Consider the following 129,525-nt stretch of genomic DNA (forward strand, 5'->3'; position numbering starts at 1 on the left):
TATGAAAGAGAAATGAGGCAATTTTTTTAAAAAAAAAAAATTAAGGGAAATTATTTGTCCATAGAGGAGGCCCACAATTTCATCTATTTGATTTTATTTATATATTTTTTAAAAAGTTGATGTCGATTAATGACGATAACATATCGTTACAAAATAACGAATTTGGCTTCTATTTAGATATTTTTTAACTGTAATTATTATCATCAACTATAAATTTTTTAATCAGATCCTTGTAAACTATCGAATATCCCGTATACTCTTCTAAAGAGTTTATATATATAAGTTATTCGGACACCTCTTAAGGTTCGTGTAACATACGCTAAGTCGTGACTTCACCAATTATATTCTTAATCAAGTAAATTAAAGCTTGATCTCTTGTCGAAATGTCCTTGAATGTTTATACTTATAACTTTTGGGTAGTTATCATTTAGATAAAAATGGTAAATCCAATAAAATTAATCTTTGGATAATTATTATTATCTTATAATTCTTGACCCCATGTTTGGCTTATTAGGGAACAAGAATCAAATAGACTATCCATAACAGGAATATAATAGAGAAAGCAATATTGAATAATAACCACATCTATTTTATTTCACTTTTGGGGCAATCCAACATATAAATTAATATATAAAATATATACCCATTTGGTCCAAAATGTATTCATCAACAGCAGACATTTTAATTTTCTTAAATTGTTTTTTAGTTAAAGTTTGGAGGTTTGTGTCAGGTGAAATGGCTACCATTAGCTCTTGACCATGTGTCCCATTTTCTTGATCAATCAAATTTTTAAGACATCTAATGCCTTTAATATATCTTATCCATTCTCTATTAAAGATAAACCACTTTGAAATTAAACTAAAAATATATTATGTAATAAAATAGAAGTAGGATTAATTAAAGTTTGTAATCGTCCACGATAAGAGAGTGACTGAAACATCACACTTTTTAAAAGATTTGAGTTGCATCGTTACAACTTACAACTATAAATTTTGATAAAACAACAATACAATGCGTTTTTAGAAAAGAGAGCAATACGGAATGGATATGCTTACCTTTTATATGAAAATTAAATTAGGGAAGTGTTGAAAGAAAATTGTTGCATCCAAATTTGAATAAAGGAAATATTATTTAATACTTGCTGATTATATTTCTACACTAATTATATAATTTTATGGATACGTTTGATATAAATTTTCGATGCATAGTTATTGTTTTTTTTTTTATTATGATGGGACATGTCACATAACAATGTAAAATAGTATGTCCATGTATGGTTCTCATCAGCCACTTTTTTTATTCATTAGTCAACGTGGATATGTCCATCATGGCCGTGCTACAAGATTAATTAATATTAGAAATACTTATATATTTTTATTTTTAAAAATTAAATAGAGTATATATAGGCAAAAAATTGTGTGAGACAGTCTCATGGATCGTATTTTGTGAGACAGATCTTTTATTTGGGTTATTCATGAAAAATATTACTTTTTTATGCTAAGAGTATTATTTTTTTATTGTGAATATCGGTAGGATTGACCCGTCTCACAGATAAATATTCGTAAGACCGTCTCACAAGAGACCTACTCATATATATAATTAACTTCTCCTTCACTGAAAATATACACAAAATTTCACGACTATCCAATAAGCTAAACTCCCAAGACTTCATGATTCTATCCCATATGGATCATGTGCCATTGTTTTTTTTTTATTTGTCCTCTTTTATTCTCTTCTCTTCTCTCCTAGAAGAAACCAGGGAAAGTAACATGTCGAATTCAATAATTTTTTTTCAAAATATACATAATCCATATAACACTTAAAGAACTTGACAAATTGTTAGTCGATAAGTTTGTGTCCGATTAGTTCTGTCATTTGCTCGTATAATCGATCATGGTATTTTTTTTTCTTTTTTAAAAATATTTTTTTGTTAGATAATCATCCTCAAAATTGAGTAAATATGCACCAAATGATATTTGTTGTAATACGATTATTTTTTAATGCAACTCAAAGATGACATAGAGTGTATTTTGTAGTGACTTTATAGAATTTTTACTGATTGAGAAAATAACCCTATGTACGCTTTTTAACAAATAGATAAAAAAAAATGAACTTCTACACTTAAAAAAAATAATATTTCTTTTCCGGCAATTGTCTAGCACATGCAAATAGAAAGTGCATGTGCATATTGTATGACTCGTTCATGCGAAAATTTCCTAAAGTTCGTCGCCTCGATCTCAAATATATTAAATCGTATCATACATCCTCTCGTCTGATGGATGTATGTATGCATTTTCTAGAGAGAGATAAGAATGGGAGAATATCAAATCAGATACCAACCCATGCAAGGGTCGGTTCGGATGGGTCCGGCCTAGGGTAACCCAGTGTTGGAAGGGTGCAACCTAGGGCCGCAACCGATGGGACCGCGGCCCCACCGGGGCTCTAATGTGATGGAGGTGGAGTGGTGGTGATGGCTTTTGAGATATTGAATAAGCTTGTCTCTTGAATTTGGGTCCAATATATGGGAGGGGAGGGAGAAGAATGTGACATACATTTAATATGGTGGTGTCCTCATGTATTGCTTCTAAGGTATGGGTTTCCCTAACCTGGACTAAGGTTTTTATCCCACTTGAAACTTTTTTTTTTTTTTTTTTATCATTGTCTATCTTTTAGTTTATTTGGAAAAATAATGATTCAGTTGGTGTAGTATTAACTGTTTTATAGCTTATAAGCATTAAAATTTTACTTTAAAAATAAAATCTTTGGATATAATAAGTCAATTAAAACTTAAAGGCAAAAACTTGTGTGAGATGGTCTCACGGGTCGTATTTTGTGAGACGGGTCTCTATTTGGGTCATCCATAAAAAAGATTGTAAATATCGGTAGGGCTGACCCGTCTCACAGATAAAGATTCGTGAGACCGTGTCACAGGAGACCTACTCAAACTTAAAAATACTGATAACGTTTGGGTGATTCCTATAAATGATATAATGTTATGAAAATATAACGCAAATATTCAATTTTATACTTATATATTTGGGAACTAATAAAATTTATGAGATGTTTTGATATTTGGAAATACTTAAATAAGATTTCAAAATATAAAGTCAGATGACCCAATTTTTCTTTAAACGGCTTATTTTGACAGTATATAAATTCGATCGAATCGTAAATTTACTCCACTGCTCTTTGATTCCATCAAATGATAATCTAACTTGAAACGACAAATTATAAATTATAGGACTTATACCATTGCCTAACTGGTAAAGATTATATATAAATACATGCATGATTCAAAGATTTAAAAGGTCCTTGATTTGACTCTCATATATTGTGGGTGTTTGTGTAGATTAAGCTTGAAATGTAAGGCTAAGATTGGTTGCAGTGTTTGATTAAATAAAATCCATTAAAAAAAAAAAGAAAAAAGAGAAATCCCAGCAGATATTTGTTAGAACATCAGTGCTACAAGTAGGAACTGCTTTGTAAATTAGTAAAAAAACATAGGCAACATAATGTATAAATATGGACCAAAAGATGAGTTTGATAAAATAATATATATATATATATATATATATATATATATATATATATATATATTCAATGTCTATGAATATATATTTCAGAACATGCCATGTTTAATAAAAGGCAGAGGCTCTTTCTGACAGATATTCAGAATTTTTGTGTTCCAGTCAAAATACTCCCACAATGATTTCTCTGTTGTTACATTTAAACTTTCTGTCTTCTTTGTGCAATTTGCACCACTTGCTGAAGAATGGACAATTATCCATTTTCCTTTACTCCATCCCATAACCTGTCTCTTGGAGGCTCGGGTAAACAGTGTTGTTTGGTTTTACATGCTACAAAAAAGATTGAGTCAAGCTAAACTGAACTCCAGAATATAATAGCTAGACTAGATTCATTTAGTACGTATACATGCATGTATACCGAAAGATTCATTTAGAACAATACAGACATGTTTCGGTATATCTACAAGTTACAACGCAAGAATCTTGGGGTGTGTGGCTTATTCGTCGAACCGGCTTTTGACAAAAAGAATTTTCATATCGATTTTGGAGGACATAAAAAATTTGATGGGAATGTCAATTTTACAGACAGAATTTGTTTCCAATAGGTAACGAATAATAAGACAATTTACTCTAATGTACAAACTTGAGTAAAAGCCATGAAAATGACAAATGGGTTTGCATTCAAAATGGGTTTTGCAAAGGCACAGCAACATTGGCAATACCTTATCTCGATTAAGATTCATGGTGAAGGAGACGCAAGGATGTGCATCAGCTTCGCCTGCAAAAGCACCCATGCCTCCTTTGTTGTCAGTTTTCCAGTATGTACTGCAGCTACACATGTAACATAAATGTTAGAAACTAGAAAGAGAGCGAGAGTAGTAGATAAGATACAGGGACCATCAAAGATTTTTCCTTCACGAGGAACGTGTTTAACTTGCATCTGTTTCCATTCCTTGGAGTTTTCTAGCAAATTAATGAGGTGATGTGCAATGAATACATTTTTCGGTCTTAAATAAAGGTAGTCATGTTCATGTCGTCCCATGATATTACAAGCTGCCAGAATTTCTCAAAAAATGGGCAACAAAAATGAATGAAGATATCACTAGTAACCAGACGTCTACCTATTTGAAACCGACTTTCTTCTCACTTTTCAGAGAAGGTGCAAACAGAATGAAATAGAAAACTGACGTGGTCTTTGATAACAGAAATTTAAAGTTGAAATTAGCATCTCGACGTAGGAAAAAAGGAAAAAATGTCATTCAATCTCTATGTAGACTTTTCTAATGATGAGATGAGCACTTTATTCTAACCTTAATTGATTTTGCAGGTTCTTAAAATCAATGAGTAGCCACTAACAAATTACTTAGAATTTCAGGACAGCAGTTGTGCTAGCTCCCTCAGAGGTGTGGCAGCATCATAAGGTAAGATTTAGTAAGATAGTACGAAACAGTGAGTGCACTCTCATCTCAGCTTTTCATGCAAATTGTTCCACATTCAATAACATTTTGAATCATATAATTTAATTCTGAAAACAGATGTGATCGTGCTGAAGACTCGATCATTGTCGTAGATGTTCAATAAGAAGTGTTATGGATGAACTTCATTGTGTTGGCGATAATATTAGTATATTACCATAGTGGGTTCTCTCCTTTGGGCTACAGTCCCAAATAAGGCTAAGGGAATGCATCCATTGGAGTTTTTACGAATAAAACAACCATGTATACATGGAAGAGAAAAGAAGTAGACCAAAAGCATTTTAAGCAAATAGAAACCAACCAATCAAGTTACAATATCCAAACACAATGGAATCTTATCCACTAATATAACAGGAAGGTTTTGATGACTTCAATGAAGTCCGCATTAGTGGGAGACAAGACAGACAGCTTCCAATTTCTTCAGTTAAACTGTCAGCAAAACAATTTTGCTACCAAATAAGCCTAAGGATGACATTACATGCTCGAAAGCATAAAAAAATACCTGGCATAATTGGTGCAGCACCATTGCAACGGAGAGCTTTTTAATATTTCCTGGTTTTGCATCAAGTTTTCAAGCTCCTGCTTCCGACTCTCTTGCGTTTTTAAATTCATATTCAAAATCAAGAATATATATCAAACCATAAAAAAATATCTAAAAACAGGCAAAAAGAAGAAGAGAATAAATCGACACATGATATTGTTTATAACTTGGAAATTTCTTTCGTGCGCCTTAGTTCTAAAATTCTCAACATCATGAACAAATAGTGTTACAGTATACAACATGTACCCATTGACCTCGTGTAACTTATTTTAGAGTCTAGTAACCTAAAGAAAACTCATCAAACAAGAGGTAGAAACTAGCAACAACAGCTCATATACAAACTTAATAGAATGCATGACAAAACAAAGTAAGCTACATTAACTGTATATTAGTTGTCTTATTTACTTAGCTATTGACCAGATTATGTTAATTACGAGTGATGAACAAGTTACACATAGCCTCATAAACCAAAATTACCAAGTCTGACACAGGGGATCATTGCGCCTCTTTCTATGCTACTCAAGGTTAATTGCTAGAAAACAATATGTGCTTTACAAGCTTGGAAGACGAACTTATTTTATGCAATCGACAGGGAAAAATTGGGAGATAATAACACTGCTTTAGGATTGTTTCTAAGTACTTACAACACACACTACTAATGTCTCATATCTTGATAATCAATCCTTGAGAGTGCTTTGTAACGAATGTGAGTAGAGTGTTACGTGTTCTAAACTAATAAGGTCACATGGCTTTACCAAATTGGATAGGTCACAAACAGCTAAGCTGCAATAACAAAGTACCTGGAAATCTCAACCATCATTTTATCCACAGGGCTTCGAAAATTTTATTCTCAAATTCATTTTTAGCAAAAGTATGTAAAAATATACACAAGCAAATGACAGCTTAGGAGCTTATGATATGAAAATGAATTGAATCATTTTTATCTAAAGAGATTTCATATGTTGGTATTTGTACATGGATTTCGCTCGGCTATTTATTATTATTATTTTTGTTGGTGTTTGAGATAATAATATGATTTTATATTTGAAAAAGGAGACATCTATAATATATGACAAAAATTTGTGTAAGATAGTCTCGTGGGTCGTATTTTGTGAGACAGATATCTTATTTGAGCCATTCCATGAAAAAGTATTACTTTTTATGCTAAAGGTATTACTTTTTATTGTTAATATCGGTAGGGTTTGACCTTTTTTACAGATAGAAATTCGTGAAACCGTCTCATAAGAGATCTACTCCTAATCGGGTAGGTCAAGGATTTAACAATCTTCGACTATTAAACTTAAATTTGAAGAATCTAGTACTGAAAAAACGACTCGGAAACAATATGAACATCAGATTTAACAATGATTTTGATCCATTTGTAATTTTTTTAGCCAGCTTAGTGCTTCTCGAATGCTCAAGGCTTAAGCAATTGATGGAGTGAAATTTCCCGTCAAAATCCCAAAATTTGTTACTATCACAATATCATGGTTGTTACCAAGGATACGACCATAATCCATAGCCGGTGAGTTGGGAACTTGGGAAAAACGGCCGCATCGACATTGCATTGAGCACATTTTCCGGGGCTCTAACAATGTTTAGCATTCATTTGAGAAGCTGAATACTTGGGAGCGTAAGATGATTTTATCGTTGGTTTTTGAGAAAGATTGATGATTAAAGCTAATGATAAATCGTAATTTCTAGCTTACATTTACCTTGCCACACTATGTCGTTGCAATTTTACCATATGTTTCACAAAAAAACTCCAAGTTCAATCTCTTTAAGATATCTAAGAAAGACAATGTGATTCCACCATGCTTTGAATGAAAATGGAGAAAAACAGATATGTGAGACTACTCACAAAATCTGTCAAACTCCAAATATGATGCACGAAAAAGAAAGCCACTAGAGCATGGAACTTATCTTCTGAATCATTGTGACATGTATGACTGTTGAGTGCAATAATTGTCCCTGCTTGGTAGAGTGATCGAACCGTAATGCTTGAGCTGCTGTGCGGTTTAAAAGATTCGAGTTGCACCATTACCACTAGCTATAGCTTTTGATAAAGCGATAAGTACTCGGTCCTACTGAGATTGAAGAGCTTCCACAGTAGGCAAACAAGAAGATAAAGATCTCCACAAGAAGTTCATGATCATTTGTGACACTTTCAACTTTCAAGTCAACTTCCAATTCATGTTATCTGGATTAGTATTTATATGTTGAGGCTGAATTAGTAAACAATAGCCACTCTTCACTGAATTGGCACCATCTTGATCATTTTCCTACATCCAAATATCTTCAGATTCAGCATTAATTAAATTTTTATGTTTTTGATTAATTCTGGCCGGTAACTTGATTCAATGAAAAGAAAGAGTTTACCGGGTGACTAGAGATCGGTCCAAATTTAGTAAAAAAAATCGTAATTTTTCAAAGGACATATATTTTTTAATTTGTATTATTTAATTTAAAAACACATAAATGTTATGATAGTTTCTTAATGAGTAGTTCACGGTGACACAAATTTTTATCTGTGAGACGGGTGAACCCTATCGATCGATATTCACAATAAAAAGTAATACTCTTAGCATAAAAAGTAATAACTTTTATGGATGATCCAAATAATAGATTTGTCTAACAAAATACGACCCGTGAGACCGTCTGTTTTGACCTTCTTAATTGATAGTTTTCCTTTTGAAATAATTTCCATTTAATCCGGAGAATTAAAATAAATTTAAATCTGGGATTTTCACGGCAATTACTTGAATTTTTTTGGGAGATCATGCAGAATTTCAACGTCTCACCCCTTTCTCTCCCCACACTTACCCTATCCCGCGATCCATAAATATTATTAATAATTTATTTAGTAAATTCTAAACCCCTTCTCCCCAAACTGCGAAGGTCCGACAATTTTCAAGCAGAATTTAGGTATCCCAATCGTGTTTTCCAGTTGTTTAGGTCGAAATCTTGACGAATTTTTATCGATGTCATTGTGTTTGGAGTGTTACTGCAACAATTTCCTTTTTCTCTTTATTTTTTCATCAGATCGAAGTGTGGCTGGTGACTGATCCGTTCTTCCCACAACGGGCCGGAATTTTTGTCACCATTACAGGTTTTCCTTTTCGTTAATTATTCATTTTCTGATTTATGTGAAACTATTAAAATTTTGCGTTTAGGTTCTTTGATTTATTCATTTCTTTGTTCGTTTTGGTGTTTGTAGATTGGATTGGATTGGATTGGATTGGGTTGGAATTACAGGCGGTGCTTTTGTTAAAGATCCAGTTTTATTTTTTTTAAGATTGTTATAGATTCCTGATCAACTCTCAATGGCAACTCCAGGGGGGCCTAGGCAGGGGAATTTCCCCCCGAATTATAACCCTAATGCACTCGCTAATAACATGGAGAATTTACAAATAAATCAATCCAATCAACAGCATTCTGATAATCTTGGTGGTGGTGCCTATAGACCTCCAAATGCTACACCATTTGGCCAACAACCCCCAAGATTTAGTGGAAGCAGGCCAGGCCCTACCCCGCCTGGTGTGTTCTCAAGTGGCCAGGCTCCTCCTGCTGGTCCTGCTCAAACTACATTCTCTCCATCTCCGCTGTCTGCTAGACCTACTGGGCCACCAGGTGTACCACAGGCTGCCTTTGCATCAAGACCTCCCCCACCCGGGGCATTACCATCTTCTATCGGTGGACCAGCTACTTCTGCACCTTCAGGGCTTGGCCCTCGACCAGGACCTTTCCCTTCTTCCTCCCTAACTTCACGCCCGGCCCTTCCACCCCACCACATGGTCACTTCCGGCCCAGCCAATAATGGATCACCTGCATTTACACCAGGGCTGACTCAAGGTGGACCTCAGCTCCCTCCTGCCATGGGTAGTATGCCAAGGCCGTTAGTTGGATCTCAGCAGCCACCAACAATGCTGTCATCTGGGCCATCTTCTCAGACTCTTCAAATGCGTCCCAGATTTGGTGCACCAACTTCTGCTGCATCATCTGCCATCGGACAACCAGCACCACCATTTTCTGCTCCACCACAAAGCATGATTCCTCCTCCAGGTTCTTTGCCATTTTCAGCTCCACCACAAAGCATGATTCCTCCTCCAGGTTCTTTGCCATTTTCAGCTCCGCCACAAAGCATGATTCCTCCTCCAGGTTCTTTGCCATTTTCAGCCCCTCAAGGAATGCTTCAATCTTCAGGTTCTCCTTATGGAATGCAGACATGGCCTCCACAACCGCAACAGGTCAGTTTGATTCCATGGTTCTCTAGTTATGCCGCTACTTGCAAACTTGTTTACTTGTTGGGTTTTCTTATTTTGCTCCATTGCCAGGTTTAAAACTCATTAGAAGTTAAGTAGAGTGAATTTTTATGGCTGGTGAAAATGTGTACAAGAAGAACCTGAAGAACTCCAATGATAGAAAATATGGGGCTTTAGATGTCGACAAGTTTAATATCTCGCTATTCTGTTTTCAGTATCAGTATGAGATTAAACGTTGACACAGTTCTATGTCTAACTAGTTAGACCAGTATCACTATTTGAACCAACCACCTGGATGATTTAGTGTTTTCAACAGCTTTGCTTGTATTTTTATTATTGAATGGGAAATGAAATGAGCTTCAGAAGTTGTACGATGGTTAGATCAAGTACTAGTACGAATTATATGCAAGGAACACGTAGGTAGCTTGCATTCCTTTTGTTATTTTTCACGTTAACTTGGGATCTGAATGAATTATGACTGCACTAGAATCCCTTGCCCTTTTTAAAGATGAGAGTGGTTGAAGGTAGTTGATTAATCTTTTTCTAGGCCATTTCCTTGCAGGGAAAACCACAATGTTTAATAGCTTTTTGCTTTTAGAGTTTAATTTTTACCTTTCATAGTTTTTTTCCATATATATATATATATATTTAATTGGGCTTATTAATATTATATGATTTTTTTATTGTCAGATATCTTTTCATGGGATTTGTTTGATTAGAAGTATACTTGTTAATTTTCCCTTAACCAGCGATACCAATATTTTTATATTCCTTGAAGTGACTGACAATGTAATATATGTAAGTATAATTCACAAGAGTAAAATGTCGCTCGTCTCCTTTTCATCAAATCATTTTCAAGCAATTTTTTTCTGGTCTTCTTGGAGGTAATAGAAATGGACCCTGATGACACTTCATTTCATGAAGCATTGGGCCCGATGGTGAAATCGAATAATAGTTCAACAAGGCATTTTCCATGTCTCATGGCTGTTTAGTGATGATGAATTATAAAAGCTCTTAGTTTTGTAAAAGGCTATACATGAACAGATTATGTAAGTTACTCTTTGAATTTGTGTTGATTTATAGGTGGCACCATCTCCTCCAGTTTCTGGTCATATGCAACAACCCCAGATGTATGGAATGCCACCAGTCCCACCACTACTCCAAAATCAAATGGCCCTGAATCAAACTGCGCAATCAAAAATTGACCCCAATCAAATTCCCCGGCTAACTTCAAGTTCTGCTGTAATCCTGCATGAGACCCGTCAGGGTAATCAGGCAAACCCTCCTCCGGTAATAAGCCATGTTCCAGCAAATAGAAGAACTGATTTATTTTTCATGGTTTTTTCTATTGAATCTTTTACGGTTTGCTATAGTTTCTCTCTAGTATTATAGTGCAAGTTGATATGATCTGTTTAAACTGTAAAATGACGTTGCAAGTTTGCTTTTTCTCCCTGATTGTTTGTTTTCTTTTTGTCAAGCCTGCAACAAGTGATTATATAGTCAAGGATACTGGGAACTGCAGTCCACGCTACATGAGGTGTACGATAAATCAGGTTTAAAACCTAGTTTTGTTTATATAGAAAAACTAAAGGCTTTAGCAACTAGTGCCTACCTTTTATTATCGTTTTCAGTTTTTATTGTTTTATTTTAGGGCGTTTAGTTGTAATCTTGTCCGTAAGCATGCATTTGTGACTAACTGAAGGTACCGTGTTTATTTTGTTAGATTCCATGCACTGTAGATCTTTTGTCAACTTCTGCGATGCAGTTGGCTTTGTTGGTCCAGCCTTTAGCTCTTCCACATCCATCTGAGGAGGCCATCCAAGTAATGTGAAACATTATGGTTTTTTATGTTTTGTTTCGTTTTGTTCTGTTGGCAAATTATGAAGGTACCTTGCTTAAGTTCTCAAGGATTTCACCTGAAAAAGATAATTCAGGGATTCTAGATGACTAAGCTAATTTGGTATACAAGTGAACTGATAAAGTTTCTTGATGCTCTTCATAAGATAGTATCAAATTTTATCTGTATGAGCCAATTAATCTTGATGCCTTTTTTAAAATAAAAAAAAATTGCTGGTAAGAATCAGGATGCTGACCTGTTTAGATGGCCCTATATACTGGTGGCTTGTTTTTGCTTAAATCTTCTCTTAACCTCATTTCGACCTGAAATTTGAGAAGGATAATAATCATAGTTCTGATCTGGTATAATCTTATGAATGAACTTTTTCGGCTGAGGGGGTTTTAATGCGTACTTGAACCCAACGACTGTTGAAATAAACTTGGAGCTAATACTGTTTCTAACTTGATTACCCCAGTTTTGATCGATTGATTCGACAGATTTGACATCTCCTTGAGATAACAGCATAAACTTGTTAGTGTTTTTATGTCTTATTCCCATGTTCTGCAGGTGGTTGATTTTGGGGAAAATGGTCCAGTTCGATGTTCTCGTTGCAAAGGATACGTCAATCCTTTTATGAAGTTCATCGATCAAGGAAGACGTTTCATTTGCAACTTCTGTGGTAAGAAATCCTTTTCCTGTAATCTACTTGTTGTGGTTGGTGGGTTCTCATTTTACTTGGTAGTTATATTATGTTACTTCATTGAATTGATGTCTGTGTGAAGCCTTTGTTAGTTTTGGGGGGGGACACAGATGGGTCCAGCTGTGCAAAATACAAATCCCTGGTTCCTTAAATTTATTCTCGCTAATCACTTCTTCAGATGGCATTGTGTGAAGTTTTTTATTTCAGTTAACGTCGTTTGAGTCCTATGTTTATGCCTCCATTTCTACATTTTCAGCTGTTGGCCCACAAAAACTCGGATGTTTTGTTACTTTTGTTTTTCACCTTTTAACCAGGTTTTACGGACGAAACTCCACGCGACTATCATTGCAACTTAGGTCCTGATGGGCGGCGCCGAGATGCAGATGAAAGGCCCGAGCTATGCAGAGGAACTGTTGATTTTGTTGCTTCTAAAGAATACATGGTTAGTAATGCATAAGAACTAGATTTGGATCTGGCTGGGGATTTGGTTGGGAATGAAAGTTACTGATGCTAAAATATCAAGGGTAGTTTTAAAATATCATGATGACAATATGAAAGTAGTAATCTGCGAAATTAAACATCTCAAAATTTTACGTTGTAAATAATATATTTTTCTCAAGAAATAATCTCGCAGAAGTGTCCATAAAAGTCCTGTATCCTTCGGAAGGACTTGATGTTTTTATTGACTAAAGTAGCTAACCTCGAGAGGGTTTCTGAATTTGACTTCTTGGCTCGTGGTCTTTTTGTTTTAAGCAAGCTTCCTGTTCCTGTGATCCTGATGTTTGTGCACATGAAATTTCAGGTCCGAGATCCTATGCCTGCAGTATTTTTCTTCCTTATTGATGTTTCCTTGAATGCCATACAAACCGGTGCCACTGCGGCGGCGTGCAGTGCTATCAACCAAGTTATAGTTGATCTTCCAGTGAGTCCATGCTTGGTTTATTTGTGCGTTAGAACTTTGTTTGGTAACTGTACATCAGGATACAAACTAAATTGCCCCGTTATTTTTCCATAAAGTTGCTTTGGCATCGAATATTTTCTTGAAATTTGACCTTTTGAAAACAATGCATACCGAACACAAATGGAATGGGGTTTGTTGTTTTTTGGCATATGGCCGAGTGAGAGAGAAAGCTCTGCTAGTTTGCTGATGATGGTCTTTTCTTTTCAGGAGGGTCCACGAACAATGGTGGGCATCGCTACATTTGACTCGACCATCCACTTTTACAACCTAAAACGTGCTTTGCAGCAGGTTCGTTGCAGACCTATCAGCACTCTTTTTTAGATTGAGCATATTGTCTCGTCAGTTGTACATTATCTGCACTTGTGCCTCGTTCATAGAATATGCATATATCAATCAATCACCTTATGACTTATCCCTTGGGCATGATAATTGCTGCAATGAACGCTACGCTGATATTTTTGTCGTGTTTTATTGCAGCCATTAATGCTTATAGTTCCTGATGTGCAAGATGTCTATACTCCTCTTCACAGCGATGTTGTTGTTCCACTTTCCGAGGTTTGTTATTGTTTTTGTTTCGACTGTGGTTTTCATATGTGCAAAAATTTGACTTGGTTTCGTCACTTGCCATTATTTTTCATTCCGTTTCTTGTGATGTCTTTATGTTTGACACTTCTTAACTTGCTTTGTATTGCGCTTGCGAATGTTAATGTATATGGGAGAGTCGGACTCATGACCAGGGTACTTATGCTTTAGCTATTTTTTAAAAAGATCCCAAATGATTTAATATAATATTGGTGAATGCAGTGTCGTCAACATTTAGAGATATTGCTGGACAGCATTCCTACAATGTTTCAGAATAATAGAACTGCCGATTCAGCTTTTGGTGCTGCAATAAAGGCAAGTTTGCATCTTCAAATATGTTAGATATTAGATATATTGTTAACAGTTCCTTGCTGGATCATTCAGTCGCTGAATTGAATTTTATCGGGAACATATTAAAGTGCATCATATCGCACACTTATGGTAATCGAGAGCACATGCATTTTACTTTTATTTTCATTAGCCAATAGAATTGTTGGGATGAGTTGTAAAAATAAGCAGGTTATGGAATATGAGGAGCCAACTTCTGGCAAAGCATCTCTCTCATGGGAAATCCATTAGAAGCCTATTGTAATGCGGTTTCGTCACTTAAAAAAAAAAGACACGGTTTCATTAAATTTACTCATGGCCTTGTGCTTGGCGTTCAATAATTGATAATTGACCTGAGTATGTAAAATTTATATGTTTTATTTCTCTTTTTCCTTTAGGCTGCTTTCCTGGCGATGAAGAGCACTGGCGGCAAACTTCTTGTTTTCCAATCAGGCAAGCAACAAATATGCTGTAACAAATTATTTGCATGTACACCCAAGCACCACACGCCTCCTTTAAGCCAAATACCACATGACCAAACTATCATGTCTTCCACGTAAAAAATTCTGATTTTCATGTTTTTGTCATAGTCTAGTAGTGAAAACAATATATTTTTAATTGGTAACCTTTTATCTTTGAATATGGTCCTTGTGTTAATTTAGGCTGTTTTGTGCGCTGCGTGTTTGTAACTCTTGACTCTTGTTTTGATTGAATAATTCACGCTCTGACCTATTTCATAATTTGATTCTCAGTCTTGCCGTCAATTGGCATGGGATCCCTTGCGACTAGAGAAGCTGAGGGCAGGACTAATGTATCAGCAGGAGAAAAGGTAGATTCTGTGTGTTCAATTTTTCTCTCTCCCCTCTTTTGTATCATGTGATGTTGTATTTGTTCATCGGTAAATACTTGCTGGCGCATATTTTACACAGTCTGCCTTTTCTTGCCAGGGATGAAATAATTTATAATTTTTAGGATGATACTATGGTTTTGATCTATTTTTAGGGATTTTGTTCCCCTTCCATTCTTTGCTTCTAGCCTCCTAACATGGCAGCTGATACATACTGTAGTTATGCCTTGAGTCTGAATGTAATGATATTCTGCTATTTTCAGTCACTTTCACCTACATTACCTGCAAAATTGAGCACAGCCACGCAGTATGCCATTAAAATAATAATTACAAACGAGCTTGGATACGATGATATTAGGCATAAAAAAGTGCTTTAGACAGGGTCACAGGGATTTCTGACATTCTATTTTAAATGGAAGCCGGGGTTAAATTTACAGTCTAAGACTGATATTACATGCTGCTGATTCTTATTTCTTTTAATCTTCGACTTTTGAATTGTAATCATAGAACCTCGTTCTCCCACTTTTTTGAATCATTCATCTGGTTTTTTTAAAATTGTATAGTTGTGTTTTACATAGTTTATGAGGAATGAGGATACTTCAGGTAGCGAATATTTATGTCATTTGGCTAAGGGGCTCTTTAGTATTACAATACTTGATATTCGCCATTATTTGACTGATAATGAATAAAATTATTAGAACAAGAGTAGATGATTTTGTTCATTCATTGAACGGCATTAGATAATAAGTTCCTTGCAGTTAGATGTGATTGACTACAGTTCCTTTGTCAGTGTATCTTTTAATTCATTATTTGTGCTAAAGTTTGGAGGACTTTGGTGTATGAAATATACAACTTGATTCTTCAGGCTGGTATTTGGTCTGTTGTTTGACATGTCTGTCAGCTGGGTTAGCTCCATCTTTAACAGAGAATGAAAAACTTATAGTTTGTTACATCTAGATGCATATCAATTGTTAATTTAAATGGTGATCGGATTGGATTCAGGAGGCTCACAAATTATTCCAACCGGCAGATAAAAGTTTGAAAACCATGGCCATTGAATTTGCAGAGTACCAGGTGACATTAGAATTTTTTATCCCAGTAATCCATGATACTTGCTAATCCTAATCTCTGCTATTGTTATGTTTTGGTTCTATTTAATGTCTGTTATATTTATAGTTTTTGAACACTTTCAGGTCTCCGTTGACTTGTTCGTTACTACACAAACATATGTTGATATTACTTCTCTTTCAGTTGTTCCAAGAACTACAGGAGGACAGGTAATTTAATGAATATATTGTTTCTTATTCATATGATGACATGAGCTATTGATCCTGTATCTGTATCATTAATGCTAGATATGTGCATGAATTTTGTAATACTTTAATACTTTAAAAATATTATGTACTGAGTTGAATAAAATAGATTTCTCTCTTTAAATTTCAGATTTTATTTTGAAATGTAAATTTTGTTCCCAGGTGTACTATTATTATCCTTTCTCAGCTCTTTCTGATCCAGCTAAGCTTTACAATGATCTTCGATGGAATATCACAAGGCCACAAGGCTTTGAGGCTGTGATGCGTGTTCGATGCAGCCAGGTGAGTGTATATTAGTCTGGGTTTTTAAGTTCGTCATTTATGGAAAGGATCACAAATATTGTTGAGTTGCTAAATGATGGCTGGCTGACAAGGGAAAGCAATATTTTGTGCAGGGTATTCAAATTCAAGAATATTCTGGTAATTTCTGTAAGCGCATACCAACTGATGTTGATCTACCTGCTGTATGTCTCTCTTTTCCCCTCTCCAAATATATTTTAAGTAAAGATCCTGGTTTTGATAAACGTCTCAAGATGTTAGAAATAGAAGTTGTAGGCAGTGTTTGATGTATCCATTGTCATCATTGTCTATCGAACTGGTCACTGGACATTTTATGTTAACATGGCATGATCCCTTTTTCGGTTATTATTTTTGTGCTGCAGCTGGAAGTTTCTTTAAGTTTTTACCAACAAGCAACAATGATAGGAAAAAATCACATATTTCAGCCATTCCTAAGCAGTGTAATTTTTGTTTAGCTGTTTTCTGCTTCTTGAGCACTTTGATGACATTGTTTTGAGTGTAGGTTTAACATCTGTGACAGCATGCCCAGCATAATAAGATTTGTTTACTAATTAAAAATGTGGAACATATTTGTGTGAAAATTATTCAATAAATGCATCATGTTAAACAAAGAAATAAATAATTAAAACGCTGACAAGTAGGCTGGCCTGTCCGTTTTTAGCTTGTAAACTAGAATTTTTTGCAACTGTTAGCATCGCTTATTGTTCCAACCTTTCATCCTTAGATTTCAACTTTGGAATAGCCTATGTTGATCCAGGACAAACTTCTTTTCTTTCAATTTTTTGCAGATCGACTGTGACAAAGCAATAATGGTGACCCTAAAACATGATGACAAATTGCAGGAAGGCTCGGAGTGTGCATTTCAGGTATAAACTTTCTGCAATAATCCCTCCTACCTGGAGAGTTAAAGTTCTCCTGATTTTTTTATTTTTTTAAATTTCCAGAAAAACAAAGATTTCTTGTAATGAGTTTTATTCTCCCTTCTGCTTTGTTGGAATAATCAATCATTGATCATCTAAAATATTTGTGATGGCTAGTGTGCTCTTCTTTACACCACGGTGTATGGCCAAAGAAGGATCCGAATTTCAACCTTGTCTTTGCCTTGCACCAGTATTCTGAGTAATCTTTTCCGTTCTGCTGACTTGGACGCCCAATTTTCTTGTATATTGAAGCAAGGTGATCTGCCAGTATGAATTTTGTGTACTTGCTTTTGTTAATTTGTCTTTGTTTTCTCTAGAATACTGAACAATACTGTTCTATATTACATGTTTGAATCTGGAATAATAATGATTTGGAATGACTTCTTTTTTGCGAGTTATCCTTTTTGAAGTGATGATAGGCCCTGCTGGTTCCTCAGTTGTGTTGATGCATTTCAGTCACTTCAATTTGCTGTTTTGAATATTGAAGGTTTACGGCATTCTGACTCTGCTGCTCTGATTTTCTCATCTGGCAGCGGCTAATGAAATTTCTTCCGCTCCTCTAACACAAGTCAGAGATCAGGCAACAAATGTATGTGTCAACATTTTATACTCGTATAGAAAGTTCTGTGCTACAGTATCTTCTGCTGGACAGCTTATCTTACCTGAAGCACTTAAACTGTTGCCTCTCTACATTCTTGGTATGTTTCATGTTACCAGAACATATAAAAATGCTAAGCTTCCTAATTTGCTCAATGGATTTACAAATACCATTTTGATTTATATTCTGTTGTTCGATTTCCTTTATTGGATTCCTTGTTCAATTTCTTAATCAGTCAATATTTAGCACGCTTTAATTTTATGTGTTTGCTTTCTGTCCTTTTCAGCTTTGCTTAAAAGCAGTGGATTACGCTCTGATGGTAGAATTGATGATAGGTCCTTTTGGATTAATTATGTATCCTCTTTACCTACTCCTTTGGTGATCCCGTTGGTGTACCCTAGAATGATAGCCATTCATGACCTTGATGAGAAGGTAAGAAGTTCAACTTACAAGTCATTATTGGTCATGACATATGCGCTTGCTTTCATATCTTGATGTCAAATTGTCAGGAGTCAGATGATTCCATTATTCCTACTTCTATTCCACTTTCTGGTCAAAATGTTGTTGACGAGGGGATATATCTTCTTGAGAATGGTGTAGAGTGTTATATTTATGCTGGTGATTCAGTTCAGCCAAATATTTTACAAAAGTTGTTTGGCATTTCGTCAGTTGCAGAAATTTCCAATCAGGTATTTTCTCACTTGTGATTCCTGGAAACATTCTCATTTTATTGTGCATGACATTGCTAAAACTTTTAAGATTTGCTATTTGGAAGCATGCATTTTGGTCACTTTGGATACCAAATTTTCTACTATTGAGATTTTCATATTCCAAAGATAAGATAGCGGCAATTTCCCAAACATACATCTTTGATCCTTCATCATGTGTGGAATTATTTGCTGGTGGGTGTTCTATAATTTTCTACTACCCAATATGTTTCCGACCTATTTCTTACGTTGAAAAGACCATTTAGCTAAAATGAAGTATACGTCAATAACATTACACGCATTAGTTCACTGTTTTTCCCAACATATTAGCAAAGTCAAGTTCATGCGCTTTTCCTTCCAGTCTGTACTGCAGCAGCAAGACAATCTGTTGTCAAAGAAGGTGAATTCCATAGTAAATGAAATACGGCGTCAGCGATGCTCCTATCTGCGGTGAGTATTTCTTAACCTGTTGTTGTCACAATGCAGTGAGTAATTTGGTTTATCTGACTCATTAGAGTATTATCTTGCACCTTTTTACTTTCTTTTTCTTTTTCTTATCCCTGCAGCTTGAGATTGTGCAGAAAGGGCGATCCATCAGGTTAGCGATTCAAAAATAATTATCTGCCATTAACGGTTCCCTAAATAAAATTTTGAAAAAATAAAGAAAAAATAAATGGAGGAAACAAATGATGTAAAATTAAGTTTACTTGATGATGAAAGTACAAACATGTGATAATTGTTTACTGTGGGCAAGTATATGTGGCGAGATATCAGAAAACAACGGCTTTTCACCTCTCATGTAGAATGTTTCTTTGCTGAGTTTTTTAATCTATCAGTTCTTTAGCATTCAAAATGGTAACCTAATAACAAATATGCACTTTAATATATTGAATTGCACTTTACAACACATTTGAAGAACTAGAGCAAAAATCAGATACAATGCTTAGGGATTCAGCCAGTTATCTCAGTTCATAATTCTTTTTCGACACAAACTTATTTCAGTTTTGGATAGTTATATCAATGTCTCTGTCCATAATTGTTCTTCAAAGACTCAGATCCACTCTCTTTACAGGAGCGGCGTTCTTCTCTTACATGGTAGAAGACAAGATAGGCATCGTGCCGACGTATGTTGAGTACCTGATTCACATCCATCGACAGATTCAAAATAAAATTCCTTGAAAACTGTCGTACACAAAAGTTTTGAGAATTATAGGAAGAAACACGAGCTGAAGTTGGCAGATTGTGGATTTGTTGTTCAAGAATTTACATATATATTTTGGCAACAACATTGAATAGGTTCATAATTTTGATCTCATGTAGAGGTGAATGAGTGATAGTAAGATATAATTAATGGTGTTGTGTTATGTGGATTTTTGAGTTTTTTAATGCAGGTAACTTTTATTGCTTTGGTTTTGAGGTTATGATGATTTACAATTAAAATCGAATGCACAACTTTTTATTTCCAAAATATTTTTTTATTTTCGAACATACATCTCCATACAAGCCCAAAGTCTAATTTAATAATTCCATTAGAAATTGAATGATTTTTTAAAGTGATTTTCATAATAATGAATTGCAACATTAAAAGCACCACGAATCAATCAATTTTAAAATTTAAATCATGATTTCGTTGTCTGCGCTATATGTGAATAATTTGCCCATTATTGAGTTGTTTCCATATATTTTTTTAAAATTCCATTTGAGGAATTTTTTTAAAAAAACATCATAAATCACTTGAAATAATAGCCAAAACATTAGAAATCACTATTTTGAAAAAAGTTTTCAAACGAGTTTTAAGTGACCTTATGTTGAGGATTTGAATTGTTTACTCCCAACAACCAAGTACATCTTTCAAATATTCCATGGTAAAGACTTCTAAAACAAGAATATCTTGTAAGAATCAAAGCATAATATTAGAAAGCTACAAAGAAAGTTTCGATTTCGATTCTGTACAGACAAATATAAGAAGAAACCAAAGTTTCGATTTCGATTCTGTACAGAAATTCAAGAAGAAACCGTTCATTCAGCCAAGACATAATCTGAGGCCATTTATTTTCCTTAGGTATAAGAGATGAAATATTGGACTTTTAATTGCCAAATTAGTTGGAAACCATGCTCTCTGTTTCTTTCACAAAGCCATCTCCAGTCCAGTCTTTATCAGACTGCAAACCTTTCTTCACGGCCTTCCTTTCGCGGATGGCTTCTTGTTGCCTTTTAACCAAATCCATATGCGTCGTGAAGTACTCAAGCGAAGCCCTGATCAAATAAATGGTAAGAGGTGATAAAACTAAAGCAGTGTAATCACGGGACTATTAGAATTTCATGCTGATATGTATTAGGTGTGACAAAAATCGACAGGGAATGAATACCCCCGGAAATCTTGTATGGATGAAAAGTTGTGCTTTTTCATGAAATCTTGCAGCTCGGAGGAAAGCTGTTTTACGAGACCGTATCCGTGCATCATAACACCCGTGCACACCTAGAGTTATTCCAAAAAACAAATGTAAGTTTATTGCATCGAAAAGTATTGAATCCACCTTGTCCCTCTCCCCCGACTAATTCTCTGTAAGCCCCTAATGCATGGAAGTAATTCCAAGATTATATGCAGCAAACTAGTTAGAAATATTAGTAGTGACATGCGACCTGAACAGTATCTGCTCCAAGAAGGATAAATTCTGCTGCATCACTGCCCGTCTCAACTCCACCAATGGCGGAAAGTGAATAATTTTTATCTCCAAATTCCTTCTTCATCATCTGTGCGATGCTCATTACTTTTGCAAGTGCAATGGGATGGACTGCTTTTGAAGAATAACCTCCAGGAGTCGAATACCTAAGTTCGCATTGAACGCAATGTTTAAGAAAATGAAGATAGAAATTTTAGTCGAATACATAAGTTCGCATTGAATGCAATGTTTAAGAAAATGAAGATAGAAATTTTAACCGGTGACGAGAATCATATTACCCAATGCAAAAACACTCACCCTTCTACACAAGGCTCTGGTCGCAATGTGTCAAGATTAATTCCCATGACGCTCATGATTGTATTAATCGCAGAAACCCCTTCACATCCAGTCCTCAAAGAAATTCTAGCAGGCTGTAAAACAAAATATTATAATTCATCATAAAATTAATTTCAGTACATCAAAAAGAGATGCATCATCGAGTCTGGTTTTACATGGCACTTATTGCGGTAGAAAGGAAAAAAGAACAAGAAAACCTGTGTGATGTCAGTGATATTCGGAGTCATCTTTGCCCAAACTGGTACCGTGGCTTTTGCATTAATCCATCCACAGACTTCCTCCAACAATACACAATCTTGGCCAACCGCAGCACCCATTTTACGTTCCGGCATACCATGAGGACATGAAAAATTTATTTCAATTGCATCCTGGAAACCGAAAAAAGAAAGATGAAACCTTCCATACACTTGAGATTGGGACTAGAATAAATCCTAGATATTTGACTAGACCTAAAAGAACCAAGACTATATCTTACAATTCCAGTTTGCTCAACTCGGTCAATTAGTTCCTCCCATGCAGCTTTGTTGTACTCTTCCATGATCGAGGCAATAAGTATCCGGTCTTGATACTCCTCCTTCAACTGTTTAAACTCTTTTAACATAATCTCTAGAGGTCGATCACTTATGAGTTCAATATTTTCCCACCCAATAATTCGTCCTTTTGCAGAGCCATTAGCTTCTGCTCGTAATTTAGCATAACGAGGAGTTACATTTATGACTTTTGCAGCATCAAGGGACACCTGTGCATAATAAGTAAACTTTCCCTCAGTAGAAGCAGCAATAAAATTCAACTTGAATGGAATCGTGATCTCACTAGTACAAATAGATTTTAAATGAACACGGTTTATATAGCATAATATTGGCTATTGAGCAATGTAGAGCCAAGAAGCTTTGCCCCGAATAAGTGATAATACGACTTTAATGTATTATAGAAGAATGATGGAATCCTCCACCTGAATATTAGGTAAAACCAATGAGCTTATACTATTGGAAATTATGGATCCAACAATCTTCTTTTCACCCATTATTCACCTAGATGCATCATTTGTTCCCCCTAACATATATAGTTGCATTTAGATGTGTTTGAATGGATGGTGATATAGACAGTTAAGCAGTGGCTACTTTTGAATCATTTTACTGAATCTCGCGGGCAAATTGATGAGATCAGAGCACAAATCGATCATCAATGAAATGGGATAACAAACTGGAACAAAATTTCAAAATTACATAAGCATGGCCATTGCCCCAAAATTTATAGATATCCATGCAAATCCTCTATCTTTGGACCACCAAACCACCATCGGAAAATATTAACCAAGGGATGTAAAATCCCAACGATCGTTTGTTCAGAGATAACAAGTGTCAACCATTTTAAGTTATTTTTCAATCATTCCTTAACCACAAATCCTGGTACCAAATCGCATTCCTCCAATCCACACACTTATTCTCGATCATGATCGATAAGTTCTCAAGGATACCGAGATTATTACTACCAAAATCTTAAATATGCCGATGTAACAAACTTCAGAGAAAGCGGATCACAATTTCCACGTCAAAAAACAAGAACATAGGAACAAATCAAAATCTACAAAATGGATGCAACACAATCAGTCAAAAGGGGTAATAAAACATTACAGGAGCCTTACAGTTTTCGCTATGACACCACCCCAACCTTCATCAAATGCCCGTTTCATGACAGTATAGTTGGTTCCCGGAGGACCCGACCCAATCACAAATGGGTTCGGCATCTTCAACCCATTCACCGTCACACTAAGATCAGGCTCCGCAGAGGCATCCTGAGCAAATACTCTGAACCCAACTCGACGCTTGCTTAACCCAAACCTCTGCCTCTGCCGCCGCCAAGTTACCGGAAACTCCGCCACCGAGCTGTTGATCGGATGAGTCAATCCAGCAGTTGCCATGAAAAAAAAAACGTTCCTTTCCTTCGTCCCTGGTGGAATTATTGAGATTCGGAGCTGGCAGATGGGATAAAAATGAATATCTTGGAATCAACTGAAAGGATTTATTTTATGGAAAGGGGGTGTCACCAGAAAGAGACGCAAGAAAATAGTCTTGTTGCTTTATTTTGACTTTCTTTTTCATACGCCTCACAGATCTCCTTGGGGGTACGTGTGCACTTCAATTTTTCAGTATATCTTTTATGATATAATTCTAGGTTTTTTTAGGCAAAAATATGTGTGAGATGATCTCACAGTTCGTATTTTGTAAGCCGGATCTCTTATTTATGTCATCCATGAAAAAATATTATCTTTTATGCTAAGAGTATTACTTTTTAGAGTAGGTATCTTGTGATACGGTCTCACGAATCTTTATCTGTGAGACAAGTCAATCCTACATTCACAATAAAAAGTAATACTCTTAGCATAAAAATTAATATTTTTTCATGGATAACCCAAATAAGAGATCAGTCTCACAAAATACAACCTATGAGACCGTCTTACATAAATTTTTGCATACTTTTTATTGTGAATATCGGTAGGATTGACCCGTCTCACAGATAAAGATTCGTGAGACCAGAGACCTACTCTTTTTTTAATTAATGAGATGGTTTGATTCGATATATAATTATCTCGAATTTTTTTTTGTAAAAATTAATAATTTTTCACGATTTGAATCTAGTCGAATATTCGTCTCACAAAATTGATCCGAAAAACGATATCTAAATAATTTTTATGTCAATTTTTAATTGTTATTAATACACATTCTTATATGATTTGTGCTATGTTTTAAAAAAGATAGGATTTTGCACTAAATTAATTATTTATATATAATATATCATTTCTAATATCTGTCTCAGTCACACAGCACGCATATTGCAAAAAAAATTTCTTCTTGGTTACTTTTCAGTGACGTGTTAACTTTGTCGCATCGTCATCTTTTAGCGAAGTTGAGCATGCGCACATCGCCAAATGGTTACATTTGTCGACGGTTTCCGCTCTATGCATCGCGATATATCATAATTCTTGTAGGGATGTTTGGCTGCCATTCTATTACTTTTATCAAGCTTATGATCTTATGTTATTTTTTTTTAAAAAAAAATATCCATGAATTTTATATATCAAATATTTCAATACAAAATATATAGAATAACTGTCTCTCACAATAAATATCATCCCTATTAAAAGAAAACACACAAAACAATGAAATACACATAGTTTTATTAACAATTAGAACTTCATAACATCTAAACACCTGATTCGTGCATGTTATCCTGTAGGCTTTACTCCAATCTTTAATCCAAGAGCTACGAATATATCGATTTTTTCATATGATACAATATACGACTCGTACCAAAAAATACATATGACTCCTTTATAGCTATTAAGGTCAAGAATTGAGTAACTATCTAAATCTCAAGAGTAGGTCTCTTGTGAGACGGTCTCACGAATTTTTATATGGAAGACGGGCAGGGACGGATCTAGAATTTCGACTCTGTGGGGGCCGCTTATAAAATACAGGCAAAATGTTAAAAGAGGAAATACAAAAATTACATCGATTATATTCAACTAAACATAAACAATGCGTTTTAAAAAGAAAATTTCTAACTAAAAAAAATTCGACATTCCTTTCAAACTCTTCAATAATAACATCTATACAAATATTTTAAGCAATTTTTTTTAAATAAATAGCATCAATACATCCGAGAGAAAATCATCATTCATTTTGCTATTAATCCTAGTTTTGACGATATTCATAGTTGAGAATGATCGTTCTGTAGCAGCGATAAAAACTGGAAGAGTCAGCAGACTCATCACCTGATAGTAGAAAAGGCTTTTCATAGATGATAAATTTAAAAGTAATAAAGTATTAAAAAATTAAAAGTAAATCAATTATTAATTAAAAAAATGAAAAAAAAAATCTAAGATTCGAATCTGGGTTTACACTTACAGAAACTCTTGTCTCGCCATGAAGATACATGCTTTTTAATTTATTGTGGTGGCTCATTTATATAATATATATATATATATTTTTTAAAAATTAATATCAACTAAAAAAATTTAAAAAAGTTGGGGGGCCATGGCCCTCATGGGCCCTATTGTAAATCCACCTCTAGAAACGGACCAATCATATCGATATTCACAATAAAAAATAATAGTTTTAGCATAAAAAATAATAATTTTGCATTGATGACCCAAATAAGAGATTCATCTCACAAAATATGACATATAAGACCATCTTACATAAATTTTTTTCAAACTCAAAAAGACGAGCAATTGTGTGTTTTACAAAGCCCCAAATGGGCTCTAGACAATCATGCAAGTTAACACTTTGTAACGATAATAACAACCAAAAAAAACATGCAAGCTGGAAACAATGAAAACTAGATGCTTATATTTTTAAAGCACGTGCGTAATATTTTATTTAAGGCACGCAATAATTGAGGTTGGAAAGTGAGGGCAGCCGCCGCCTACCGCCGGCGCCGGTTAATTGGATCGGAATCTGCTTAGAAATCACCTAAGCTAGTTAGGATGAAATTTTCAGTGGTGTTTATTTACTTATTAAAATATAATATTGTCTAATTAGGAAATGTAGATCAAATTGGATTCTTTAATCTATGCAACTATTCAAAATTATTTCCCATTTTAGTTCTTTGTAAAATTCAATTTGGGTGGAGAAAATCAAATGAGGAATTATAAAATGTTAATTCATTTGTCTAAAAAAATTCATGTTTAAATTATTGGTTTATTCCAAATCCTTCTCCATCTGGTTCGTAGTATGAGATGATAAATTGAAATATAAGGATGACATTGTTGTTTCTCAAACTGCACTTACTATAAAACTCGAGTCAAACTGTATTATATATCTTTTATGATCTCATCCCTCGAGTACAACCAAGTCTTTATATAAGTTTAGTTGTTTGATTTTGTGTATGAACGCCCATGTGTCAGTTTATTTTTTAAAAAAAATTGCACACTTAGCGACGGTTTTTGAAAAACTCGTCGCTATTAGCGACTGCTTTATAGAAACCGTCGCCGATTTGCTGACACGCGGGCCCCACGTGTTTTGAATTATTTTAACGCCCAAAGAAATTGGACATTTAGCGACGGCGTCGCTATTTGGGACGGATTTTCAAAAATCGTCGCTAAACGTTGTTACTTATTTAATGTATTGGTTTAAAGTATCCGTTGGTGAATATAACCGTTGCAAAATAGCCGTTGCAAAGTAGCCGTTGCAAATTTCAATATAAATAGACGCCTTGTACTATACAATTCTACAAACATACAATTTGGCAAACAGATACACTTGAGTTTGTTTACTCCAAAATGTCTCAATATTCCAGTAGTTCAACCTCTAGCTCGACAAGTGAAAACGAAGTCCAAGTTGAAGTTGATGACGAAGATTATGATCCGGAGAAAGAGCTAATGTCATTGATGCTTCAACAAAGTCGACAAATAGTTGAATCATGTCAAAGTAATAACGTGATGCGGCGAAGAAGAAGGTTCATCCAAAGAAATCGTGAAGCCGGGCATGCAAGGCTCTTCAATGATTATTTCTCCACAAACCCGGTGTATCCGGATCAAATATTTCGAAGACGATTTCGCATGCGAAGATAGTTATTCTTTCGAATAGTGAATGCACTTTAGGATCGTTCACCGTATTTTCAGCAAAAGAACGATGCTGCGAGAAGAAAAGGCTTGTCACCACTACAAAAATGCACGGCTGCAATTCGTCAATTGGCGTATGGAGTCCCGGCCGACCATCTTGATGAGTACCTACGCATGGGTGAATCAACTGCCATCAAGTGTCTTTTCAAGTTCTGCGGATATGTGGTTGAACTATTTAGTGATCGATATTTGAGAAGGCCAAATGCTGATGATGTTCAACGTCTTCTTCAAATGCATGATGAAAGGCACGGGTTTCCTGAAATGTTGGGCAGTCTTGATTGCATGCACTGGGAATGGAAAAATTGCACAGTTGCTTGGAAAGGCCAGTTTACAAGAGGCCATGGGTCACCGACAATCGTGCTTGAAGCGGTCTTGTCTCAAGACTTGTGGATATGGCATGCATTCTTTGGTGTCGTCGGTTCACGTAATGATCTTAACGTGTTGTACGAATCTCCCATATTCAATAACGTCTTGCAAGGAAATGCACTAGAGATTAATTTCATGGTCAACGAGACTCAATATACGAAGGGGTATTATTTAACATATGGAATATATCCGGAATGGGCCACTTTCGTTAAGGCTTTTCCTTGCCCTAGGATCCAAAGAGGAGGATTTTTAAAGAAAGACAAGAGTCTGCAAGAAAAGATGTTGAACGAGCATTTGGGGTGCTCCAAGCTCGATGGGCAATTGTCAGAGGTCCAGCGCGTTATTGGTACAAAAAAAAGTTAAAATATATTATGTTAGCATGCATTATTTTACATAACATGATTGTCGAAGATGAGGGGGTTCACGTGACAAATTGGTACAACGATGAAGGTGACGAACCCGCACAACCCGTCCAGGGCTCAAACCGAGGATTTCATGAATATCTCCGAACAAATTCCGAAATACGTGACACTCATGTGCATCACCAACTTCGTGCCGACTTAGTTGAACATATTTGGTCACAATACAACAATAATCCTTGAATTAGTATTTTGCATCTTCTGTTAAATTTAATTTATTTTCTTTTATTTTTATGCAAGTGTTATTTATTATTATATGTTGTACCGTTTTATTTTAGGTTTATAATAAATTTTTAATTTTAAGTAAATGACACTCATAAAATTAAATTATTTTACGTATTGAATATATAAAAACAAATTATTATTAATATAAAATAATAATAATTTAAATTTCTTAAAAAATTGAAATTGAATTTATTTAATGTAAAATAAGAGTAAGATGAATGAGTGGACAGCGGGACCCACAAATAATGAGTGTGAATGTTAAAATGAATGTGGGAGAATATATGTGTTAATGTAATGTGTATGTGGCATGTGGACCCCACGATTTTTGATGAGGTTGTGGGTATAATGCGGATGCTCTAAGACATAAAGGACAAATAATTGTGTGAGACAGTTTCACGGGTCGTATTTTGTGAGACAGATTTTTTATTTGAGTTATCAATGAAAAGTATTAATTTTTAATGTAAGAATATTATTTTTTATTGTGAATATCAGTAGGATTGACCTGTCTCACAGATAAAAATTCGTGAGACCGTCTCACAAAATACCTACTCGACGCATTATTCAAGAGCAACTTTCTTGTTAAATGATTTTTCATATATAAGATAGATCGATCGAATCTATATCTAGTATAAAAAATAATATTATAGATTATTGAGTCGGGTTTAAAAACCGTATCTCAAAATTGACATATAAAATCATGTTATAAGAGTTTTGTTCTAATAAGAATACAAGTTTCTAATTTTAACCAAAATTCAAGATAATTAAACGAAAGATTGAATTATTATTTTATTAATTCTCCCCATTTTTACAGTAATTTCCTGCGGAAATGGATCAAAATCCTCTGCCGAACAGAGAGATTCAGTAATAGAAGAAGATGGAAGAATACACACTAAACCAGAAGAAAAGTCTGCTTCACTACGCACTAAACAGCTACGCCTTCCGCCGCGAGGTTTCAAAATTCCCGGCGATTGATCGGAGAAACTTCATTTCCGGCCGTTACTGCTGACAAAATGGTGCGACAGAAGCTGCGTCGCGCTCCACCTTTTACTCGAATCCTTCTGTAAACAGCAATCGATGAAATTCCTGAAACTTTCCGATGCACCTTCCGGCAAACTCGGCGGTTCTCCGAAGCATATGGCGCACATCAGCGTCGCCCAGTCGGGTCTCTGCCCCGGCGTCAGGAATGGGAAATGGCCCATGTACAGTTCAAGCAAAGTCAATCCCAGGCTCCATATATCTCCGGCGTACCCGTCGTAGTTCGACCCGTATGTATCCGGGTCGAATCTCTCCGGGCTCATGTATGCGCATGTCCCAACGTACGAATTGCAGGGGTCCAAAGTCCGCTGCATGATTTTGCTCACTCCGAAATCGGAGATCTTCACTTCCATCTTGCTGTCGATTAATATGTTCGAGGGTTTCAGATCACGGTGAATTATTTTATGAGAGTGAAGGTATTCTAGCCCGCTTAGCACCTGATGGCAGATTTTGGAGATGAGCTGTTCGCTGAGAGATTCGCCGTTTTTAGCAAGCGCTTCGAGTGTTCCCATGTCTATGTACTCCATGCAGATGGCGATATCGCCGCCGGGGATATCGAACACTCCGTGGCACCTGATGACGTAGGGCGAGTCGATGCGGCGTAGGATGGAGACCTCTCGCAGGACCTGCCGCCGGAAGGCGTGGTCACTGTCACCGTGGACGACTTTCAGTGCGTAGATTTCGGAGGTGTGCTTGTGGCGTACTTTGTAGACTGTCCCGCCGTTCCCGTGGCCGATGACTTTGAGCTTCTCCAGGTCTACGGCTGAGATAGTGGTGGCGGTTGTTGTTGTTGTTGTGGAAGTGGTGGTTGAGGGAGGGAGTGGGAGAGGAAAGCGTGGGCGGCGCTCGGAGGGTTCAGGGACCGGGAGACGGAGATTGAGGTGGCGGCGTTCACGGACAACTGCCATATAATGACGTGTGCAGAGGGAGAGTCGGATTAGATTGTTCTCAGAAGGAATGGAGAAGGTGTATGTATTATATATATATTGGCTTAAATGGAGCATGTGTATCGATTGGAAGTAAGGTGGAAGGAGGACAAATGGAAAATTAATGGGACTGGGCTCTCTTTTGTAAATATTTTACCCATTATAATTCTTAATACATAGGTAGTAAGTGTTGCGTGATTATACAATATTTTTTATAATTTATTTTGCAGGATCGAGCGTTTGTCGCTTTACCAAAAGTTATAGTTGGTGGTAATGCTGCAACTCAAATCTTTTAAACTGCACAACAGCTCAAGTACCACGGTTCGAACGTTCTACCAAGCAAGGACAATTATTGCACCCAACAATCTCCCTCCCAATAATTTCACTCCATGCAATCAATGAAAATCGAACCCATGACATTGGCTCTGATACCAATTGTAGAACCGAGCGCTTGCCGCTTTACCAAAAGCAATAGCTTGTGGGAATGCTGCAACTCAAATATTTTAAACTGCAAAGCAGCTCAAACACCACGGTTCGATCGCTCTACCAAGCAAGGACAATTATTGCACCCAACATATTTGATTTATATTTAAATAAGAATCTAAATATAATTATAGAAAATAGTGAAAGACTATACTATAATTTTGATATATGAATTTAAAAAATAAATAGAAAGAAAGCATTGAACATACAACTTGATGTTTAAAATTACACATGACTTACGTTACAGTTTTAATATTTTATTAATATATATAATTATTAAAACATACCATGACACCAAAAATTAGTTACTCTAAGAGTCTCAAACTTAATAATGTAGTATAGAAGTATAGATAATTATAATTTTCGTTCTCTATATAATTTGCATATTATTACAAATTTCGAAGATTTATTCAGAACACATTTCTAAATAATGATATTATCATATTCATAGCAAAAAAAAAAAGAGTAGGTCTATTGTGAGACGGTCTCACGAATCTTTATCTGTGAGACATGTCAACCATACCTATATTCATAATAAAAAGTAATACTCTTAGCATAAAAAATAATACTTTTTCATGGATGACCTAAATAAGAGATTCGTCTCACAAAATGCGACCCGTGAAACCGTCTCACACAAAATTTTTGCCAAAAAAAATACATATAACTAATTTCATATGTATTCTCTCCAAAATTTTTGTTCAAAGAGACTACTAGAAATGCAAGTCCTTAGAACAATATATCTACATATCTCGAGTTGGACGTCACATATTTTCGAAGCATTACACTTTCAAAATATACATTTAAACAACTAAATTTTAGTTGGACTAATCGCTAACGTCAGTCGATGTACCAAAATCAATGGGTTAGTGTAGGTGCCATTGCTACCTAATAAATACTTATTTTGCCAGTGGGGGTTTCCTTTTATCTTCTATACTTTTTCTTTGTTAGGAAGATTATCCCACCCAAAAAAAAAAATACATTTACAGTTGTATCATTTTCCAATCGTTTCTATTCTCATATTCAATTTAACACAAAACTCATATGAGACGATTTCATGTGTCAATCGTGTGAGACATATATTTTATTTAACTCATTCATTAAAAAGTATTATTTTTTTATTGTAACTATGAGCATGATTGACCAATTCATGAATAAATACCCTTGAGATCGTCTCACAAGTGACATATTTCACTTAAAATTGTCTTTTTGGTCAATTGTATGAGGCAAATATTTTATTTGAGTCACTCATGAAATAAGTATTACTTTTTATCGTAAATATGATGACAAATTCACGAATAAAGATCTTTGTAACCATATCACAAAAGATCTTTTTCACTTAAAATTAAAATGCTCATACTTCTCCGTTAGAGTTTTACGCATAACTAAATCCCGATCTCGAGATTCTAGCTCATATTTATTTCATCTTAGGAGGACACTCGATTATCGACCAACAAATATGTGATCTCATATATTATTTATCTAATATAATTTACTCGATCAACATGATTTATAAACTACGACGGTAAACGAAGTTTTACCTCCTTACACTATCATAGTTATTAAAAATGTATAAATGTGGCTAAATTCACTGAAACATAATATCACGTCAAAATCTGTGACATGTAAATGACAAAGGCGGCTATTTGAGTGATGTCTGGCGTAGATTTGAGGTATTCATCGAATCTGCTCAATTTGCTTCATTTTCTCATAATAAATAATATAGAAATAGTCGATGCTTAAATATATATATATTTTTTTAAAAAAATATTAACGTGCACATCAAAATAATGACTTATTTAATACTAAAATAAAAATATAATAAGATAAAAATCGGGAGAAATGATATTGAAATATTTTGTTTTGGAATTATGATATCGTGTAAATTATATTTAGTATTTTAATGAGTTTATACAATATTTTAAAATAAATATTTTGATATATAATATAACATTAATATAAGAATATATTATACTTAAATAAAATTTAGAGAAGATAAATATATCTAGATCTTATCATAATGATTATTTTATTTGTGGAGGACTATTGTGGGCGGTATTCCATGCCCCCATGTGCTTATATAATTTTAATATGTATTTCAAATAATAAAATTCTTATTTAAATGAAGGAAAATTTGTCATCACAAATATCTATAATTTAAAGAGTAGGTTTTTTTTTCAAGACGATCTTACGAATCTTTATCTGTGAGACGGGTCAATCATATCGATATTCAAAATAAAAAGTATTATTTTTCTATGGATGACCCAAATAAGAGATATGTCTAACAAAATACGACCCGTGAGACCGTCTCACACAAGCTTTTGCCTAATTTAAGATTGTGTTTTGATCGATAGATTTCAAATATGTAAATTTCAAATGTATTTTTGTTGTTTAAAAAAATAAGATTATAAACTTCAAATTCATTTTTTACATGTTTATATATTATTTCATGTTGATAAAGATGAATTTCAAATGCACTCAGTGATGGTGTCATTTGAAATTCACTATTATTTGTATTATTTTTGTAAATAAGTAAAACATGAATTTAAGATTTAATATTTTGTTAGGTTGCAAACAATAAAACTAATCGAAATTCATAGATTTCAAATTCATCTCCCACGTTTACCTTAAACTCCCACGTTTACCTTAAAAGAATTTATTATATATTGTAAACCGTCGCAAAATAAGAAAAAAAATGGATGAGATGTGTGCAGATTAGTAATGAACTTATATCATTAATTATACGTGACCAATATGATGGACGTGTATATATATATAATTTTGATACGTTGTTTACTTACCGACGATCGGATAACACTCAACTATTTTTTTTAGATATGGCTGCCAAGGTTGCACCCATGTAACTTCGTGGGGACTTATTTAGCGTCAACTTGCATTCCATCTTTAATGGCCCTAGAAAATGAAAAGCGAGAAACAATATCAGTCCATATCAATTAATAGAGTAATAATGGTCCTCTTCAATAATGGAATGCTCTATTAGAAGTTTTCATAAATACATTGTCTAAATCATAATTAATAACTAGTTACTCTGCACACGCGATGCGTGTATAGACAATCTTTTTTAATCATTATCGATGAACTAAAGTGAAATTTGACAAATTATGGAGGGACTAAATTGATATTTTAATTGTTGAAATAAGAAAAATAAAAGTGTGTGTTGAAATTGAAAAAAAAACAAAAAACAAAAGTGTAATATTAGTATGATATAAGGGTAAAATTGGAATATTGTGTGTAAAAACAAAAAAAACAAAAGTGTAATATTAGTATCATATAAGGGTAAAATTGGAAGAAAAAGTTAGTGTCCTCTCTAGGTAGTTATTATCATGTCCTCACACTTAATAATATAGTATAGATATTAATCGTTTTCAATTAATATTTATATATATTTATTAAATTGTGTCACATCATGGGATTGAATCTGATAAAAATATCCTAAATATTAGGAGAATTAAGGAGATGATGAATCACGACTCTGCCAATAGTTGACAAGAGAACTAATATGTATCATCTCAACTCAAGCTCATTGAGAAACTACTGACATCTTAGCAGATGCCCATGCTTTGATTCGAAAGCCCTAGCCAGTGATGAATCCCCAAGAAGATAGGAGTAAACAATTCCTCCTCCCTTCAGTCCAGTTTGAACCCGTCCCAAGAACGAACACTTTCCTACTGCAAGGTGAGGCTCTGCTCTTCTCCCCTAGAATCCACTCCGGGTCGGGGGAGCAACTAGTCCAACTTCTTAAGCAGCCGAGATATTCAACAAGGAACATTTGAAACAATTCCTTGCCTCACCTGAGATGAGAGGGAAGGTCGATTTGACTCGAATCCTGGACCTGATCTTTAATCCTACACCGGTTAATTTACCGATGACATGTGCTTCACTTGATATCAAAGTCTTAGATGTGGAACGATGTCTCGAGTTGAAGATCTAAATATAATAATCTCCTAATCAAAGCATAATTAGTCAACACATGTTTAAAGTCTGGAAGTCCGTCGCATGCATAGCTCTTATATGAATTGTAACAATTACGGGCTCTCTTTAAGATCTTTTTCCTCACGTGTTTTCCTATTTTTAGAAGAAGACCAAGACCAAGATAGCTCATAATCGTTATAACATATTTTTATTGTAACGATCATGGGCTCTCTCTAAACCTTCTCCATCATGGGATTTCTCAAGTGTCATTCTTCATTGAATATCTCACTATTAGAAAGTGGTTTATTCGTATTCTCCGACAGTCAAACCAAGACATGCAGACCTGAGCTATTAGCTCAATTGGTACCAAAACTATCAGAATCTATGTAATTAAACACGAAGCTCTTATATTCGACTACTGGAGAAAGGGGTGAGATATTTTATGAAAAATGACATACGGGAACCCCGTGAGGGAAAAGATGAAAAAAAAAACCCAAAATCGAGATTGCCCATCGTCTTTACACTATCATGTGCAGATTCACATAAACTTAGGAAAAAGATGAAGGTAGGAATCAGTCCAGCAAGCAAATCATGAAACAGATGTCACCAAAAGGTACCTAGTCGCGATCTGCTTCCTCTATTTCTTCGACATCTTCAAAAAAGTCAACATATTTAGAATCCTCACACCTATTAACAAACAAGTGTTTGGGAGAAAGGGAATGTTGGGTCGATAAATCAGATGATATAATTATTGATTTTGTGCTTCAGTAATATCAATTAATTTGAGAGTGCAATCTTATTCTTTTAGTGGAGTAGAATAAGATTAATAAATTATTTTGATTAATCATGAGTTGATTGGATCAAATTAATTTATTGGAGCTTAATTTAATTGAATCCGACCAGGTCCCTTTGGTGGCTCTAATATAAACTCGGATAAATTATATGAGTTATAATTTATGGTATATGTGGGATAAATTTATCTGGACTATTATATTTCATGGAAGATTGAGATATCAAATCTTCTAGATATGTTATAATATATTATGTCCATTTAAATTTATATTTTAAAAGATATTGTTATTACCTTTTTGTTACAAGATATCACAAATATTTTATATATATATATGTGATATTGTAACTTGTGACCACACACAATCCTACGTTAAGAGTTTGAGAGAACACCAAAGAAGGCTTGGAGGTTTGGAGCGTAGATCCAGTGCAGAGAAAGATCGTAAACACGCTTCAAAGGTAATCTCTAATCTCTGTGTGTTATAATTAATCAATTCGTGTTAAATACGTAGAACAATCGATCCTGTGAAGAAGAGTTGATTGAAATCACAAGAAATTAATTTTTGTGATCTGATCTTCTCGATCTTGGCTAACATATGGTATCAGAGCCACGGGTTTTGATATTGTTTTGCGTATTTCGAATTAATTAATTATTTATGCATGTTTTAGTTAAAAGCGGTGTTAGATTTATGTGATTATGGTTTGAATGGATTGATTTATTTAATTTTTGAACAGTTTATGGCCTTAGTTTTTGGTGAAATTGTATTTCGTTTTTTCGAGTCTGTAACCAAGGGGGTGGATTACGACTCCATGTTTCCCCTTGTTATTTTCGTGCAATTTTTATTGTATTTTTCGGATTTGGCTTTTCTGCTTCGCTTCAAAGATCTGGAGGGCCGGATGCAATTCAATTAAAACTACAAGGACCAGAATGCAATCTCGCCCAAAGAGTTCCAGGGACCGAAGTGCATCTTCTTCAATTCGTCAGGGACCTGTTCTGCAATTTTGAAAACCTCCATGAAAATAGCAAATCTGGGTCGCACGATCGGAAGCACACGGCCGCGAGGATGAGGGGCGTATGCGAAGGTGTTTCTCGGTCCTTCTCATGCGTTGTTCTTCGCGGTGGAGCGGCGCGGAGGAGATGCGAAAATCTTCGATTTTTATGCGCTGGATCTGTAAAAATCGGGCACCTATTTTCGATTTCGAAATGGATATGGTGTCTCGGTGGTTTTCCAGTGACCGGCGCGGTGGAAATCTTCATGTTCGCAAGCTTCCGGCGAATCCAGCGGCGGCGGCAGGGGCGGCGGCTGCAGGGGCGGCGGAGGCGGCGTTTTTTTTTTAGGGTGGAAGATGGGTCACGGTTCTGGATCACGGGTTCGGGTCATGGTTTTCGGGTCGGATCCGGAAAATTATCCATGGGCCAAACCAGATTGTTTACTACTTGGGCTGGAAATTTTTTAAATTAAAGTATTGGGCCAATTTTTGGGTTCAATTAGATCTTTAATTTTTGTGTCTAAGTTGGGCCATAAATTTGTTCTTGCTTAATTATTGTTTATATTTTATCATTCATGTATCATGCCATGTAGATTGCATAAACACCGCTTTAGGTAACCATATTGTCATGCATAAAATTTTATTTATTCTATTTTTAGAGAATAAATATTTTGATTAATAATTGAACTATTTTAAGAGTTAAAATAGTCATGATTTTATTAATCGGATAAAACTCAAAATTAAATTTAAATATTAAGTGTGAGAGGGTATATTTTAAATAAACCCACGATCTCCCTTATTAGTCCATTAGTAAGAATTATGTATGTCTCGTGCCAATTTTATTGGTCTCCCTATCGGAGGGCTACATTGTTTCGGTTACTTGATTGGACTCATTATAATTATTTTATAGTAAAATTAATTGTGACCACCCTATAGTTGACATAATTAATTTGGTACTTGATAAATAATTAATTTAAGGATATACACTTAAGTCAATGATATTGTGAGAATTTCCTATAGAATGTTGTTACAATATCTTTTGATGGCCAAAATCAAGCAATACTAAATTGATATTGCATGAGTTGCTAGATATATTGAATTTAATGGGAGGGTCTCAGCCTAGCTGTAAATAACATGTTTTTTCCTAAAGAAAAAATTATGTATTTTGAAGTTTTAGGTAAATTGATGTGTTGTAGTAGTTTTTGAGATCTACAAATGCATTCATGCATAACACATAATTTTATTTATTGCATTGCTCATTTAAATTTATTTTAATTTCAGAAAAATGACTGGAAATTCACTGTCTATGATATTAACCAACAACCAACTAGTCGGAGAAAATTACATTAACATAATTTATTGATTGTCTTAACTGCGGAGAAACACAAGTTTGTGCTCAATGAACCCTGTCCATCGGTGCCTACGGAGGAGTCCACAGTAGCTCAAAAGCAGGCTTATGATAAGTGGATCAGTTCTGATGAGATGGCCCGTTGCTACATTTTGGGATCCATCTCAAATGTGCTGCAACAGAAATATCAGAATATGGACACTGCTACAAAAATCATGGAAAGCCTCCAAGAAATGTTTGAGCATCAAGGACGCTAGGCACGACAAGCAGCCATTAGAACCATTATGAACATGCGCATGAAACCTGGGACGCCCGTGAGAGATCATATGCTTGCATTGATCGCTCAGTTTAACGTGGCGGAGGTGTTAGGGGCTGAAATCAAATTAGAGACTCAGGTTGACATGGCACTTGAGACTCTCCATGAGATGTTCTCACAGTTTAAGGTTAGCTATAACATGAATAAGCTAAACATGTCCCTGACTGAGCTGATGAAGGAACTCCAAAATGCTGAAAGTGTTCTTAAGACTAAAACTGGTGATGCATTCGTTGTTGCTTCTGCTGGGCCGTCTTATTCCAAGCCGAAAGGTAAAAATGGGAATAAAAGGAAGAAGCCCAACAAGAAGGGTCCACAACAAAATGAGAAGAAAGTCAAGGTAGATGGCAAGCCTAAGGGAAAATGTTTCTATTGTGGAGAGAAGGGTCATTGGAAGAGAAACTGCCAAGGATATCTAGCTTCCAAGAAGCAGGGTAGTGGTGAGTTATCTTTTATTGAGTCTTGTTTAGTGGTTGATTCTACTGATACTTGGATTGTAGATTCTGGAGCCACTAATCATATATGCAATACTTTGCAGGTGTTCCAAGTAACCAGAAACCTCAATGAAGGAGAATATACTCTAAGAGTTGGCACAGGGGCTGTGGTGTCTGCAAAAGCTGTTGGAATTGTTTATCTTTATTTTTCGAATAATAAACATTTGGTTTTAAGACATTGTTATTATGTTCCGGAGATTACTAGAAATTTGATTTCTGTTGCTTTATTGTTTAGACAAGGATATTATGTCCATTTTTCACAAATGGTGGTTGATATTACCTTGAATAAAGCCCTTATTTGCAAGGGACATTTGAATAACGATTTGTATGTCTTAAAACAAGATGACAGCTCTTTGCATCACATTGAATCCAACAAACGAATTAAATTGTCTCCCACTAATGAAACTTATTTGTGGCACTTGAGACTTGGTCATATCAACCTTAATAGAATTCAACGGTTGGTCAAGGATGGTCCTTTAAGTAATTTAAAGGTGGAATCCTTGCCTGTATGTGAATCCTGTTTGGAAGGTAAGATGACTAAGAGGTCTTTTAAATCTAAAGGACATAGAGCCAATGAAGTTTTGGAATTAGTGCACACTGATGTATGTGGACCAATTAGTGTACAAGCTAGAGGAGGATTTGAGTATTTCATCACTTTCACTGATGATTACTCTAGACACGGTTATGTTTACCTAATGTCCCACAAATCTGAATCTTTTGCAAAGTTCAAGGAATTCAGAAATGAAGTGGAAAAACAATTAGGTAAGAGCATAAAAACACTTCGATCAGACAGAGGTGGCGAGTATCTATCCAATGACTTTAGAACATACCTATCAGATAATGGGATAATATCCCAATTGAGCGCACCAGCTACACCTCAGCAGAATGGTGTCTCTGAAAGGAGAAATAGGACTTTGTTGGACATGGTCAGGTCTATGTTAAGTTTCTCTAAGCTCAGTACATCCTTTTGGGGATATGCTATCCAAACTGCAATATACTTATTGAACATGGTTCCTTCTAAATCTGTCTCTAAAACACCTCTTGAATTGTGGAATGGGCGCGTGCCTAATCTAAGACATATTCGGATATGGGGATGTCATGCTTATGTGCTAAAGAGAAAGATGGATAAAATGGAACCTAGATCAGAATTATGCATGTTTGTTGGATATCCTAAGGGAACAAGAGGATATTACTTCTATAGTCCTCAAGACAAGAAGGTATTTGTGAGTACAAATGCAACCTTCTTAGAGGACAAGCACATAGAAGAGAGTGAATCAAAGAGTAAGGTTCTTTTGGAAGAGATTACTGAATCATCTACTCCAGAGATCCGCACTGAACCTACTCAGTTTGAATTCACATTTCTACCACCATTAACCACTGGTTTCCAAACAAATGAAGTGGTAGAAAACATTGGTTCTAATGATCGGTCACCCCATCATATCCAAATGGAAAATGAAGGAAATGATCAAGAAGAGAACTTAAGACAACGACAATCAATTCCAATCAACCAAGAACCTCCACAACTTAGACGTAGTGGGAGGGTCATTCGACCACCTTCTAGATACTTGCTCTATGGAGAATCGTTTGATGCGGTTTCCATTGAACAAGAGGAGGATCCCATCACGTACAAAGAAGCTATGGAGGATGTTGACGCTGACCAATGGAGGAGTGCCATGGAATCAGAAATGAGATCCATGTACACTAACTCCGTCTGGGTTCTTGTAGACATTCCTGAAGGTGTGAGACCTATAGGGTGTAAGTGGGTCTACAAGAGAAAGAGAGGAATAGACGGAAAAATAGAGACCTTTAAGGCTAGATTGGTAGCCAAAGGTTTTAGCCAACGAGAATGAATCGATTACGATGAAAACTTTTCACCTGTGGCTATGATAAAGTCTATTCGGATCCTCTTATCCATTGCAGCTCATTTTGATTATGAGGTGTGGCAAATGGATGTCAAGACAGCATTTCTTAATGGAAATTTTGACGAAACCATTTATATGGTACAACCAGACGGTTTTATTCACAACGGTCAAGAGCATAAAGTATGCAAACTGAAAAAGTCTATTTATGGACTTAAGCAGGCGTCAAGGTCTTGGAACATCGTTTTTGATCAATCTGTGAAAGATTATGGTTTCGATCAAAATCTTGATGAGCCTTGTGTCTATAAGAAAATTTTGGATGACAAGGTGATTTTTCTTGTGCTATATGTGGATGACATCCTACTTATTGGGAATAATGTAGGGGTGATGACATCTGCTAAAAATTGGTTGTCTCAACAGTTTGACATGAAAGACTTGGGAGAAGCAAGTTATGTTCTAGGTATCCAAATCCTTCGGCATAGGAAGAACAAACGGATTGCTTTATCTCAATCTTCATATATTGATAAAATATTGGTGAGGTATGCAATGCAAAATTCCAAGAAAGGTCAAACACCTTTTAGACATGGAATTCACTTGTCAAAGGACCACAATCCCAAGAATCCAAGTGAAATGGAATACATGAAAAGAGTTCCCTATGCTTCGGCTGTAGGAAGTCTTATGTATGCTATGCTATGCACTCGACCAGATATTTGTTATGCTGTTGGGATTGTTAGTAGATATCAATCAAACCCAGGACCAGAGCACTGGATTGCTGTAAAGCATATTCTCAAGTATCTTTGCAGAACTAGAGGGTATATGTTGGTTTACTCGGCTTCAGAGTTGGCACCTGTGGGTTATACTGATTCTGATTTTCAAGCTGATAGAGATTCTCGTAAATCCACATCAGGATCTGTGTTCACATTGGGTGGTGGTGCCGTTGTTTGGAGGAGTATCAAGCAATCATGTATTGCTGATTCCACCATGGAAGCGGAGTATGTAGCGGCTTGTGAAGCAGCAAAAGAAGCCGTTTGGCTGAAAAAGTTTTTGCTAAGCCTTGAAGTTGTTCCTGCTGCATCAAATGCCATTACTTTATATTGTGATAATAGTGGTGCAGTGGCAAATGCAAAAGAACCAAGAAACCATCAGCGTGGAAAACACATTGAACGAAAATATCACCTAGTGAGGGATATTGTTCAACGAGGAGACGTGACAGTGTGCAAGATAACATCTGCTGAAAATCTTGCTGATCCTTTCACCAAAAGCTTACCTGCTAGAGCTTTTGAGGAACATATTCAAAATATGGGTGTACTAGACATGACTCATTTACTCTAGGGCAAGTGGGAGGAAAATGTTCGATAGTATGATGCCCATTGAGTACTTTTGTTATATGTTGATGACATTTTGAAATTAAAATAATGCTCATTTATTTCTTTAAATAAATTTATTTTTGAGCAATGCATATGTCCATTGGATTGTTGTATAATTATAAATTGAGTGTTTAAGTCGTTAAACACAGAAAGATTCAATTTGTAATTCAATCCAAAGTATTATTGTCCACGATCGGTAAATAAATAAGGACAAATTATTTTGATAAGATCGTCTCAATTTTATTGAAGCCTATTTTTGGTTTGGTAATAAAATTAAGGATACATTTTGTTGTATTGGACTGGACCACGTGAGATTTGAATTTGATTTGACCATACTAATTCAAAATCACTTGATTGTCGTACATAATACCTTAATCCTGAGCGGATAATGAACTTTGATTACTAACTTGAAGTTCTTTGATGCATCAATGAGTGAGACCAAACTATTGGTCAATATCTCGATGTTTTGGGAATCAAAGTGAAATAACAAAGAACATATATTCGTAATATGGAATCTGTCACCTAGTCAATATGTATGATCATAAACTCACAAGTTCTTCTAGAAGACAGTAAAATTTGAGCTCAGTAGTTCAACATTCTTGTTGAATTAATTATGTGATGTGATCACATGGGACTGTCAAAGAGAAGATGAGGGTTGAGAAGTTATGAATATCTAATGTGGGTTATATGGTCTGGATACCCTGTTTTAGATGTTCTAATTGATCGACAGAAGTGATATATTGGGTCGATAAATCAGAGGATATAATTATTGATTTTGTGCTTCAGTAATATCAATTAATTTGAGAGTGCAATCTTATTCTTTTAGTGGAGTAGAATAAGATTAATAAATTATTTTGATTAATCATGAGTTGATTGGATCAAATTAATTTATTGGAGTTTAATTTAATTGAATTCGACCAGGTCCCTTTGATGGCTCTAATATAAACTCGGATAAATTATATGAGTTATAATTTATGGTATATGTGGGATAAATTTATCTGGACTATTATATTTCATGGAAGATTGAGATATCAAATCTTCTAGATATGGTATAATATATTCTGTCCATTTAAATTTATATTTTAAAAGATATTGTTATTATCTTTTTGTTACAAGATATCACAAATATTATATATATATATATATATATATATATATATATATATATATATGTGTGTGTGTGTGATATTGTAACTTGTGACCACACACAATCCTACGTTAAGAGTTTGAGAGAACACCAAAGAAGGCTTGGAGGTTTGGAGCGTAGATCCAGTGCAGAGAAAGATCGTAAACACGCTTCAAAGGTAATCTCTAATCTCTGTGTGTTGTAATTAATCAATTCGTGTTAAATACGTAAAATAATCGATCCTATGAAGAAGAGTTGATTGAAATCACAAGAAATTAATTTTTGTGATCTGATCTTCTCGATCTTGGCTAACAGGGAATAAGCAGCCATTAAGTATTTTGCAGCAGAGGTGCCAAAAATAAGGTATTTGAGAATGAAAAAATGATTAGCTCCTCGGATACACACTCAAATCCGAGAACTCCATTTGAACCCACATTCCCCTTTATCGGCTAAATTAGTGTGCAACTGTGCATGTAACTCAGGTGAAACAAAATCACATTCCCTTATAAGATAAAATTATGTGTGTTTATCAGCTAAATTCTCACACCAATAGATTGATCCCCATCCTTCCTTCCTTCGTGTCCATTTGGAAATTAAACAAACAAGAAATGAAAGATAGAAGTTTGATCCCGCACAAAAACCCCAATAAATATACAGTGAAACAAGCGCTAAATCCATGCTCACTTAAACTGATCCCCTCAGATTCAGAAGAACTCGGAAAGGATTAGTCGTGGAACAAAATATACACAAAAGAATCAAAACTGAAAGATGTCAGCTTGGTTGTGCATGCTCCGCCTCACAAAACAAATTTCCAGACTTGCTTGTGGTCTCGTAAGATTACCCTTCTCATATTTCATCATTTCTGCTAGTTAAGATCCACACAGGCACGCGGAAAAATAAACTTATTTTATCTACTTCTGCAAAAAAACCCATGTGATATATAAAAGAAAAAAAGGCCTGGAAAGAGCTACGACAATTCACAAATTTAAAGCACATGTATCTAAATTTTCTAAGAACTGAAACCTTAGCTACCATAACCAGCGAAGAGTCACTGAAATTATACGCAGCACTCGACTAAAGTATGCAGAGTACTAAATCTCATACGCTCGTTCGTAGCATAAAACAATGAAGAAGAAACTCACAGCCATTGCTATTTGCTGGTTGCTTTTCACTTCATAAGGTTAAGAGGTTTGTGTTCGGGATGTGTTGTCCAGGGTTTTGGGGACGAATGGCTTTTTTCTTTTATTATTATTATTAGTTGGTCGAACTAATAAATTATAAAAATTCAAATAATATAATCATAATAAAAATATTTTAATTTAAACACATGATAATATTTTTTTTATATCTAAATATGATAATTATGTTTCATGTGTTTAAATATTTAAATAAACTTAGTAGTCCAATTATTTAAATGATTATATAATTATTGTTTAGAAAATTTTAAATATTTCACAAAATAAATATTACACATTTAAAATTTTTAAATTTATGATATTAATATTATACAATAAAATATCTTCAAATATAAAAGAGTAACTTGATTATTTCAAGTTTCATTTCTCGATCTTTTTATAATTTTTTATACAGGTCAAACCTTGAAACAACGTATGAAATAAAAATTAAAGAGTAGGTCTCTTCTAAGACGGTCTCATGAATCTTTATCTGTGAGACATGTCGACCTTACCTATATTCATAATAAAAAATAATACTCTCATAATAAAAAATAATATTGTTTCATGGATGACCCAAATAAGAGATCTGTCTCTCAAAATACGACTCATGAGACCGTCTTATACAAGTTTTTGTCAAAATTAAAAGCTTTTTATAAATCTTAGTTTAAAATTTTCAACTAACTTACTTTTTAATCTATGTATCAATAAAAACATCATAATTATTAATAATCTATCGTAACATTGTTTGATCTAGCATCATAATTTATGAATTTTTTGATGAATTGGGTGACCCGAACCTGATTCGACCCAGCATATTTTTTCAAATTGGCTTTCGAATCTTACTCGATCTGAATCAAACCGAAAAGCCCCTAACCCTAACCTAAAATTTTTCAGGTCGAGTTTATTTTTGACACCTTATAATTAACGGAGTTTTGATTTGTTATTTGTCTTTGTGGATAAACGCTATTAGCATAGATAGAAATACCGACTTTGTCTTCTTAGTTAGCTACATAAACCGATTTTCTCTTCACATTTTGAATGTAATTTTTTATGGGAAAGATATTATTCTTTCAATTAGCAAGGAAGATATTGGGAAAAACTTGTGTGAGACGGTCTCACGGGTCGTTTGTGAGACAAATCTCTTATTTAGGTCATTCATGAAAAAATATTATTTTTTATGCTAAGAATATTACTTTTTATCGTGAATATCGGTAGGGTTGACCCGTCTCACAGATAAAGATTCGTGAGACCGTCTCACAAGATATCTACTCGAAGATATTTTCAATTCCGCATAAGTCCATTGCATCTTAGAAAATTGAAAATTCTAATTCATGTATTATAAATTTTAATTTTTTATACAATTTATTTTTTATAACCTAAATTTTTAAAGGAAAATTGAAAAAAATTGATATGTTTACAAAACTGTATGAAATACAAATATAAATTCTACACGAACGGACAATCAAAAACTATAACATATGATAAAAATACGACTTAAATTTTTAAAATTATACAAAATTCAAACGTCACGTATGGTGCAACCCAACAAATATTATTAATACCTAGACTCTCATAATTACTTATATGTATACAAATTATGAAGCAAAGGTATATGGAAATTAATATGGTAATAATTTAGATTAACTTGAAATGGACTTATTTTACGGCCCAAAGGTTATGGGCTTAATATCATGTTATTGGGCCTTGTGGAAGATTTGCGTCATTTAAAAATTTTATATAAGAAATCAGAATTTATATTTATCCGTTCCATATCTAATTATTAAAGCATAATTAATTTATCAACAAAGTCATTTATTGTGATCAATTAATTGTTGAAAATGATTTCTGATGAAGGCAAAAATTTGTGTGAGACGGTCTCACGGGTCGTATTTTATGAGACGGATCACTTATTTGGGTCATCGATGAAAAAATATTATTTTTTATGCTAAGAGTATTACTTTTTATTGTGAATATCGATTGGATTGACTGGTCTCACAGATAAAGATTCGTGAGATCGTACATAAGAGACATACTCTCTTATTAAATAACATGTTTTAATAAATCAACTCTCGTATATACATTAAATCAAAAATTTATTTAAATCATTTTATTATACTTAGTTATATCGAATAATATTTTTTTTACATATGTGTTTAGCGGATCTATCATGGATTGGATCGTTAAGTTTTGAGATGGGATGAGGCGGGTACTCGGTTTGGCCAAGCATGACTCATATTTGTACCATATTCATCCAATTTATATATAATTTAGTGTAAAAACTTGTGTGAGACGGTCTCACGGGTCGTATTTTGTGAGACATATCTCTTATTTTGGTCATCCATTAAAAAATATTACTTTTTATGCTAAGAGTATTACTTTTTATTGTGAATATCGATAGGGTTGACCCGTCTCACAGATAAAGATTCGTGAGATCGTCTCACAAGAGATCTACTCATAAAATAGAGAGTGTTTGTAATAACTTATTTAAGTGTTTTCAATCTTCTAACTATTGTAATTTGAAAATTATACGTAAAAGTAGGAAATCACTTAAAATAAATTGTTACAAATGCTTAGTTAATATCAAGATATGAACTTTAAGACGAAATATGGAATTTGATCAAAGAAATAAAAAGAAGGGAAGAAAAATCAAGAGACAATTTCATCAAATATTGGGGTCTAATATAATTAAAGGAATTTGAGAGGATGTTTTTGCAATTTTGAAGTAGTTGTAGCATTGAACGACCAACTGTCCTCCGAGCTAGAATCTTCTTTCACCTTGCCGATTAAGCAAAATCAATAAAGAAAGAACGGTCTGATATTGAACTGTTTTCACCTAAGGAGCGAAGGAAAATTTCAAAATTTCTCTGAGTACGAAGGAATCTGGAGATTGAAATCACTGAATTGAAGAAGAAATGGCGTTGCAATGGGTGATTCTAACGTACGTGGTGGCGGCTGAGGCGCTCGTTGCAGTGATCCTCACATTACCGTCGCCAAAGGCTATTAAATCTCGTATTGTATCGTTAATCGCGCTTATTCTTCAGCCATTGCTCTTTATTATTCCTTTCGCTGCTTTTCAGCTTCTAGGTATGTGGTCATCTTCACTTTTTTGGGCTTTAGTTTGGATGATTTCGGTTTTTAGGGATCGAATCTTTGTTTTTTGAGCTGTGAATGGGGGAAATTTAAAGTAGGTTACTTGAAAATGTTTTGATGGATGCTAGATATATACTGGAAGAACGAGCATCGGTTGGTGTGTACAGGGGCGGTCTGCACCGCTGCTGAGAGGGATCGCTACGAGAAATCGGTGAGTGGTTTATTGTCTTCTCGTTTTCTGAATCGTAGTGTTCATGTTTTTTTTTTTTGGTGGTTAATAATAATATTTCTCATTTCGAAGATCATGAGTTGAATCGTAAAAGAGTAGGCATGCTTGTTAGTGGTTTGGTTATCCTTTTTGTTAACCTGGTTTTACTTCAGTATCCTCGCAATTATATCTTAGTTTTCTGTCAGTATCTTGTTTAACTTTCTTGAAGCTGTAGTGAATTTCCAAATATGCATGATAGCCTATTAAAAGTTTCCAAAGTATGCATCAGTTTTTCCAGGCGACTTATCTCAAGCAATGGTTTTGGTAATTTTATTCAGTATTTTGTGCTGCCATTTTTTTAATCACTTGAGGATCCTCAACATATGGGTTGGTGATCTCCAATATGTTTATGTGCTAGCTTATTTCTCCGAGAAAAGTTTTGCCTACAACGTTTTAGAGTTGCGAATCAAAATGAAAATTAATGTGGATTAATTCTGCTGTTTATGTGAATAACTGTTGTCAGTTGTGTTGTGGCTATTGTAATGTGGTTCTTGCTCCCCTCTTTCGTGTTTATTTCCCTACTCCTTTTGTTTTCCATCTCTATCTGGAACTGTTGGCTTTTTAACATGTTCTTTCTGGTTCTGTCAAAACAAAATTGAGTTATGACGTGAGCTCATCTATGCAAGAGCGCTGTTATATCTCTTCTGTTGGTTTTGACATGCAGATCTACAAGGCTCAGAGGAATGCGGTTTTATGCGTTGGTGCTTGCCTCCTTTATTGGTAAAATGAAAGCAATTTCGGCTCATCTTTGATTATAGTCTTCGAGCAATCGCCTTTCAATATATTTAAACGCTGATTCCAAATGTTTGTGCAGGTGTATCTTCCGTATCTGCAAGTATTATAGTGAGATTCAAAGCATGGAAGAAGTGGAGAAGAGGTACAAGGACCAGTAGCTTTTTTCCCCGTTCACTCTCTTCTACCAAATAATGTGGATGCGAGGTTATTTCTAGCTACATAGAGGATTACGTTTGTCTTGACATTATAGTTCTTTGATCCAAGTTTTCATGTATTTTTTAACTTACGTATTCCTGTTTCCTACACGGATCAGATTTACGCATACCACTTTTCTGTGTGCTGCACCTATGAAGTTCGGTTTCTGATATACTTGCTACTAGAATCTCTACGCACACTTTTCCCACCAAAAAATTCACAACAAGCTACTTGACAATTACTATAGTTCTTCGAAGTCTGAGAGTATATCAGGTGGTGAAGTTTTCTGTAATGTAATCTTTTAAGGTCTTTTTCACGCAAGATTACTTCCATGAAGACATACATGGTCCAAATTTCAAGTTCTGCTCATTGCCGAAACTGCTCAATGTTGTTGAATACTAACAAATTGGCCAAGGGGTTGTCTTGTTATGTGTGCGAGTGAGTCGGCCTTTGCAAACTATTTTAGCTTAGTTCTGTATTTTAGTTGTCAAGGTCCCCTTGAATTTGAACTTTTAGAAATGGGTGAATAACTTTCAATATCTCACAATACTGCATTTTTGATAATGTTATAGAAAATTTCTGAAAAAGAACATTACATTTTGATTTCGAGGCCTTTCCTTTAATGAAAGCTCGGACTTAACTAGTAAACTTCAAATTCAAACTAATTTAGGTTGGATAACATCAGTTTCTTTAACCAATCAACTTCAAATACATTAATTTTTACAGAATTAAATTTCCGATAATCGCATGATCATGTACAAGGCTTTCGTATGGGCTTCATAATTCTCTATATGTACATAAATGCTTTTGTACACTTGTATCTGTGAAAAACACCAGGTGCCCCTCTAAGGCTCTAACTCGAAATCGAAAAATTAAGAAGGAAATGTTCAGAAATTCCGTGAAGAACAACTCAATTCTGCACTTGAAAGTGAATCTGTACTCAAAGCATAAAATTCTCCATTCTTCTCTTCCCAGTCGATTATTTCCCGAATATATCGAAACGCTTCATCAATCGATGTTCTGTCAAGGTCCCGAATAGGCCAAACATAGAGCTTTCTACCTGTGACGGAACTGTGCCACCTCTTGAATTTCACTGCAACATGATAACATGCCTGATGTGCCAAGGCATGGTTCTTGCTACGACTCTTGGATGGATGGAAATCTCTGAACCATTCACAAACTGTTAATGGGATCTCTTTGATTTTGTCCTGGAATTGATCGTATTTGTTCAAGAGAAGTATGCAGGGTGTGTCCACAAAACAAGAATTTCGCACAATTTTCTCCAGGAAATCTCTGTTTTCCAGCATCTTGTTGTGTGGAATACCGGTTCTCTGGATCGACACTTGATGGTAATCGGTCAATGAAACACAGAAGACAATGGCGTTCATACCTTCGAACATCTCCAGCCGTTTTTCGCTGCTTTGGAGTCCTTTGGAGCTCAGCTGAATCAATTGATACCTGAGAATACAGGGATCAAGAATAGTTTGTGTAAACACAAGTAAGATGGATATTTTCCTGATTAACAAAATTATTCGGTTTCTTAAGTCTCACTTTGGCAGATAATTTTGGGTTACAGAGTTTTCATCACAGATCTCAGAAATTGCACTGTGATCATCAAATGAGAATTCAATACATGCAACGCCATTGCTGGGAGTAACACCTTCAGCTAACAATATGTCCTTCTCAGAAGGTTCATACTCATCGCTCGATACCTCGACGACCTATAAAAACAACTAAATGTTGTCACACAACTCGTTCTACGGCATTAACAGAAAAACTTGGTGGTTGGAAATTGATGAAAGAACCAAAGTTTTGATGTTTGATCAGCACGGCCTAACAGTCAGAGTATATTAGTATGAATTGAGAATACAAGACATTATTTTAGTTAGTTAAGTCATACCCGGTCTAAGAAATATTTAGCAACATCAGGAAGAACCTGTAGTTCTTCCCTTCTTTTGTAAGTTTCTTGAATGGCAGGATCCTTCCAAATTTCATCTATGAAAGAAGCATGTTCACGAGCATAGGTGGGGAAATAAGTGTCTATATCTCCAGCAGCCATTATATCTAATAACCCATCAGAGAACTGCTTGATTTTCTGGTTAACAGAATACATGCACTCCCTGCTCATGTCATTTTCACTTTCACCTGACAGCAATTAAATCCTTTCTTAAAACGACTGGCACCCGTAAAAAAACAATGGAAACCAGGTACTTGAAGAAAAACGATTGCAAACACGATAATTTGACTTGAGTTCTGTCCACGGATGCCAAAAGCGTTCATTTTTTTTAAACCGGTCCAACAAAATACACATAAAACAAAGCCATATAAGATGATGGAAATCCATAGAGCACGCGTTTCATATGGTTAGAAAAATATGGCCAATTCTTTATTCTGTGAGAACAGTTCGACAGACATGTGTATAGGCTCAAGTTAAACATCTTCACACTAAGCAGTATTGCTATATTCTTTGCAACTCGTGCGCATGCTGAAAATAAAAAAAATAGCCAAAACACCATCTTGGTACGTAGAGAGTCAACTCATCATCATTTTCAGTCTACTCGGGAGATTCGGCGGCTTGTTTGAGATATTAAGACTCACTTGTGAGAGAAAAAGAGAGGGAAAGGATTTTCAACTATTGATAATATGCCTTCAATTTACTGACGGCAACTCTTCCTTATTCCAAATAATAAACTGGACGTTCTAAACCAGCAAGTGTAGAGAATAGGGCTTTTGAGAGATTGTAGGATGAGCTCTAGAAACATTTCACGTGAGCCTTAAGCATTGTGTATGATTCCCTTGAGAATCTAAACAAAATGTCATTGCCAACCTAAGAAAGAAGTGATTAACACCAAAGTTCCAACCTGGCGCAGACCTATCAGCAGCCAGACCAGAAGACTCTTTATTCAAGGCCTCTTCTTCAAAATGCTCTCTCCCTTCAAGTAAGATACAGAGATATCTGTAAATGTTACTTTGAATTATTAGCTTCATGTTCAACAACTCTCCAGCAGTGAATTTGTTTGTGTATATAAACTTGACCTGCCACAGGAAATGAAAACAGACAATAATAGAGTAAATTAGATTAAAATGTAATGTATAATCTTTGGGAAGAGGACTGAACCATGCCACCGACGGACTGCAAAGATAATATGGTATTTTAATATGCCTTGGGCCAGTAATAAATTATCAACTTAAGCTCTGAATAAGTGGATGCTGCCAAAGGAGTCATGAAGCTATAAGCAATACAAAAAGGCTCATAATCATATCACCAATGCTTAACCACCACATCAAGAAACTTGCCTAGTTGCAATCACACCAACTTCCAGTAAAAGGTTTTGAGAAGAATCATGGAGGCATGCAAATTATTGATGCAATCTCTGGAATCCAGACGATAACAAACAACAAAAGAACCATTCAGCAGAATCCAGACGTATATTTCTAGCCTCTAGGCGAAGAACAAAAGAACTATGAAGTAGAGAGGCATGCATGTGTGCAAGTGTACATACATTGGCCCATGCATATATGTAAGAAACACAGGTTTTGTGAAGTTAATTTGAGTTACGACTATTCATCCAAAGAAAGAATTACATGCCACAGGTTACCGAATGTTTAGAATATGATTGGAGACATATATATATATATAATTGTCAGATATCCATATTTTAAGAAAGGCATCAAACACAAGTGTTCGTTGAGTTAATCACACAATGCCTTTTAGAGACTAAGGATAAAAGTTCGTGCTTTTTACCAGCTTGAAAATGGTTTCTGACCCAGAACCTTCTAATCCAAGAAGAAAAAGATTATGGACATTAGATTGCTCCATATTCTTAGACAACAACCTAGCTGAAAATGAAGCAGGTTGTCCTTTTGCACAATGAAGGCTTTCAGATGGTACAGGCAGTGAAAACAGCGAGCAAAGGAAACGAATTGATGCCTGCCTAACAAAAAACCCAATTCAAACTCTTCAGCTGAACCAATATTAAACCACCAAATAGAAAAAAAGTGAATAATGTTTTATAGTACAAAAGAACCTTTCGCCATATGCATCCTTTAATGTTATTTTGACCTTCTTCCTCGTAGGATCCATCCTCATACAGCCAAAAGCGTGTATCACGAGGGCATTGCACGTTGGCCACCTTGAAAAAAAGAGAATACCGGCTCATCAATTATTGTCTTTGAAAGACAAAATGAATCATATTATTTGTAGAAAAGGAGGTTTCCTATAACTCCACTGATATTTTTGCTAATATCATAAATGCTACAACTAGAAAATGAATTCAATATTTTCTTACTTGGAAATTACAAAATAGAGAGCATACTCAAATGATGCTAGCCACTAGCCACAAGTTACTGGGAACATGCATGTAAAATTCCCAAGGAGGAACACTATGGATAGTATGATTAACAGCATATGATCACCATAGATTTCAAAGTTTCCAACTATACTTTGGAAGCAGTTTCCTGGGACATCGGTTAAAACATTTGCTGCTGGTTGAAGTGGTTAGCTCTGGCGGACTGAAAGTCCACATCATAGGCTAATTTTCCAAATGAAGGGCATTTCTATATTCCTTTAACTTCTTCCTTTGGTCCAAATTCAACCACACTGAAATCAATGGAACATCAATCTAATTTTACCGCCAACAAGAAGGGCAACCCAAAATTTCAAGTCTAATCCGCATGTACCGAGTTCTTTTCCCATTCATTCGGAAAATTCTACTTCAGTATCATAATCTATGTTTTTAAAGATGTCAGGAGAACTAAGGCACCCAACAGCCTTGGAACCACATTCTGATGTGAAATTCTTTGAGCAAAAATTATATCAATAAAGATTGTATAGCATTCCCTTAACCATAAATCCACAAGAAGTGCTTAAAAAGTACGTCAATAATTTAAAGATGCTACAAAACTGAGATGCCTATATGAACATGATTTTTGCACTTTGCTAAACTTTACCTTCAAGATTCTGAGCTCAACTCTGGTGATCTCACGTCCATTCATGTAAACACGTGTATTACCTTTGCTTGCATCAACCTGTAGCTTGCCTCCAACATCTAATCTAGAACAAATGATACTGCTCGGCTTCTCACCCTCCTGCACAAAACAATAAATAACCATCAAACAGACAATCTTAAAGCTTTGAACTTTAAAAAAAATGAGAAAAAAAAAATGAGGAAGAGGAAGAATAGAAAAGAAAATTGCAAATAATCAAGCGTCAGAAATAGTTTTCTTCACCTTCCCCCAAAGCCCAGATTCTTTATCATACCAATACCTCCCCGGTTTCAAATCCTTAGGCGGGAATCTACATGCCAACAGTTCCGTCAGCTCCTCTTCGTTCAATGGCCTCCCATTAACAATTACCTGCTCCGGCCTCACCTGATTTGCCTTGCATTCCCTCTCCGACAGCATTATCTGCTTGATCTCCGATTGACCACAGACCCTCGCCAAAGCCCTAGAACACGTACCCAATTTTCCCCTCTTCGCCTCATCTATGGGATTCCCAATACAACCCACGCACTTTCTCCCCTCCGACATGACCCCCATCGCCTTCAAAACACACTTCATACAGTATTCCGCTCCACAGACCATGCACTCCTCCATTTCCACGAAAAGCCCATTCTTCCTCTTCCCACACCTGCCACATCCTCTCCCCCTGCTTCCACCACGCAAAACACAATCTTTGCGTCCCATTTCTTTTTTCCCATCATCTTTGCGTTCCAATCCCTTTTTCTCATCATCAGAACACGCGGGATTCTCACGATCACAACTCTCACCAAAATTCTCAACTCTATCTTCAAAGCTCTCGTCCTCAGATTCGTCAAACGCCACAGAGCTGACACTCAGCCGTCTATCATACACATCCGTCGAATCAGAACTGGAGTGAGATCTCCAAAAGGCGGCATTTTTTGGAGTGAGCGACAATGCCCTTTTGGAGAAGCTAGTGAATTTCGTTTTTGGATGAATGTGTTTGATCGGCCTCTGGTAAAACGGAGAAGGGCCTTTATAATCCACGGATATTGAGTAGTCAAGGTGCTCTTCGTCTGGCAATGGAGCACCTTCCGGCAGCATCTTTCTTAGCAGCTCATCCCACGAATTTGGCTCCGGTTCCCCCGCTCCTGGAGCCGCCATTAGTGAGCTTTATGCGTGAAAATGGAGGTTTTGAAACGATCGAAAAAGATACATGAACACGGAGATGACACACTATACGTTACGTGCTGTTTAGGTTGGTTTTGTTGAGAAAAATATGAAAACCGAGTAAAAAAAAAGTAAATATAATAATATAAGCTAGTTTTCATGACATCATGTCGCCTATTTTTAACGTCATCAATTTTTTTTTTAAAAAAAACAAAATTAGAATTTGAATGGCTTTGTTTGGTTTAATTTAGTACATAGTTGGACTTAAAATCCTCATTATTTATTTTTTAAAAAATAACTTTGCAAATATTTGAAATGTCACAAATATGTGGGCGGTGACATTTTAAGATACTATATTTTTATACTAAAAATTTATGTTTGCCACGTTAATTTATTTTATCAGAAAAAATATTTTGAATTTAGAGGGCAAAATTAGGTATTTTTTCTAAATTTTTTTTTATGTAAGATGAATGACAAAAAATTGTGTGAGACGGTCTCACGAGTCGTATTTTTGTTAGACAGATCTCCTATTTGGGTCATCCATGAAAAAATATTACTTTTTATTCTAAGAGTATTATTTTTTATTGTAAAGATTGACATGATTGACCCGTCTCACACATAAAGATTCGTAAAATCGACTCACAAGAGACTTACTCAATATGAATTGAGATAGAATAGAACCCTTGAGGGAAATCAAGTCACGCATATGTTAGTTCATTTATGTATGATAAAATATGAGAAGCGTAGATTTTCAGATGCTATTCCTCTTCTTCTATTAAAAAAATTATAAGCTCTTACATGCATTCTATATAAATGACATTAAAGTTTCCTCTAAAAAAGCTTCATTCCTATTGTCAAAAAATATTTTTTATAATTTTTTTTTTTATATTTTAAAGATGAGCTTCTTCAAAGATGATATTTAATCATTATTACAGCTATTTTTCGAGTTTTTGTTCAATATTATTACACTAACACTCGAGTACAACAAATGTGCATGTAAACTCGTGGATAAAATTTAAATGTGAGAATTTAAACATTTTTACATTTTACAGCCCAAATTAGAGCCAGAGAAAAATTTTGCATCAAAATATATATATCAAGAGAACATAAATAAGTTAACAAAATGATGGATTATTATAAATTTAATAAAAAAATAATTATTAATTTTTCCTTTGATGATTTGTTATTTAGTATCGACTCTAACAAGTAATACCAACGCAAATACGCAATGGATCAATATTTGGAAAATATTTTCTCTTACATATCAGCAATGTTTGTCCAATTAGATTCACATGCCAAGTCTGTCCCCATTCCTTAAAAAGAACACCCACACACATTCACTAAATTCCATCAACATGAATATCAACTTTTTTCAGGGAAAAAAAATGGAACTTGGACATATTTGAGCACTTCCTCCCACCAGCTAAAACCCAAAAAAAAAAAGCCAAACATAACATTCCTTTATTCAAAGAATCGAAATTATTGACAAGTGAAATAGATTGTCAAATAATTTCACAATAGTGTTGTATAATTACAAACTGCATACATACGGTTGTGTCACTGATAAGCAGTCGAATGTTTGGTATACCGACGATTTTATTGAGTAGACAAGAAAAGTATGCATACCTATTGGCATAATTGTAAAGCAAGGCGACCACCTGTAGCTGCCTCCTCGTGGTTATCTTTTACTTCTAGATTGATTACTAAAACAAGCTTCATAAGCACATGATTTCTGTTATGCATATCTGCAGTGTTTTTCAAGGACAGCCAGTTTATGCAAGTGCTGTACGTACGTGTGTGTGTGTGTGTGTGTATATATATATGCATATAGTTTATAAGATGATATGAACCCGTGTCACCACGTAAAGCATGGCTTCTATTATATTAACTAGCAAGCTACTTAACATCAGCTGAGAGCTAATTCACTGACTGTGGTTGAACAAGAACATTGCCTATAGCCCAGAATTCGCAATGCTAGTTGAGGAGTTTTGTTCAGTGTCATAAACATTTCACCCATGCTACATACTTAAACGCAATGACATTATATGAGCTAAAACGCTTTTTATCATGTTTTGATCCACTTCAACCTTGATATTTCAATCCCATCCCATCCCATCTCATCTCACCGATACTGTCACTTCTAAGTTCTATCACTAAAACAGAATAATATGTAATGTTTGGTGGTGTGCTTTTTTGCTGCAAATGGTTGGTAAATCGACACAAAACTTCGAGTATATTTGGAAAGAGAAGCCAAATCTAAAATCATGATTAAAAAGAGCCAATCCTGAAGTCACAAAATGTAGCTTTCAGAGTTTCAACTTCTCGATTAAAAAACAAAGAAAAAACCCATTCTCACTATTATAGTATTATTTTCGTATCCAAACACAAACCTGCATCAGCTCTTACAAAAACAATTAAAAAAGACACGCTGCATGAAGTAAGTTTTGAATCTGATTGATTTTACATCCAAAGTGGCCTTTGTTACACAAAAAGGAATCGCAAAACCACTTTGCAACAAAACCAAAGAAAATCTAGGCCACAATTTTTTCTCATGACTTGGATATTGAAGCAACAACGCAAGTATAGAATTCAGCAGTAACAAATACATCATAGGTTTCCAACTAACCGAATCCAAAAATTACACCCATATGCAATTTATCACTGAATTTCAGCAAAAGAAGATAGTAGACAAGCAAACCTTCAACAATCATATCGAAAACTTTTTCTTCAAATGTAAGTACGACATCAAAGACACCATCAGATGCATTTTCTTGCCAACACTGAGGGGCAGTTTTCACTCCTACGTTCCTCTTGAGCATAGGCAGTATTCCGTTTCTTCGATACCTGCTGCCCATCTATGCAATTCCATGAAGAAACTGGTGATAAATTCAAAACTAAGGTGAAGATTCAACTGTACAAACCCAACCAGAATGGCAACATCTGCATCCTTGTTTTGTCATCACTCAAATAACTTTCGTTCCAAAGCTAATACAAACAGCAATCCACTCAAAAAACTTACAATAAACAAAAACAAAAAAGGCACCAACTAAAAACAATCGAAGGAAATCAGCAAGTGATTAGTGGAAGTCTTACAAGTCGGGGTCTTTTCGACGAAGATCATCGAGCATGTGCTCATAGGGGGTTCCGAAATCGTACACATTTGGTTCTCTGAGAGAAGGTCCAGGGAGCTTAACGAGCTGCCCGGTGCCGTACGACGCCACGTCGAAACCATCCCTCTTCAGCAGTGCTTGTGCCTCCATGCTTCGATTCTGATTTCACGAACATTCCATTGCGTACCGTAGCTTCATCTCCCCCAATAACAGGATTTTTCGATTAATTTTCAGTAAGATTAGGAATTCTTTCGGAGAGAAATGGGAGTGAAATTCCTGTGGAGATTCGAGTACGAAGGGAGAAAGAAGACGAGGGAAGGCGAGCAGGCAGAATTGACTGGGCCTATCGATCGAGCCCACAATAACTATGATACCCATCGAAACCAAATTGGGTTGTTGGAAAAAGCCCAATAAAAATGAATATGGCAGAATTGATTTTGTTAATCTCAATATTCAAAATTTAAAATTTTAATTATTTTTCATCTGAGTACTATCGTGACACGGGATACATATGCAGTCGAGTAGATTTTTTTTAAAGAGAGTCTATGCATTGTTTATGACAAAATCATTTTCGAGGTCGTTGAGGATAGATTGTTTTAAAGAGAGTCTATGCATTGTTTATGACAAAATCATTTTCGAGGTCGTCGAGGATAAGGGGACGAGTGACCTTCGAACTCTTATTTTGTGTTCTCTATGTATGGATTAATTGGGAAAATTGAATATGCAAATAAATGTCAATATAGTCACAAGAGTAGTTTTTTGTGAGACGGTCTCACGAATATTTATTTGTGAGACGGGTCAACTCTACCGATATTCACAATAAAAAGTAATACTCTTAGCATAAAAAGTAATATTTTTTTATGGATGACCCAAATAAGATATTCGTCTCACAAAATACGACCCGTGAGACCGTCTCACATAAATTTTTGCCTAGTCACAAATATTAAAACATTATTATTAATATTTTTAGGAAGATTTTATTATATTATTCAATTAATTTAATTATCATTTTATAAAAAAAACAAAAACAAAACATTTATCGAGACACGTGACATCATAAAACCGACACACAGATGGAGAAGCCAAATTCGTTTCAACTTTCCACCTTTAACGAAATCTTGCGTGCGTGCATTGATTTTGTTATAGTCGACAGAACCAGCTGATCAAAATATATTTCATACTTTAATCTGATCCGAGCTTTCTTGTTCGCGTTGTGTTTTGCTGTTCAATTCCCTTTTTTGTGTTCGTTTCTTTGTTGCTGTTGAGGGTTGTTGATCGATCTTTCTGGCGGGGTTGGTGGTTGAAGATGGAAGCAGTGGCGGCTCTTCAGTGTTCTTGCAGCAATGTTTCTTTCAAGCTGTGTGATTCGGTTGCTCGATCACTGTCGAATCGGGTTGAGTCCAAACCCATGCTCGCCGGCTCTTGGATTCAGGTAATGATCTTTTTGTCTTCATGCTTGAATTTATTTTTTAAAAAAATTGTTTGATCACGTATTATTTTTATTTTTTTGAATTTGATTATTTATTTTGAGATATTTGAATCATAGGCAACCGTGATTTACTGTGTGGATTCAGAAATATTCAATCTTTTGAGAGCCCATTTTTGAAGTTTTGTGAATTGATGAGCTGTTTAAGTGAGATGATTAACGGTCTCCTTGACTCCTTGACTCATTTGATGAACTAGTAGACTTTGGATTTGTTCAAGTTTTGGCTTGAATCTGTCGTCATTTTTTTAAATTTTGCTCATTCATATTGGGTTGGCGTGTCGCAGCAAAGACATTGGATTTCTCGTATGAAGTGTGGCAACAGAAAATTGGGTTTTATGAACAAAAAGGTTAATGCAATTAGAGCGTCTATGCAACCTTCTAATTCAGACAGTTCACATGGTCCTGTTGCTCCACTTCAGATGGAGTCTCCAGTCGGTCAGTTTCTCTGTCAGATTTTAAGAAACCACCCGCATCTTGTAGTTGCAGCAGCGGAGCATCAGCTCAAACAGTTTCAGTTTGATCGTGAATCTGAGAGAGACAAGGAAGAGCCATCTACATCTGCGACTGAATTAGTTTTGTACAGGTTAGCAATAGATGTATTTTTACTAGCTAGCAAACCTTTAAACTCTGTAAAGTTTGAGACTTTTTGATTTCTAACCTTCCATGAGTTTTTGAAGTGCGTTGAATCATGGTTTAACTTGTTGTTTTGTGTAATTGGAAATTGCATTTCAATGAGTTAGTATTAATAGTTTGATGGGACTCTTTTAATGTGTTTAGGAGAATTGCAGAGGTGAAATCCAATGAAAGGAAAAAGGCTGTGGAAGAGATATTGTATGCATTGGTGGTGCAGAAATTCGTGGATGCGAATGTACCTTTGATACCCTCAATTACCCAATTGTCTCCTAACCATACTGGTCAAGTTGATACCTGTCCCAGTCAAGAAGAGAAGCTGGAACATCTTCACTCTGCTGAAGCTTGTGAGATGATACAGAACCATCTGGTTCTCGTCCTTGGCAATCGACTTGGTGATTCTGACTCAATAGTTCAACAAAGCAAACTAAGGATTGGTCAGTTATACGCAGCGTCAGTTATGTATGGATATTTCCTTAAACGTATTGATAAGAGGTTTCAGTTGGAGAAGACGATGAGAATTCTTCCACAGGGTATTGATGATGAAGATATTAATAGACAAGAAGTTATAACAGAGGAGATGAAACCTGGTGGCACAAGCAGAGATGAGTCTTTTGGAAATAGTCAAACCCACTCAGGAGTTTCATCATGGGACGGTGGTGCTGGTGCTAGTGGCTTCAGCGGGATAAAGCCATCTAGATTGCGAACTTATGTCATGTCATATGATGGTGAGACACTTCAGAGGTATGCAACCATCAGATCTAAAGAAGCTGTTAGTATCATTGAGAGGCATACTAAAGCTTTATTTGGTAGGCCTGAGATAGTCATCTCGCCTCAAGAATCCATTGATTATTCTCAAGATGAATTAATCGAGATTAGTCTTGGTGGCCTGAGAAGACTGGTCCTTGAGGCTGTGACTTTTGGTTCCTTTCTTTGGGATATTGAAAGCTATATTGATAGCATGTACCATTTTGTTGCAAATTAAGCAGTGTTCTCCTGTTTTCTTGGGCAGGGAAAACTGTGATATAGTTTCATCAATTGTTTTTGTGGATGAATACATACACTCCAGTGTTGTTTATGTGCTGTAGACAGTGATCATGCCCATTTGGCCATTTATATAAATAGGAATCTTGTTTCCCTGAAAAATAAAGAAGACATGTGAAGTTATTTTCCTGCACACACCAAGTGTAATATTACATTGGGAAAAAATCCAAGGTGGGTTCATCACCAACATATAATCAATCACCATTCACCTATTAGGTTTCACCTGTAGAACAGGCAAGAGTTGGTGCATAAGTTCTTCCGTGTCACCTCGATGGCCGATGCTTCTTATAGGGTGGTGTCCAACGACAATTTTCCACGGAGCCTTCGATGTTTTCAGGGCTGTGTTTAAATCCTACGGAGTAAGAATACAAAATTTAGATCTTATCTTGGGAATTTGGCTTCCTGTAAACCAGCTTTCAATTTTTTTTATTTAGAAAAATAACAAAAAGTAATCTTTGAAAGGTTATAAAGGTATTTGTCCCTTGGCAGTACGCCTTTCCAATAGAACATGTTGACTGGGCGGTTTACAAAGTACTTGTTGACATAAAGAGTTGTGTCAACAAAGAAAATTTGCAGAAATCCTGAATCCAATGATTGTTGTAGTGATTAATATTATTGGGGAAACAGGTCAATCAAGAAAACATAAATATTAAAAAATAGTGAGGGAACCATGGATTTGAACTTGATGTGATATTTAAGTAGCGTTTGCAAGAATTTATTTTGAGTGTTTTTCTCAACTTTTAATGTGGTTAAAAGTTGAGATGGGAAGCACTTAAAATAAGCTTTAGAAATACTATCTTTGAATTTGAAGGGTACCTAGAAATAATTATTGAGAGACTTCCACAAAAATCCCTACACCAGGAAGAATTATTGAGAGACAGGAGGTCCGGGGCCAAATCAGAGGTACAAATTTTATATTAAACAACTCGAACTTAACATTTACTTCGATTTAAGCATGTTTCAAACTGAAGGAGAAAGCATAACCGCATGAATCTCAAATATAATTTCAAATTCAAAGAAAAAAGAAATTCCATTCTTGAGTGATTTGAGTATTTTCAAGTTCAAAGAATTTATATTGAGTATTGAGTAGTTTCACCTGACTCTATACCTGCTTGAACTATGAAAGATCTGTGGCAGTGCCATCTCCAGTCGCGTTTTTTAAGCAACGGATTTAGTTCTGCCGGAACATTTCCATGATAATCATGGATGCCTAGTACTAAATCACCAAATAAGATGAGAAAACAATGGAATTAAAATCAAGATTATGAAATTTTTAACATGCCATGAAAAGGGTGGTCACAATATAATCTCACGACTTACTTGCATACCAAGGTTTTCGAAGGCTTCTTTCGGTGTAAATATAAGTAAATATCTGCTTGAAAGCAGGATCATGAAGCCCTGTCAGTCCATCTTTGTAAAAATTATCACCTGTTGAGACTATAAAATCTGTCCCTAGCTTGGCTCCAATATTTCCCATCTGTCATATGTAAACACAGGAAAGTGAGCTTGCTGTTTCTTTTGGCTTTCCAAGTTACCATTTCTATTCTACATGTCTGTATAGATATATATATATATAGAGTTTATTTTATATAGTAAAATAGAATTTATTTTTTAACCTGACGAGCACCTTCAGATTGATTGAAAGCTCCTCTTCTTCGCTTATACAAAGACAAACAATCAAGAACGTGCAGCAGAGAAATACGATATATGTCTGCTTTCATCATTGTGCTAGAATATTTAGAGCTTCGCAGTAAATGCTAGTGGAAAAGAGTCAAATACATGCTATTAATGTCAACACCATTCTTTCACAGCAACAAAAATACAAATCAACAACGCACTTATGACAACGATTTTAGTAAAAACCGTTGTCGTATGCTTTTTAACAACGGTTTTCACTAAAACCGTTGTCGTAGGTACGTTGCCAAAAACAACGATTTTTATGGTCAATGACAACGGTTCTATAAAACTGTTGTCTTTGAGTGTTTTTAGGGTCAAATCGCTAATTTAAAAATAGCAACAGTTTTGTTTAAAACCGTCGCTAAGTTTAGCAACGGTATATTATCTGTCGCTATATATAGCGACGGTTTTAAGATACGAGGGTTTGTACCTGCTTAGTTGTCAATGAGTTGGACTATTCTCAGAACATGGAGTATGAATCAAACCCGTGTTTGAATTGAGATACTGATGCAAGTTCTTCCCTTCATAACACTTTATATATATGTGTCTTACAAATTAAAATCTGATATATCTGTTTTATGGTTCACATAGTCAATTTGATGATATGTCGTACTGTCAACACTTTTACAGGAGGTTACTCATCTCAGTTATATTGTAACTCATTCACGTTTAACCCGACATATATTACAGTTGGCAAACAATTACTTCGATTTTAACTCAAAAGATTAATAAATTAATACCAAAATCTTTTTAATGCAACTTGGAATCAATTGTTTTACATACTACAAATTTAGTAAATATCAAAGGCAGTCGGGCAAGTTTTATGCTTATCCAATATTCCAGCAACTTCCAAACACGTCCCAGTTGAAACCTGTCACCAATGGCCACGTGTCTGTCCAAGAAAACAATCAATTTCGGACCGCCGCAAATCAGAAATTGAAGAGCTAGTACAGCTCGACACGTGGCATTCCATCGCCTCCAGCTTCGAGCCAGCGTGCCTTCTGCACCTCTATTTATACTCCTCCGAAGCCGTCTCTCTTAGAAATTAGAAATCAATTTCAGTTCAAATTTTCCTCTTAACAAGGAGAAAAAAAAAAGAAGGAAAATTCACATTTATTTTCTGATTCTATCCATTGGAACGGGAGAATTCTTGGGAATGATTTTTTACTTATTTGACTAATTTCGGTTGCCTGAATGAGTAAAATCGTGTTATCTATTGGTGCTCCAGAAATGGCGGATTTCGATGCTTGACTTTTTCTTGATTTGCACGTCGCTTGATTTTTCGATTTTTAGTCTAAGACGGGGAAAGAAGAGAGAAATCTTTACCAGTCTTCAGCTTGTTTTTTTTTCTCATTTCTTGGTTCATGATTTGCTTTGCATTTCCAGACCCAAATTCTTTTTGCGTGAATCGACGTCATTTGCAAGCAAGAATTAATATAATCTTAAAACCCAGATCGAAATTGTACAAAAAGCTGCCTTTAGGGTCTATCTATCTCAGATTTAATTTCGTCAAGGTTGAATCTTTCATCGGTGTTTTAAGTCGTCAGCAATGGTGAAGAACGCAAGCGATCCGGCGAGCACCGTCATGCTGACGTCGGGAGCGAGCGGAAGGATAAATGCTTTGCTATCCTTACGCTTGTTGAAAAGCCTGTGGCTGCTGATCAACGCTTTTTTGTTGATTTTTCTGCTGCCGTTTCGGGGGAGGCGGTCTGCGGAGAAAGGTGGCAGCGGCGGCGGAGGGAAGGAGGAGAAGCCTCAGGGGAAGGTGGTGAGGGTGCCCGCGGCGATGGTGCCAAGGAAAAGCGCCGCGGCGGCGGTTGACAAGGTGGCGGCGGCTCGGCGGGCTTTGGCCATTCGGAGGGTGGTGGAGGATAATGGTACTGATGGGGATGTTAAGGAGAGTGTGAGGGATTTTTCACTGTTGGTTTCATCCAGAGGTGACACCATTTTCACACAATCTTGGACACCTGCTAATGTTAAAGTCAGGTATATTATAATCATAGTTCCATATTTTCTTGGCTATAATTCTACTTTGGTTCATAAAGTCATTCAAATCTACGCATAATTATTTCTGTGAATGGCGTGTATATTTCTTCCTCTGATGATTGACATTATTTGGGTTTTTTTCCATTAAAGTTCAATGAATTCGAAGTTTGTTTTAAAAAAAGAAATCAAGAAGCAGAAATCACAGACGACTACTGATTTTAATCCCATCAAGTTTTGCCCCTAATATTCTTCTGTTGTTCCTCTTGTTTCCACCGGCTGTAAAAGATAAGATTTTGAATGTGACAGAGACAATTCCTTCACTGGAGCATATATGTTTTGTCCACATGCATAAAGTTGATGTTCTTGGTTAGCTCCATTCGAACATATCTAGATATTCAAGACCCGTGCATCAAAATATAACAGGAATATTCCAGCATAAGTAGGGAGAAGAATAAATAATTTGTTCCCGCCTCATGATTTGGACCGCTTTCCAAGAATGGCTTTTTGTGATGGTGACACTTTCTTCTTGGGTTCTGTGGTAGGGTTGGCAGGAAGATAAGAAATTAGTTCTGTTATTTTAGATTTTTGAAAAGTGTATGGGAGAGATGCTCCACCATTTACATGTCAAAAGGCCGTAGCTCTCAAAGTCCACAAATATGGGCGTCGGCACTCGTGTTTTGGAGGGAGGCTGGTCCTATCCTATGTTATGGTTATGGTTATGGGCCTCTGGCTGCACCAGTGCGGCATGGAAAAATCCATGAGTGATGGGGTCGGTGTCTAAGTTTCAAGGCATTTGAGTCACAATGTGTGTATGTAGAAAAATGAATTAAGAACCTAGAACTAATGAATAGTTTAACTTTCATCATAAATATAAGTATGATATAGTTTGGTCTAATGTCTTCTTGATGGAACCTTTGCTACCTTAAGAAGTTGTGTTACATTTTATTGATTGATAACAAGTCTTAGGTCTGGCCAAACCTGCTACTTCATCATCCTCTCGATAGTTTCTGTCGTCTTGCTGTGTTTTACATCGTTAAATTTCAAGCACATCATGAGATGGGAGACTATGGTCCCAGACTGGATAAAAATATTGAGCCGGTTAATATTTATACAAGGAACTTAATTATTTTCTTTTAATTCAACTCATCAAAACAAAATAACTGATCCAAACACAGTAATTGATAATGTCATACATCTCTGTCATAGAATTTCTTGGTTACATACTTTTATGGTTCAGTTATAGATCAATCACCAGATTACAAGAAATGAAGGCTATTGCACGATTATTTTGATTTTGATTGTGCATAGATCGGCTTCTCTATTCAATACTTTGACTGAAAGACAAGATGAATTTTTTTTAAGGATGCTTTAGATCACACTTAATTTATCAAATACTAGGCCCTAAACCAAACAAAAGAAAAGGCATGTGAGATGCCTTTCGGGTCTTCATGATGAGACAAATCTTGCTATTAATTCTGGAAACTTAAGCAACATGGAGGTTTTTCTTGTTTTTTCTCTCGGCTCATATTGTGCAGTCTCTCTCTCCTTTGAGTGGCTCTCCTACATACTGAGGGGTTTCTACATATTTCAGCTGAAACAAGGATATCAATTCATGTTATGCTCGATCTTTTGTGTTTTACCTGCTTTAGTTTGACATCATTTTTCTGAAGTATGACTGCCTTGAGATTACTCTAATGCTAATTATTTGTTTCTGGTTCATAGGGGATTGGTTGTCCTTTTGCATGGCTTGAACGAACACAGGTATGCTACTATGCATTGTACTCTTTTTTTCATCTGATGCTATTTTGTTTCATTTTCTTTTTCTTCTAAAGCTCTTTTATCGTGTGTGTTTGTCTAACAGTGGCAGATATAGTGATTTTGCAAGGAAACTGAACGCAAATGGCTTCAAGGTCCATGGGATGGATTGGATCGGTGAGTGACAAACCACTCTATTTTTCTAATGTTTCATTTTCAGGAATAGTTGTTACAGTCTGCAATATAAGGATATAAGTAGTGAACCTTTGTCATTCAAGTGATGATGTGCTCTTACAAAATAATATATTTTGGTGTTTCGTGGATACTAAAGAAGGAAAAATAATAATGATAGCTTATACTTCTAATTTTGCCACATATTTGTTCTGTCCAAACTCCAAATTTTAGCAGGCAACCCATTTTTTAAGTTATGATAGTATTTATCTCGACATATTTTGAGTATCGCTTATTAAACATGTGACAAGAACATATGACAGTTATTTTCTTTTGGAGAAAAGTTTCTTGCAAGTTTGTTGAGGCACGACTAAGCATGTTTTGTGGTTTAAGTAATCCAAAACATAAGTGACGATTTTCCCCTCTTGGAAAGGATAAAGAGAGATCAAAATTTCTGAGACGGAGCAGTATACACCAACAGACGCTTTCTATAATAACATGTAAAAGAGCAAAACCTTCTGCTTTGTTCATCTATCCGATGATCATCAGGAGACAACCAATTCTGTATGCTATTTTACAGTCTAGAATGCAGAGATTCAATATTCAACTATGCATGTGTATTTGGATGTTGCAGGGCATTAATAAATATCAATCTGGATGCCATTGGTGCATAAAAGTAATACGAAGCCCTCCTTTATAAGTAAGCTTATCATTCATGTCATTGCATGATTATGTGTACCTTGCAAATAATGTATGGTCGAGGAGGAGGCATGCTTCCGGAAATCTGATTGAGTAAAAGAACCACTTAATGCTAAAAGGAAGCAGATGCCATATCTGAACAAAATGTGTAATCTTTCTAACATCCTAAAAAACTAGGCACTTGGAAAAAGGAGCTCGATTCCTTGTCTTGAGATATTTGGAAAGTTTTTGTATTGATGTCCATTAGGCAGTAGTTATACGAACGTGAATTTTTCATCAAAAGGGACCTCTTTCTATGTTGTGGGAGCGAATAAATGTAATTACGACAACAAGCTAATATTCTTTGGCATTTAGTTTAAGTTTAACTACATAAAACGACATCGTATCGAAACCTTTAGTTGCTAGTCAGGGTTCTGCTTTCTATGACATGTTTACTTCACAAAAGATCGTTTACTCATCGAATCTTTTTGCCTTATTGTAGGACATGGTGGGAGTGATGGACTGCATGCATATGTGCATTCTCTCGATTATGCTGTAAACGACATGGTGAGTGTCCTCCCATATTGGTGCACCTGATACAGAACAAGCACCTTTTTAATGATGACTAAATAGCACAAAATATTTAAATCGCCTCCCGTATATTCTATTCTGTGCAGAAAATGTTCCTCAGCAAAGTTTTAGCTGAAAATCCAGCACTTCCTTGCTTCTGCTTTGGTCACTCAACCGGTGGAGCCATAATCTTGAAGGTAATATAAAAAAAGATTCATTCATATTATCACAACCTTACATCCCATCTCTTAATGATTTTTCTTGTGTTAAATAGGCAGTACTTGATCCAAAGGTGAGACAACGTGTATCTGGTGTAGTATTGACTTCACCTGCTGTAGGTGTTCAGCCATCCCATGCTATATTTTCGGTACAAATCTCTCTTTTTTCTTTCAGATTGTTTAATTTGAAAAGATCGAATTCATGACCTTATTTGGCTCAATTTTAGGTTCTGGCTCCAGTTTTTTCGTTCTTGTTACCAAGATATCAATTCAGTGCAGCAAACAAGAGGGGTATAGCAGTGTCCAGGGATCCAGATGCACTGGTGACTAAGTATTCGGATCCACTAGTGTTTACTGGTTCCATCAGAGTAAGAACTGGCTACGAAATTCTGTGCATAACTACCTACTTGCAACAGAACTTGAGCCGATTAACAGTGCCGTTTCTGGTCCTTCACGGCGCAGCAGATTCAGTGACAGATCCCACAGCCTCCCAGAAGCTATATGACGAGGCTACATCAACTGACAAAACGATCAAGCTCTACCAAGGGTTCTTGCATGATCTACTTTTCGAGCCCGAAAAAGAAGAAATCATGGATGACATAACTGCATGGTTGAATGGTAGATTGTGACGTTGGTGCAGCAGCAACTAGTTATGATTCACTTGCTTCAACCACTCAGCCTCGACTACTCGATGGCAATGAAATGTTTGCCTTGATGTAATAATTCTTTGCGCATTAAATCAGAGGCCTGATACAATTTTTTTTTATAATAAGTCTTTTTAATTAAATTTATCGATCCGTTCTAAATAATGTTGTGATTTCTCGTGGTATGGGTTATGTTTGCTGTTTTCAAATTTCTCAGTTTTTGGTTATGGCATTAGGATCATATTATTAGATTATTGATTTATCCAATATTGTAATTTTATGATATCATGATCAATTTTGTCCTGAGAAATCTATGATTTTTAATTTTTTATTTCGAGAAAAATCAACCTCAATCTTTAAATTTGGCAAATATGTAATAAAAACTTGACACTGATATGTAAAATAATAGGTTTCTACTACTTTTTTTTCTCTTTTTTTTAATACAAAAAACACCATATTTAAAGCAAGAGGGCTGGTTGAGATAATCTGGCTTCTGAGTTAATGGTACAAATGACTTTTTTTTGTAAGAATTTCTTTTTAAAAATAAAGTTTTAGTTAACTTTTAAGATGTTTATTTTGAGTTAATTTTATGATTTTTTTATAAATTATAACATTTTTATATTTGATAATATAATTTTTTTTTTTAAAAATAAAAACAACTTAATACACAGAAATATCCTTTAATTGTTGCTCTTAATAGTAAAAAACAATTCTAAGATTTATATTTTATTCTTAAATTTTGTATGCTTATGCGTTCTTTTATCAATTAATAATTGACTTAATATAATAAAAATTACGGTAAAAAGTAAAAATGTTTTTCGCGTTTAGTGTCATATTAAATCCGCTTAAGAACTTCAAACTACACACCTTTTGGAACCTTGATCTGACAAATGATGGGTATTTGTCGAATACAAGTGATTTTTTCCAATAATAAGATTGAATGAGTTACTTCCATATTAACAACGTCGTTTTACAGAGGAAAGAAAAGGTTGTGAAAAATATCCATGAAAAATACATGAAGAAAGTTCAGAGTTAGCAGAAATGCATAAACAAAGATCAGTAAAAAAATATGTATAATTAAGTTGCATTTCCACATAGAAAGCAGTTTTCAAACAAAGAATGATGACAGAATAAATATTACAACAAGAAGACGATGGAGAGACTGGAAGAAACTATCCTCCAACGACATTCGGTTCAATAAACTCAAGCGCTATATTTTGATGCATAATGAGCAAACAAATGGTAGGAATATATATTTCGACCAAACGTGTGAGAAGAGAAGTAACTAGGTTGTATCATTCATCGAATAGTCTCATGCATTGACTGCAGTATCTTGGGCTGCCTGGAAAATAATAATGTAATAAACATCGTTTGAGAGTTGGTGAATCAACTAATTTTCATGTATAATTTGCTTCACCATGAACCAGGTGAATTTAAGATTATAATGAGTTGATGAGTATCATAATCGTGCTTCGTGTACCTCCAATATTACTCGAGCTTCATGATCAAATGTTTTGCAAAGAATCTCATAGCTTTTTTGTACTCCCTGCAGGAGATAATAATAATAACGAACAAATATTCTATGATAGTCTCAAATGGATTAAAAAATTTCGAGTCGCTGAGATGAAATGCTAACCAATGGATCAACCTTTGATGGCGAAATTGCAGAGATACAGTATCTGCAGAGGATAAGTTTTCGAACTAGTTGAGAACTTGTAGCAACATGAATTTCCCAAAATCATATAAAGATAGAATGAACAAACTCGACCTCACAAAAAATTACTAGCTTGACTCTCATGAAATAAAATGTAGATCTCAATGAATCATTCCTCAAAGCTATTAGTTGGAAATAAATATGGTGAATTTTCAATAGTGAATTTCATGTGATCAAGAAGAACAGGACTGTTGAGCTTCTGTGGCTGCAAATTTTTTTTTTTTTATGTAGGGGCCAAATACACGAGTAAAACATAAATACTGGCTTCAAAAAGTCAGCGGGGACTAGGAGGTAAGGGACCAGGAGAAGCACTGCACATAGTGATACATATGTGAATAACTGTTTCTGGAACTAGTTGATGCGGCAAAACAAAGCCACCTAGAATGAATTACAATTGATAATCAACAACGTTAAGCCAATAACACTGGTGAAAGAAGATTCTCTTTTCCATACAAGATACTCAAACTCCAAAACTCTTGAGTCTCGAGTTTGATCAGTATAACAATGTGAACACAAAGGTCATGGACAGTTCAAATGATTATACAATACCTACCTAAGTTTCTCGATGTAGAAGTCCATTGCTGGAGAATTGGCTCTTTGAACAGTAAGCACCACAGCTCCCATTTTATTCTACAAAGAAGATTGAATCAATAAATTACTATCCTAACACATACTTTTACATGTATGCCTTGTTTTCCTTATTCTCAACATTATATTCATAAAATACGGCGAAATGAAATTTGAAAACCAAACCTCACAAGCAATAAGCTCTACCAATTCCATTAAAATTTTCCCAAGTCCCTTTCCTTGAACACGGGGCTCGAGCTGTAATTCATAAACATAGACAACAGGCACTTCTTCCTCCATAATGAATCTGTAATGCACAAAGCCAATGATTGGGCCACGGCAATTACATGTCCTACTCTTTCCCATTAATTCAGACACTTCGATAGAATCTTTATTTGAGATCTCGTGCACAAAAATATATCGAGCTTCCTCTGAAACCATTTCCCTCCGCTTAATCTTTTCTTCTGCTGGCCATTCAGGTCCATAGGGTGCCTCCATATTTAACTACAAGATGGAAAAAAACATACATTCATTAAAACTCAAAGAGATAAAACGCAGCATCATGTTAGATATGTTTGAAAAAATGGAAGAAGGGTACACAATATATGTCAGCTATGCCACCTTAAGAAGGTTTTGCACATATCGTTTCTCATGAAGTGAGAGCTTATTGCCACGTCCGGACTCCAAATGTATATACAAGCCTAGAAATAATGATATTTAAACTTAATAAAGCAACATAGATACAAAATGTAAAGATATCTATCGTAAATGACAAGGGATCGAAGAAAACAAGAGAAAATACCATGCACAAGATCGGTGAATGTTTACATAGGCACCACACTTAAAGAACAGGATAAACTACTCAAACTGGTAAAAAGGCCAAATCCAGCCAACTTTTCTTGAACTTCTGGTATTGTACATATACCAAACACTTCAAGTACCATTTGACTTCATTTTCTAGCCCTTTTTTCCGTTTCCAAAATCGAAATCACGCATAACACCCTCATTTTTATTCTCTTCCCAAGAAATAGCACATCTATCATGCTAAATATTTTTTTTTCACCTCTCGGTCGCTCCACAAAAAAATGCTCAATTTTTTAAAAATTAGAATATCAAGGGGCCATGGAAAGTTCATATATTCAATGTGTCATAAACATCACATGGATATTTGAAGTCCAGAATATCCAACCAGATACCACGTTTACCCAATAAACTTTCATAAAAGATAATATTTTCAGGAAAAAAAAAGAAAGAAACAAATACAAGCACACCCTTAAAAATTCCACCGAATTACAAAGTCGAATTCCTTTGAACCCAATTAATAGTTTTGAGTAGCTGATAGAAAATTCAACACACACAAATAAATAACCATTTTTATGGCAGTGGCGGAACTGTGGGAAGCAAGAAAGGTGATCCTTCAATGAAGAAGCAGCTCTGATTACTCCTTCGATTGCTTTCTTTCTCTCCAGCACCTGCAAAAAACAATTTATGAAAATCAAGAACATGAAGGAAAAAAAAAATCAAAAAAATTTTAGAACAATAATAAAAAAAGAAGAATGATGGGCAATTATTCGCGTCTACCTCTCTTCTTCTAACATTTCTTTCGCTTGTCATAATCAACTAATTTCGCCACCATCGCCAATCTCGCGGGCAAGTTCTTGCTGCCATCTCCAACCTCGTAAAGTCTTTTTATTTTCACAAAATCCCCTGAAACCTGTTATACATGTATATTTATCCGAATTCCGTTCATAAAAAAATATTTTTTTTATAATATATTATTTTCGATATAATTATAAATAAAATTCGTTCCACGAATATAAATCTATAAAATCGTCTATAAAATAAATATTTTAATTTTTTTTATATAATAGCCAGGGACTAAGGGCCGGATTTGAGATTTTAATAATAATAAATCATATAACATAGATTAATAATAATAACAGTAATAATACTCAGATGAGAATTAAAATTTGGTTTGATTAATTGAAAATTTTGATAATTTTTTCAAAAGTTCGTTTGGACCGATTTATTTTCTTTATTATATATTTTTTTAAAAAATTATAATTTTTTCTTGAAGATCAAAAACCGATTTTTCTCAAGCCTAAGCAACAATATTTGGGCCCCAAACTTCCAAATCTAACTCGGGAAAAAATATTTTTTTTGTCAAAAATAATATTTTAACGATTAATACAGATTAGACACATCTTACGAATATAAATTTACGATATTGTCGTACAAAACACTTGCGCAAAAATGGGATGATAGGTATATAGAAAAATTATGGGCTACACAGCGTGATGTTCATATTGAAAATCTCGGCCCTCTATATAGCTCACCAACGATCTGGCACCCACCTCAGATGGGACAATTCCGACTTGATGTGGATGCCGTCTTCAGGAATCAACAGAATGCTTTTGGTGTTCTAGAAGTACTCCGGAACTCTGATGGGAACTTAATACTTGCTTTCGGTCGTCGAATTGAGCAACCACTATCAGTGGCACATGCGGAACTTATAGCTTTGAAGATTGGTTTACATCGGTTGAGGGATAGGGGCTTCTCCAACGTCCAAGTTTTCTCTGACTTACAGATGACCGTGCAAGCAGTCATGGATTCATCGCTAGATTTTGGTTATATTGGTTCTTGCGCTCATGAGATCAAACATATTGTTGTGGAACAAAAAGTTTTTAGCCTCAAGCACATGCGACGTTCGGCTAATCTTGTTGCACACACTTAACACAATTTGTTTTTTCTTATTCTATACTTTTCTGTTGGGTAAATGAAGATTTTTCTTCTTGGTTGGCTAATATTGTATCTATAAATATTTATTTTTAATAAAAGTGATACGAGTTTTCTGGTAAAAAAAATTGTGATTTCTTGTGCAATTTGTTTTACAATATCTCTTGGGGTCCCAAGCAACAATGTTATATTATTGTAGAAGGAATAATAATGCTTAATAAATAATCAGCCCTTAGGCGGAAGGCTCAATCCCAATTTCCAATATACCGTCAATTACAACATAAATGATGCGTGGATGTCGACACAGTGACAAGGATTGGACTCTTACTATGTACTGTATTATTTAGGATAAGTGTATCGTGTAACCCATGAAAAAATCTATGTTTGAAAAAATCTATGTTTGTAATGGATTGTATTTAAAACTCGTATTTTTAAAGACAAAATCTTATGTGAAATGGTTTTATTGGTCGTATTTTGTGAGACGGATATCTTATTTTGGTCATCCATGAATAAATATTATTTTTTATACTAAGAGTATTACTTTTTATTGTGAATATCGGTAAGATTGACATGTCTCACAGATAAACATTCGTGAGATCGTCTCACAAGAGACATGCTCTTTTTAAAAGTATACATAAAACACTTTGTAAATCCGAAAATATGTTCGATTTTTAAAAACGGAAGAAGGCACGATTTTACCTTAAAAACACGAGTTCGTGTCACAGACAAACGCGAGAGACACGAGATTGCGAAATCGAAACGCAACTAACGTTTTGTTGTTTCGGACAAGCAAACCCATTAAAACAACCAGTATTCAACACCCATGTGACTTCCTTTCCTTAGAGCCCACTCTCACAAAATTCCAAGCCCTCAAATTCTCTCCACCGAGTGGGGGGTTTCTCTGATGCATCATTGACAGATCCTGATCATCTTGATTTCGTTCGCCTTCAGCAATGGATTTCCGGAGCAAAAAACTCATCAATGACCCGAACGGTAACAAAAAAAATCTCATGGGTTTTGCGTTCCGTCCGTTGTGTTTTTCCTGCATTTGCGTTTTGTTGATTCGTCCTTCGGTTTCTGTTCATCATTTCTTTGATGAATTTGTTTCTGTGGACGGATTGAGTGTGTGTGTGTGTGTTAGTTTGAGTGAAGGATTATTGACTTCGACTTCTGTTCATACCGCGGAAGAGAATTTGTGGATTACGTTTTGTTTGATCTCTCGTCTTTTTTTTTTGTTCTCTATGGCTTTTCATTTGATTCGTAGCTATTTTGTTCTGCTGGTTTTATCTCGTATTGAATACTGTGGACGTACTACTTCTGATACTTGAGGTACAACGTTTATGTTTTAGTACCACTTTTTTTAGAGTCGCACGGTGCTTTTGCATGAGATGACTGCGGCGGTATTGAATAATCAATCATATTTGTTAGTATTTAGTTCGTGGTACTCTTTTAATCCCCTCCTATTTTTTGTTTGGTGATGAAATAATCAAATGCATGTCTATATGCATCCAAATTCAGAACGTCTCTATGAATGTGGGAATGAGTGTAGAATTTGGAAATGTAATTCATGTTCCTTGATTTGCAGATGTGGTGACAGAGTTCATTGAAGGTTTGGTGGAAACTTATCCAGGGTTGCAGTATTTGGATGGTTTTCCCAAAGTAATTTATGTTCTATTTTGGCAATAGTGAGATTGAATTGTTGTCGTACATGCTTTCAGCTTTATCTAATCGCACGGCTCATGTGTGTGGAAAATGTAGGTAAAAGTTGTTTTACGCGCGGATGTTTCTGCAGCTACGTACGACAAAGTTGCTGTCATATCAGGTAAGATTTAATTGACTACTTTGTTTTTATTAAATTTGAAGTGCTGGCACTGTTGAGATATGAGGAAACTGAGTGGTCGTCCACTCTAAACTCTTGTCATGCCTGAATTGGGTTAGTTTCGAAAATAATAGCATGCATCGAACACGTGAGTTTATACTTTGTTAGGAGTTTTAACCAAATTATAAATAACCGTGAATCACCATAAGGGGAATTTTTCAGTGAGGTTTTTCCCCTGGTGGAAAACCAGATTAAAATTACTAAATTCTTGGCACAGGAGGTGGAAGTGGTCACGAGCCTGCTCATGCTGGATTTGTTGGAGAAGGGATGCTGACAGCAGCAATCTGTGGGGATGTTTTCGCGTCTCCTCCTGTTGACTCAATTCTTGCAGTATGACAGAGTTCTAACAATTCATAAAATGAAAAATTTCAGGTAGTTTCTTATTGTGATAGTTTTTAGATTAACACACTACATTTGTTTGCGCCAGGGAATTCGAGCTGTGAGTGGTTCTATGGGATGCCTTTTGATTGTCAAGGTATCTCACTTGTTGACTTTTTGGATATGTTGCTATATCTTTTTCTACTCATACTGTTTTTTATCGTATTTTTTATCGTAGTTGAGCTTTTTTCATCTGGATATTATAATTGCATTTACATGAGAAATCCGCCAAGACTTTTCTATGCTTACTTTCTCAAAATATACAAATAATCTGCTTCCTGGTTTGACGTTTTTGACTAAGATTTTTAAGGAGTGCATATAAATTACTGTCTATCACAGAATTACACGGGCGATCGATTAAATTTTGGTTTGGCAGCTGAGCAAGCAAAATCTGAAGGTTATGCAGTGGAGGTATTTGTTTATGTGAACTCACTCCTAATGACCATTCAATCTAAACGTTGGGATTTGATTATCTCTGATTAAGAAACATACTCAAATTTGTTTTCGCAGATGGTTATTGTTGGTGATGACTGTGCTCTACCACCTCCAAGAGGCATAGCTGGGCGAAGAGGGTTAGCCGGAACTATTTTTGTTCATAAGGTTGATCGAATCCCCCCTCCCACCCACCCCACCCCCACCCCCGCGTTTATGCTACCTGTGCTATCTTTCCTATCCTGTTATAGCATTTGCTTACCCGTACATTTCTTGTCTATTTTGCCACGGTTTGTTGATGTGGGTCAGTAGGTGAAGTTCAGATATGTTTTCTGTATAACACTTCATTTGCCTTTTTTCGTCTTCTAATGTTCATACCAGTGACACGTGTATTTTAGCCATGCATATTAAGTTATTGCAGATTTCTTCTTCTTTTTCCTCTGAAGTGTGTTTGAGCCACACCCTCTTCAAGTTTCATAGATAAGGTTGGCGTTAATAGAGCAAATTTGACCTTTCTTTCCTGTCATTTTAAGCCGCATCTCTTCAAGTTTCGTAGATAAGGTTGAGCACTTGAGCATTATTGGAACAAAATGCCCTACTTTTCTTTCCTCTAACTGCTGAGTACTCATCTCTATATTTAGAAATTTTCCACCTTCAGAAAACATAATTTTTTTCTTTAATTTACCGTCTTATGAATTGTGTATCTGCTTCCATGTTGAAAAGGTTAAAATAATTCATTGAATGTTACCTCCCGTTGTTGCTTTAGTCACTATCTTCCATTTACTGTACTAATAGTTAGAAATGGTTTTTTTCCCTGTTTTAAGAGTGTACAAATCCTTTGAATTACTTAAATTTTTGGATGCTAATTAAATGGAAAATTATTCAATATATGAGAAAATCGGCAGAAATTTTAGAATCACGAAATGGAATCAACAAATGTGAGAATGAAACTAGACATTAGTGGAAATTTTACTCTATTTTATTTTTAACTATAACCTTGTTGAAAATGACCGAGTTTGTTCTCACCTAACGAAACCAATTATTTTAATGAAACCAATTATTTATCGTTCATGCAACTCCATTGTTTCTAAATCTTACGGCAAACTACAGGTTGCTGGTGCAGCAGCAGCAGCTGGTCTCTCTTTAGCCGAAGTTGCTGTTGAAGCTAAACGGGCATCAGAAATGGTTGGCACAATGGGTGTTGCATTGTCAGTTTGCACACTGCCTGGTCAAGTCACTTCAGATCGTTTAGGCCCTGGAAAAATGGAGCTCGGTCTTGGAATTGTGAGGGATTACTTTGATTATACCTAATAACTCATGTTACTTGGGATGGAAAGCCTTTTTTATTTTTAACTTGACATTTTATAATTCAGTAATGCAATGATGTCAAGTTGTTAGTTGAAGTATTAAAAATTATTATGCAATTTTTTCATCACCAGTGTTCGAATTTAAAAGGTGATGCATTGTATAACATGTGGTTGTTAGTATGACTCCACATATGGTTATTTTATTTGTTTAATTGAATACCTATTAAACTTTTTTACTTGAAAGAAATTCCTTGCAAATAATCATTGCTGAATGTCACTGGAAACTGATGTTACTTATTCTGTACATTTCTTTCAGCATGGGGAGCCAGGTGCTGCTGTGGCTGACCTCCAACCTGTGGACATTGTGGTCTCTCATGTCCTGAAGCAGATATTGTCAACAGTATGATGCTATGTTATGTATAAAACATTGAAATCAATTCATTTGACAAATCAACAAGTTTCCAGCTTCCAAATTGAGCACTCAGTGCTAGACAATATGAGGGGGTTCTCGTATAGAGTAAATATGGAAAACATCTTTTTGATTATCGTCGATCACATGCACATGCCACATTACTGAACTTTCTGCCTCATAGTTTATGGGAAATCATGTAAGATGAAATGGATGTATTTCAGTTGGGTGGCCTTAACAAAGTCGTAGTTTCTCCTTTTCCTCTTGTCAATTGCAAATTAGGATTTAGATTGTTATATGTGTGTGTGTGTGTATAATATGTACTTTAACTTTGAATTCATGTATAACTTCGTTTTACTTTTTAATGCTTTGGTTGTGATTATTTTTGATACATTGACAGGAAACAAACTATGTTCCTATTACACGGGGCAGTAGAATTGTTCTCATGGTTAATGGGTAAGTCTATACTTTCTATGTGACTTATTTCTCTATGTGATTTGAGCATCTTTGTTTTCATTCTGAAAAGATGTGTCTTTTCTTAATCACTCTGCTTATTTTTTTATGTGTTCCTGTTCAAATTAATGCCCGTTTTCTTCAATTTTTTTATGTTCTTGATTTTTCGTTTTTCGTATTTTTGGATTGCAGATTAGGAGCCACTCCTCTGATGGAACTTATGATCGCAGCTGGAAAGGCTGTTCCTGTGTTGCAGCTGGAACATGGATTGGCTGTTGATAGGGTCTATACTGGGTCTTTTATGACCTCTTTGGATATGGCAGGTATACTTGCTCGCCAGAGTTCACTGTTGCGAAAAAGTCCACATCTTATTTTGTTCTTTGGCAGGATTTTCAATCACAGTGATGAAGGCAGACCAAAAGATTTTGAACCGATTGGATGCCCCAACGAAGGCCCCAAATTGGCCTGTTGGTGCTGATGGTTAGTATTATATCATTGCATTGCGGATTTACCATTCTAGACTTTTACAGCTGCTGGACAATATTGTCGATTGTCAATATGTCTACGTTTCCCTTCTTTGGCTAAGTTATTATATTTCTTATGAAGTTCAATTCTCCTGTAGGCCGCCCACCAGCTAAAATTCCTGTTCCTCTTCCTCAATCTCGTTCAACAAAGAATGACGAGGTCTGTGCATCTATTAATAAATACAATGCTGGAATGATTGAACTGTTCTTAAGATATTGCCTGCAACCAATACAGTAGCCCTTCATTGTTGCGTTATGTGCCTCTGCGTTTCATTGACCAACATTTGGAGCTTATAAAATCAGCAAATGATCACCAATAAATATATTTTTTGATCTACATGTAGGATTTCTATTAGTTATCAAAATTTATGCTACGAGAAATGGGGCATCAATATTTTTCTTTTGTCCTAAATCGAAAATTTCTCATTCTTTAATTTAGGTATATGAAATGATGAATTTTGTTTTAGAATCAAAATTCAAAGCACTGATTTCTTTGTGCATAACCTGTTCTTGAATGAACTGTAGTTTGTATAGTTGTCTTATTTTATGCTGTTCAGTCTTGCAAAACATTTTCTTTGGAGAACTATCTTCATTGATTCTCATTGCTTTCACTTTTTTCTCAGTCATCGAGTCGTCCCCAACAGCTAAGTCCTCAGGGTTATATTCTTGAAATTGCTATCGAAGCAGCAGCTACTGCAGTTATCAATCTCAAAGACAGCTTAAATGAATGGGACAGCAAAGTTGGTGATGGTGATTGTGGATCAACTGTAAGTGCAGGAAAAAAAATTCCCAGATATTTTTTCAGAACATGATTTTGGTTTGTATGTTAATCCGATTTCTTGTCATGTACTAGATGTTTAGAGGTGCATCAGCCATTCTTGAAGACATGAAAAAATAGTGAGTTTCCACGCCCTTAGTCATTTACCTTTCTTGTGTATATGTGCTTTGACTGCGACTGCGACTGCGACTGTAAACATAACATTGTTTTGCTGTGGTACTCTTGGCAATTGGATTTTTTTTTCTCATAATTGATTCTACTTTTTAAGATTTCATGATTATGAATATGGACCTATAGCGAACAGATGCCTGTACATCAAAGAGAGTTGGTAATATTGGTATAACATGTGATGGAAAATGCTGGATCTCTTGTAAGGGGAAATTTGTTTCATGTAAAAAAAGGAATAAGGAAAGTATAAGAGGCTGCAACCGCGAGAACATATTGGTACTGTAGAATATGACATGTCTTTGTTTTTGGTCTACAAAAATGTTCTTTGAAATTGTATTCCAAAATGGAAAGTATCCAAACCCTCTTGAACTTGTGATGGTCCTGAAAGTTTTCTACTTTTATTTTGTTTCTCCTCTGAAATGTTCTAGTTTTTGTTTCACTTTATTCTTTTTCTTTCAAATAGTCCTCTAGCGGCAGATGTTGAAATGTGATTGGCGTCGAATTATGCAATGCATTGATTGAGTTTTTGTTATATTTATGATTGACAATCTTTATTTTTTCTATTACCTTTGGTAGTTGTGCATGCGGTCTGTAATTTGAAGCAAAATATTTTTCCGTTTTTCTATTATTAGTATACTAGCATATGGACAAAGATTGCACACTTCTAAATTTGGTTGAAGAACGTGGCTAACATATTAAAAATGATCTTGCCGCCCTTAAATACAACCATGTTCTCACCTTGCTTTTGTAAATTTACTGTTCCAGTTATCCATTGAACGATCTTGCAGAGACAATGAAAGAAATCGGATCTTCTGTTAGAAAAGTCATGGGAGGAACTAGTGGCATCCTGTATAACACCCTCATTCTCTCCTCTAAGTTATTTGTGCAACTTATTTATTGATTTCTGCTAAGGACTTCTAGTTATAGAAATTCTTCTGTCTCAAAAACAGATATGACATATTCTTTAAGGCCGCATATGCTCAGTTGAAAGCGGATTGTAATCCAATCGTTATACCACTACATTGTAAGATAATTTGGAATTTAATCGGGCTTTTACTTGTGACTGGTGTATCTCTCTCAATCATTAACCAAAACTCGTGATTTAGGGGCTAATGCTCTTGAAGCTGCTATAGTTGCTGTCAGTAAATATGGAGGTGCCAGTGCTGGCTACCGCACGCTATTGGATGCTCTTATTCCTGCATCCTCTGTACTCAAGGAGGTTTGAGCTGACAAATTTTAGGCGTGCCCTTTTTAAAACTAATATTTAATTAACACTGTAAGCTTCACGGACAGAAATTGACTGGTGGAGAAGATCCTGTCAATGCCTTTGTCGTCTCAGCTGAAGCAGCAGTTGCAGGTGCTGAGTCTACCAAAAGCATGCAAGCACAGGTGACGTTCTTGATTCTCCGCATGTGCTTCTTGTATCATTGGATGCCATAATGACATTTGAAGGAGAAACCATTTTAGACGCATATATTGATATTTTCATTTTCAAACGCCATTAACATAGCATCTACTAGATGCAAAAGCTTGGCTGCAAAATTTAGGAAAAGAAGACCGCCATCTTCAACTCTCTTTCTTTTTGAAAAAATGCGGGCACGAAATTGGTGGATCAGAATAAGCAGTTCTGATTACACAAATGGATTGATCAGCACTTCTACTTATGAAAATTGTAGTAATCAACTTGTGATTTGTTTTCAGGCTGGTCGTTCATCCTATGTCTCGGCAGATATTCTTGCATCAGTTCCCGATCCAGGGGCAATGGCTGCAGCTTCTTGGTATCAAGCGGCAGCCTTGGCTGTCAAGGATAAGTATCATGCGTCGTGAGTGCAATTTTTTTTTTTCGGTTTCCAGCGTGACGTCCTTCCGTCTCGTTTTTGTTCTCGAGGAGGAAATTGTGATGAGCGTATACTTTTGTTCACGGACCGTGTCCTGTTCTAACCTTCTAGTTTTCCGCTTATGCAGCTACTGCATAAAGCCGAGAGAGCAGAATCATCGTCGTACGAAAATTGTAATAGATCATCTAACTGTTTTACACTCTCGACTTCATAATTTTCTTGGTTATGACCAACTATTTTGTCTCTGTTACTTGAATGTAGTTGGAGCTTCTGATAAAACCACAGTTTTATCAGATTACTCTTGAAAAACTGAACGAGCTGTGATTAGAGATGACAATGTGACGGTCGGGGATAGCAATGTGACGGGTGGGTTTGCCGTCGCCCTCCCCGAATTCTATCTTTATCCTCGTATCCGTCCTGATCTCTATTTTTCCCTCGAATCCGAAACCGCGGGAATCAAATCTGCATCTCCGTCTTCATCTTCGTTTGAAAAATATTAATGGAACAAGACAGAGACATGTATGGGGTTTCTCGAACCAAAACTTATTTTTAAATATTATTATTAGTGATAATATTAATATCAATCCTAATATTATTAATATTTAAAAAATAATATTATCATTATATTATTATTTTTTATTAATATTATTTTCGGGTCGTGTTCGGTCATATCAATCTCAAATTATTTTGGAAATTTTTAAAAAATTTCGAACCCGAATTCAAACTTGAAAAAATCGGGAATTTTATCCCCGTTTCAGGTTTTTTCGTAGGTTTTTAAACTCGTGGGAAAAATTATCATCTATAGTTGTGACGTTTGAAACATTTTTTTAGTCACTCCGGAGGACTTGATTTATCCTCAGGTGCATAAATTTGAAAGAGAGCACTAAATTTTTGGTGTTTGGACGAAAAAGATTTTTTTTTGTGGTATTGTTGCCTTATCTTTGTGTGCCTTCATCAAAATACGTATAAATTTGCACAATCATTATTTTAAATTTAATATTTTTAAACTCATATGACTCAAAAATATTTTTCTTACATAATATATAAATATAATGTGTAAATAAAAATAATTTTAAATTACTTTTCCATTTCATAAATTTGTATTGTATTATCAGGTATGCAAGTAGGATTTCATATAATTTAAATCATATCTTTTTTTATTATATTCATCTTCATCATATATCGATTTTATACATGTACTTATAGGAAGATTAGATATCAATATTTTCCCAAATAATCTATTAAAACTTATTATTGTATTTTCTTAAAAAGTAAGCTATATATATTTACTAAAATGTCATATTTTTCTTTGAATTTGGAAAAAATTGTTATTCCTATTCCGTACCTCTATCTTTTGAGAAAAAACGGTCTTTCTGGACTTCTTTTCCCAATGAGACGTCTCTAAAAAAGAAAATTAGATTAAGATTTATTAAATCTATTCTATTTTATTAAAGTTGAGGACATGATTATAACTACCTAAAGAGAACATCAATTTTTTCTTCCAACTTTACCCATATATGATGTTAATATTACAATTTTGTTTTTTGTTTTTTTTTTAAATTTCAACACAGACTTTTATTTTTATTTTTTTATTTCAACAATTCAAATATCAATTTAGTCCATCAATAATTTGTCAAATTTCACTTTAGCTCATCGATAATGATAAAAAAATTGAACATACACCATGTACAGAATAACTAATATTAATTAAAGTCTAACCTCTATAATATTAAAATGAATCCTTTTCTAAATCCTATAAATCTGCCTCTCTCTTATTTTTTTTTTTACAAAATACAAATTTAATCATATATTTCCCCACTTCATATTCAAAATTTCATCCATATTAAACTATGACAAAAACTTGTGTGAGACGGTCTTACGGATCGTATTTGTGAGACAGATCTCTTATTTGAGTCATCCATGAAAAGTATTACTTTTTATGCTAATAGTATTAATTTTTATTGTGAATATCGATAGGATTGACACGGCTCAAAGATAAAAAATTGTGAGACCGTCTCACAGGAGACCTACTCTTAAACTATTACACATACTTCTTCTAAATTTCACCCCCAAATAAAAATAATCACATCCTCGTATATCTACATCCGTTTGTTGATATTTTTTTTTATATATATTTTACACATACAACGCGTGTGTTTCAATCGAGTAAGGCTAGTTGTTGAGAAATTTTCATTACCTCTGTAATCGCATTCCTAAATTTCCGTTTTGAAGGAAGCTATTCTAAGTAAGATCGCGTTTTAGGTGAAAAGTCGCTATCAAGAAATTGGACAACAACCTACGTAATAACCCTTTGCACAAGTTGAGCTCCAGAAAACCTTTTGCACTCTTAACTCTCATTTTCTCCGCAACTGCGTTTTCGGGAGTAGAAAATTAGCTGCGGAGCGAATGGCTGGACAGTTGACGGAGGAGCAGATCGCCGAGTTCAAGGAGGCATTCAGCCTTTTCGATAAGGATGGCGACGGTATGCTTTTTTTTTCTTCGTGATCGATCTATTTTTTGTCTCTGTTCGCTGATTTTTTGCTCTGGATTAGTTCTTTTGTTTTTCGTGAGCTGAATGCTTCTACGACTTTGTTTCTATTACATTATATGTTCCATTGGTGAAATGAATGTTTAACATCGAGAGCTTGGATGAGAGACTTGAGTTTATTGTTTATATGCTTTTTCTACTTTACCTGCGCATTTTAGGCGATGAAGTATGGATGTAGCTGTTGCTTTAGGCTTCTTTTGTTTCATATGTTTGGTGATGGAAGTAAATCCTTAGAATAGAATGACTTCTCGGTTTAAATAGTTGTGGCGAGTGTTTTATGTGTTAACTATGTTAATCGATTGGGTTAGTTGATAGATGAATCAAGGTCTTCGAATGTACATTCTGTTATTAGTCTCGTTAGTCTGGTTCTTAGTTTGGTCTCTTAGCCCGTTGACAGGTTTATGATGTACGAAGTATTGCCTATTCACAGGATTATGGTTTTTTGTGTGTTCACTGTCATTAGAATTTGCTTAGTTTGGTCTGGGTGGAATCGGATCTCGAGCCTCCTACTCTTTGTGAACATGAGCAATTATACAATTCTCTTCATTGAAGACTCAACAGAATTGATAGTTTCAATAGCATGTTCTTTAATATATCTATGTGATTATTAAACGTTAATGACACAATAATGTTCTTGGTTTGTACTTTTTTCAAGTTCATGTTTGCTGAAGATCTTCGAATTCGTACCTATCTCTAGTGTTGTATGTTAGACTGTAAAATGGTATTCTGTGGAACTTAATTGCATTATAACTCTATGATTATTGAAAACGTGTATCTTTTTTTAAGGTTGCATCACGACTAAGGAGTTGGGGACGGTGATGAGGTCACTTGGACAGAATCCCACCGAGGCTGAACTTCAAGATATGATCAATGAAGTTGACGCTGACCAAAATGGTACCATTGACTTCCCCGAATTCTTGAATTTGATGGCTCGAAAGATGAAGGTGAATTTGTTTTTTTTTATTTGCTTAACTCTCTGTCGAGGTTGATTTTGTGAGGGTATATTTATGTGCTTTAAGCTAATTAAAAATGAGGTGGATAATATTTATATATATGATTATCTATCACGGATTATCATTCATTTGGCTAGCTGTTGCATGTCAGTTCATTTGTAGTTTTATATGTGGGGAGTTTATGGTCTTTATTGCCATTTATGATTGTTAATTTGTTATAGCTCTTTCCAAATCAAAACTAATATGTTTCTTTCTGTTTTTATAGTGTGATAGTCAAATAGTTTTAGTATTTGACAACCGAGATCGCTCTAGATATTTTATTTACTGAATCAAAGTGACTTGACTTCATATTTAAGACGCTCTGACATTGAATTCACTGCTAGCTGGGATGAATATTTGTTAGTTGCGAATGCACGTCACAAAGTGCTTGCTTGGAGATGTCAATATCATGGAGAGAAATTTATACATTAAATGCCTTGTGATAAATTCAATGTTGTCCAGTTCCTATAAAAAGTTGTAAGAGAATATGGTTTTGGTGTGAAGTGAGAAAGTCAATGATTCTAAATAATGGAGTTTGGTGAGCGGATTCAAAATGTGGCAAGTACAAAACTAACATCCTGAGGAAACTAAACATCCTTCTTTGTTTGTGAAGGATACCGACTCAGAGGAGGAACTTAAAGAAGCTTTCAAGGTATTTGATAAAGATCAAAACGGCTTCATTTCTGCAGCTGAGGTATTTCTATCCTTTAATCCAACCCCCTCAGTTTCACTTCATTCGTGTTCGTTCAACTTTACCCATCAAACAAAGCTTTTGTCTCTTGATTCTTTTATCATTATCTTTGAACATACACCTATTGTATCATACCAATCTTGCAGCTTCGTCATGTTATGACAAACCTTGGGGAGAAGTTGACAGACGAGGAAGTTGATGAGATGATACGAGAAGCTGATGTGGATGGTGATGGCCAAGTGAATTACGAGGAGTTTGTTAGAATGATGCTTGCTAAGTAATTTTTCGAGATTATGTCGAATCTGGATCGAGTTAAAAGGCATTGGTTAATTGGGTACCACCATCTATCTACCTACAAACTGTTTTAGATGGTATATCGTTTATGCTATTCTGGACTTGAGCGGTGATTCTAGTCTAGATTATTATGGACATATCAACCTCAATATCTGTTCCTTTGAGAAACATTCTTCTGTTTACTTTCAATTGCCTTTGAATATCCCTTGGTATTATTTTTTGAATTTTGAAGTGGGCTAATTTCATTTCCAAATAGGATGGTTGTCGAGTTGAATCCAGTTCATAGGATTACATTGGAAAAAGGAAAAATTGCATCGAAAGTTGTCCATAACTATGGACCTTACATGCAACAACAACGATTTGGATATCTGCTATGGTTGAAAACACCTTCAATTCGTTTATTCTGACAATTTTTCAATTTTATCGGACTGAAGTTCTTCAGACAGTTTTTTAATTTTATCATCTCGTGTAAAAGTGTACATCATCAAATTATGTTTCAGCTACATTAGAGGATCCAAATACCAATAATGGGATGCATCGTCCTTGAGACAGTACAACTAATTTTCCCACTTTTGACATACCAACTTGTGTACGCGTGGTTTTCTTTTTAATCGTGGTGAGATATCTTTTTTTAGTCACGTCGAGCTTCAACAACTACCAGCATGGTCAATTGGTCACACGGCTAAATTTATATGAACACATGTATTTTGTTCCAATTGTTTTTAATAATTATTCAACTCTTCTATTTTTTTTAAAAAATGTATTTAAGAAATAATGAGAAAAAATGTCATTTCAATCCTCGAATTATGGGGGTTCATACTTGTTATTTATTTAATTTTTTTACTGGATTATTTTTGTAAATTTTAATCCCAAACTATTTTATATATTTGGCAGAGAATTACATTTTATTAATTTGACACTAAAATTTTAGTGTTAAAAGGACTATAATACATCATTACATAATTATTACATCATTAAAAATTGATTCACACGCTAAAAATACCTCACCACATGATTGAGGAACTAAATGACATTCTGGGTAAGTAAAATAATAGTCAAGAGAGACACATGATCAAATGGTCACTCATCAGCAGTGACGAAGTCAGGAATATGGCTCTGTCCGGACTAAAATTTTAAACTCTAAAACTTTTTAATATATTAAATTGATCTATCCGAGCTAATATCATATTAATCCAAAATTATATAAAATTCACATAATTTTTTTAAAAAATGGGCTACCTGTGCTAAAGCTCGGATATTTAGATATGTGACTCCACCAATGCCCACCCATTATATTTCTTCATTCAACATTTTCTCCATCGAGTTAGTCGCACAAGAATTATGCAATACAGTTTACTCAGTCGACTTGATATGTAGTTCATCGTATTAAGCTCGAGAATTTACTCAACATAGAGTCAACGGATTCTCCGATGAGACAACATTCAGGATAAGTAACTCCCTAATAATTAAAACCGGATATTAATTACTAATAACATTGTCAGAAATCATAATATAAAACAAATGAAAAAGGCTTGAAATAAAAATTATATTCCAACAATTTCTAAATATTTAAAAGAAAATCTACTGTTCATCAGTAAGAGAAGACGCATTTCCAGCAGAAGCAGCAGAATGAGATGAGGAGTTCTTGTGATTGTGCATCCAAACCTTGAACACCTTCCTGCTGATCCCAATCCCTCTGCAGAACCTCTCGATCTCATCCTCTTCTTGATCTTTCCTCTGCAACTTCCACCCCAGATTCGCCGCGAAGCCCAGCATTTTCTCCTTCTGCTCCTCCGTGAACTTGGTCCGGAACCTCTTCTTGTTATTCGAGGACTCCGGAGAGTACGGGACCACGGTGGTCGTCATTTGCCTGTCAGACCCCCCGCCGCTGCTGTAGTCTATGATCTCCGCCACCTGGCTGCGGTGGGCGGCGCTGTAGGTGACCTTCCGGTGGAAGTTCCTGTGGCAGCCGCATGCAGCGCATCTGAGGAGGCCACCGAGGGTCGTGTATTCTGGCGTGAACTCCCCGCACCCGTCGGTAGCATAGCTCCCCAGGCTGGCTGCATGGTTTCTTTGGCATTCTCTGTATACTTCATTGCTACTGTTATCTCCTCCCTCCATGTCTATATACATACATATATATATGTATGTATGTTTCTCTCTCTCACACACACAGAAACAGTGATTCTTTCTCTGATCTCGCAGTGGAGATGGAGATGGAGATGGAGAAACAGTTCTGTGTGTGTATAAAAACAACAATGGTGGTGTTGTTAGTATATAATGATTTCATGCGAGGATAAACGTGGTTCCAATGAATTCTACTGTTCCTGTTGACCCGACTATTCCACATTTTCTTTTACCTTTATTCACATCTTTATTGTGGAAACTCAATACCATAAAACTATGTTACTCGTGGGATCAATTTATCCTTTAATAATAACAATTAGCGTGTCGTGACACACGCGATGCATAACAGGTCGACATAGCACACGCGATACATCGTTTTTGTCCGTAGAAGAAAAAGAAGGAAGAAATAAGGCTTTAAAAAATAATAAAATAAAAATTGTCGCTTTTTAAAATTGAAATGATACGAAGAGATGATAAGATGGAATGAAAGATAAAATATAAAGTTGGAGTGGTTGAATTATTATTTTTTATTTTCAATATAAGTTTTGATAAATGCTTAATTTCAACAAAATCAATGGATAGAGCTAATCATTTTTCCAAGTAATTAAACTTTTAGTTGTTTAATACATCATTAAAACATTTTCAAATGGATATACTTTGTAATTTATTATTATATGACTAAAAAATATGAATGAGAGAGGGTCACATCTAATTTTATTTATTTATTTATTGTGTTGAAAACAAAACACCAAGTGTTGTGCACTTTTTACACGATATGATCACATGATCATCTCGTTTAATCTGACAATTTTTTTAAATTTATCTCTGATGTTGTCCACAAGATAATCTTGTGTAAAAAATATACAATACCAAATGATGTTTTTTCAATACCGGAGAAGATTCAAATCGGTTCTTCATGTGCTGTTATGTCGGAGTTGGGATAAATTTTTCGTGTAATAATTAATAATAAATTATTATATAGGGAGTGGGATTTATTATTTTTATATATCTTCGAGTAAAATGCATTTATTGTAGTATGCTACGACAAATAGACAATGGACAGCAAGATTTTGTAATTTTCTAATTATATAAAAGATGAATTTTCAGAATCAATATCCCATTGTGTTGCAGCCGTCGGTTATAAGTTTCTTTATTTTTTATTTATGTCATATTAATAAGTATATAGTCTACGTGGCTTTATTATAGCCACCTCTTCTTCTCTAGAAGATAAAAATTTGTATGAGACGATCTCACGGGTCGTATTTTGTGAGACGAGTATCTTATTTGGGTCATCCATCAAAAAGTATCTTTTTATTGTGAATATCGTTAGGGTTGACCCGTCTCACAAATAAAGATTCGTGAGACAGTCTCACAAAAAACCTAGTCTTTTTAGAACTTATTTATTTTGTTATGATATGGTTTCATTATTTTTATTCAAATCTCTTCGTATTACAAACAGTGTTTATAATGTAATTATGCTCTATAGATTGTAAAAAGCATTGATAACATATATATGAGGTAAAATTACATAATATATCACAACATTTGGAGAGACTGAGTTGATGAAGTAGACACATACTTTATCATATATAGTCAAAAGTTTGATTCTCTCGACCAAAACTTTTTTGGCCAAACCTGTCATACAATGTTTTTCCAGTGCGGTATACATGTACCTGACTAACGTATAAACTATTGCATTAATTCGATGGTTTACCAATGTGCAAGTAAAGATATAACAGCTACGAATTCAATCGTCATTTCCAAAAAAAATTGATAATCATAAAAGTATTTAGAGTTAAATATTTATTATTTATAAATCAAAATGTAGAAGCTTAATTTTGAAAGTACCAAATATAAGATGCTTTTGAACCCTATATTTGTGATGATAAATAGTTTTAAGAAAAAAAATATTTTCTTAAATGATGATATTTAAATAATTATGAAGAATAATGTTCATATATACATGTTAAAAACATTTACTAACTACTAATTAAATTTTAATAGTAACATTTCCTTTTATGGATCTATATGTATGTGTCCCTAATGTGATTATTATTATATTAAACACAATCCAAAAAGGTGGAAATGTGGATATACTAGTATTTGATCGAGTTTAACTGGTAGGAGAAATCGTAAATAAATAAATAAATTGATTATATATTATATATATTTTCAAAAAAAAGTTGGAATTAAATTTAAAATAAAGGAATAAAAAATTATAACTATTTTGATCTCAAATTTTGGGTGGTAGGATATTGATACACCGAGAAAAATTTGTAAAATAACATTGATCAACTATTTATTTAAGAAAATGACATTTTTTTTATCTAAAATAGTTGATCATAATAAAAAAAAAACAAAACAAAATACCTCATATTTGAGCTTCGCATCAATAAATGTATAAAACTTGTGACTTGTGAAACCAAAAGATATTAGAGATAAAGACTATTTTTGTAACCATTTCTTTAAATAAACACACACATATATATACAACGAATAAGACCTCGTCTCAAATGTGAGACGATGGTATCAAATAAAGGCAAAAATTTGTATGAGATGGTCTTACGGGTCGTATTTTGTGAGACGAATCAGATCCGTATTTTGTGAGACGGATCTCTAATTCGGATCATCCATGAAAAAATATTATTTTTTATGCTAAGAGTATTACTTTTTATTGTGAATATCGGTAGGATTAACCCGTCTCATAGATAAAGATTTGTGAAACCGTCTCACAAGAGACCTACTCTCAAATAAATTATAAATCATCACCATATATATCTCAAAAATGGAACGTTAGTATCATATGAGTTATAAATAATCGACATATATAATTACGTTATACAAATTATGATAAATACATGTATCATGATGTATATATTGAATAAGAGCTCATCCCAAACGTGAGACGTTAGTATCATATGAATTATAAATCATCGATATATATAATTTCGTTATACAAAGTATGATAATTACAAGTATCATGATGATTACACAACTTGGCACATGAAATTAAATTTAAATGGATGAAAATATGTACAAAATCAATGTATCTATGGTAATTTACATTACTTATTATTATTAAAAGACTAAGCAATATATAGATTGGAGAGAGTCAGCTTGTCCCAGTTCATGAAAACATATTTTAATAAATATTATTTATATCAATTTAATTAAACAAACAACGAATTAATATATTTTAAATCATAATTATAAAAAAAATATTTTTTTATAAAAATGTAAATTAAATGAATTTGAAGAAGTATTTGCTTGTTTGCCTCGTGGTGTCCACAAACATTTTCTTAAAAACTCATCGAATCAAACAAATGTGGAATTGAATTCAATATGAATGCACGTTTGGTGCATAAATAAAATATTTTAGTTTACCAATTTCCGTTATTTTGTTTTTATTACAACTCATGCGGGGAGGGGATCTAACACGGGAAACCGACTAGTCTGGCAGGGGTGAGACCATTGGGCTACAAATCCGATCTCCCAATTTCCATTATTTAATAACTAAAATAATAAATAAATAAGTAAATATAATAAAGAAAAGATAAGAAGATAGGGAAAAAGTAAAGGTCACCCCATATTGTTAAGGGCTTTTGAGGAGTATTCCATTGTCTCCTATTGTGTAGCCCTCATAATTCAGCGACCACATGCAATTGAAAGACTTTGTTTTCTAGGATCTATTGTGTAGGGTCTTCCCCAAAGTTGCACTTTGAAAATTTTGTAAAATTAGATCAAACAGGGCAATGCAAGAGGTTCCGAGCAAACAGACAGATAAGACTAATTTCTGTTATTTTCTTTAGCAATGATTTATCTTTACCGAAGAAAAGTTAAAGTATTACATTTGAGTTGTTTCATAGTTTGAAATCATTTAAGTTGTTGTTTGATGAATACTATCAAGAGACAGACACAGAGCGGACTGACACATAAGACTAATTTCCGTCATTTTTTTTAGCAATGATTTATCCTTACTGAAGAGAAACTGAAGTATGGCACTTGAACTGTTCCATGATTTAAAATGATTTGAGTTGCAGTTTCATAATTAGTGTGAAGAAGCTCGGAGCGGACCGGCACGTAAGACCAATTCCATCATTTTCTTTAGCAATGATGTACTTCACTTCGGTGAAGAGTAATTAAAGTATGACATTTGAACTGTTTATAGTTTAAAATCATATATTTGAGTTGCGGGTTCATAACTAATATCAAGTATCAACTATATTTTTCGATGTAATAGATATATTGTAATTCTTGATTTCTTATGGCCCCAAATCAAAATCATCATTTTCTTTAAATAAAAATGATATGGTAAAGTGATTGTAATCTCTCTTGCCATGCTAGATGCCACTTGACAAGATACCTCAGCCGCAGTTGAAATCCAACCGGAGATTGTGTTTGTTTTGGTACCAATTATTGATGTAAGTGTCACAAAACATGAGAAACTGTCGGAAAACTTTGATACTTATTCTGGTCTATGCACCATGAAAGGTTTTCTGTCCAACAAAATATATGTTCTAGCTATAAATTGATTCGAGTGCAAGAATTTTCAAGATTTTGCGCGTAAAATTACGAATTTCACCATCTCAATACTCGCAATTGAAAAGCATGTATGCCACCAATTAGACACATTTACAACTTCATGAACATGAAATAGGTTTTACATTTCCATAAGAAGACTTTTTTAACAGCACATGTTCATGACTCACGCTACAGCTTCCGATATTCGAACCCCTAGATGTGATCAAGACGGATGGATATACAGTACAAAGACGAAAAAAAACAGACCCGAAGCTAATGGACTAATGAAGAATTTGACCGTGACAAAGTATTTGGAAGTACTCGCGCCATTTTTGTTGGAGCAAGTTCCTGGTTTGGCTTTTGGCAGGTGCTGATGGATATTTCTGAACACTTGGTTAAAATACTCCGAAAAATGTGGCGACAGCGAACACCAGAAACAAAGCTCCGCAAATGTATCCAGACTGATTTGAAAACAGCAGTGAAAATGAGACGAATACGAACGTTAAATGTTAACCTTCTTGGACAGGAGAGAATTGATTTGTTTTTACCAGTTTTTCAGATATGTAGTGCGAGAGAAATGACCCTCCTAGTACTGCGATAAATGTTGCCAGCAGGTGGCCTGCAATGGCTCCACTTGCCACTCCCAGTGGAGACTTTAGCATGGATTCAGTCAAGAAACAATTTTAGTCGCTCAAGTTTTTGAAATTACATTGGCTTTTCTATAAAACAAATTCCGGAAAATATTACTTGTGCTGCACCAAGAGCCATGGTGGCCAGCATTGAGCGGTCTCCCCATTCCTAAAATCAATGACAAGAAGCAGAAATACAATGTTTTTAGTGAAATAAGCATGCACTGAGTCGCACTCCGAGTGCTGAAATGGCTAATGCAGAGTCAAATTCATTAAAATTTCATAACCACTGCATTGACATTAAAGATTCATAAAATTTCAAGAAAATGCTTACAGCGAAAAATACGAGGCTGAATGACTCGCCCAAAACCTCGATTGGAGAAAGCTTCACCGACATCTGCAGAAGTTCGAAGAGTGAATGAAGAAACCGTAAAGATTCCAAGAACAAAAGAATTATACATCTATGACAAATTGTAACAAAACTACGACCTCTTCAGCAGGTTCCTTGGATTTTTGGCTGCCTCTATGATCAATTTTAGCCAATGTTGGTGGAAGCTTCCATGCATCTCTAATTGATTGAAGACCAAAGAACAGCAACAGAGTTACTGCTGCATACTCTCCGATCGGCAATGCTGTAGATTACATAATGGAATTAGAAGGAAAAAATTATCGAGAACATATTTCAACATAAGACACAAAGACCTGTAGTAAATGAATTCTACTACTTGTTCGAAATTGAGCAGGAACTGACTGAAATATCCGACCCATCGCGATGGACACTATCGTCTTAATTGTCAGTGCACCCATTGATCCCAAAAGAACCTGTATGTTGTTAAAACCACTATGAGACCATAAATTTTCCTCAATCAACAAAATTTAAGTGGCCAGTTCTTGATCATCAACTGGTTCGACTCAATATTTATTTGAGGAATGGATGGCTTAAATCTATTCTATATATATATATATATACCTATAAAATTGCGTATAATTGACATTGTTTTCCGATTGTGCATTGACAAAAATACCCTTCGTGCAAACTTGAAAAAAATAAAACTTATTATTATTGTAATGTAAAGATAAAAATAATATGACATAAATGCATCATCATTACTAATAATTAATTGACTTTAGAGCCTTATCGTAATGTATTTATATACCTATAAATCTATATCTATCTATATACCTATAAAAGTATAAATGATGAACAAAATTTTTGCATTGTGATTTTACTACATTGCCCAAAAATTATGCCTTGTTTGTATTAACTGCATGGGCATTTTTGGAAAATCTATATCTTATACCTATAAAAGTGAGGATAAAGTGCATTGTTTTCAATCGTGCAATGACAAAATTAAACTTCTATACACACTTCAAGAATAAAATGTAAATCTTATATTAATTAATTTTATCAAATAACTCATCTTTTTTACTATCAATATTACTATTTCATTTGTTTTAATATTGTTTTATGAGTTAGTCACAGTGATTTTAAATTGATAATTATTTGTCTTTAGTATGCTTCGCTTTTGTAGATTATGATTTATTTATTGATAAAATCCATAATTTGGTTAATAATTAAGTTATTATGCTTTATTAATGGTGTTTGAATATATAATTTTTTTTTAAAATTTGTTTCAGTTCATTTTGTTATATATATTATGTTCATTATAATTTATTATATAACATAAAATCAACTCCTTGAATTTTAATTTGAGAAACAATTTTGAAAGTAAGTTATATAAGTTCTTATAAATCGTCTAATATGATAAAAAATTAAGCTCAGATAAATAACAAAATGATTCAAAATATTTTTTAGAAAATCAAATTTGTTTAATTTTTATAATATAATTGATATTACGTGCAACGCACGTGCATCATACTAGTTGGTTGAAAAGTTCGCAATTGCTCATATAAAGGTCCAAACATTTCCCCAATGAAATAATCATCTTAAATCGAACTCCATTGGCTATTGCAATGGGGTTGCTTTTGAAAAAAAAAAGAAAATCAGGAATAGTGTAGGATTGAGCGTATGCAATTTATCAAAAGTTATAACCGATGATAACATTGTAACTTAAATCTTTTAAACCCGATGATAACATTGTAACTTAAATCTTTTAAACCCAATATCAACTTGAAAACTTCATTTGATTATTATGTCATATGGGCAGACACACAGAACTGACAAAAAATAAATTACCTTTGGTCAAGTTGAGAAAAGCTTGTATCTCCATGAAATATTCAGAGTCAATTTTGAATTACTTCTACCATAAAACATTGATAGCTATAAAAGCACGAGTTCAGTGAAACCGAGCTTTATCAAATGCAAACCAAAAGGATGAGCTTAGAAATAATTATTCTTAATATCTTATTAATCTATTTTTGGCCAATTTCCTGAAATATTTCTTTCATTTAAATGTATTAAATTCATTTAATTAAAAATCACTAGCATTAAATGCCTGAAAAGCAATTTTTTGAGAGAGAGAGAGAGAGAGAATCATACCATTATTTGTTCATGTTGCATGGCCAACAGAGCAGCAATGAAGAAAGTCTGTTACATTAAAATAAATTTTAGCCAAATCTAAATTCTGCTAGATCCGCCATCTTGAACAAGAAATCAAAAAAGAACTATAATGGGACCATGGATCAAAAGTATTTTACAAGACTACTTCTATGAACAGAAATTTTAAGCTTAAACTTTGACATCAACTATATCAAATGAAACGACTATGTAACTCGGAAACAAAATACCATAGTCCATCTAAAAGAGTTAGAAAGACATATAACTATTCATGCTGAAAAACAAAAATAAAAAAGGTTTGGCTACATAAAAATCTTTGAGAACTATATACTTTACATCCCTAAACAGTGTAAAGCGCCTTATCAGAAAAGTAATATATTTAAAACTGGAAGCACACATATGTATATATGAAAAAAGAAATAAAAATACTTCATTTTTTCATCTTTCTGCAATATATTACCTTGTCAGCAATCTCAGAAACAAATATCAAAGAGAATGCAGCAGTGAAGCCTGATTTCGCAAGTGCCGTTATGAGTGATGAAGGTCCTTCCGTAAAGGCAATCAGTGAATACACTAAACCACATGCACACAGAACTAGAGCTATGGACAATGGCAAAGGAAATTGACGATGAGATGTCTCTCTGCCATTCAGGAAAATATATGCTGGTCAGGACAGACTATCTCATCGGTCTATTTGCAGTCAGTAATACAACATCTACAAGTAAAAAGATGTACATGAACATAATGACTAATATTGGAAAAAGTAGATCAAAACTATCAAACTCTATATTTCCCATGTTTCTTATAGATCCAGCTGAAGGAATATGCTCTATGCTGAAACCGCTTGTCCCAAAAGCTCAAACTTGTGGAAGGTGGTACAATCAATAATTTTATACTTCAAAAAATAAAAATATATAATACTAGTTTACATACTACACATATGAATACAAAAAAGTATAAGAAACAGAGAGGGAAAAGGAACAATTGTGTATCAGTTTCCGACACTATTGAAATAACTGCCACATCTCCATCAAAATGAACAAATGAAGTGCTACAATCATCCCATCTGGAAAGTGTCATTCCTTATACGTATAGAGTTTTAGGCAACAGATGAAACATGGACTTTAGGATATCTCTATGTTTGTACCTTAAACTTGATGGTTGCAAGTTAGCATGTGCTACATGAATGACTTTGAAGCCATGTTTGAAAAACTACTTTCCATTTCAGGAAATTGAACATTATTCTTGCATAATGCTGCAACAAGAATATAATATTCGATTCAGGATAAAGGGTCAAAAAATAATCTCCCTGTCCTTTGCACCGGAGTTTGTATTGTCATTGTTGTGTGATTGGTCATTAGAGCAAGCAAAACAAGTTGTTAACAAGCTAGATGATGCTATGAAAATGATACGTACAATATGGACTAGCACACTCCAAATGGTTGGCTAGATGGTAAAAGTTAGACTATGCACATCTTTTTTGGAAAAAAATCTGCTATTAATAATGGTGGAATACTTCTATAAAGAGAATGATGCGACCACTTGAACAATAAATAACCAAAGATAACTGAATATAACTTAAATATTATATATCTGGGATCAAGAACGTTTGCAATTACAATAAACTAAATGACAAGGAAGAAAAATTCACAATCTCTTCTCTCTTGCCCTCTCTCTCGAGTAACGTCCCAAAATGATAAGATTATTTTCTAACCCCATCTAACTTCCCCCCTATTTATATTACTCTCCCCATATATTAACTAACTTTATGTTCCTTCCTATTGGGCCTTTGTGTGTAGACTTTGTACATGGATTTTCTTTCTCGACCCATATTTTCATTCAAGTCCACCTGCTGTTTGCTAACAGAGAACATGGGAGTGAAATGCTATGTTCAAATCTGTATAAATACTTCCAGATCATGTCTTCATAGTTCATTCTAGTACGCTCAATTCGATCTTTCCACGCTTACACAAACTATAAAATAAAAGACTGCAAATATTTTCAAACAAAAAAATTTGAAGATAACATACAATTTAGATGAAGAATCAATATGTTGCCTGTCAGGAGGGAGATTGTGTTTGTCATTCTCATGTCTCTCTTCATAGCCACCAGATCCTGTTCCAACATTTAATGCATGTGTTCTGATTGCTTTGCCTTTATATATCGACTCGAGAACCTCCCGACATTGAACTGCATACGTAAGTTGTCATTACCATTGCTTCAAACATAGTCAATAACAGAAGCATGAAAAAGGATATAAAATCACAGATAAATTGTACTTCGTATAATCACATTAAAACTTAGAGCATAGTAACGCAATCTCTAAGGGACCTGTCGTTACCACGAATTTGGTGGAAAAACCGGTATTCATTGATGAATTTTTTAACTTGTTATGATACATATTTGGCAGCCATAGCGGTATATAGTTCAAAAACATGGACTGCAATTTTATTTCTTCAAGCATGTGAAAATAGTAAAATAACAAGAAGACTCCACCCACAAACATAACATCAAAGCACAAGATAATTGCAGATTAAACTCTATGCTAAATACAAAGTACATTTTACAACCCACACAGAAACAGACACATCTTCGCCACCAGAATGCAGACTGATACGCCGAGCACAAATTCACGCGAATGCAAAAACCACTAGAAGCCAAAAAGTTTAAATCTTTATCATAATTTCACCCTCATTTCACCAAAAAACAGAACTTGAATTCTCAACACTCGAAATCGTAAAGCACTAAAGAACTCACATGGCGTAAAAATCCTTCTGGGCACCAAAGGACAGAAGGGCAGTGGACCAATCAAATCATAAAAGACTGGGGGCCTTTTCTTGCTACTCTTCTTTGAAGAAACTAAAACTTGGGGAGTCTGAATTAAAGCCAAAACTTGCATTTTCTCAGTACAAATAAATCTACTTCTGTCACAGAATCTTGAACTCCATTGTTAATGATTATTGGGTTCTTTTAGAAGGGAATAGGAGAGAGCAGAGATGAGCAAGCCAAGGTGAGACTTGAGAGGCAGAGGTGCGTATAGGAGATCGCGTGGCCCCTTCCTTCTAAAGTATTTGAAAATTATAATTTTAACTATTCATGCGGTTTGGATATGATCTATACAATTAGAAAAATATCATTTGCTCGACAAAAAAAATTTGAAAAACAATATAAATTTAATTTATTCAAAAAAAAAAATGTAATGAGCCCATCAAAAAAATTTATTTTTGTTCATTCTGATTAATTTAAAATATTGATTAAGCCTCCAATAATTCATATTGATAGAAAAGAAAAGTTATTTCTCTTTGTGATATCAATTCGTATGATGTCAAATTTACGTTTTAATATGTTATATTGTTTTTTTTATAATTATAATCATTTTTTTATGTGTCACTAAGATGTATAGTGTCACATTAACGTTACGAATGAAAGATGACTACATTTGTCAAAATCTAAAAAATACATTACTAATACTGAAATTTAATAACAAATATTACCAAAATACCAAATAAACAAACATACGAATAAAAAAATGCGACTTTAAGACAAAATGTCAATTTTATTAATCTTGTATGTATTGTATTGTGATATTTTTAGTTTTATATCTTTTGTTGAATCGATTATGATCGTGTAACTATGTCACGATGATCGATTCTAGTCATTCTTCTCAAAATATTTTAATTAAATGACTAACATTATTGTTAAATTTATGTAATTATTTTTTTAAAATATATGTGTATGTCACGAAGAATTTTTTTAATCATGTAATTGCCAAAATTTAATAATAATATTTGTAATTTAATTATATTATTTTTTGAGAAAAAAAAACAAAAGTGATCGTCGAAACATAATTGAATCAACAAAAGGGTAAAAACTTGTGTGAGACGGTCTTACAGGTCGTATTTGTGAGACGAATCTCTTATTTGGATCATCAATGAAAAAGTATTACTTTTTATTGTGAATGTTGTTAGTGTTGACCCGTCTCACAGATAAAGATTCGTGAGACCGTCTCACAAAAAACCTACTCCAACAAAAGATATAAGATTTAAAATATCACAAACACAATACATAAAAAAAACTAAAATTACATTTTACTTTACATCAATAATATCATTAAATTGATATATATATATATATATATAAACTAAAATATTAAAATCCTTGTACATCAAGGTACAAGCCTTGATTAATGGCTTCTCGCAAAAGAGTGGCATGTGTACTTGTCATGCATGACATTTGGTTCTATTTATGTGCGCAGTTTTCCTGCTCCCATTCCAGGAAACGGCTTCCAATCTGGAAAAAACCCTAACAAGCGGACCGACCCTTCATTTTCTCAGTAAGTTCGCTCCATCTGCTGTCAAAATTACAGTCTTTGATGCATATGTACAGCATAGTGATTCGCTTTTAATGGTTTAATTCGTCATTTCACAGAGATCTGACATTAAATCGCGAAACCCTTTGCGTTTTTTTATCGTTTATGTTTTTATATGGGGTTTTCGGGTTCTTTTTGTCCGCATTGTAGTCTTTTTGTGGTTTTGTACGTGTTTTATTATTGGGGTTTTTATAGGATGTACAGTTTGAATTATGACCATCATTCTATGATGCAATGTAATAGTTGTGGAGCTGTAGAATGTGATAAATTTATGGCTAATTGTGATGAACATGCGGTTATTGTACTGAAATTAGGAATTTTTCTGTTTCTTGGCATTAGATGGATGGAAATGGACGGACAAATTTGAGGAATTGGGGGTTTCTCGAGCAGCAGGCTAATTCGCTTAAGAGCCATCTGGGGCTTCAGCTAATGTCTTCCGTGGTTGAAAAGCCCATTTACGGTGGTGGCAGTGTTCAAGATAATCCTTACAATCCCTTACAATTTTCTGTCATGCCCTCCACCAATGGTGGGCCATTCCATCACCATCGAGTCGGTGGGGTTCCTGAGACACATATTCCGATGGACTATTGGATGAATCACAATAGGGACAAGTATCTTAATTCTTTACCTGGGAATCATCACAATGGCTATTATCAACCAAGTTATGGAGTTTTACCTGAGTCATCAGTGGCAATGACTCATCCCATTCAACTCCCTCTGCAAATGAATATACCAAAAAATGAAGATTCGATACCTCAGATGGAAGAGACTTGCGAGGGAATGGATAATGGTATCGGTATCGGTATAGGTGTTGACGTTGTTAAGAAAAGAGGAGGTGAAAAAGCCCCAAAGTCTCCGCCAAAAGAGAAGAAACCAAGGACCAGAGTTCCTAGGGCCCCAAAAGATGAGTCTACCCCTGTGGTCCATCGTGCTAGGGCTCCCAAGAAACGTGCCGAAGTTGTGATCAACGGAATCAACATGGATATCTCGGATATCCCTATTCCGATTTGCTCATGCACCGGCAACCCACATCAGTGTTACAGGTGGGGTTCTGGTGGGTGGCAGTCCGCATGTTGTACTATGGGCTTGTCGATGTATCCTCTGCCTATGAGCACAAAGAGACGGGGTTCCAGGATAGCAGGACGGAAGATGAGTATTGGAGCTTTTAAGAAAGTTTTAGAAAAACTTGCATCAGAAGGTTATGATTTTTCAGACCCGATTGATTTGAGGAATTACTGGGCTAGGCATGGTACAAATAAGTTTGTGACAATCAGATAATTTTTTGTCGGAGGTGAAGTGGCTGAGGGCTCCTAAATGCATGCAACCTCTTTTCCTGCTGTAGATAATGGATGGTATGGCCGAAACAGAGGCTTCTTGGCTAGTTTCTAACTGATAAATCCCAGAGGTGAGTTACCCTTTTCATGAAAATTTTTGCCTTTTGGAGCACCTTGAACTAAATGTTCTTTACTGTTGACATTTTGTTGTTTAAGGAAACATTAACTTGGTCTTAGTTACTGGGATGAGGATGGTTATTTAAGAATTATTCTAATGCAGTTTGGTTGCTCTTTATTTTAATGTAATATTTATGCTTCGATCCTTGATTTTTTTCTTACAATAGAAATACAATTATTAGTTTTTATTGATCATGACTCGGTTACTAGATTCACAATATTAGATTCGGAATTTAATTAAAACATGACCAATGATGGTTATATCGGCTATTGAATCTAAATATTTCTAAACGCTGTTGGCTTTAAAGTACGGTATTCATTTACCATTCTGGAACCAAATAGTTAGAGAGGTTACGGAGAGTTTTAGGCTTCAGGGAGGAAATGTTTTGGTATATATTGTCTATATTTAGTCGGGTTTGAAGTAATGCTCCACATTTTGATCGAGGAGATCAAATGTCGTGCAAGTCCGAAAATTCGGGAGAGGAGCTGAGATGGAAGTCGGGGCCGATGAATGGATCTTGGAGTGTGAATTTTGTGATATTCGAATCATCACATCACATATTAATCTTCTTTCCTTTTTCTTTCCGGTTTGGGAGGAACGACTCCTACTCCGCATCGTGAACAACTGGTTCTTGTTATCAAGCTAGTGAAAAACAAGCAAGCATTTAGTATTTGGTAGGTGGTGATTTGGGATTATACTAGAGTTGAATATGAACTCCATTCAAGATTTAGTTTTTATGTCTACTTCTCTTATTGAAATGCTTGCAAACGATAAAGTTTGATGGTGTATTGTAAATAAGAAATGAATGTGAATGATACTTTTGGATTAGACAAAAATAAGAGTATTCAGAAAAGAAAAAAAATCCATTTATTTTCCTAAATCCCCATAGACTTTGCTAAAAACTTGGCCCTTAATTATTGAACATGGACTTGATAGGTTTTACAAATTTCATCAATTTTAGCATTAACTAAATTTGTGGGCATTTCAAGATAATCAACTTACCTACATTCAAACTCAATTCCTTTCAAATGGCAACTAAATATCAATGATTCAAACCCTCCTCCACTCCTAATGGAGGAAGAGCTTCAGAAACTAAAGATCTCTCCTTCGTTTGAACTTAGATTCGACTTGACAAACAGTCGCAACGATTCGGAACTAGACCTTCCTAGATACACTAGCTTGAAAGACATAATATCAATCCCATCTCCACAGCAAGCAACGGGTAGGTAACGAATGGCGACACTCGCTTAGTTACTCGAATATCTCTATTCGGCATACGTTCAATCGGCCACCATTCTCGTGAACAGGGATCAAGACTGGGTCTCGACGGTCGGGGAGAGGTTGAGGACAGGTTGGAATGCGTTCTTGGAATGTTTTTTTTTCCCTTGTTTCCGTGGGTTTTGTTTTGTTTTGGTTTTGGTTGTGGTACGAGAATGGTGAAAATTAATTGGATTGGTTGAGTTCTAAATTGTGGACTTTATGTACCAACTAGAGCTGTCGGGCGTAACCAATTTTTAGCTTTATTAGACGATTCAAGACGGGGGTGATGTGTAACCTGCCATTTGAAAGAGTCTGAAAATTGTCGACTCAACCCGTCTATTCCGCGAGATGGGTGGATCTGTCCCATTTTGACAAATTGGGCCCAAGCCCAGTTCAATTAAATAAATTCAACCATTCATCACTTAAAAAAGTAAATTAATCAATTAAAACTTTTCTACTAGTGTCACAAATGAACTCGACCCGTCAACCAGACTCAAATCGATTCGAAAATTTTCATGTCAAGGTTGAGGGTTGTTAGATCGAGTTGGACCTGAAATCTGATCCGAAAAATATGTTAGGTCAGATCAAGGTTTGACCAGCGCAAAAAAAATGTACAAAGATCAAGAAGTGGAGTTTGAAATAAAGAAATTATTTTTTTATTCGAATATCTATATATATCCAAACAAATTCTACATAACTAAATCCAATATACGATTATTAAATGAGATCACAACGATTTGACATTTTGAGTTGATGAACTTGTTAACGGCACGGTTTTATATATAAATATTACTTAATTGACAACTAAATAGGGTAACTAAGCAACACAACCTTTAACCCCAAATATATTGTACATTTATCATACATATTTATGTGAACAACGATAATATGTCACTCATATGTTGGACGTGATGAAACATTGAAAAACTGTACATTCAATATGTTAGTGACATTTTATCGACGTTTATATAGACATGTACAATAGATTTATAGTATATTAAAACTTTATGTATATATGATAATAAATTAATAAGGATAAGAATTGGGAATGGTGTGTGACATATGATGGTATTGATGAAGGGATTGTACTTGAGGGTCCACTTCTTTTATATTCCGGCGCCACCAGAAAGGAGGCCACATCAAAATCGAGTATCCTTTTCTTTAGATTCTTCTTTTCATAGATGTTTCAATGCGAAAAAAATAGTGTATAATCTTCTATAAAATTCGAAATTTTACCCATTAAATATAGGGTTTTTTTTATAAATAATATATTTTTAAAACTTATTTATTAAAATATAACAAAATTTGTGTTGTTGTAAAAATATTACAATCCGAAAATCAGATTTTCGGATTCAATTATTTTTTTAAAAAAAATTACCGCTCACGGATTCTTATTTTTTTAAAAAAAAATTACTGCTCACGGATTCTAAGAATCCGTGACATAGTCACGGACCATAAGAATCATTGGCATACTGCCACGGATTCAGAATCCGTGGCAGTCTGCCACAGATTCTCAGAGTGTAAGGCCTGAGAAATTTATCCTGTTAATCTGAAACGATTTAGTGATTAATTGATGTGATTATAGACGGAATGAATCAGACCGGGAAAGACAAGAAAAGACGCGAAATATGTGCGAGGGAGATGCCATCCGCGCACATGCACGATCAGGTGCACACACATGCGCGGATTTGGCAGAAGACCCCGCGCATATGCGCGACGTGAGGGCGCGCATATGCGCGAGGTGTCCAGTAGCCAAGGAGCTGGAACAGAACATTGCGTGCATATGCGCGACGTGAGCAGCGCACATGCGCGAAATGTCCAGAGAAGTTGGCGCATATGCGCCGGAAGGAGCCGCGCATATGCGCGAGTTGCATTGCACGAGACAGTAGGTCTCGCGCATATGCGCCAAGACAGGTCGCGCATATGCGCGAGACGTGCAGCGCAAAGAGCACGCTACCTAGCCTTCTCATGCAACGTGTAGATATATATATATATGGACAAGCCATTCTTATCTCAGAATCAAAGGAAGAAAACCGAGGGAAGCTTCGGGTGAAATTTAAGTTACGAGCAATCCGTCCGTTTGTTTTCGAATCCGAGTACAGTACCGTGTTCCTAGCGGCGACAGCTACAACGGGACGTAAGTTTCATTGAATTCTGGTATCGTTTGAAATTATGATATTGTCAGAATTGAATAGGAATCATATATGGTGTTTCTGATATAATAGACATCGTATAATTGAAGTCAGATTGAAGAACAGACTGTGTATGTATTTGTTATGATTTTCGGAGTTGATTTGATTGAGATTCGATATCAGAACTGTATTGTTATTGATTATAAGTTGTACCGATATTGATTATGAATTCGGGTATTATATCTGTGATGTTGAGATTGACGGGGTTATCGAGACTGTATTGTTATACCGTCGAAAATCAGTAAATTGATATTGATCAGATTTAGTAGTGATTTCGATTATATCGTGATATCGTCGATGTGTATTAGATTGTATCTTGATTCGATATTGATCAGATTATGTTTGATTTGAGTATTGATCAGAATAGATTTTGAATTGAGTTGCATATTGAGATTGTGCATATGCGATATTGTATTTCAGATTGATATGGACAGATTTGACTTCGAGACTTCGACTTCGTCAGACCGCGAAGACAAAGGTATAAATTTATGTTGATGTGGGATTGCACAACTCGAGTTCGATCGACTTGAGTTTCCCAAAATCACATACTTTACTTTATTGCATCGATATTTGCAATTGTATGAGGTTGATACCTTTGATTTATTGATTTATGTATTGAGTCATTAAGCGGATACGCCTAATTGTGAATGAGTAATCTTGTGACAGTAGTGCCGGATAGTGATGGAATCGTCACCGGCACATTGCACATTGTCACAGGATAGGATATTGGTGAAAATGCCAAAGTCTGTGACGGTTAGGTCAAGACACCGGACGTTTGGCTATACCGGAGTGGATAGAATTAAAGTTTCTTCTATTACTGGTGTTCGATATGGAAAGAGCCAAAGTCCGTGAATAAGAACATACCACCACCCCGATCGGGAGTGTAGGTGGGTGTATGTTCTTATTCCGAACGGGATCCCTAGATTAGGACTGAGTCGAGTCTGAGTCGGAGAATCACGGAGAGTGATTCATTGCTTGATATGGAGTTATGTTCCTGATGATGATATATGTTTAGAGTATAATTTATTCTTGATATTGATTCATGTTTAGGATTATAATACATGTGATGAATATTTGATTCATGTTCTGATTTTAATACATGTTATGAATGTTTAATTCATGCTTTTATATTGTTTATATGAAATGCATGTATACATGATTTATACTGGGAATATAATTCTCACCGGAGTTATCCGGCTGTTGTCTTGTTTGTATGTGTGCATGACAACAGGTGGGACAGGATCAGGGTCAAGACAAGAAGAGAGAGAGATCATGATTAGAGTGGAGACTACGGACTTGGATTAAAGATAGAGTTTAAACACTTGATAATTAGTTGTTAAACCTTAGTTTTTATTGAATATAGATTGTACAGGACTTGTACTTTATTTATACGAATCTGTATATTAGTTAGATTTCATTACGTTCCGCAATTAAAGAAATTTTTTTTATGACCCAAATTACTTGAATTAATAAATTGATCTTAATGATGATTAAGAATTGAATTAGCGTCCGGGTCTCCACACAGAGTCCGTGACTCAGTCACGGATTCAATGAATCTGTGAGCTCCCCCTTTTATAAATGAGGTGCGCACCTCCTTCTCCTTCATTCAGCGTGAGCTCCTCCATCTTTCTTCATTTTCCTTAATTTTATTTCGATCACCGAGCACCGAGCTCGTCTCTTTCCAGTACCGGTCTTCAGAAGTTTTCATTTATTCATTAGTGTAAGTCTTTGTAATTTTTTCAAAATATTTAGAGGTAACGATATTATTTTTGCTTATTATATTTATTATTGTTCGTTAATTATATTAGTTTTAAATAATAACAACATTTATAATATTAATTGTATTATTGGAATTATAATACTATAATTTAGAATTGTTGAATTACCGAGCACGAACGCATCATAGTAGTTTTATGTAATAATAATAACTATATTTAATTTAATTACAAATATTATAATATTAATTATATTATTGGAATTAGTTGTAAAATAAATTGTATTATTGGAATAATTATAATATTAATTGTATAATAATAACTATATAAATATAAAATTGAAATAATTATAATATTAATTGTATAATTGTATAATAATTAACGCATCACGTAATATTTATAATAATAATTGTATTATTGGAATAATTATAATATTAATTATATACTAATAACTATACTTAATTTAATTACAATAAATATATACGTACTAATATATTTGTTATAATAACTATTACTAATGTATTTATTGTAATTACATGTTATACTTTTTATAATAAATAACTATTACTAATGTATACATTTTATAACAAATAACTATTACTAATAAATTACTATTACTATTGTAAACATTTTATAACTATTACTATCCTTAATAATTACATGTTATAATAAATAACTATTTTGTAACTATTATAATTACATGTTATAATAAATAATTATTACTGATGTATACGTTTTATAACTATTACTATATTTAATAATAATTATTACTAATATATTTATTATAATTACTTGTTACGTTTTATGAAGTATTATTGATTTTTAAAAGAAATTATTTAATTTGCAGTAATTAGTTTTATTATCAATTTGTCATCAACATATACGTTTTCTTTTTTTGAGCAGAAAGTTGCAAATAAATTTTGTTTACTATAAAATTTGTAGTTAAATTTTGTTGATATAAAATATAATATTTCTTAACTAATGATTTTTTGTTTGCAAGATGACTGAAAATACGGAGAATGTGTTGTATTTACGGGGTAGACACATATCAACTAATATCAACGCTGAAAACATGGATGCAATAATTCCGTCACGTCGGTCTGACAAATGTCTTTGGAGATTGCTTAATGCTGGGATTCACCTCCGTGTCCGCCTATGTCTTGCACGCATGGGCTTCTGTGGTGTCATTCAGTGTGGTCCTATTAAATATTATGATAATCATTTGCTTACAGCCATTGTTGAGAGATGGCGTCGTGAGACACACACATTTCACCTTACTGTGGGCGAGGCAACAATCACCCTGCAGGACGTTGCCCTTATTTGGGGGTTGAATATTGATGGCATTCCCATCACTGGTGTAGATACCGCGTACAACAAACATACCTTACAACAGCGCTGCGCTACTTGGTTGGGTTTTACGCCCACATCTCCTCAGATTAAAGGTGCACATCTTTATCTGACCGCTTTGCTAGACCATTGCCTAAATAATATGATTAATGATCAAAACACTGAAGAGGACGTGGCACAATATTCTCGTTGTGTTGCATTAATGATCATTGGTGAATGTGTGTTTTCGGACTCGGAAGGTGCTGCTGTGAAACTTATGTATTTGCAGTTCCTTGAGGACATAGAATTAGTGAATAAGTATAGCTGGGGTTCTGCTTTGTTGGCATATCTTTACAGAGAGTTGTGCGACACATCAATGAGATAAAGGTCGATTTGTGTGGCCCAGTTTAGATATTGCAGGTATTTGTACACTTCTACGGTCATTATATTTGTTTTACTTATTTTTTCTTATGATTTGACTATTTATGTTGTATGTTATTGTAGATTTGGGTATGGTCTATAATTACTCTTCTTTGCCCTGATAGAGCGCAACAGGTATCTATTTCAGAAGAGCAGGCTGCGGATGTGCTTCAGGGTCTACCATTCCCACCATACGGCGCACGGTACTAATAAGAAATAATTAACATTTATTATTATTATTATTTCGTTATTTTGTTTAAATGAAAATATTGTGTACTTTTATAAATTGCAGGTGGAGACACGGATTCTCTTGCACACACACGGCCCATCATTCGGTCCGTATAATGAGAGATATGCTTGACAGGATTGTAGAAGTGCATGTAGATATATAAATTAGTTGTTTAGAGTTTGAAATTTTTTACAAATTCAGTCTGAATTATATATTATCAAATTGCTAATCTTTTTTTCATTTTATTTGCTTTAGTTTCTATGGACAATTTATGATATGGAGTCACCGGAGGTTGGCAGAATTCTTTATGGAAATAGAATTCATCTATGTCGGTCGACATGCGCATTGATAAATTTTCATATAGTTGAGATGCATAGACCAGAGCGGTGTCTCCGACAGTTTGGAATGCATCTCATATAGTTGAGATGCATATAGTTGAGATGCATAGACTTTTCTTTCTGCAAAAAAGTCCTTATTTTCCCACCATTTTATTAAAATTTTTCTAATTAAGATAGTAGGGGCGAATTTGATTTCGAACTTTTCTTTAACCATTTCTTGGAGTCCATATTCCTATCGTATGATCCAGGGAACATTATAATTTATGGCAAATTGGATCATGGCTGTCAATCCGTCAAATTGTATATTTGCTTGTTGAAATTTAATCCATATGTTTTTAACATTTTTAGGAAGAATAGAGGGAAATGTGGAAAAATAGGACATAAGGCTAATAAGTGTTATGTCAAGAAAAAGATTAATAATCTCAATATAAATAATGATTTAAAAAGAATCATTAATAAATATTCTTTTTAATAAAGAAGAAGATTTAAAACAAAAATAATTTTATATTAATATTATTGATGAATTATCGGAATATTCTAATAGCAGTTCAGATAATGATTCTGAAATATCAGAAAATAAAATATGTGATCCAAATTGTGATTGCGATGCATGTCTCATAAATTTTTTTGGATTAGAAATAAATGTAATATCAAATGAAGAAACTTTCATTTTAGATCTTATAGATCAAATAAAAGATCCTATAAAAAAAAAAAGCTATAGAACATTATTTAAATATGGCAAATCATAAGCCTACTAAGCTTGTACAAAATACGGTACAAGAACATGAATTATATTCATATAACAAAATATTAGAAAAAGCAAAACAAAATGAGAGAGAACCTACTATCTCCGAATTAAAAAGAGAAATAGATCAGATAAAATATGAGATTAAATATTTAAAAGAAAGAGTAAATACTCTTAGTATTAATAACGATCATATTTGGGAAAAGGATTCTACTTCGGATGATGAAGAAGAAATTTTACCTTAAGATGATAATGAAATAAATCAAATTGTTTGAATGAATAAAATTGATCAGATTATTTCTCAAAAATGGTACTCAAAAGTAACATTAATTATTAATAAAAAATTCAAAATTACAATTGAAGCACTGTTAGATACAGGAGCTGATGTAAATTGTATCAGTTAAGTAATTGTTCATTCTAAATATTATAAAAAAACTACTCAATTTATAACAGCTGCTAATAAGCAACGTCTTATAGTCAATTACAAATTGTCTGATGTAGCAATATGTAATTCTGGAGTTTGTCTTAATACTACTTTTGTAATGCCAGAATTTTGAAAAAAATAAAATTGTGGCAGTAGTTGTGATGGTTTATGGCTTTACGTTATGGTATGAATGGTAATGAATGTTATAGAATTGAATAGATAATGGATGGGTAGAATCAAAGGTCGAATTTGAGCTAAATAGGTAATGGAAGTGCAGAAACTGTATGAAAAATATGGCAGTAATTGTGGTTTTTAGCATAATGTTTTGTATATTGATCCAATTGATGTGAGGCCACTTTCATTAGAAAGATAAGACATAAGGCTATAACTTTTTTATTTTGAGTTTTGGTCAAATCATTAGGGAAGACGAGCCAAAAGCGCCCCGAAGTGTGTCGTGAGTATCGTCGTTCCTACAATGACACATGTTGGGAGATTGAGCATATCTTTTTACTAACACCTCCAAATGATATGAGGCCAATTGGAGATGCAATCCAAGACATAGGGCTACAACTTTTTAGTTTACCACTTTCGCAAATTCTGAAGTTAAAATTGTATTTCGGACAGAATACGGCGTGCCCCTGCGCCAGATCCCGCCCGATGGCGCGCCCATTGCTGAAATTTTGGTGTTTGGGCAGTATGGTGCGCGCCCCTGCGCCAAAACACGCGCCATGGCGCCCAGCACTTGTACAAAAAACGTATTTTGAGGTTTGGATGGTATATATTAGATTGGGGAATGATTTTTGTATCATTTCTTCTCATCCTCATTTATCTCCATCGGTTAGAAGCTAGGGTTCTTCCATTTTTCTTCTTTCCCTCCTATCATATCTTGATTTATTCCTTCAATCCAAATTGGTATCTTCATCTACGCTAATAGAAAGATCAAGGTAAGTTATTACTTTGTCTTGTTCTTGGATTCCTTCAGTTGTAAGTTTGTATTGGTAAGTTTTCGACTTATGGGGGATTGAAAACTTAAGAAAATGATATTAATGGATTCTATTGTGGTTTGATCTTGTAGAATCATCACCAAGTGCCAAGACTAGTCTATCTCTATTTGGTTGTAAGTAGATTCTTCCTTAGAATGCATCTCATGAGCTATGTATATGATAAATGAAGATTCAATTGATTTTAGCTCCTTTAAATCATTGATTATGTATATTGTATGTATTGATATTTTGAAAAGAAATGGAATTGAAGACAAGGGCAAAGTAAAGGAGCTAACTCTTTAGCACACACGCCACGTGTTTGATAAAATGATTCAATGAATGTTTTATGGCATATTTCGGCTAAGAAATGATACGGATTCCTTCTTTACAAAATTTTTGGGATTTGAGTTTTCTTGAATATCCAATTTGCGGATCTTGATTCGAAGCAGTATTGAATTAATTATGAATTTTGAACAGAAACTACTCTGTTTTGATAGATGATCAAAGTTCTTGAGTTATAGTAGAATTCCGAGGTTCAAGACTTCTCACCTACACATTTCGATCTCTTTTTGGTAATATTTGAAATGTATGTTACGGTCGGTAACATACGAGGTAAAAGTATCATTTTTATTTTAGATTGAAAATTCGATGGCTTGATGAATTACTTGTGATTTGTTGATGATTGATCTTTTGAGATGAGCTTATTATGATATTGGCTTGATGAGATTGAAATGCATCATTGCATTGCATATTAAGCCACTTTTCTATTCAAATTTGATATGGCGGAGGTCGCCTTGACTTATTGATTTTTGGACGTATGTGGCTATAGTTGAGTTGGCATAGTGTATGCGGAGGTCGCTGCTATGGCCTTAACACTCTCTATAGGCGCACCATAGTCCTGGGATTGTAGAACACAGCAAACCACCCCGAGCGGATGAGTCGGTGGATGTTGCTGGGGGATTCTCTTTCCTTGGGTACCCTATGACCAGATGATTCACTTGATCTTGAGATTTATTGATAGCCCACAGCTTCTGATCATACATTGCATTATATTGCATCTTTATGAGTTTATATGAACTATGTGAAATTTTAATTCTCATATATTATTGATTGTATCATACTGGATTTATACTCACCGGCACGTCGGCTACCTCTTGTTTTCATGTGCTTGACGGTAGGTGATGCGAGGCTTGGGATGCCAGAGTGCGGCTCCAGGCGAGGAGATACGAGTTAGAGTGAGATTCTCGGGTCTTAGGAGCTATTTGATGATGTTTGGATTAATTTGGCCACTAGTTTATTTTGGCATGTTGAAACATATATTTCAAACAATTGAGACATTTAAATTATTTTGACGATGATTATGTCATTTTGTGAACCGCAAATTATGTATTTGACTCAATCATTTGGTCTGTTACAATTATAATTATTAGTATTAGATATCGGACCCGGGGCCCCACGTTAGGTGGTATCAGAGCGTATGATATTTGGGAACAGGGTAGATCGAGTCAGTTCGAATTGCTTGATCATGTGATATATTTTCTAGCATTTTCACTGTGCCGTAATGTGAAATACATGATCATAATTGAGATACTCTATTGTTAAGCTATATTCGAGATTTTTGAGATTATTGAGTCTCGAGAGTCAGAGATGATTGATACAAGATTGAGATGATTATGATATTGTGATTTATCTATGTTTGATCTATTGTATATTAGACATGGCTACTCGTGGTAGAGGTCGTGGTAGACCTAGACAGAACATACCAGTGGCACAAGATCAGGGTAGTGCTACTCATACTAAGATGGATATAACTTCGACTCCGATCGAGATATTGTTAGCCAGATTTCAGTCTTTGCACTCACCGATGTTGAAGGGTACCGAGAATGCATTAGAGTGTGAGAACTGGTTGGAGAATATGGATCAATTATTTGAATCTCTTGAGTATCCAGATGATCGGTGAATCAAATTAGTTGTTCATCAGTTATTGGATCTAAGAGTTGGTGGATCATGGCAAAGAAAGCTTTAGAGGGTCGAGGTACGATTGTTACCTGGGATATTTTTAAATCTGAATTTTATCAGCGTTTTTTTCCGACCTCTTACAGGAAAGATAGGGGAGCCGAGTTTGCAAATTTAAAACAGGGAAATCTGAATATTGAGGACTATGTTGCTAAGTTCTCGAATTTACTGAGATTTGCTCCTCATGTAGCATCCGATGAAGAAGCTAAGACCGATCATTTCATAAATGGTCTTAATACTGATATATTTACCCTCGTTAATACTGGAAGGCCTAATACTTTTGCTTAGGCTCTTGATCGAGCCAATGGAGCTGAAACTGGAATCATTAGGCAGTATCGACATCAATTCAGACAGAGTAATAGTGGTGGCAACATAAGAGAGCAGTTTTGGGCTAGAGGCAAACAATTTAAGAGGCATGGAAGTAATTTTTCGAGTTCTAGTGGGTTGAGACAGTCTGGTTCAGTTCAGAGCACTGGTTATTCAGGCCCGACTTGTGGTCAGTGCGGTGGTAGACATTATACCGATCAGTGTAGAGGAGTTTCGGGAGCTTGCCATTTGTGTAACCAGGTGGGACACTATGATCGAGTGTGTCCAAATCGTGGCAGTGATATATCTCAGAGTGGAGGATCATCGAGACAGACATCTCACCAGAATCGCCAGACTCCTACAGTTCATTCTTATCAGCAGTCAAATCGGTCAGATCAGAACAAACAGAGTGGTAGCCACAAGGTAGGACAACCACCTAGACAGCAGGCCCGAGTTTTTGCACTCACTGAGGATGAGGCACATAATGCTCCAGATAATGTCATTTCAGGTAATTGTTTTCTCTCAGGTTATCCTGCTTATATTTTGATGGATACTGGTGCATCACATACTTTCATAGCTGAGCACTTTGTCACATTGCATTCGTTGCATTCTATACCATTATCATCTACCTTATCTATTTCTACTCCACTGAGCAAAGTGATGAGGTCAGCTGAAATGATAAGTGGTTGTGAATTTCGTTATGAGGATAATGTCATTGAGCTTGATTGTATTATATTGGAGATGTCTGATTTTGACTGCATAGTTGGTATTGACATGTTGACAAGATACAAGGCTACTGTAGATTGTTTTCAGAAAATTTTTAAGTTTAGGCCTGATATGACAGATCACTGGACATTCTATGGTAAAGGTTCTCGAGCTAAGATTCCTTTGATATCTGTTTTGTCCATGACTCGTTTGTTGCAGAAAGGAGCCGAATGTTTCTTGGTTTATGCGATTGATATTTCAAGGTCAGTACCTAAATTGGCAGATATTCCAATTGTTAGTGAATTTTCAGATGTATTTCCAGATGAAATTCCAGGATTTCCTTCAGTCCGAGAGGTTGAGTTCAACATTGAGTTGATGTCAGGTACACAGCCTATTTCTAGAGCCCCTTATAGGATGGCGTCAATTGAACTGAAGGAACTAAAGGAACAACTTGAGGATCTATTGGCTAAAGGATATATAAGACCAAGTGTTTCATCTTGGGGTGCTCTGGTTTTATTCGTGAAGAAGAAAGATGGGTCTATGAGGCTTTGTGTCGATTATAGACAGTTGAATAAAGCCACAATAAAGAATAAGTATCCTTTGCCAAGGATTGATGATCTCTTTGACCAGTTGCAGGGTTCTTCAGTATATCCTAAGATTGATTTAAGATCCGGATATCATCAGTTAAGAGTTAGAGAGACAGATGTGCCTAAGACTGCTTTTCGTACCAGGTATGGGCATTTTGAATTTTTGGTTATGCCTTTTGGGTTGGCCAACGCACCTACGGTATTTATGGATTTTATGAACCGGGTGTTTCAACGGTATATAGATCAATTTGTTGTGATCTTCATTGATGATATTCTTATTTATTCAAAATCTGAATTCTGAAAAAATTAAAAAAATAATAAAAATTATTTTAGATACTATATCAAAGGAAATTTGTGTTGATGTTCCTAATGTCTTTTGGAATAGAAAAAACATCAAGTTAATCTTACTTATACAGATGATTTTAATGAGGAAAAATTCCCACAAAAACAAGACCTATTGCTATGGGGCCTAGACTTTTAAATTATTGCAAAGAAGAAATAGATAATCTTCTTAAAAAGGATTTAATTAGACCAAGTAATAGCCCTTGGAATTGTCCAGCCTTCTATGTAGAAAATGCAGCTGAAATAGAAAGAGGAGCTTCTAGACTTGTTATTAATTATAAACCGCTTAATAAAGCATTAAAATGGATAAAGCATTCATTACCAAATAAAAGAGATCTATTAAATAGATTGTTTAAAGGAAAAGTATTTTCTTCTTTTGATTTAAAATCAGGATTTTATCAAATTCTTCTAAAAGAAGAAAATAAATATAAAACAGCTTTTACTGTTCCATTTGGACATTATGAATGGAATGTAATGTCATTTAGATTAAAAAATGCTTCTATGGAATTTCAAAATATAATGAATGAAATTTATAATTCATATATAGATTATATCATAGTCTATATAGATGATGTCCTTATATATTCTGATAATATTGATCAACATTTTAAACATCTAAATATGTTTGTTCAAGCTACTAAAAAAGCTGGATTGACAGTAAATCAGAAAAAGGTAAAATTTTTTCAAATTAAGATAAAATTTTTAGGACATTATTGAAAATTGAATAATGATTCCTATAGAAAGAGCAATTGTTTTTGCTGATAAATTTCCAGATAAAATCAGTGATGTAAATCAATTACAAAGATTTCTAGGTAGTCTTAATTATATAGAAGATTTTTATAAAGATCTCGCTCAAGATTGTAAATTATTATTTTAAAGGTTGAAGAAAAATCCTCAACCATGGACTAATAGTCATATTTTAGCAATACAAAAAATAAAAGAACGAGTTAAAGAACTCATTTGTTTATCTATTGCTAATCCTGAAGCATTTAAAATAGTTGAGACAGACACCTCTGATATTGGATATGGAGGAATACTTAAACAAAAAACAGATAATACATCTAAAGAGATTCTTGTCAGATATACTTCTGGAACTTGAACTAATACTCAAAAGAATTATTCTACAATAAAAAAATAAATTCTTTCGATTGTTAAATGTATTACAAAATTTGAAAGTGATCTCTTAAATAAGAAATTTTTATTAAGAGTTGATTGCAAATCTGTCAAAGATATTCTTTTAAAAGATGTTAAAGTAATAGCATCAAAACAAATATTTGCTAGATGGCAAGCTATATTAGCATGTTTTGATTTTGATATAGAACATATCTCTAGAAAATCTAATTCTTTACTAGATTTTCTAACCAGAGAATTTTTGCACGGATCCACTTGGAAGACAATCCTAAAAAGGTCAGCAACGGGAAAAAAGCCCATGAATAAATCACCTTTTAAAAGAGGAGCAACAGTTTCTCAGCCTAATATGGCTACTACAGAGGAAGAGAAATTTGACCCTATTAAAGAATTCTCAGATGATCCTACTGCATATGAAATTCATTATTATAATAATGCAATATTTGCATTAAAAAGATCAAAAGAAGAATTAAAATATCATTATTTAATTTCAGGATGTCTTAATTGTTGTCCTGTTGATAAAGACCTAAAAGGTCTATCACCAATCCATATAGCTCAAAGCTATTTGATTAAAGATTTACAAACCATATTGGGAAGGAAAACTAGAGATTATTTTGAAACAATCCTAGTGGAAACTGGTTCAGTTGAAATACAACATATGGATCACAATAGAGATTTTGCATTTTCTAAAATGATTATAAAGAAAATTATCCCAGCAGCTAATTAGGGCTTACCTCTTGGTCAAGCTAGGCAATTAAACACTTTTCAGGCAATGTCAAATATGTTTAATTATCATGATTATATCATGGCCTGGGATACAACTCTTATATACGAGAAGCAGGGTTCACAACTCGCTGCTTAAAGCTATAAGATTTGAAAATCAATATTAATTTTGATGTAGAGTTGACCCGTCTCACAGATAAAAATTCGTGAGACCGTCTCACAAGAGACCTACTCCAACAACTAACACACTCACCTCACGCTTAAGAATGAACATGTGGAGCGTGAAGTTTACGAATGACCCAACTATGGGCAGAATGAGTGACCCAACTATGGGGGTACAACACATAATGGTAGAACCTGAACTCTGATATTACGTTAAGATTGAGACTTGAACCTAACTCAACTCTAAAAATTAAAACAATTTTCATCGTGACACCGCGTGATTTTTTTTTAATTATAAAATTATGTAAAAACATCAATAATCAAGTCAAATATAATCTAAATATATAATTTAAAATGATGTGACAAAAATAATACTTTTTATATATTTTTTAGCGTAAAATGAAATAATGTCAATATTGTAAAAAAAATTTTGATCCGACATATAACATCATTGGATGCGTTTCATGATTGTTGTTTTACCATTACTGATTTAAATTTATTCAAGAAAATTAATTTGCATGTCTTTATTCCAAATATTTGAAATTAAATATATTCTGAAATAAGAAAAAAAACCCAATTTAAAAATAATTGTTTAATAATTGGATTCATATTTGTCACATTATATATATATTCTCATAAATGTTACAAATATGAATCCAATTATTACACACAATTAATTTTAAATTGGTTTTTTTTTTCATATTTCAGAATATATATAATTTAAAATAGTTGGAATAAAGACATGCAAATTAATTTCTTGAATAAATATAAATCAGTAATGGTACAAACAACAATCATGAAACGCCTCCAATGATGTTATATGTCGGATTATAATTTTTTTTAAAATATTGACATTATTTCATTTTACGCTAAAAAATATCTAAAAATAGTGTTTTTGTCACATTATTTTAAATTATATATTAAAATTTTATTTGACTTTATTATTGACGTTTTTAAATAATTTTATAATTAAAAAAATCAGGCGGTGTCATGATGAAAATTGTTTTAACTTTTAGGGTTGATTTAGATCTAAGTCTCAATCTTAACGTAATATCAGAGTTCAAGTTCTACCATTATGTGTTGTACACCCCATAGTTGCATCACTTGTTCTGCCCATAGTTGGGTCATTCGTAAACTTCACGCTCCACATGTTCATTCTTAAGCGTAAGGTGAGTGTGTTAATTGACGGAGTAGGTCTCTTGTGAGACGGTTTTACGGATCTTTATCTGTGAGATGGGTCAACCTATCAATATTCACAATAAAAAATAATACTCTTAGCACAAAAAAAGTAATATTTTTTTCATGGATGACCCAAATAAGAGATCCGTATCACATAATATGACATGTGATACTGTCTCACACAAGTTTTTGCCTAGTTGTCAATTTGATAAAATCCTTTAGAGTTGCATATATGAGCTCAGACAATCGGTCCATGTGAGCTAGCTTTTGGAGTTGAGTTAGATCCAAACTCCAATTTTAACAAAAACATGTATCGAATATTTTATTTTTATATATTTGATATAATGTTCATCAATTGTGACTTTTTTGTATCTATCGTTGTGATGATTATCACATATTGGAATAATCATATCAAAATTGTACATTTATTAAGTGAATCTCACTTCAATTGTGGACACGATTAATATATATATTTATCGATGCGATTTTTACAGGAAGTAAGGATAAACCAACAATAAATTTTAGAATATGGTAGAGTCGCATCAAATTTAAAATGTGTACCTCAAAGCTTCTCCAAATATTTAATTAGAGGACCCTTTCCTAATTATTTCCCGTTTTTCTCTTTTAATACCAAAAACATCCTTATTTTATTTAATATTAAATTATAAAGAACATCTGTTGTTGTAAATTCATTAGCATACAAAACTAGCTAAATTTTATCAGCTTTAAATAAACGTATCAGTTTTCCTCTAAAAATTTATTCTAAATGTGTTAAATTTTTATTAAAAACATTATAAAATATATGTCTATATAGTTTTAGATTTCAACATGAACAAGAAATATTATTAGAAAAGTATAATTTGAATGCATGCATTGTGTGCCAAGAAATACTAGATTATATTACATCCAGAAATTCTTAAAATTTTCATTATATTTAAACAAAAATCTTAATCAATAGATTATATTTTGAATTAGTTATTCAATTTTTTTTAGTACAACTCGGGTTGGGTGGATGTGAGTTGTGTTACACAATATATCTAATGATATAGTACAAAAAGCTTTAGAAAAGAAAACCAGCGAACAGTACAGTGAAGGAAAAAGTAGTGAAAAACTTGAAATGATCCAAACCGAGGCATGTACGAAGTACAGTGTCCTTAAAACAGATTTGTCCCGTTCGGTATGTTCTTCGAGAATGCACTTGGACGTCTGTTTCTCAGGATACAACCGAACAACAATCAGTAACCTAGCACGAGGCTCCACAACGTCGAACTGAAAGGTATCTGAAATTTATAACGACAATTTTGGACAAGATTGATATATATATTTATTGATGCGATTTTTATAGATAGTAAGGATAAACCAACAATAAATTTTAGAGTATGGTAGAGTCACATCAAATTTAAAATGTGTGCTTTAAAGCTTCTCCAAATATTTAATTAGAGGACCATTTCCTAAATTCTTTCCCGTTTTTCTCATTTAATACCAAAAAATCCTTATTTTATTTAATATTTAATTATAAAGAACCTCTATTGTTGTATCATTAGCATACAAAACTAGCTAAATTTTATCAGATTTAAATAAACGTATCAGTTTTCATCTAAAAAGTTATTCTAAATGTGTTAATTTTTTTTATTAAAAACATTATAAAATATATGTCTATATAGTTTTAGATTTCAACATGAACTACAAATATTATTAGAAAAGTATAATTTGAATGTATGCATTGTGTGCCTAGAAATACTAGTTTATATTACATCCAGAAATTCTTAAAATTTTCATTATATTTAATCAATAGATTATATTTTGAATTAGTTATTCAATTTTTTTAGTACAAATCGGGTTGGGGTGGATGCGGATTGTGTTACACAATATATCTAATGATATAGTACAGAAAACTTTAGAAAAGAAAAACAGCGAACAGTATAGTGAAGGAAACAGTAGTGAAAAGCTTGAAATGATCCAAACCGAGGCATGTACGAAGTACGGTGTCCTTAAAACATATTTGTCTCGTCCGGTATGTGTTTCGAGGATGTACTTGGACGTCTGTATCCCAGGATACAACGGAACAACAAATAGTAACCTAGCACGAGGCACCACAACGTCGAACTGAAAGGTACCTGAACTTTATCACAACAATTTTGGACACGATTAATATATATATTTATCGATGCGATTTTTATAGGAAGTGAGGATAAACCAACAATAAATTTTAGAATATGGTAGAGTCGCATCAAATTTAAAATATGTGCCTCAAAGCTTCTCCAAATATTTAATTAGAGGACCCTTTCCTAATTCTTTCCCGTTTTTCTCTTTTAATACCAAAAACATCCTTATTTTATTTAATATTAAATTATAAAGAACATCTGTTGTTGTAAATTCATTAGCATACAAAACTAGCTAAATTTTATCAGATTTAAATAAATGTATCAGTTTTCCTCTAAAAATTTATGCTAAATGTGTTAAATTTTTATTAAAAACATTATAAAATATATGTCTATATAGTTTTAGATTTCAACATGAACTACAAATATTATTAGAAAAGTATAATTTTAATGTAAGCATTGTGTGCCAAGAAATACTAGTTTATATTACATTCAGAAATTCTTAAAATTTTCATTATATTTAAACAAAAATCTTTAATCAATATATTATATTTTGAATTAGTTATTCAATTTTTTTAGTACAACTCGGGTTGGGGTGGATGTGGGTTGTGTTACACAATATAACTAATGATATAGTACATAAAGCTTTAGAAAAGAAAAACAGCGAACAGTACAGTGAAGGAAACAGTAGTGAAAAGTTTGAAATGATCCAAACCGATGTCTGTACGAAGTACAGTGTCCTTAAAACATATTCGTCACGCCGGTATTTGTTTCGAAAATGCACTTGGACGTCTGTTTCCCACGATACAACGGAACAACAAGCTGTAACCTAGCACGAGGCACCACAACGTCGAACTGAAAGGTACTTGAACTTTATCACGAGGGCATAGGAGCAGCAGAAGCCGAGACAAGAAAGAAGAGTGCTGAAGGAACGAGAATGCAGGGGAGTGCACGAGAGACAGCCTCTTGACCAATCTTTCTTACACCCTCACAAAATGTAACTAAATATAAGCTTACTAATGCTATGATTATTTTCCTATGTGAGACATTTCACATTTACCATCCATTTATCTAGGTCTTGCTTGTTCGCCTATTGCAGTGGCGGGCGAATTTAAATATTTTTAAAGTAGAATTCTTCTGTATATATACATGAAAAGTTCACTTACATTTTGTATTCAAAGGTTTGTCACTTATATTGTGTTCAAAGGTTTGTCGGTATGGATTTGATTTATTTTTCGTCTTAAGTTTTTTTAATAAAATTTTGAATTCTAATAATTTTTATACCTTCTATCTCTTGATTTATTTCAGGAAGTGTAGATATTGGTATTATCGTGCCTATCTTATTAAAAGGTAAGTAATATTTCTAAGTGTTGTTAAAATTATTTGTATTCTATTAATTTTTTTGATGGTTGTATTATATTAATTTTAATTTATCTTTAGAAATTTTTAATCTTAATTCGTTAAAATTATTATCCTAATTTTTGTTATGATATATTTATTTGTTAATTTGTTATCATAAATATTATTGAAGTGTTTTTGTTTATTATGTTTACGTAAAAATGATATATTTGTTTAGAGGGATTTTAAAATGACCTTCTACACATGTATGTTTATGATCAAATTTAACTTTAAGTTAGTTTTTAAAACTAGCTCTTAATTAAATTAAATTCCAATTATATCCTTTGAATCATTTTCATAATGACACAAAACACGTTAAATTAAGTCAAATAAGAGGGATTATTTCCTATTATCATCATAATTAAATTTGGTATTAGATTAAATAACTAATCAAACTAACATATTAATTATGTTAATTGCTAAATATGTTAATTAACTTTTTACATTGTTTTTATGAATACATACGTTGTTAATATAAATAATCATTTTCACAATTCTATTCAAACTATTCTTTAAGAATTTAAAATTTAGATATAATATTTTGTAATATTTTGTATTAATTTTATTACTTTGTATGTAGTAGCATTTTTTTTAAGATTATATCTAATATTTTGTAATATTAATAATTTGTAAAATGTAGAAGAAAAAAATATGATTTTGTAGTATCATTTAATTAAAATATTAGACATAAATAATAAAATAAAATCTAAAAAATTTATTAGACATGAATTTAATCATCGAGATAAACTTTTATATGTTTATTATTTTTGAGTGTTAAATTAAAGATCACGTAATTTTATAATTTAAAAATATATTCCCCCGCCCATGCAAAAGGCGGGTAAAATTTATAATTAATTTTTCTGCCCCGCCTCCGGCAGAGGCGGACAATATTTTAACTCTCCCCCGCATGTACGACAGGCGGGGGAGAATTTAAAATTAATTTCTACCCTCCCCCGCCTCCCCTACAGACAGGCGGGGGAGGTGAAACAATTACTCCCCCCATTTGGAAGGGCGGGGGAAGTAAAAGTTTTACTTTTTTTTCTTTTTTTAATTTTTTTTACAGTATTTTAATAAGTTTTTGAAAATTACCGTATATTGTTAATGAAGAATAAAAATTGTTATAATATGATAAAAGACCCTAATAATGCGTATAGTGGGATAAAATTGAAATGGGCAAAAAGGGCCCATTCCTAAACCCAACCCATCTCGACAGGTCATTTGCATTAGATATTGCTTTTGTTTCCTCCTCTTATATTGATGCAATTGTCCACATTCAAATATCTTAATTTTTTTTAAAAAAAATTAATTTTATCCACACATTTTTTAATTATTATTATAGACTTTGTATGGATCACAAATATTTTTTTATAATGTTTCTGATATTTTTTCTCTTACATATTTAGTAATTCTTTTTTTAAAAACTTATTTATATATAAATATAAATAAAGAAATCAGAAATAAAGCAAATAGTTGAAAATCTCATATTATAAAAAAAATTTCAATTATTTGAAATAAAAATATATTATATATATGCAACTTATAATATTATACTCATGGAATGTATGCGTCATTTATACTAGAGAGAATCGAATTGTTTGCTATAGGTCTATTTGCAATCTTATGTAATTAATGAAGTAACTCTATTGTGAGATAGGTCGATTTGGTCTTTATTAACTAAAGTAGGAAAAAATTGACATGAAAAATAATATTAAATCATTAATCGGGTCGATTAAAAGATCGGTTTCAAAAAATTGAACTGTGAGACAGTTTTACAGGAGTTTTTGTAATTAAATATAGGTAGTAAGACGGGAATAAGTGTACGTTAGACAATATTATAACAACATCTCGCTCTTACATAATCAATCTCAGTCGTGATTATTAAGTATCATTAGGCTCTTATTTCACTTACAAATTCAAATATTTCATGTACATAAAAAAAAAATTTAAAATGAGCTGATGTCGTCAAGGCATAAGCATCTAATTCGGGTAGAATCAAATATTTAACATACATTATGAAATCTCTCTTTAAGTATGGTAAAAATAACATTTTAAATTATTTTTTAAAAAAAATATTACAATTTTGGTCTTACAATTTGATTATTTTCTACGTTTTAGTCTGGTAAGTTTTCAAGTTGCGGTTTTTGTTGTATAAGTTCGTACTTATTTTTATTTATAGTGATTTGTTGTCAGAGAGCTGATGTGCTACTGGAAATCGACGACATTTCATAAAAAAAACACTTATATGTCTAATGTAATGTCGGTACCTGAATAAAAAGTGATTAAAGTTGATCATAAATACAATTTCACATGACTAAAACTGAAACCTGAAAATTTTTTAAAAAGAAATTGATGATGCATATACTAAAAGACCATATGTTCTGATTCATTGCTTAGATACATTTATAGAAAGGAATAGTAATAATAATAATGATGATGATGATGATGACGATGATGATGAGAAGATCTCTTGTAAATCGGTCTCACGAATTTTTATCTGTAAGATGTGTCAACTCTATCGATATTCACAATAAAAAATAATATTTTTAGTATAAAAAGTAATACTTTTTCATGGATGATCCAAATAAGAGATCTGTCTCACAAAATACGACCCGTGAGATCGTCTCACTCAAGTTTTTGTTTTATAATAATAATAATAATAATAAAGATGTCCAACTAAACAAATACATTTTTAATCCAAACATATTATATTTAAACGCTCTATATAATATAAATTATAATATACCCCAATTAATATATATTTTTGGTGATGAAACATAATGATCAATAGGGCTAAACCCGTCATTTCACCGGATGCTAGTCCTACGTACTGCACATATCTGAAAATGACAAAAATTAGCACCCCACCCTAATGTGTACATATATAAAAATTTGGCCACTTCCAGTATATATCATAATATATACATCAACATATATATATATATATATATATATATGCATGCAGAATTTACTATGTCCTAAAAAATCATAATCACAGTCAATGTGTCATTAATGTTCCTTTGTGAGAAGTATCACTCTAATCACTTTTTCATATTTTTTTCGATATTTTCATTGGTCTCCTGTTACAAAAAAAAATTGTTTTAGACGGTCTTATGAGTTAATTTTGTAAGACATATATCTTATTTAGGTTATCTATTATATATTTTTTTATGTCAAAAATATTGATCATCATTATAAATATAAGCATGATTGACTCACACTACAAGAAAATATGTCTTTAACGACACTCAAAAGACAACGGTTTTATTGAAAAACCGTTGTGTTTTTACTTTTAACAATGGTTTTAACAAAAACCATTGTATAGACAACGGTTTTTGTTAAAACCATTGTGGATTAGCGTGTTTTTTGGACAAACGATAACAGTTTTAGATAACTGTTGTCAATTAACGTGTTTTTTGGACAAACAACAACAATTTTAGCCAACATTTGTTGATTACCGTGTTTTTTTGGAGAAACGACAACGATTTTAGCGACCCGTTGTTAATAAGCGACATTTTTAGAGAATATTTAGCGACAGTTTAAACAAAAATCGTCGCTGATAGCGATGATTTTTGAACCGTCGTTATTTTAAAAATTGCGACGGCTAGATATTCTCTAAAATCGTCGCTATTTTAAAAATTACGACAATTTTAATAAAACCATCGTAATTTTTTAAAGAGTGACTGTTTAAAAAAAAACCGTCGCTAATAGTTGTCGTTATTTTAAAAATTACGACGATTTTATTAAAATTATCGCAATTTTCAAAATAACGATTAAAAATGTTGCAATTTTTAAAATAGCGACGATTTTAGAGAATATTTAGCCATGATTTTATTAAAACCGTCGCAATTTTTAAAATAGCGACGGTTTAAACAAAATAGCTGCGTTTTAATATACTAGCGACTGTTTAATAAACAACCGTAGCTAATAGTGACAGTTTTACCAAAAACCATCACTAATTATCTATAAATATTCGCGTTTTCGGTCCAATTTCTTCAACACCACTTCACATCTACAATAAATTTTTCTTTTTTAGACGATTTTAGTTTCGATTTAAGGTAAGTTTTTTCCCTTCAATTCTTGGTAAATTTCTAAGTGTTAGTTAAGATCATGAATATTGTTAGCTTAGTCAGATTACAAGTTTTTTAGTAGATTTATTAAATTATAAAAGTAAGTTTTTTTTATTTTACTGAAAAAATTATCAACGGATTATGTCTAGCGACGGTGTAAGATAAATCGTCGCTAATGAGCAATGGCTTAGTCAAAATCCGTTGCTAATTTTAACGACGATATATCATAAATCGTCGCTAATTAGCGACGGTGACGATTTTTGAAAAACTGTCGCAATATGATAGCTACGACAACCGTTTAAAACCGTTGTCGTTGAATGCACTTTCAACAACACTGTCAATTACAACAGTTTTAAATGACATACGAAAATGGATTTTAATCTGTTGTCTTTTAGAGTTTTTGTTGTAGTGTCATCTCACAGATAAATATTGATGACAACACTATTTATCTCTCTCTCATTGGTTTTCTTTATTAAGGGTGACTCCACAACTAACCTGATGAAGCTGAAGATTAAAGAGGGGAAGATAGAAACAAAGATATAATTTATTGATATATATAATTTTTTTTTTTTGCATATTATAAAAAGTTGGAGCTGAAAGCTTAAAGCTGATTATGTTACCGAAAGAAAGAGCCTTTTCTTTATTTTTCTTTTCTCCCATGGTTGTAGCTGTATATTCAGTAGCCCCATCTTCATCCAATCTTGGATTTCTTTAATCAAGAAAACAGAAATCCCAGTTCTTGATTAGTGTAATAATTCTCTTTTAGCTGCATTTTTAGGCCTATAATCCATTTGGAATCCACACTGTTAAATCATTTTTCGATTTGATTAATGTTAAGCTCCATTAATGACCCTTCTCCTTCTTCTGAGCCATTCCTGTCCCCAGAAGATGGAAGCATCAGTAAAAGAAAACGAAGACCCGCAGGAACACCAGGTAATTAAAAAAAAAATCGCCCGTGTGTGTGTAATAAAAGTTTCTAATTTTATGGGATTCCCCAAGTTCAGGAAATCGAGGGTTTTCATTATTGTGATATTTTAATAATTTCTCGTGTTTTGGATTTTTTTTATTATTTTAATAGATCCAGATGCAGAAGTGGTGTCACTATCTCCAAAAACCCTTCTTGAATCCGATCGATACGTGTGCGAGATCTGCAACCAAGGGTTCCAACGTGACCAGAATCTGCAGATGCATAGGAGAAGGCACAAGGTCCCATGGAAATTGCTGAAGCGCGAGACTCCGATAGCTAGGAAGCGTGTCTTCGTCTGCCCCGAGCCCAGCTGCCTGCACCACGATCCATGCCACGCCCTCGGCGATCTGGTGGGGATCAAGAAGCATTTCCGGCGGAAACACAGCAATCACAAGCAATGGGTCTGTGAGAAATGCTCGAAAGGCTACGCCGTGCAGTCCGATTTCAAGGCGCATCTCAAGACCTGTGGGACTCGGGGGCATTCCTGCGACTGTGGCCGTGTGTTTTCCAGGTTCTTCTCTCTTGAAATTTCATCAAATCTTTGATCCTTTTAACTCGATAACCTTGCTCATTAAAGATTCTGTGGCAGAAACGAAATCTGCGAGTACTGTGTCTTTTCAATAGATTTTTACATTGTATTCTGTGCAGAATGTTTTTTGGTACAATTCCTGATAGTTTAGTTAAAATATTTTCTCGCTTTTTTTTCTTTCAAAAATGTGTTGGATTCTCGACTGAGTTGAAAACATAGCACTGAGTATTATATACTTTTTACACGACATGATCGCATGATCATCTTGTTTAATCTGATAATTTTTTGAATTTATCTCATATATGATGTCCACAAGATGATCACACGAGATGATCACGTGATCATCTCGTGTAAAAAATGCAGAGCTCCAAATGTTGTCTTTTCAATACAGTAGAGGATCCAAATCCGTGTTTTTATGTGAAACATAATTTATTATCGATTATTTCAATTCCATTTATTTCGAAATCATAGTTTAGAAGCATTTACGTGTTTATGCATGGAAGCTTGACATACTTGTGTGTGTATATATATATATATAATCTATGTTTATATATATGATTTTATAATATTCTTTATGTTGAGATATATTTAATTTAATTTAAATAAAATAATTATGTGATTAGGACGAGTTTTGATCTTCTAATTATTTTATTTTGTATGATTTTCATATCTCTTATGAAATACTAAAAAAATTCAAACCCCACTTCCTACTCGACACCTGTTAATTAATTATTTTTTTCTCGAAAGATTTGATGATTAATGGAAATTGGTTTTCAGTGATTAAAGATACTGATAAAATAAAGCATAATCTAGAGAACAAAATTGTGTTATAATGATGTTTTTAGGGAAAATTCTTGGGTGTAATTTGAATATCAATTAGACCAAATTGATGTAATAACACCTTGTTTCTTGTGACCATTTCATCAAGTGATGAAAATGGACTTTTGCTAGGCTTTTCGACGATCTATGGTGTTTGAGAGAGCTTCTGAGAAATAATTCTTAAATTTTAGTCGGTTGAAAATGTTTCGGGTAATTTGTGAAAGACAAAATTTGTGTAAGACGGTCTCATGGGTCGTATTTTGTGAGGCGGATCTCTTATGTGTAATCCATGAAAAAATATAACTTTTTATTATGAATATCGGTAGAGTTGACCCGTCTCACAAATAAAGATTCGTGAAACCGTCTCAAAAAAGATCTACTTTTTGTGAAAATCAAATTTTGATTCAAAAGCTCTCTCATTCTCTTATACTAATATATCAATAGTATTTTAGGGATTAGTATTGTTATTTTAATTTTTTAAATTTTGAAATGTTATACAATATATGTATATATTGTTTATAGTTGGTACTTGATTTTTGAAGAGTGGAGAGCTTCATCGAACATCAAGATGCTTGTAGCGTGGGGCGGCTCCGGTCGGAATGCCACCGTCTACACCCGCCGCCGGCTTGTTTATCTCGAACAGCGTCGAGCCCCAGCCCCTCCAACGGCGGGGCCACCAACATGAATAGTAATTGCACTCGCCAGCCGAATCTTGAACTCCAGCTCCTCACTGAACGCAACACCAGTGCCACCTTCTACATTCCC

At 34.2% G+C, this 129,525-nt stretch overlaps 16 protein-coding genes, 1 long non-coding RNA gene and 2 pseudogenes across 31 annotated transcripts in view; 10 read left to right on the forward strand and 9 right to left on the reverse strand.

Moving 5' to 3' along the window:
* Positions 1 to 3,574: 3,574 nt before the first annotated feature.
* Positions 3,575 to 6,388, reverse strand: LOC142521455 (V-type proton ATPase subunit C-like). Its single transcript, XM_075624656.1, has 3 exons — positions 5,505 to 6,388; positions 4,250 to 4,358; positions 3,575 to 3,857 (listed from the first exon to the last, which is right to left on the reverse strand). Exons 1-3 carry the CDS (start codon positions 5,612 to 5,614, stop codon positions 3,795 to 3,797), a joined length of 282 nt encoding a protein of 93 aa, XP_075480771.1. The 5' UTR covers positions 5,615 to 6,388; the 3' UTR covers positions 3,575 to 3,794.
* Positions 6,389 to 8,291: 1,903 nt separating this feature from the next.
* LOC142521426 (protein transport protein SEC24 C-like) lies at positions 8,292 to 20,301 on the forward strand. Of its 2 annotated transcripts, XM_075624629.1 has the most exons (27): positions 8,292 to 8,468; positions 8,586 to 8,652; positions 8,761 to 9,653; positions 9,702 to 9,790; positions 10,889 to 11,095; positions 11,284 to 11,358; positions 11,529 to 11,627; positions 12,210 to 12,321; positions 12,657 to 12,784; positions 13,145 to 13,264; positions 13,511 to 13,591; positions 13,781 to 13,858; positions 14,108 to 14,200; positions 14,611 to 14,665; positions 14,965 to 15,041; positions 16,062 to 16,133; positions 16,253 to 16,336; positions 16,535 to 16,654; positions 16,768 to 16,836; positions 17,461 to 17,538; positions 17,710 to 17,848; positions 18,126 to 18,290; positions 18,477 to 18,622; positions 18,700 to 18,879; positions 19,259 to 19,347; positions 19,464 to 19,495; positions 19,970 to 20,301. In XM_075624629.1, the coding sequence occupies exons 3-27, from the start codon at positions 8,867 to 8,869 to the stop codon at positions 20,074 to 20,076; spliced, it is 3,282 nt and encodes a 1,093-aa protein (XP_075480744.1). In that variant the 5' UTR covers positions 8,292 to 8,468; positions 8,586 to 8,652; positions 8,761 to 8,866; the 3' UTR covers positions 20,077 to 20,301. The 2 variants fall into 2 exon arrangements, with proteins under 2 accessions (XP_075480744.1, XP_075480743.1); XM_075624628.1 differs by having other exon boundaries at positions 8,761 to 9,790.
* Positions 20,302 to 20,788: 487 nt separating this feature from the next.
* LOC142521008 (dihydropyrimidine dehydrogenase (NADP(+)), chloroplastic-like) lies at positions 20,789 to 23,975 on the reverse strand. The gene is made up of 7 exons (XM_075624189.1): positions 23,563 to 23,975; positions 22,393 to 22,656; positions 22,115 to 22,285; positions 21,879 to 21,991; positions 21,541 to 21,727; positions 21,267 to 21,376; positions 20,789 to 21,153 (listed from the first exon to the last, which is right to left on the reverse strand). The coding sequence occupies exons 1-7, from the start codon at positions 23,836 to 23,838 to the stop codon at positions 20,997 to 20,999; spliced, it is 1,278 nt and encodes a 425-aa protein (XP_075480304.1). The 5' UTR covers positions 23,839 to 23,975; the 3' UTR covers positions 20,789 to 20,996.
* A 3,226-nt stretch (positions 23,976 to 27,201) lies between these two features.
* Positions 27,202 to 28,511, forward strand: LOC142520419 (protein ANTAGONIST OF LIKE HETEROCHROMATIN PROTEIN 1-like; annotated as a pseudogene).
* Positions 28,512 to 29,314: 803 nt separating this feature from the next.
* Positions 29,315 to 30,559, reverse strand: LOC142521218 (mitogen-activated protein kinase kinase 9-like). Its single transcript, XM_075624443.1, has one exon. The coding sequence runs from the start codon at positions 30,494 to 30,496 to the stop codon at positions 29,537 to 29,539; it is 960 nt and encodes a 319-aa protein (XP_075480558.1). The 5' UTR covers positions 30,497 to 30,559; the 3' UTR covers positions 29,315 to 29,536.
* Positions 30,560 to 47,133: 16,574 nt separating this feature from the next.
* Positions 47,134 to 48,848, forward strand: LOC142520635 (uncharacterized). Its single transcript, XM_075623697.1, has 4 exons — positions 47,134 to 47,472; positions 47,607 to 47,689; positions 48,411 to 48,466; positions 48,561 to 48,848. Exons 1-4 carry the CDS (start codon positions 47,301 to 47,303, stop codon positions 48,637 to 48,639), a joined length of 390 nt encoding a protein of 129 aa, XP_075479812.1. The 5' UTR covers positions 47,134 to 47,300; the 3' UTR covers positions 48,640 to 48,848.
* Positions 48,560 to 54,895, reverse strand: LOC142520634 (extra-large guanine nucleotide-binding protein 3-like). The gene is made up of 8 exons (XM_075623696.1): positions 53,906 to 54,895; positions 53,627 to 53,764; positions 52,705 to 52,809; positions 52,422 to 52,607; positions 51,538 to 51,712; positions 50,577 to 50,821; positions 50,228 to 50,397; positions 48,560 to 50,134 (listed from the first exon to the last, which is right to left on the reverse strand). The coding sequence occupies exons 1-8, from the start codon at positions 54,797 to 54,799 to the stop codon at positions 49,564 to 49,566; spliced, it is 2,484 nt and encodes an 827-aa protein (XP_075479811.1). The 5' UTR covers positions 54,800 to 54,895; the 3' UTR covers positions 48,560 to 49,563.
* A 1,209-nt stretch (positions 54,896 to 56,104) lies between these two features.
* Positions 56,105 to 58,243, reverse strand: LOC142521390 (uncharacterized). Of its 13 annotated transcripts, none has more exons than XM_075624594.1 (3): positions 57,899 to 58,243; positions 57,504 to 57,652; positions 56,105 to 56,550 (listed from the first exon to the last, which is right to left on the reverse strand). In XM_075624594.1, exons 1-3 carry the CDS (start codon positions 58,063 to 58,065, stop codon positions 56,432 to 56,434), a joined length of 435 nt encoding a protein of 144 aa, XP_075480709.1. In that variant the 5' UTR covers positions 58,066 to 58,243; the 3' UTR covers positions 56,105 to 56,431. The 13 variants fall into 13 exon arrangements, 1 of the variants encoding a protein (XP_075480709.1); XR_012814157.1 differs by lacking the exon at positions 56,105 to 56,550 and adding an exon at positions 57,732 to 57,790 and having other exon boundaries at positions 57,369 to 57,649; XR_012814155.1 differs by lacking the exon at positions 56,105 to 56,550 and adding an exon at positions 57,732 to 57,790 and having other exon boundaries at positions 57,369 to 57,652.
* A 733-nt stretch (positions 58,244 to 58,976) lies between these two features.
* LOC142521105 (UV-B-induced protein At3g17800, chloroplastic-like) lies at positions 58,977 to 61,184 on the forward strand. Its single transcript, XM_075624299.1, has 3 exons — positions 58,977 to 59,347; positions 59,686 to 59,984; positions 60,179 to 61,184. The coding sequence occupies exons 1-3, from the start codon at positions 59,222 to 59,224 to the stop codon at positions 61,014 to 61,016; spliced, it is 1,263 nt and encodes a 420-aa protein (XP_075480414.1). The 5' UTR covers positions 58,977 to 59,221; the 3' UTR covers positions 61,017 to 61,184.
* LOC142520420 (purple acid phosphatase 3-like) lies at positions 61,066 to 62,799 on the reverse strand (annotated as a pseudogene).
* Positions 62,800 to 63,691: 892 nt separating this feature from the next.
* LOC142521351 (uncharacterized) lies at positions 63,692 to 68,959 on the forward strand. The gene is made up of 7 exons (XM_075624561.1): positions 63,692 to 64,738; positions 66,461 to 66,499; positions 66,600 to 66,670; positions 67,845 to 67,909; positions 68,020 to 68,109; positions 68,187 to 68,279; positions 68,358 to 68,959. Exons 1-7 carry the CDS (start codon positions 64,302 to 64,304, stop codon positions 68,757 to 68,759), a joined length of 1,197 nt encoding a protein of 398 aa, XP_075480676.1. The 5' UTR covers positions 63,692 to 64,301; the 3' UTR covers positions 68,760 to 68,959.
* Positions 68,960 to 69,828: 869 nt separating this feature from the next.
* LOC142521213 (uncharacterized) lies at positions 69,829 to 72,781 on the reverse strand. 2 transcript variants are annotated; one of them, XM_075624438.1, is made up of 8 exons: positions 72,637 to 72,781; positions 72,425 to 72,527; positions 71,677 to 71,756; positions 71,242 to 71,559; positions 71,042 to 71,118; positions 70,423 to 70,453; positions 70,255 to 70,320; positions 69,829 to 70,116 (listed from the first exon to the last, which is right to left on the reverse strand). In XM_075624438.1, the coding sequence occupies exons 1-8, from the start codon at positions 72,667 to 72,669 to the stop codon at positions 70,087 to 70,089; spliced, it is 738 nt and encodes a 245-aa protein (XP_075480553.1). In that variant the 5' UTR covers positions 72,670 to 72,781; the 3' UTR covers positions 69,829 to 70,086. The 2 variants fall into 2 exon arrangements, with proteins under 2 accessions (XP_075480553.1, XP_075480552.1); XM_075624437.1 differs by having other exon boundaries at positions 70,411 to 70,453.
* A 1,776-nt stretch (positions 72,782 to 74,557) lies between these two features.
* On the forward strand, positions 74,558 to 82,207 carry LOC142521482 (putative 3,4-dihydroxy-2-butanone kinase). Its single transcript, XM_075624688.1, has 20 exons — positions 74,558 to 74,784; positions 75,377 to 75,450; positions 75,550 to 75,613; positions 75,888 to 76,000; positions 76,098 to 76,145; positions 76,388 to 76,459; positions 76,559 to 76,648; positions 77,591 to 77,764; positions 78,104 to 78,187; positions 78,597 to 78,652; positions 78,842 to 78,972; positions 79,037 to 79,129; positions 79,272 to 79,333; positions 79,797 to 79,940; positions 80,027 to 80,070; positions 80,885 to 80,968; positions 81,070 to 81,143; positions 81,226 to 81,338; positions 81,413 to 81,508; positions 81,821 to 82,207. The coding sequence occupies exons 1-20, from the start codon at positions 74,745 to 74,747 to the stop codon at positions 81,944 to 81,946; spliced, it is 1,782 nt and encodes a 593-aa protein (XP_075480803.1). The 5' UTR covers positions 74,558 to 74,744; the 3' UTR covers positions 81,947 to 82,207.
* A 2,037-nt stretch (positions 82,208 to 84,244) lies between these two features.
* LOC142521484 (calmodulin-like) lies at positions 84,245 to 86,722 on the forward strand. Its single transcript, XM_075624690.1, has 4 exons — positions 84,245 to 84,439; positions 85,292 to 85,449; positions 86,111 to 86,191; positions 86,335 to 86,722. The coding sequence occupies exons 1-4, from the start codon at positions 84,364 to 84,366 to the stop codon at positions 86,467 to 86,469; spliced, it is 450 nt and encodes a 149-aa protein (XP_075480805.1). The 5' UTR covers positions 84,245 to 84,363; the 3' UTR covers positions 86,470 to 86,722.
* A 1,292-nt stretch (positions 86,723 to 88,014) lies between these two features.
* On the reverse strand, positions 88,015 to 88,846 carry LOC142521483 (zinc-finger homeodomain protein 11-like). The gene has a single exon (XM_075624689.1). It carries the CDS (start codon positions 88,613 to 88,615, stop codon positions 88,064 to 88,066), a length of 552 nt encoding a protein of 183 aa, XP_075480804.1. The 5' UTR covers positions 88,616 to 88,846; the 3' UTR covers positions 88,015 to 88,063.
* Positions 88,847 to 93,252: 4,406 nt separating this feature from the next.
* On the reverse strand, positions 93,253 to 99,349 carry LOC142520987 (protein PAM71-homolog, chloroplastic-like). Its single transcript, XM_075624153.1, has 10 exons — positions 99,035 to 99,349; positions 98,308 to 98,467; positions 96,738 to 96,918; positions 96,260 to 96,307; positions 94,485 to 94,581; positions 94,249 to 94,391; positions 94,094 to 94,156; positions 93,878 to 93,928; positions 93,679 to 93,783; positions 93,253 to 93,591 (listed from the first exon to the last, which is right to left on the reverse strand). The coding sequence occupies exons 1-10, from the start codon at positions 99,174 to 99,176 to the stop codon at positions 93,526 to 93,528; spliced, it is 1,056 nt and encodes a 351-aa protein (XP_075480268.1). The 5' UTR covers positions 99,177 to 99,349; the 3' UTR covers positions 93,253 to 93,525.
* A 1,123-nt stretch (positions 99,350 to 100,472) lies between these two features.
* On the forward strand, positions 100,473 to 102,856 carry LOC142521446 (protein BASIC PENTACYSTEINE2-like). Its single transcript, XM_075624651.1, has 2 exons — positions 100,473 to 100,610; positions 100,986 to 102,856. The coding sequence occupies exon 2, from the start codon at positions 100,986 to 100,988 to the stop codon at positions 101,922 to 101,924; it is 939 nt and encodes a 312-aa protein (XP_075480766.1). The 5' UTR covers positions 100,473 to 100,610; the 3' UTR covers positions 101,925 to 102,856.
* A 5,419-nt stretch (positions 102,857 to 108,275) lies between these two features.
* LOC142521048 (uncharacterized) lies at positions 108,276 to 109,643 on the forward strand. Its single transcript, XR_012814059.1, has 4 exons — positions 108,276 to 109,011; positions 109,096 to 109,214; positions 109,304 to 109,391; positions 109,496 to 109,643. It is a non-coding gene; the product is annotated as an uncharacterized LOC142521048 (long non-coding RNA).
* A 17,304-nt stretch (positions 109,644 to 126,947) lies between these two features.
* LOC142521320 (protein indeterminate-domain 14-like) overlaps positions 126,948 to 129,525 on the forward strand; it is a 3,357-nt gene continuing 779 nt past the window's right edge. Inside the window, exons 1-3 of the mRNA XM_075624537.1 lie at positions 126,948 to 127,378; positions 127,524 to 127,923; positions 129,303 to 129,525. The exon at positions 129,303 to 129,525 is cut by the window's right edge and continues 779 nt beyond it. Of these exons, the coding sequence (XP_075480652.1) occupies positions 127,276 to 127,378; positions 127,524 to 127,923; positions 129,303 to 129,525 (726 nt within the window). The 5' untranslated portion in view covers positions 126,948 to 127,275. The remainder of the gene's footprint in view (positions 127,379 to 127,523; positions 127,924 to 129,302) is intronic.

This window comes from Primulina tabacum, chromosome 12, assembly GCF_025594145.1.
Source record: "Primulina tabacum isolate GXHZ01 chromosome 12, ASM2559414v2, whole genome shotgun sequence".
In the NCBI taxonomy this organism is placed as follows: domain Eukaryota; kingdom Viridiplantae; phylum Streptophyta; class Magnoliopsida; order Lamiales; family Gesneriaceae; genus Primulina; species Primulina tabacum.

What these genes read in the sequence shown, in the direction of transcription:
- LOC142521455 (XM_075624656.1), bottom strand. Translation starts at nt 5,614, where the DNA reads ATGAATTTAAAAACGCAAGAGAGTCGGAAGCAGGAGCTTGAAAACTTG. An exon ending in TGCTGCACCAATTATGCCAG is followed by an intron (nt 4,359 to 5,504) that starts GTATTTTTTTAT and finishes TTACATGTGTAG; the next exon opens with CTGCAGTACATACTGGAAAA. An exon ending in TGAATCTTAATCGAGATAAG is followed by an intron (nt 3,858 to 4,249) that starts GTATTGCCAATG and finishes TCTTTTTTGTAG; the next exon opens with CATGTAAAACCAAACAACAC.
- LOC142521426 (XM_075624628.1), top strand. Translation starts at nt 8,867, where the DNA reads ATGGCAACTCCAGGGGGGCCTAGGCAGGGGAATTTCCCCCCGAATTAT. An exon ending in TTTCATTTGCAACTTCTGTG is followed by an intron (nt 12,322 to 12,656) that starts GTAAGAAATCCT and finishes CCTTTTAACCAG; the next exon opens with GTTTTACGGACGAAACTCCA. An exon ending in TTGCTTCTAAAGAATACATG is followed by an intron (nt 12,785 to 13,144) that starts GTTAGTAATGCA and finishes ATGAAATTTCAG; the next exon opens with GTCCGAGATCCTATGCCTGC.
- LOC142521008 (XM_075624189.1), bottom strand. Translation starts at nt 23,838, where the DNA reads ATGGCAACTGCTGGATTGACTCATCCGATCAACAGCTCGGTGGCGGAG. An exon ending in ATATCACTGACATCACACAG is followed by an intron (nt 21,992 to 22,114) that starts GTTTTCTTGTTC and finishes TTTGTTTTACAG; the next exon opens with CCTGCTAGAATTTCTTTGAG. An exon ending in TTGGAGCAGATACTGTTCAG is followed by an intron (nt 21,377 to 21,540) that starts GTCGCATGTCAC and finishes GAATAACTCTAG; the next exon opens with GTGTGCACGGGTGTTATGAT.
- LOC142521218 (XM_075624443.1), bottom strand. Translation starts at nt 30,496, where the DNA reads ATGGCAGTTGTCCGTGAACGCCGCCACCTCAATCTCCGTCTCCCGGTC.
- LOC142520635 (XM_075623697.1), top strand. Translation starts at nt 47,301, where the DNA reads ATGGCGTTGCAATGGGTGATTCTAACGTACGTGGTGGCGGCTGAGGCG. An exon ending in CGCTGCTTTTCAGCTTCTAG is followed by an intron (nt 47,473 to 47,606) that starts GTATGTGGTCAT and finishes GATGGATGCTAG; the next exon opens with ATATATACTGGAAGAACGAG. An exon ending in GGTGCTTGCCTCCTTTATTG is followed by an intron (nt 48,467 to 48,560) that starts GTAAAATGAAAG and finishes ATGTTTGTGCAG; the next exon opens with GTGTATCTTCCGTATCTGCA.
- LOC142520634 (XM_075623696.1), bottom strand. Translation starts at nt 54,799, where the DNA reads ATGGCGGCTCCAGGAGCGGGGGAACCGGAGCCAAATTCGTGGGATGAG. An exon ending in TTGAGCTCAGAATCTTGAAG is followed by an intron (nt 52,810 to 53,626) that starts GTAAAGTTTAGC and finishes CTTTTTTTCAAG; the next exon opens with GTGGCCAACGTGCAATGCCC. An exon ending in CTAAATATTTCTTAGACCGG is followed by an intron (nt 50,398 to 50,576) that starts GTATGACTTAAC and finishes TTGTTTTTATAG; the next exon opens with GTCGTCGAGGTATCGAGCGA.
- LOC142521390 (XM_075624594.1), bottom strand. Translation starts at nt 58,065, where the DNA reads ATGGAGGCACAAGCACTGCTGAAGAGGGATGGTTTCGACGTGGCGTCG. An exon ending in CGTCGAAAAGACCCCGACTT is followed by an intron (nt 57,653 to 57,898) that starts GTAAGACTTCCA and finishes ATAGATGGGCAG; the next exon opens with CAGGTATCGAAGAAACGGAA. An exon ending in TTTCGATATGATTGTTGAAG is followed by an intron (nt 56,551 to 57,503) that starts GTTTGCTTGTCT and finishes AAAACACTGCAG; the next exon opens with ATATGCATAACAGAAATCAT.
- LOC142521105 (XM_075624299.1), top strand. Translation starts at nt 59,222, where the DNA reads ATGGAAGCAGTGGCGGCTCTTCAGTGTTCTTGCAGCAATGTTTCTTTC. An exon ending in TCGCCGGCTCTTGGATTCAG is followed by an intron (nt 59,348 to 59,685) that starts GTAATGATCTTT and finishes GGCGTGTCGCAG; the next exon opens with CAAAGACATTGGATTTCTCG. An exon ending in ACTGAATTAGTTTTGTACAG is followed by an intron (nt 59,985 to 60,178) that starts GTTAGCAATAGA and finishes TAATGTGTTTAG; the next exon opens with GAGAATTGCAGAGGTGAAAT.
- LOC142521351 (XM_075624561.1), top strand. Translation starts at nt 64,302, where the DNA reads ATGGTGAAGAACGCAAGCGATCCGGCGAGCACCGTCATGCTGACGTCG. An exon ending in CCATGGGATGGATTGGATCG is followed by an intron (nt 66,671 to 67,844) that starts GTGAGTGACAAA and finishes GCCTTATTGTAG; the next exon opens with GACATGGTGGGAGTGATGGA. An exon ending in CATCCCATGCTATATTTTCG is followed by an intron (nt 68,280 to 68,357) that starts GTACAAATCTCT and finishes GCTCAATTTTAG; the next exon opens with GTTCTGGCTCCAGTTTTTTC.
- LOC142521213 (XM_075624437.1), bottom strand. Translation starts at nt 72,669, where the DNA reads ATGACAAGCGAAAGAAATGTTAGAAGAAGAGAG. An exon ending in CCGCCACTGCCATAAAAATG is followed by an intron (nt 71,757 to 72,424) that starts GTTATTTATTTG and finishes CATTATTTCTAG; the next exon opens with GCTTGTATATACATTTGGAG. An exon ending in CATCAAAGGTTGATCCATTG is followed by an intron (nt 70,321 to 70,410) that starts GTTAGCATTTCA and finishes TATCTCCTGCAG; the next exon opens with GGAGTACAAAAAAGCTATGA.
- LOC142521482 (XM_075624688.1), top strand. Translation starts at nt 74,745, where the DNA reads ATGGATTTCCGGAGCAAAAAACTCATCAATGACCCGAACG. An exon ending in CAAAGTTGCTGTCATATCAG is followed by an intron (nt 75,614 to 75,887) that starts GTAAGATTTAAT and finishes TTCTTGGCACAG; the next exon opens with GAGGTGGAAGTGGTCACGAG. An exon ending in GACCTCTTTGGATATGGCAG is followed by an intron (nt 78,973 to 79,036) that starts GTATACTTGCTC and finishes GTTCTTTGGCAG; the next exon opens with GATTTTCAATCACAGTGATG.
- LOC142521484 (XM_075624690.1), top strand. Translation starts at nt 84,364, where the DNA reads ATGGCTGGACAGTTGACGGAGGAGCAGATCGCCGAGTTCAAGGAGGCA. An exon ending in TTTCGATAAGGATGGCGACG is followed by an intron (nt 84,440 to 85,291) that starts GTATGCTTTTTT and finishes TCTTTTTTTAAG; the next exon opens with GTTGCATCACGACTAAGGAG. An exon ending in TGATGGCTCGAAAGATGAAG is followed by an intron (nt 85,450 to 86,110) that starts GTGAATTTGTTT and finishes TTGTTTGTGAAG; the next exon opens with GATACCGACTCAGAGGAGGA.
- LOC142521483 (XM_075624689.1), bottom strand. Translation starts at nt 88,615, where the DNA reads ATGTATATAGACATGGAGGGAGGAGATAACAGTAGCAATGAAGTATAC.
- LOC142520987 (XM_075624153.1), bottom strand. Translation starts at nt 99,176, where the DNA reads ATGCAAGTTTTGGCTTTAATTCAGACTCCCCAAGTTTTAGTTTCTTCA. An exon ending in TTTCTGAGATTGCTGACAAG is followed by an intron (nt 96,308 to 96,737) that starts GTAATATATTGC and finishes TTAATGTAACAG; the next exon opens with ACTTTCTTCATTGCTGCTCT. An exon ending in TGCAACATGAACAAATAATG is followed by an intron (nt 94,582 to 96,259) that starts GTATGATTCTCT and finishes AACAACATACAG; the next exon opens with GTTCTTTTGGGATCAATGGG.
- LOC142521446 (XM_075624651.1), top strand. Translation starts at nt 100,986, where the DNA reads ATGGATGGAAATGGACGGACAAATTTGAGGAATTGGGGGTTTCTCGAG.